The 124,178-nt window shown below is 49.9% G+C and overlaps 4 protein-coding genes across 9 annotated transcripts; 2 read left to right on the top strand and 2 right to left on the bottom strand.

Annotated features, from left to right (window-relative positions):
• Nucleotides 1-4,211: 4,211 nt before the first annotated feature.
• Nucleotides 4,212-6,757, bottom strand: MRPL46 (mitochondrial ribosomal protein L46). The gene is made up of 4 exons (XM_050978559.1): nt 6,563-6,757; nt 6,033-6,225; nt 5,274-5,447; nt 4,212-4,653 (listed from the first exon to the last, which is right to left on the bottom strand). The coding sequence occupies exons 1-4, from the start codon at nt 6,755-6,757 to the stop codon at nt 4,403-4,405; spliced, it is 813 nt and encodes a 270-aa protein (XP_050834516.1). The 3' UTR covers nt 4,212-4,402.
• A 31-nt stretch (nt 6,758-6,788) lies between these two features.
• On the top strand, nt 6,789-10,432 carry MRPS11 (mitochondrial ribosomal protein S11). The gene is made up of 6 exons (XM_050978560.1): nt 6,789-6,869; nt 7,022-7,132; nt 7,369-7,458; nt 8,143-8,272; nt 9,577-9,642; nt 10,071-10,432. Exons 1-6 carry the CDS (start codon nt 6,823-6,825, stop codon nt 10,176-10,178), a joined length of 552 nt encoding a protein of 183 aa, XP_050834517.1. The 5' UTR covers nt 6,789-6,822; the 3' UTR covers nt 10,179-10,432.
• Nucleotides 10,433-18,837: 8,405 nt separating this feature from the next.
• Nucleotides 18,838-32,293, bottom strand: DET1 (DET1 partner of COP1 E3 ubiquitin ligase). Of its 4 annotated transcripts, none has more exons than XM_018913923.3 (5): nt 32,204-32,293; nt 30,446-31,582; nt 27,197-27,387; nt 25,419-25,610; nt 18,838-21,684 (listed from the first exon to the last, which is right to left on the bottom strand). In XM_018913923.3, the coding sequence occupies exons 2-5, from the start codon at nt 31,526-31,528 to the stop codon at nt 21,495-21,497; spliced, it is 1,656 nt and encodes a 551-aa protein (XP_018769468.1). In that variant the 5' UTR covers nt 31,529-31,582; nt 32,204-32,293; the 3' UTR covers nt 18,838-21,494. The 4 variants fall into 4 exon arrangements, with proteins under 4 accessions (XP_018769468.1, XP_009088261.1, XP_018769467.1 ...); XM_009090013.4 differs by having other exon boundaries at nt 30,446-31,554; nt 32,007-32,272; XM_018913922.3 differs by having other exon boundaries at nt 32,007-32,272.
• Nucleotides 32,294-51,604: 19,311 nt separating this feature from the next.
• On the top strand, nt 51,605-54,273 carry LOC103816077 (apoptosis-enhancing nuclease). Of its 3 annotated transcripts, none has more exons than XM_009090011.4 (4): nt 51,605-51,698; nt 52,181-52,839; nt 53,122-53,322; nt 53,699-54,273. In XM_009090011.4, exons 1-4 carry the CDS (start codon nt 51,647-51,649, stop codon nt 53,900-53,902), a joined length of 1,116 nt encoding a protein of 371 aa, XP_009088259.1. In that variant the 5' UTR covers nt 51,605-51,646; the 3' UTR covers nt 53,903-54,273. The 3 variants fall into 3 exon arrangements, with proteins under 3 accessions (XP_009088259.1, XP_018769465.1, XP_030084519.1); XM_018913920.3 differs by having other exon boundaries at nt 51,626-51,698; nt 52,184-52,839; XM_030228659.2 differs by lacking the exon at nt 51,605-51,698 and adding an exon at nt 51,708-51,800.
• Nucleotides 54,274-124,178: the final 69,905 nt, after the last annotated feature.

A 124,178-nucleotide genomic window follows, 5' to 3' on the forward strand; every position in this document is an offset into this window, starting at 1 on the left:
ATCAACTCTCTCCTTAAGCTCCAACAGAGTTCAGCTTAAAATTCAAACTGTTAGCTGAAAAATCTTTTCCTCAACTTTTGCATTGGTTAATTATGAAATTGATGCTCAGCAGCCAGGTAAAGAGCCAGCTGCTGGCAGTGCACTGTCCTGCTCCTGGTGTAGACTGTGATTGTGAGTCCTAAAGCCCTGCATTCTCTCCATAGAGGCTTCGTTGCTTTGTCTTGGTTTTGAAGCTTCATTTTAATATTGCTGAAAGACCCTTCATAACTCAATTGAGAAATTCCCCTGGGTCTTCAAGCATTGCTTATAAAGTCCTGACAAAGGATTTTATACCCCACAAGATCTGTTAGGGAAAAGTAGTCTTGACAGCAAAGCTGTAGCTGGAACTACCTGAAGGGGGTTCCTGCAGTCAGCATTTCACACTCACCTCAAAAATTCATGGCTTTCCTTTTAGAGGGATGGATGTCAAAAATTGGGTAGTGTCAACAAAGCTTCTGCGGAAATTTGACCCTGAGTACAAGTTTCTCAGCAGAATCCTTATTTTACATCCATTCTTACTTTTGCAGAGATTCACTCAAGCCTTGCCTCCTGACTGCCCCACTCTGTGTCTTTCCAACATTCTGGTTATACCAACCCATGGGGGTTTCACAAGAAAAGGGAGGAAAAAGGTGTCCTCAAAAACAAAAGGATGGGATCTAGTCCACTTGTGTCACTAGTGACCACAAGCAGATTTCCACCAACTTTCTGCTGGGTCTCTGGGCTGCCATGAGCACAGCAGCCCATGCTGCATCCCCTGCAGGCAGCAGAGCACAGCAGGAAAGGGTAGCACCTGCACAAAACTCCTTCCAAAGAGAGAAATCCCTTCCAACAAAAGAATGGGAGTTTGAACATAAAGGCAAAGGGACAGATGCTGCTAGAGATGATTCATCCTCCAGGACAGAGAGTGAGCCCAAAGGCTGCACCAGCTGGGACAGCACAATTCCCATCGTCCCTGAGCCAGCTCACCCCTGGCCTGGCAGTCAGGGATGCCTCAGGATGCTACCTGCACCCCCAGCATGCATCCCTGCTCATGGCTGTATTTGGGAAAATAGCATCTCTCCTCCTACAGGTTTTCAGAGAGCAGGAAGAGGTGTAGCCTGTGGCTCCAAAGACCTCTCCTGGCTCCACATGTATCTATCTTCCCAGTTTTTAAGCCTTTCATTGCTTGGGCCAGTCAGAAGGAGCTCCTACTATGTGAGAAAGTGTGAGGTTCTGAACAGTTCAAACTATCACAAAATATATGAGCAGGGCTCTGCTTAGAGAGCACCAACTCCCAAAACTTACAGAGACAAGGAGGGATATCAGCTAGCAAACAGTTTTGTAAAAGTAAAGGAAAACTGTATCTGTGAAGCTGAGAAGTGTTTTTTTAGGATTTGTTATTCCTTCACCACTGGAGGGGAGGGCTAGGGTCAACTTGCCACAAAGAAAACTCTCAGCTCTCTCTTCTAACATGGTGGGTTAAGCAATGGCCTGGATGCCAGTGCTTTAGAGTGCAACTGCTCCTTCCGTTTGTGTCTGCTACTGGAGACTTTCAGCAACAGATGCTGGACTATATTACACCAGGGTCAGGACATCTTCAGATGCTTCCTTCCCCCTTGGGGACAGAAAGGATGAGGCTTTTTGTGTATGACCCTCAAAAACGGAAGCATCCTATGCCAAAAATGGCTTTGAGTTTCTTTCCTAGGCCCTTGGTGCAGCCTCAGGTTCTGGCAGAGATCACACGTAAAGGGGACTTTGTCAAGGTGAGAAAAACCCTCCAGGGTTTGAGTGCAAACAAGCTCCAGCCTCCCTCAACACCCAGACAAATGCTCTGGTGGTTCTCCATCACATTTGCAAGGGGAGTTTTGTGTTTCATGTTCAACAAGAGTAAAATGCTCCCCCTGCTCTTTGTGCAGGACTGCAGCAGCTCTCACACAGTCACAACTCCACAGGTTCCTTCTGCTCTCTCAGGCATTGTGTTGCCCTTTCAGCAGTTACCAGCAAAATATATCCCACCAGCCTGCTCAGACTTCTGCAGCTCCGAGTCTGGGAATAGGTTCATGCTGAGTGGAAAGACAGCCTGCAGCCACCAAGTTCCCAAAAGAAAAGAACTGCCTCAATGATCCAAACAGCAGGAGTTTGGGAGTAGAGGAAATGAGAAGATGCAAACCATCCTCTAGGATCCTCCAGCTTCCCTATCCCCAAGGCAGGGGAATAAAAGAGACCACACAGGAGAGCTGAGCAAAAGCCTCCAAGCTGCAGGATCTGTGATTGTTTGCAGCAACTGGCTGAGTGGCTTTAAATAAAATCAACTACAGGAAAAATAAAAATAATTTAAATAAATAAATAGATGGTGCTGTTCCTACACAGGTTGCAAGCAGGAATTTTTATTTCAGGTGATGAAAAAACACTATCAGCTTTCAAAAAAGACCAAGCTTCTCACACACATGCTACCTGTAAGAAGGTCTGAGGACAAGGAAAAAACATTAAAAAATGAAGGATGCTGTTGATTCTGACCTTTCCACTGCTGAAGGAGCTAGACATCTCTCAGCACAGACAATGCCCAAAGACTTGCAGCTTGAGTAATCCAGAAATAGGAACTGCCTGAGTCTGAAGATCAGCAAGGTTTCAGTACAGCCTTTTCTTTCATTTGTGCTCTGTCTTTTGGGAGCAAGCACAGATTAAACAGCATTTTCTATGCTTTGAAAGTTTTGTCACAGCAATAAAAAACCTGCCTCGGTGTGGGAAACAGGGCAGACTCTTTAGCTAAGGGCATGTCTTAAACCTGTGGCCACAAGGTCTTAGCTGCATCTTCTGGAGCCTGTGACAGCCTGAAACAAGAGTGGCAGAGAAAACCTGTACTGACTGCACCCATGTACCCCCCCAGGAGGGCCACAGCCTGAAGGGAAGGACTAATCCCCCCTACTTCAAGCTTCCAGTCTTGGAGAAGGCAATAGGGCTCCCTTCAGCAATGCTGACCTCAGAGAGCAGCCAAAAATCTGCAGCCTTTCAGGCATATGTTTTGCTCCACATTTATTTCCTCTTTGCCACTGCTCTCTGCTGCAGACTCAGCCTCCTTGCCAGGCCTGTGAGGATGCTTCCAGGAGCCAAGTTTTGTTGGTAATTTATTGCAAACCTGCAGATCCCAAACTGTCCAGCATTGGAAAATAGAAGGCTGCTGTGCTACCCTCCACCCCAGTGTCTTGCAGAGTGATTAAGGATAACTTTAATTCGAAGCCTGGAGCTCAACAGTTCCCAAAGGATTGATAAAGTACATACAGCAATCTCCAGTTCCACCTCTGGAGTCCAAACTCTCTCTGGATGATTTATGACAGTTATTTCCTTCCTCTCTCCCTGCTGCTGGAGGAACCTCAATCCCTGTGAGGTCCAGCAGCACTCTTGACTACTGAACAGCCACACTTACAACCAGAAAAAAACTCCAACAACAGAACCAGCCCCAGAGGGCCAAGACAGCACCACGTAAGCCCAGGACAGATCTTCTAACAAAGTAACTGGGGCAATAGGGTCAGGCTACCTGAGGCAGACCCAGCTGTGCTGATTAGCAGTGCTGGCCTGATGCAGGGAGAATGGGAGCCAAGAACTCCCTAGAGACACCTTTGAGGCTGCTCCCATGAGACAGCAATGCTAAATCACCTTCCCCTCCCAGGAAAAATGAGCCTCAAGCCCAGAGAGGGAGCAGCTGCTGTTGCTGTTATCCTCCCTCAGTGTCTGTGACCTGAGGCTCAAAGGGAGGCAGTGTGAGTGGGAAGGCAGCTGCCCATTCCTCATGGATCCGTGTCCTCCACGGCCACTGTGCATCACAGACTCCAGGCCAGAGGCAGCTAACACTAGAAGTTAATAAGCTGTGAATATCCCTGCTTACATCTCCCCAGAAACCCATCTTGTCCTGGCTGGTGTTCAGGAGAGTCTGTTCCCACCTGGACACACAGATAACCCTCCAGTGCTGCTCTTATCAGAGAGCAGGTACCAGTGATAAGCATTAGCTACAGCAAGGAGAAACCCTTTGAGGTTGAGCCTGTGGCAGGAGTCTGGAGAGGAAAGCAAACCTTCTGGGTACCACAGCCCCAGGGAACCACACTCTTGGGAGAGGAAAGGATCACAACATGCATTTCCAGAAGAGGTGGAGGATGAGAATTCAACAAGAGCAAAGAACTCCCTCAGGAAAGCTTCACTTCCGAGTATAGATTTTAATATTTATTCAGTACAGGGCCAGTGAAGAAAACTGGGAAATAAGGCAAAGGCAAATTATCCTCCAGAGCCCAAGAGAACATCTCATACAACCAGACCATGCAAAGCAGCAGCCGTGCTCCTCCCTGGAGCCACGTCCCACACCTTTCCCATTTGCTGGAGCACAGGCCATTGCTCACAAGTCCAGGACGAATCTATTGACTTTTTTCAGGTATTCGGACTGCAGGTAATCTCCCAGCTCCTTCTTTGTGACCCACAGGTAATCTGCCTTCAGCTCTGCCTGGGACAAATCACTGCTTTGGAGGAAGGCTTTGAAGAAGAAGACTTTGGCTCCCACGTTATTCTCAGTTCTGATGGCCCTGGGGAATTTATACTTGTAAATCCCATATGGTGCATTCCCCAGGACTTTGGCTTGAATGCGATCTCCTGCAAGAAGCCAGCAATGCAAGAGAACATAAGAACACAGAACAACAATAACTGCTCCCCTGTATAACAACAACACTGCATAAGCAACTCCTTGTATGTGGTTTAGACTGACTGTTCCATCTTTGGCAGAAAACTGACAACTGTGAAAAAACTGTGGTTTTTTTCTCATGAAAAAACAGCTCATTGGGAGATCAGAGAGTCCTCTCAGAGTGCGAGAGGGAGTAAGGGAAGGAGAAGGTATCCAACTTTGCCAGTCTTGAGTGAAAAGCAAGGACACATGTTTGACTTCATCACCCATCTGCCACAAAAGCTACTACAGGGCAACAAGAGGGAAAGAGAAGCCCAAAGCAATCCCAGACATTCAGAGGTGTCTGGTGATACCCCAAAATGGCCCATAATGGCCAGACATGGCGCTGCTGCTGCTGGCAGCCAGAGATCCCAACTCCCAGTATGCCAGCCCTCTGCCACTACACACCTTTTCCCAGCAGATGGGAGAAGATTTCACTACAGCAGACGGCAAATATCCCTCAGTTTGTCCCAGTGGTTTTCTTCCTATGCCTCAGACAGGGCACTGGAAGAAAACCACTGGGACAAACACGAGGGAGGGTCAAGCTACACACCCAAAAACGTAGCCATGGCTCGCTCAGCCGTGCTCCGTAGCGTCTCTCCAGGCTGCCACTCCACTTGAGGCAGGAGCCACAGCTCCTGGTTACCAATTTTCTGTTTCACCAGAAGCATCAGGTTGCTGTCCAGCTTCCTGTTCAATGACGTTCGATCGTTGCTTTTGTCAGCATCTGCCAAACACCAACACATGCTGGAAACAAAGGCTCCAGGCAGCATGCTCTGACCCCCTTGGTTATCAGCCCTCTGTGCCTCACACCCAAAACAATACACAAATGTGGATACAAGGAATATGGCAGAAATCTACACAGGAATGCTCCCAGTCATTCTAGAAGGCATTGCAGGATTCAGCTGCTGGATTTTTATCCAGAAGGACTCTATAATAAGCAGCCTGGATCTCCACCTTCACAAAAATCAACAAAAGCACTAAGCAGAGCTTGGGAACCAAATGATCAAACCTTTCTCTTGTCTGGAAACTACCATTTTGCCCTGGTGAAAACACACTTTTTTTGCAGCATGGGAACACTGATTTCCCTGTCAGACTGTTAATTGCACATATGCTGCCACCAGAGAGTCAAGACTCTCTTTAAAACAATACAAAACAAAAAAAACCCAAAAACAACAACAACAACAAAACAAAACAAAACAAAAAAAAAAAAAAAAAGAAAAGAGAGACCCAAAAATGCCTTCCTTCTACTGAATTGTATTCTGGGGCAAACAATCTGGGTGTTCTCACCACCATGAACTCCAAGATGTACCTGTTATCCGTGGGGCAGCTTTGAACTGCAGAAACTTCTGTTCCCACTTCTCCTCGAGGTCCTGAGCCATGATGACTGTCTTGCCACGGGCTTCATCCTCATCATACAAGCTTTCCATCTTCCTCTTGAGCTGCTCCTCCTCCTCCAGCTTACGCATTTCATGATCTGAATAGAGGCTCTTCTCCAGCTCTATCTAGAAAAGCAACAAAAAGAATTCTTAAGTCACAAGCACTATAGGTATTAACAAGCAGAATTAAATTATTTCCAACTCAGCAAAAGCAAGGTAATAGGAATTTCCTGAGGTTGAGCAGGGCTTCCCTGCTTGCAGCAGGAGCGTGTGACAGGGACACCAACACCTTGGAGGTGACCATGGGGACACCACCAACACCCACGAGATGTGGTGCAAATCGCACGCAGGGCACTGGGGGAGCAACATGACAGTGTGTGCGAGGCCACCAGCCCCTGATGTTCCTCTCCCCTCATGCCTGAGGGCGCCACTTCCCCATCCACACCCCCACATCCCCCTCTACCTGCTCCATGAGCGCCGCCACTTCTTCCTCCTCCTTTTCCAGAGGCTGCGTGATTCGGGGAAGCCTCAACAAGCACATCGCCCCAAAAAGCCTCCACGGGCGCCGCGCGGCAGCGGTACAAACCCACCGAGCGCCGCCCGTCGCCCGCGGCCGCAGGGGCGCCGCCATGGCCCGCGCCCCACAATGCCCCGCCATGTCCCCTCCTCGATCCCGGCGTGCTCCGCGGCAGCCGCTCCCCGGCGCGGGTCGGAGCCGCAGTCATGAGCGCGGCCATGGCGCTCGCCGGGCAACGCGTGCTGGGCTGGGGGTGAGCGGAGAGGACGGGACGGGCTGCGGGGAGCGGGGAGACAGCGAGGGGACAGCGGGGAAGGCCCCCCTCTCTGCGGGGTGGCCGCTGGGGGCTGCCTGCTATCGCTGGAGCCTATCCGGCCCAGCGCTTAGCCGCGGTTGTCTCCTTAGGAGCCGCTCTGTCGCCCTGTGCCGCGGGCTCCGCACCGGCCCCCTGAGGCTGCAGGACGTGGCGGGGGCGGCTGCCAAGGAGACGGAGAAGCAGAGCGCGACCGAGCAGAGGTGAGAGCCGAGGCCAGGCCGCGCCGGGAGGGCGCTGCCATCTGCCTCTTGCTGCGAGGTTTTATCGCCTTCGGTGGGTTTTCAGCCGAGGAAGGGGAGGGAGCCGCTTGACTCAATCAGAAACGCAGCTTGTGTTTTTCGGAGGTTTGCTCCCTTCTTTCTTTATTTCCCGATATGAAATGAAACTTTGTAATATTAAAAGAGCGAGGCCTGATAACTCTCTCTTTGCTCCTCAGCTCTTCAATCCTGCAGAGGAACTCCATGAGATGGGATGGCAAGGTTTATGAAGAAGTCCCGATAGCTCATATCAAAGCAACATACAACAAGTAAGCAAATAAGTTGCTCCATTCCTGCTCTCATGTGAAATCAAAGCTTAGAACCCGGGGTTTGGCCTGTCATCATTTTGATCTGAAGGCTCAGAGGAAAACAGCCAAGGGAGTGGTGTTCATGGCTAGGAAGATGATACTGATTTAAACCTCAGTGGTGTTCAGGGAGCATACCTGTTTTCTTGGAGTGTCTTAAAAGCAGTGGGGTTGTTTTTATATATTTTGATTACATTCTGATATGAATAATCAGATGCTGATAGTTTTAACAGCAGGTTACTTCCAGCCCACTGCTCTAGCACTATTTCTGTGCAGGTGTTGAAAAAATTACCATATTCTCCATGAGACAGTTGTGTTTCATCAGTGATTGCTCCTATGATATGTTATTGCTTAAGGCTCTTTCAAGTTCTAAAAGTGTTTTGTGCATTTTTTTCATAGATAAAATGCAGTGAGAGGTAGATCTGAAAGGGCTGAGTGAGATAAAGTACACCTTCTCCAGAAAGGTTCTGCCAGGGTCTGTAGGATGACCAGGTCACTGCTGGGTGTTCTCTGCAGTGCGTTTGAGTGGGATACTTTGAGAGAGAGACAGAAGTCCTGCAGTCAGCTCTGCCAGTAAGGTGAGCGAGAAACTGGAGAATAAAGCTTTCTTCCAGCTTGCTTCTTCCATCTGCCCCTGTCCCTCCGCAGCACACACATCCAGGTGGTGAGCTTTGACAACCAGCCGTTCTCCCGCACGTCCTGCGGCACAGAGGGCTTCCAGAACGCCAAGAAGGGCACGGCCATCGCAGCACAGACCGCGGCCGTGGCAGCGGCGGTGGTGAGTGCCCACCGTGATCCCCAGAGGGGAGCTCTGGCTGCCTGCCCCTGCACCTGAGCACGCAGGCAGCACTGTGGTGCTGGAGCAGTGTCCCAGGTTTCATTTGCACACAAAGTATGTTTGAAAGAGCTGTCAGAAATGCCCCAAGTGGGAGCTGAGCTGTTCAAGGTGTGATTGTAACTTGGAGCCTGTCCTTTGCTAGCCCCGGTCTGCACAGCCTTCTGTTTTCCTAAGTGAACATTTCTCAGTCATTTGAGGACTGTAGACTCTGAATCAGCAGTAGTTCAAGTTTTGCCCCTAGGGGACTGAGAAGTAGCTGTAGTTACTGTCTGGATATTTTATATCTACTCTTTGCCACAGAACTGAGCTCCAGCCAGAAGTTCCAGTCAGAGAAAGTGATGTTCTTGCACCTGTTCATTCCGGCTGCATGTCGTTTATTGTAACTCTTTCTGAAAAAAACCATGTGGGTGTCCAGGTGGAGGAGATGAGGCTGGCTGTGCCACAGTCCTCATTACAGCAGAATGAGGCAAGGTTAAACTGAAAATCTTTACCCTAAATTAGGTGGAACTCACTTCAGCCTTTCATGCCGGAGGAGTTTGGTGCCACTGCTGGCCAACAGCTTATTGTGGTTGACTCAGAGGGATATAAGAACATCTTCACTATTAATCTGTGCTCATTGGAGCCTCATAATAGCTGCGTAGCTGTGCTTGGATTGATTCTGTCACTGTTGAAGTAGTTAGTACATTAATTGTACCAGAGCACAATGAGAAAGAGAGCCAGAGGTGGCTCCCTCCACGTGGTGGCAGCAGGGCTGTGCTGTACAGCAGTTCTTCATTTCCAATATGAAAGCCCCTAGAATTTTTGCCCTGGAGGTGTGGACTCCTGCACAGCAAATCTAAAGCTTGCCTGCTCTTCTCATTTGCCCTCCAGAAAGAATCCACTGCTCACAGGGGAGAAGTCGCCACATTAGAGAAGGGAAAACAACTTAAAATTAGTCATTGTTAGTCTCTTGCCACTTCAGTCACCTATCCATGGATATGTCCTTTTTTGCTCTGGCTTTAGGTCACAGATAGTTTGATTTGAGAGCTTTCTCTCTGTGCTGAGCTCACAGTCTAGCAGAGAAGTTTTCTGAACTGCCATGGCCATACCCCAGCCTCGTTTTCTCTTTGTGTCTCTACAGTAATCCCCATATATGTCTTTTCTATCCATTACTACGTAATCTTCATTTTTACTTAAATACTACTATGAAAACAAAAGACACCAGGGGAGCCAGAGAGAACACTAACCAGTTGTTCTTTTCACAGAAAGCACGTGGGAAGGGTGTATTGCACGTGCGAGTCATGGTGAAGGGACTGGGACCAGGACGCAAAGTAGGTGTTGGAGTTTCTTTTCCATACTTTATTTTCTCAGCTATCATGGGTGTTTTCTAAACTCAGGCTGGTTTTAATTGACTTGGTTTTTCTGAAGCTGAAATAAAGGATTCCTCACCCAAGTGCCCAGAAATTATTTAAGAGTCATTATAATTTTAGAGTAATACCATGTTGGAGGTAGAATAAAAGCTGTATTTGGGACTTCTTATGGCTAAAGTAGGAAAATCGGTCGGAATGCTCAAGAAAGGACTAGAGCAGATAAGTTTAAACTGGGTTTTCTGAATGAGTACTTATTTTTAAGAATTAAGAAGTGGCAAGCATTGGAACAAGTTGATTTTCAAATGGGGGACAAAACTGTTTTGCCCTGAGCTTTTTCCCTTCTCTGCTGTTCTGTGTGTTGATAGCTGTCTTCTGCTGTCTCATTGCAGGCTGCCATCAAGGGGCTGACAATGGGAGGTTTGGAGATCATCTCCATCACTGACAACAGCCCGGTCCCCCACAACGGCTGCCGCCCACGGAAAGCCAGGAGAGTGTGAGGGGCAGTGCAAGGGACACACAGCTTTCATTGTCAGTTCACCAGGGACTGAGTTGAATGTTGCTTCTGTGACTGATTCTGGAAGGCCACCCTCCCTGGAAATACTTGTTGAGGGAAGTTTGGAAAGACCATGCTGAGACTTGAAAATGCAGGAGGTAGAAGCTGCTGGTGAAAGCAGGAATCCGTGTATTCCCTTAGTGGGAAGCCTCTTGTCTACAAAGTTTCTTGATTAAAATGTTGGTCTTTTGACAGCCATTCCTGCTGTGTTCTAGAAGTATTTTGGCTTATTACTTCCTTTCAACTGCTGTCTTCCTCTTACCACCATGTGTGGCTCTTGTCTAGCCCTTCATGCCATTAGTGCCCTTGTCAAGCAGAAGGAGAGCCTGAGATCTCAATCTCCTTGTAGTCATTTGTAGTAAACAACTGCACAGGTTCAGGTCATCTTCCTTCCCTCTTTGTCTCACTGCTCACATTGGGAAACAAGGCATGGGGTAACTCTTGCCTTCCCCCTGTCTCAGAGAGCTGCATGTGCCCTATGAGAGGCAGCTCTCTCTGTTCAGAGAGCACCAGCCTGGATCCATTCCTGGCACAGATCTGTTGCAGTGCTTTGTTTCACCCAAGCTGTACTGACCTGCCACTGCTCTTGGCAAAGGAAAGTACCTCACTTTCTAAAGGGGCTGCTGGGATCTTGCCAGGTTTGATGCTTGCAGTGTCTTTGGCCCTGCCTTGTGCACCACAAACTGGATTTTCTGGGGTCCTGGGGAAAGCAAGCGGGGGTTAGTAGGCCCAAGGAATAATGAAATGCTGCCAAGGAGATACAAAGCACTTAAGTCTTGAACTATACCTCTGTGCATCCACAAGCAGCAGGAGCTTGTTGCAGGTCTGTGATGTATTATCGCTGTCCCAGCTCTGTCCAGAATTTCTGCCAAGGAAATATGTCAGGAGCAATAAGCAGGGAAGGAAAAGCAGTAACTGACTACAGGATGGATTTGCTGGATGGCAGAGGCACAGTGCCTAGCAAAGGGCATCTCTGAAATCCCTGCTGCCAGAGAAGCCCTGGCACTATACAATGTGCTCTGGGCAAGAATTTCACCTGTAAACATGGTGTATTTCAGAGCAACCAGCACTTCTATTGCAAATGCAGAATCTTCCTTTCTATTATTTCTCATTCTGTCATTCCTCTGTAGTTTCTTAAATTGCATAGTTAACTATTTTCTTCCTCTTTAGAGAAAGGGTACCATAGCAACAAGGCAGTGAACCTCCTTCATGGGGCTGAATGGCATACGGCAGGTTTTGAAAGAAATCACTCTGCTTAGAAAAGCCTGTTGAGTTGCATTTGACAGGAGAAAACAAGATTCAGACTAATCTCCTACTTTAGTCCAACTCTCTGAATTTGAAGGGAGGGTAGGTGATCTTAAAGGGAAGTTCCTTGAGCTGTCACAGATTTGACAGTGAGGAAGAGAGGCTCTTCCATAGATGTTTGCCACACTAGTAGAGTTTCTCCCCCACTCCAGATACACAGCTGCACTAAGCACTTAATATTCTGCTTTTTAAGAAGATAGCAGGTCAACCATAAACTGCCAAGATGAACTCTGAGTGTACAGTCAGCTGGCTGGGGAAGGGTTGTGTGATGTGCTTACAGCAAGGCTGGGCTGTTGTCTGTGCCCAGCACAGCAACCAGCCTGACAAAGGAGGGGCACCAGGCTGTGCTAGCAGGTTTGTCTAACACACAGAAGACCAAACACTGCTGTTCTCTACTACAGCCTGTTCATTGCATCGATGCAGAGGTGCCCAAGTCACATGAAGATGGCAGAACAAATTGAAAAGTAAAATTGTGAAGATATCTGTGGTCCTCCTGGAATTCAGGAAAGAGTATGTGTAAAAAGTGAATCGAGAGTCAGAAAACAACAAGAATAAATCTTCATCTTACCCACACTTAAAATCAAGGCTGTGTCCTCGGTAGACACTCTTGGTTTCTGGGTGTTTGGGAAGGTTTTAGGAGGTCTGCCGGTGCATCACCACTGCTTATACAGTGGGAAGCTTTATCTCCCTCCCTACCCTGCCTATTTCTGGTAGCTACCCCAACTCCTTCCTCTGACTGAAAGTCCCATAGCACCCTCTGTGCTGGACAGAAGAGGCTGATACTGTTCTCTATGGCTCAGTGGCTGCCATCTGTACAGTACTTCAGTTTTTAGTAAAAAGCTGTACAACTTCCACCTTCTCTCCTGCCCTGATGGAGCACTCCCAAAACCATGTCCTAACTTAGTGCACAGTCTCAGCACTGTATCCTGCAACACATCCCAGGGCTCTGGGGCAATCAGTGAGGTGAGGGAGCACAGCTGCACAAAGCAAGGGCTGGTGTGCTCCTTCCTGCACACACTGTACAGTGGAAGAAGGCTTAAAACTCTATTGTGGTTTGTGTTGCAGGGAATTAATAGACACCAATAGTGCTTAACGATTTCCTTACCCTTCAAATGAAACTATTAATTAAGGGCCTGGTTTTAGTCAGCCACTGGTGTTTACGAGTTCTAATTGCTTTTCTTGGCATCTGGGTGGAAAGCTGTTTTCTACTGGCTCACATTCCTCCTGAGCTGCAATTACTTTATTTATCAGTAGCATGGTCACAGCATTAGCACTCTCATTAGGGTCATATCCTCTCCCTCTGGGCTTCCCTATTGCTTTTGGACATTTTGCTCTCCATTCCCTCCTAACTTTTGATTCCCTACATTCAAAGATTACTTTTTCTGAGAAACAATCTCAGAAATTGCTGCTGACTGCAAAGCTTCATCCCTGGTTCATCCCTGGCCTTTCCTGGGAATCTGCGTTCCGTTCGAAATAAACGGTCACATGGACCTCTCTCCATTGTATCCCTGTAAATCCATGTGTAAAACACAGAATGGTCTCCTGACTTAGAGATAAAATGCTGCCTCAGGTCTGTTTACCCCTTACTGAGTGCCACACCACCTTGGGGAGTTAGTCTAACTTAGTTACTCTTCCTTTGGACCTGGGATGGCACCTGGTGGCCCAGAAAAATAGCCCTCAGCCATCTTCCTAATAGTGTATTATTCTGCAAAGAGGAATTACTTCCCTATCCCCAGCAACAAGGACCTTCTGCCCAGAGCTGCAGCTTTATCTGCTGAATTGGTGATTTACTATTTCTTCCATGAGCATCTCAGTGACAAGAGTCAGGCAGCCAATTTGGATCCCTTTGTGAGATTCAATTAAACCATAAAGTGATGTCAGTGTCCTTTAACAGCTGACTGTACACACAGGCAGGCAAGGAGAAGGGAGAGAAGGGGACAGACCCTGCAGTGCTAATAAACTGTAGCAGCAGGAGTGTCTTACGGCAGCCCGGCTGCAGCTGCTGAAAACATCTGTCCAGGTTTTGCTGGCTTTCCCTCTGGTGTGGGAATACCTGGCTCGAGATGTGCACAGAGAAGGTCACTGAGTAGGTGTTTACAACCCTAAAGCACCCCCCAGGAGTTTTGAAGAAGTAACAGTTCAAATCAGGTTATGTTTTTGCACTCAGACTTCGGCAGATAATCACGGTGCTGCTTTCATGCCTAGCATCCCCACCTGGCCCCTCTTCCCCTCCAACCTCAGCCCATGACCTCTCAGACCAAAAAGAGATAAAGGGCCCTCGGATTGGTTTTCTGCTTTCCCAATGCTCTCCTCTCCCTGAAGAGGCATTAATGGGTACTCGATGGCAGTAGGAACTGCTCAGAGGTTTTAGTAACGAACAGCCTAAGAGCATCCAAGTCCCCACACTGAAGGTGAAGCGGAATGGCAGAGTCCTCTTGGGGAGATGTAGAGGGGAGCCAAGCCTCGATGTTATTTGTTTTTTTTGAAACCACTCACACCTCCTCTGCTGAGCTCTCCAAGCTTCCCCTGCACTAGTGCCACTTGGCAGGGTCCTTAATTAATCTCTCTCTCTCCAGGAGAGTCCATAACCCTCCTCCAGTGCCCACATCTACTGAGAGTGGAGGCTGTGCACCTGGACCCAAACATCTCAGCAGCTCTGGAGCCCCAACAGCCATGCTTTGGGAAAGCTGCTTCCAGCAGCAACCTCACCACTTGTTTTTCTAAAAAACAGTAAGCAGAAGGGAGAAAGGATTGGGCACAAGGGGCTCCTCGGCACAGCAGCAGGCCAGGCTTCCCACCCACACAGGGCTCCAGGTAACAAATAAAACTTGGGCCCCAGGCAGAATGAGATATTTCACCCACCAGTTTCCCATCCTCTGCCCCCGCTGCAGGTCCCAAGGTGAGGAGAAATAGGGAAAAAATGTGCCAGCCTGCAGGCACAGACCTTGCTCTCCTAATTTTCAGCCAGGCTCTCACACAGCCCCTTGGCAAAGATCTGGGAGCTGCCTTTCATTTTGCTCCTGCCAAATCCACAGAAATAGTAATTTCCTGACCTGCCAGGGTCAAACTGACCAAAAAATGCAAATTACTGTAGACTGGCCAGCCCTTTTGGACTTCTTAGTAAGGCTGATGGCTGGAAAGCAACTTTCTCCAGCACTGGGAGATGCTCTGGAACAATCTGTCCCTGGACATGGTTGTAAAACCAGCCCTGTTTACCAAAATCTGTCCAAAGAAGCGATGCTGCCTGAGGAGATCCCCTTCCAAGTGATCCTGCAGCCAAGAGACACAGTCACCAAACGGCCAGTGTAAAACTGGAACAAACCCTGCTTGGCCACAAGTAGCTGCACAGCAGAGCTGCTCTCCCCAACCCTTATCAGAGCCAGCAGATCAGCACCAACATCACCTTCAAACCTGAGCCCTCTCTGGGGAAGCAGCCAATGGGGGATTTAAGGGTAGGAGGCAGGATGAGGAGAGATTAACTCAGACTTTGCTGCCCAAAGCCAGACAGGCTGCACTGCTCAATCATGCTGTCAAGATGACATTTGTCTGTCCTATGTTACAGGAGACCCTGTTTAGCTGCCAGTTGCTCCTTTTTCCTTACAAAGAGGGATTTTAAAAGCATTAAGTACTAACCAGTCAGGGGTGAACCAGTGACCTACCTATGCTGCTGCAGGTATCAGCACAGATAATCTGGACCTTACCCTGACTTCAGGACCAGCCCCAAAAAAATAGGGCAGCAGCAATAAAATTATCCATCACGGTCAGAGCCAACAGAGCACGTGCTGGCTCTGCACTGGGGCAGTGCCAGCACTTTGGGATGGGAGTCCCACACTCAGGGACAGCGCCAGCACTGCAGTAACCCACAGGATGTGTGTGCAGCCCCGCAGCTCAGGCCAAGGCTGCCTGCTGGTCGCCACAGAGGTGCTGGTGCCCCTCACCTTCCCGAGCTGGCCATTTGAACCGCTCTCCCCAGGAGGCTGGCGGGCACAGCAAGGCCGTTTCCATGCGGATGGGCTGCTTCTCCCCGTTGCTGTGGCGACGGCACTGGGCGCCAGCAGGTCGGAGGCGGGAGGGCGAGGATCGTATCTCCGCGGAGCTCACCAAGGGCACTGGGTACATCTAATCCGGCACTGCTCCATTTTAGGCCTCCGAGGAGCACCGAGGAGCTATCAAATGACCAGCTCAGCGGCAGCAAGCAGGCACTTACAGGGATGCAGGGCTTCACACCACGATTAAAAACACCCTAAAATCACATCCAACAGCAGACAGATGGCCCTGGCAGGGCTTCCCTGCCACCTGCCTGGTTCTCACCCCTCCAAGCCCCTTGAGCAACTGGTCCCACACATCCCAGCTCCAGCAGCCCCAGGGCTCCAGCCCAGGGGCGATGTCAGCACTGCCAGTGCACCCTCACCTGCCCCATACAAGGTGACCAGTCAGGCAGTGTGCTCAGCTACCCAACTCCCTCTACCCTTCTGCCTCCATACCTGATGCTGTTGGAACACACCAGAATAGAGGAAGGACACTGGCAGAAGGAAGGATGAACTTGTGCAGGAGCAGCTTTCAGAGGCACAAATCACTGCCAAAAACAGGGGCTTGGGGAGTCCTCTGGGCAAAGCCACGGCTGCTCTGGACTACATTTGGCATTTTGCAAAGCTGCTGGGTAGAAGGGAAAAAGACAGCCATGGAAACTAGAAATAATATGTTCTTGCCTTTAAAAAGATGGAACTCAAACTAGTTTTGACATCCGCAGAAAATAAACTCCTCCAAAGGAAGAGTTGTCCAATTCATACCTGGTCAAAGCAGAATGCAGCAAATGCTGGGGAATTCGTAGTGTTATCTAAGGGCCGTGGGCATCCATGAGCCATCACATTCCTCCATAACTGTCCTCAACTCATTAGTCAAGTGAGGACCCACATGTCACCCAGATGCTACAGCACAGCCCTGAGTAGCAGGAACCAAGGGCAATGTGTCACTTTACAGTTCTCCTCACATACAAGACCACAGCAGTTGGCCATGAATTACCAGTTTCCACATTGCTAGTTTAAAACTGTAGTATTTTTATGTCAAAACATCATTAAAATTGAAAAAAAAGGTTCCATTCAGTGTTTTTCCCACATCAGTATTTTTGTAGGAATTTATTTCCTTAAAGACTAAGTACAAACCTTCCACAAGAGAAAAAAAATCACATCAGACCATGGTCAGCAAAAAGCTCAAGCAGGGGCTGCCTGAGTCAGCACGTGACTGAACTACATTACATAGCTCAGCCCACAGCCTACGACCTTGGCACAAGACTCATTTCCCTGCACCTTTTACTCCCTCACCTAGGGTTAGGGTTCTGCCTAGGGTTAGGGCTCCAAAAACCACAAAGCCCAGAGCTCCAGGCACACTGCAGCTGTGAAAGGCATCCCAAGGGGAACACAGAACTGCCACAACACGCCTTCCTCCACAGCTTTTTCCTCTGAGCCAGCCTTAGCCCAAGGTGGCTTTTACTGCCTAGGTTTCACTGCCTTTCTGTTCCCCTTGGCACGCCTTTTGAAGTGCAGTGTGCTTGGAGCTCTGGGCTTTGTGGTTTTTGGAACCCTAACCCTAGGCAGAACCCTGACCCAGGGTGAGGCAGTAAAAGTTGCATGGGGGTGAGGCTGGTACCAAAGAGAAAGGTGGGGAGCAAGGAAAACAATTAAAAATAATAAGCCATTTCATCATTCCCTGCTCCGCAGGATTATTTTCCCAGAAAAGCTTCCATAACCTTGTAATAATTCAAGGAAGCACAAGATTCAGGCACATCAAGGACACAGACTCTGAAACTTGCATAGCAAGTTTGAAGTAAACCCCCAAAACCCTGTTCAATTGTCCATAGGACATCCATTTGCTCTGCAGCATGTACCTATCTGATAAAGGCTCCCAGAAGGACAACAGCTGTGAGAGGGCCACATATCTCATTGCTGTGCCTTCACCATCTCTCTGCCCACAGCCCTGGGAGATCCTTGCAGGAGCAGCTGGCAGAAAAGCAGCAAGACAGATCATAAAGAAGAAAAACAAAAGGATTTCTTAAAGCATCAGAAATCTGATTCTTCTAGCTGGGTCAAAATGACCAAGGGAAGAGCTTAATAGATGCAGCACCTAAGCAAAAGGAAGGTCCTTTCAGTACACACAGGTAGCTAAATCAGGGCCAGCCATGAGCACTGGAAGGTTATTGATAGGAGTCTTTAGTAGGGACACATCTTAAACCTATCCATACATTTGACTCTAATGGGATTTCTGTGCCTTGCTGTCTAATGCATTTTATACAAGAAATAATGCAGCTGTCCTGCTTTCACTACTTTTATTTTCTTAAAGCAAAGGCAGCAGAAGAAGTAACAAAAGATGGGATTTTGCTGCCAGTCAAACACAGTTTCCAGCTCAAGCATCTCCTCCTCACTTAGTGCCTATCTGAAAAGCCACGGGCTCAAGAGCTTTCTGGTGTGCTCAAGGTCTGCACAGGAAAGCATCAGAGAAATGGAGGAAAGGTTCAAAGGAAAATCACTTTCATGCTCAAGATGCAGATGGTTAGAGGAACTAACACAAACAGGGATGCTGTAGAGTTCTCAGCCAGACTGTTCTGCAAAGAGGCAGGGAGCAGCACATCAAAAATCTGAGTGCCTCAGCACAATCTAAAAGCAGTGGACAGGCTGTTCTGCCAAGCAAGGTGTGTTCAGCTTTGTGCTGGTTTTGGCTGGGGCAGCTACAGAGGATGGAGCCCTGCTTTCCTGGAGATGGCTAAACACCTGCCAGACCATGTGAAGTGGGAATTAATTCCATGTTTTGCTTTGCTTGCATGTGGCTTTTGCTTTACCCATTAATCAGTGTTTATCTCAACCCACCAGTCTTTTCACTTTTCTCACCAGTGAGGGAGTGAGCAAGTGGCTCTGTGGGGCTGAGCTGCCAGCTGGGGTTAAACCACAACATGCTTTCATCCCTTGATCATGCAGAAAATGACCAAAAGATTAGATAAATGCTGAAAATGGAACAAAGGAAGAGTTCCTGAGTACAAGCTGGGCTAGTAATAATATGCAAAGGGAAAAATGTAACCAAGAATTCCTCTCCCAGCATTAGTTAATGTAGACAAGAATTTGAGAAATCTGCAGGAACTACAGAAATGCCTCAGGTGGGAACATTCTTAAGGACACTTGTACTCCAAGTGCCAGGAAGAGGCAGCAAGCTCCCATGGGATCTGTCTACACAGTCCGAGGCTCTGCCATCTCCTCTTAGCAAAGGAATTCCCATCTATATCATTCAGATTTTTGGAAGACAAAGACAATAAATCAGACTTTTAAAGCAAATTCTGTTTATTCTCTTTTTGTCTCGTGTTGCTAACAAATCTTTGCCCTAACCTAGGAAAAATATCAGATAGAAAATATCTCCCCTTTTCTCCCACCCTCCCCACCACACACACTTTTTGTTTCTTAAATAAAAGCATCAAAATTTCAAGCATGAGAGACTTTTCTTTCCATACATTTCTGTAACAAAATTAATTCTGTCGTTGATATAAAATGCAGCAGCCAAGACCACAGGATCTGCTATGCTACTCCAAGGCAATTAGTACCCAGTATGATCAGTTTGTCTGCAAACATAATAAGAAAATACTTAGCACTTATCCAGCACTTTTTATCCATGAATCTCAAAGTGTTTTACAAAAGCTGAAAATATGGTTTTGGCCTCATTTACAGAGAAGAAAACACCAGCTGGAGAAGGAAGAGATTTGCCCCCAGCCTCAGAACTTAATAGCAGAGCTAAGAACAGATCTCTTTCTCAGCCCCAAGTCCAACAATCCATGCCACACTCTCTGCTTCACACAGGGAAGCCTGGATTTGGCAAAAGCCACTACTACAGAAATGCTGAAGTTTATATTTTGCCACTGAAAAAAGAGTCTCAATGGAGATCTGACAGCTAATTTAGAAAGCACTGACTTCCTGAGGCTGTGACACCAAGGAGTAAACAGAGTCTCAGATGGAGCAGCCGGAAGCTTGGGGGAGGAAAAAAAGTCTCATACTGAAGTGTGAACAGCTGTGAGAGTGGTGCAGAGGGAGGTAAATCCATGATCTACAGTGTGCAAACGATTCTCCACTTGGAGCTTTAATTGAATGTTTGAGGAACAGATCACAGGATAAAACCCTAAAACCTTGACAAATAGTGTTATTAGATGAGAGGAACCTGCAGCTAAAACACTGACACCTCCTCTGTTAGCATCTCCTGACCTGCCGGCACTCCTGACAGACCTGAAACACCAACAGTGCAAACACCAGGAAAAGAGCAGTGAAATGCAATGTCTTGCCTAGAAATAATGTTTAGCAAGGCCAGGAGAGAAATACAGTGAGGCAGAGAGCGAAGGCTGATTCAAGGACCTCAGGGCACCCTTAACTTTGAGGTCCACCACTCATACCATGAGCAGGCACCCCCACCCACACAGTTCTTCTCCAGTGCATCACCAGCAAAATGAATGCATGACTCCAACACTCCTCTTCACAGGCATGTGGCCACAACACATCACCCACAGCTCATTTTGGTCCAATTTAGACACCCACAGGGGCCTTTAACAGAGAGGGTCTCCTGTGTATTAGCACCAATTTTCTATTGCCCCCACTGTACCTCCTAAAGAAATGGGACAAGAACAGGCTCCAGCTTCTGATGGAGCACATTGTGATGCTGGGATGGTTGTGCTGCCTGGCAGCAGTCATAAACCAGCCCTCATGTAAAAACCCCCAAATGCTGGCCTACAACCCAAAACTCCGTTTTTAAGAGAGAAGGGTAGGCCAGCATCCTCACCAGCCCACAGTGGCAGGTAATTACACACAGGAGCTTAATTTATCAGCAGCATGGTCCAGCCAATACTGCCACACTGGCCAGCTGTGCTCTAAAGCCTGGAAAAAGCATCTGGGTTCTCACAGAGAACAGTGTATCAAACAGACAGAGGTAAGCAACCTAAGTCAACAAGTTCATCTCCAGACTGCCCACCCACAGCAGTGAACATGAATTCAGGTCTCCACCCTTCTTCCTGGGCAAATCCTACTCATTTTCTATGCTGGTACTCCAACACACAGGAGAGGGCCAGCAGCTGGGTATCCCTCTTCTCAGCAGCAGAACCTGCAGATGGCCATGAGGATTAAACCCCATGCTGCAGAAGAGTCCTTCTGACATGACCAAGGAGCTGCTGTTGCTCCCCACACTCTTCCCAGACAGCCATCTTCCTCCTGCACCCACCTCCTTGTGCATTACAGACACAACCAGCTGCCCTGGCCTGCTGGTGTAACACCACCTCTTACTTAGGAGTTTTTACTAAGGCACAAAGATTAAGTGACTTGCATAAGGGTCAGGAACACACCTCATGTCTCTCAACTGTAGCGATTTCTCACACCTTTTTTTTCCTGATCTCTTGCATATTAAAATGACATGAGTAGATTGTGTGGATGAGAGCAGGATCTCATTTCCCTAGCAATTCTGAAGATACAAACAGGGGTAGCTGGATCCAAGCCCTCCCCATGGCTCCCATCCCTTCCCTCTATGACAGGTCATTTGTCCAACACGGTAGGAGAGCACCAGTGCAGAAGGGAGTGCTCCACAAGTGTGATGCAAAGCTCCATCTCTGCCATCCTAAGACCCATAGCTGGATAGCAGCCATGCCTATGAGAAAACAGAAAATGAACCTCAGCTATGCTTTGTTCATCAACAGGAGCAGAGAAGGACAGCAGGGGGATATCCACAGTACAAACAGGGTCAGAAGAAGCCCCCAACCCCCAAAACTGGGGTGGATCAGCTTTCCACAGCTGAGGCCGAGGGCCCTGCGAGATGCCGCTGGCAGGAGCTCCAGGTGAGGCTTCTTTCCACAAGCGATGGTTTGGTTTCCCAGAAGGTGTGAGTGCCTTGCTTTGGTGCACCTGTGGCAGAGGCCCAGCACCAAGGAGAGCAGCCCCAAGTCCCTCTAGGTGCAGCTGTGCCTCATGTGGAAGTTCACCACGTACTCGGCGTTGGTGCGCTGCACCGAGATGGCGAAGGGCTCGAAGGGGTGGAAGGTGAAGGCCACCAGGCGCCGCACCGTGTGATTGATGGGGCGCCCCAGGAGGCCCGCCTGGATCTCAAACTTCAGCAGGCCAGAGTCACGAGCATAAAATCTGAAAGGAAGAGAAAGTCAATTATGGCTGTTCCCCGCTATTGACTTTGCCATCTGGGCTCTTTGCACGCAGAGACAAGTGCCTTGTTCGAGCGCTGGTGCTCCCTGAGGAGCAGAAGGTCCTCAGCTGGGTGCCTGGCTCTTGGCTTTGCAGGGAAGTCCCTCTCAGGGCAGTTGTTTTCCACTGCCTACAAAAACATCACTTTTATTTTATTATTAGGGATGAGAGAACTCTGCCTGTCACTTTGATGGACAAAGCCAACTTCACAAGAGGGAGTCAGTTTGGTTCAGGCCCCACCTGTGCTGGCTCTCTGTCCTCTATTAAAGCAAGCTGCTCCCTTGATCCCAAGGCAGATATACTGTACAGAACTGAGGTCCCTTCCCTTAGCAATGGCCTTCACTTAGAGTGTCAGGTCACCCTTTCCTCCTTGTGGTACTGCCAGTGAAGGCTTTACACTGCTGTCCTTGTGCCTGTTGAGTCAAGGAAGTCACTGAAATCCTGCTCAAGGGTGCCATGTTGTAGTGTACAGCTCAAGCAACGCTTTGCAATTCCTTTTAGATTGTCACCAATAAAGCATTAATGAGATAGGCTGTGCAGGAGGTACCTGATGAATTGGATTCAACAACCACAGCAAGGACAGAGGTCAAGGAAAACCTTATGACCTTCTGCTTGTGGGTCAAGCTCATATGCATCTCCAAACAGGTGAGCTCTGGTACACAGCTCCAGCACAGAGGGAACATTTTCTGTGGGATGAGACAAACAGCGCTGAAGATACAAATGAGACAAACAGCGCTGAAGGTGAGTCCAGGGAAGCTCTTTGTTTCTTGAACCTCCCTTGCACACTCCGTGTAACTGACATAAGCCCAAGTAACACCACTGTCCTCTGCTGCTGTCAGAACACAGAACTCTCTGTGAGGATCCCACCCTCCCCAAGACTTTGGAGAAGGCTTCTGGTACGTAGTGGTGGAGGTTTTTGGAGGGGATACCTTCACCAAGTAGCTGGGCTCTAACTCAAGTCCTCCCCCTGAAGCTGTCTCTGTTTGTTAGACCATTTTCATTAGACCTCTTCCAACTTCAGGCACAGAATTGCCATTATGCCTCCCAGCTGTTTTCTTTCCCACCAACACTTAGTGCATGCGGGTATTTTGCATTTTCCTCCGATTTTAACTCCAAGAATGCTTTTAATGTCTGAGCACATCTCCCCCCCGCCAGCAATACGATGCACTCAGCTCTCAGCCTGGAAGAACAGATGATGACAGATACCAGCGATGCTGTTTCAGGAGCAGACATACTCCACATTTTAACAACACAGCCTATTGAGAACCTCATGTTCTTCCTGGAGGGCCACTCTCCTCTCCCTTCCTCTGAATCAAAGTGCCAGCCAGCCCTGCCTGAAAATTGCACACAAGAACCCAGCAAGAGAGTCACAATCTTGGTATTTGGCTTTTCAAAAAGCCCTTTCCCTCCTACACAAGGCTGGGTATGCAGAGGGTCATTCTTTAAATAAAGCACAGTCCCCCATCTGTTCCTCTCTCCCCCAGTTCACAACAATTTACTACTCAAGATGAAGCTCCCTGTAATCTTAAAAGATGTGCTCAGTTTGGTATTTTTAAATGTATTTTTAAAAGTGCTCTGCAATCAGAGGCCATTTCCATGGGCTCTCATTCTGGGGATAAATTAGGCACTGCAATATAAAATTGTATGTCAACAGAAACAGCAAGACCAGCCTTTTCAAACCATACGAAAATGGAAGATTTATCTGCAGACCAATTCTTTGGTTAAATGGCTCCTTATTAGCCATCTAGATGGATTTTAGAGACCCCCTGCTATAGGTAGAGCTGTGTTAGAGCCTCTTCCTTCAAGTGCCATCATTTCACCCATTGAATATCTCTTCAGGCCTCCTGAAAAGAGACTGGAAGGCGGTGGTGATGGGGAACCTAAAGTCCTTCCCACCTGAGAGCAAACAACCACTGGTCTCTTAAGTAGGCAGAATTGAACTTTCTGGGATGCAGAAAAGCACTAAGGGTTAAAAGAACGCAGTGCACAGAAATATTGAATTGATGTGGAAAAGGTCTGGAAGCCTTCCTAGCTCACACATCATGCCAGGAAACTGCACACAGATTATAACAACCTTACTACTGAAGGGTTTTCCATTCCAGACAATTACAGGACTTACATTACAAATCCTGTGGTCCCTCATTTCCAAGCCCTCTAACCCCAACAGGCAGCTGGCATTATTTTATTAATCCCTTTGTTTTGCATGTGAGAACCACAGCAGCACTATTTCAGCTACTGAATGGTTAAGGTTAGCGCCTCATCTTCTGCTTACTTTCCAAAAACCAGGAGCCCCACTGCTCCGAAGCTCTATTCAAGTCCTAATTGACTCTGCACAGCTTTGAGCTTTAAAAGCTCTGGCTCTGAAACGCTGGTTTGCTCAGGGGAGGGAGGGAAGGTGGCACTTGGCTTTGTTTACTACAAAGACTCCACCGCAGCACATGACTGCGGTTCTGCTGCCTTTTGTCCGCGGGAGCCCTGCGCAGGTTGGCGCTGGCAGACAACTGCCACCCTGCAAGTTTTCCCAACATCAAGCATGACAAGGGGGAAAAGGGCAGGCTTTATTTGCAGATAACATGGAAGCTGGAGATCAAACCAAATCATACAGGCAGAAGAATCAATTAAATATACATAATTTGGGAATTGAGAGCGCAGGAATAATCAGAAGTTCCCTGCCACCTGAGTCAGGGCCAGGGGAGATATGAAACCACTTTTTGAGAATGCATTGATGAAAATAAAGTTGGGAAGCGGTCCAGAATGATCTCCCTAGGCTGCCTGAGCCCCCAACATGTGTGCAGTCACTAAACAAAGCACTCAGGCACTGAAGGCTCTCTTTGTTTTCAGAGCATAGGTTTGCTTCTGCAGTACCAGGAGCAGAAAGACTATTCTGCCTGGGTAACTCAGGCTCTTTGAGCCTGTCAAACTGGAGACGTTGGATTTTTAACCACTACCTCTTGCAGCCATGGCTGCAGCCAACAAAAAGAAATACATAGTCCTGATATTTCTTTAAGAAGCATTGCAAACCTCCTTATTCTCAAGCTCAGACTTAGCCCCTCTGCCAGCATTGGAGACTCAGACAGAAGAGGCACAGAACGACCCTGGCACCTGGCTAAGATTCCTACTACAGACAGAAATTTCCTACAGATCACAGAGAGAAGGGAGTATGACAAGGAGTACAGCTCCCATGGTGAGAACAGTAAACAAGGGAAGTCTGAAAACAGCTCAATCAATACCACAAGCTTTCTGAGTAACACCTAGCCCAGATACTATTTTATTCACAGGACAAACCAGACAATCCTTGCCAACTAAACCCACATGCTCAGAGAGGATCCTTCCAGCATAGGAAAGCAGACATCAGAGCACTCTGTAACCCAAACACAGCGGCAGCACTGCAAGAAGAGGAGGAGGAACAAGACCATTCATATGGAAAAGGCTGAGACTTCACCACCCAAACCTTCCCCAGAGCAGAGCAGATCAGCGAGGAAACATGAAGAGCCCTCCCACACATCCACATTACTGTAAAGGAGAGAGGCCAAGTTTTGTGAGATAAATCCCCTGGTGAAAGGATTCCCGAAGAGAAAGGCTTCCATCTACTCCCTATTCTGCACACTTGATGCCCCATGGCAGAGGTGATTTACAGTGACTCCTTGCACTCTCTCCTCACATACAGCTCCCCATACCTTATGGGGTGATCACCACAGGTCTTGGGCCGCTCCATGACTGACACCCACTTGTCATCGTAGCTGAAGAGGGACAGGTCGAGGTAGGGGCTGCCGCTGTAGGACTGGGCGCTGATGGGGAGCTGCCCCAGCAGCCGCCGCACGGCCTCCGTGTGCCCTCCGTACTTGGCGTTCACAATCGTGTCTTTGAACCTGCAGCAAAGCAAGAGACACCTTCTGTTCACAAAGGCCACAGCTGAACAGCACATCTTAAATAAACTAAGCAGGAAAACTGACAGGGAGAGAAAACAGCTGCAGTGTAAGAAGCATCAACCAGTTCTGCTAACCTTTTCATCCTCCTTTATCATCACTGTCTCACTCAGAATGTCCAGTGACAGAAGGAGAAGAATGTGCCTACCCACAATGTCTGAACCCAGCTGCTCTGCAGTACAGGAAATGAACAGGATCAGAAACAGGGAGAGATGGATTAGCAGCTTATCAGTCAATCCAAGTTTTACCAAAAAACCTAGAAACAGCATGAGCAAAAGTCGGGGGACTTTCAAAGTAACAGTTGAGCCCTTAACATTGACTTGACAATCCTCCTCTCTCCACCCATTGTTTTAAATGCATAAAGGGAGAAACCTTAGATGAAGAAGAACCTTGATGAGGAGCATAAAGCTCTCCAGAAACTACAGTAAGCTGAAAGTTCCTCCTGGTGGAGAGATTACCACGGGCTGGATTTCTCTTTCCAAGAAAAATTTGAAACTTTACATGTGCAAGAACAGTCAGATCAGCTGCAAGGACAATAAGGAGGGTAAACACTCAGCCAGAAGCCAGCTCACTGTGAACTACACTCTATGGTACTTTGCTGCAGAAGTTACAACACTCCTGTTACAGGCCCTTGTAGCAAGGGAAGGAAAAGACTCTCCCATCTACTCTAACAAAAGGCAGAAGTTGTTCTTCGTGAGTCTTCAGTGAGTCCTCTCATTCTCTCTCCCATTAAGCATTATGGATTTCCTGACAGGTTGCTCTAGAAAGTTACAGACATAGTCAATTTCGTCAGACTTATGTGACATCAGTCTAAAGTCAACAGTAGCTTGATGCCCATAAGTGGATGGCAAGTACTTTGGATGATGAGAAACAAGTCACTGGAAGAACAAAACATCCTGAGTCACAACAAAATTTTCCTAGAGAAATAACACACTCTGCCTCATTAAAACCACATCTGACTGTTAAAGCATATTCTAGAAACCCAAGTTATTCTGGTATTTTGTTCAGCTTTCACAACAGATCTAAGCAGATGAGTTTCTCTTCTCCTAGTACAGTGATGATAACCACAAGCTGGTGACTGATGTTGAGAAAATGCTACAGAACACAGTTTGGTACATGCTAAATTCAGAGAATGTCACTTGGCAAAATACACACAACTGGATCATGCCAGCATCTTAACAAATCCTATCTTCAGGGACCAAAGTTACTGGGCAGTAACATTTTAATAACCTCCAAAAGAGTTCTGCTCAAGGAGAGACAGAAACATCTTTCTTGCAAAATTCCTTTCCTTTCTTCTAAGCAGCAGTCTGCAACTTGTTTGTTCCTTCCTCTAACAAGGTAAATGCTGTGGAATATAAAATCAGATGCATCAGGCTGCAAGATGAACCATGTATAGTCCTGACCCTTGCACCACCTGGCAAAGGGGGCCAAAGGAACTGGTTTTCTCAGGTTGGTATTTGATACTGGCCTTCAGCGGATGGGGCTGGGCGTGTGTCTATACGGAATAAAGCATGCTCCGAATGGCTCACCGGCGCTGGATCTGCCTCGCAAAGTTGTTGCTGGAAGCTGAGCAGGGGAACTGGACAGCCTCACTGTGCAGGGTGGCATTCCTGAAGAGATCACAGAAGTTCTCAAACAGCTCCAGCAGCTCATCAGACGTGTTCTCAAACACAGCAATGACCTCCGTGGTCACCATGTTGTACACGACGAAGAACGAGGGCTGGGGAGAGAGGCAGAGGTTACCCTGAAGAGCAGAGGTGTCCCTTCCTTCTCCCTACATCACACCACAGACCCTATCCAAATTTCTCCACAGCACAGGAGAATCCTACATCCTCACACTAATCCGTTCTCCTATTGGAATGCTTCAACATGTACCCAATTACCCACCTCTGAGCTGTGATTATTTAAGAAACCTTAACGGGCTTCCAATTTTTCAGCTCAAGCTAGATGCAACCGTACTGTGTTCTCTTCTTCTCTGTCCTCCACCAAACCCAAAACACTTACCCAAGTGCCAAACTTAATTTTCATTCCTGCTGAAAAAATTACTTCAGATCCAATGCTAGCTGACCTTAAATTATTTTTACTTCTGCATAGATATATTATTTTCTTCCCCTTCTTAATATCTGCATCACACAGAGATGAGCCTTTTTATTTCCTGTGCACTACATCACTGCCCACAAAAAGCTGTGCCCTCCAGGTATCCTGCCAACACAGAAATGAAAATCTGAAAGACATTGATGACTTCTTAATGCTGACCTTCTTGCGCAAGATGGCCCTTGTACTATGCTGTGGACTGGCAATGGCAATGAATCCTGGCATGAACGAGCAAGAAATTGGGGAAAAAAGGTGACATTGTGTCAGTACAGCTACATCAAAGGGAGATGACATTTCCATCCCATTGGGAAAGAGCATATTTAATTCTTGGTCATTAAAAGTAGTTTTCATTAGAGACAGGAGTGCTGGCACCCCAAAGTAAGAGCCTGTCCCCTTCTTCAAAGGGAACTAATTCCTGTGGCATCTGATTGAATCTTCTGTCAATAGAGGCAATTCCTAAATGCTTCACCTCCTGCTCCCAAACAATGCTCAGGAATGATGGCAGGAACTCTGCCCACCCTACCCACCTGCAAATATCACAAGGTTTGTTTGTTTTACAGCCCCAAAATAAACTATGATAATACAATCCAGCCCCCAACATGTCCAAACGAAACACACAAGATGAGGTTACTCACTAGAATACTGCCTGAGGAAAGGGAAGCCCTTCTGAAATAAAGGGTTGAAACAGAGAGAAAATAACAGAAGACAGCAGAAGGAAAAACTGTTTAAATCACTGAAGACTGCAGGAAGTATCCTCCAACTTTAAATGTAAAAAAATTTCTTTGCCAGGTTAACATAGAGACACATCTACAGGATGTCCCTGAGCAGGAAAACTCTCACTGCCTTTGCAGCACCTGTAACACCACCAAAACATCATCACAGCATGGGAGGCAGCAGCTGAGTGCCACAAAAACCACACAGCATTGCTGTCAAGCCTATCAACACAAGCCTACAATAGCAACAAACCCCCAAGCTACCTATGCAGAGGACACTCTTAAAGATCTCAAAGGATACAGTGCAGACACAGACAAAAACCACATAACCCACAACCATGAACAGCAACTCCTCAACCTTCTTGGTAAAGAAGCCAGAGGGGAGAAAGGATCCTGAAATTGGATGAAACCTCACGTTCTTTGTCTGACAGACTGAAGAAAAATGGGAGCTGTAGTTATTTTGTGAGCCAAGTTTTATTCAGGAAGCCCTAACACAACGCCTACCTTCAGACAGGTCTGTGGAGACTGCTCCATATCTGGAATTATCTCTGGAAGAACTGAGAAATGAGGCACTTTTCTTCCCCCAGCACAAAACCCAGCACCTGAGGAACACTGCAAACAAACTACAAACTACGTCTTAAAGTAACCCTGGGGTGAAAAGAGTGGAGAGCTCCCTGCAGCAAACCTGGCACTAAACCCTACTAACCACAGCAGAGTGCAGAGCTGAGCCAGCCACAAACATTTGCATCAGGGTCAGGAGCTCATTCCAGACACCAGCAACGAGCAGAACCCTGCAGGCCACCTCCACAGAGCCTTCATACTTCTGAGACAGACATTCAGCTTTACACCAATGGGCAACATGGATTAGATAAAGCCTTACCTATTTCTTCCCAAAGTAACTTCCCCAAACAAAACACCACAGAAGAGGAAAATAAAACAAAACAAAACAGAGACATCTCCCAGGAAGAACTTGACAAAATCAACACAGTAAGAGCTACTGTTTATTTCTTCTAGGACCTAAGTCCTGGCAAAGATATGGGGAGGAGAAGTGCATGAGAGAAAATAAACCTCTGGGGAACAATCAGACCTACATGCTGCATTGGAGATTTATCACAAATTCTTGCTAAATACTTTCGAAAGAATAAAACCAAGCTCATTAAGGGAATAAAAATTAGCGGAAAAAAAAATCTTAGTTTCACAGGGCTCAAAACGTGACCAAGCAGTCTAAAAGCAGTAAAAAGAGATGATCAACATGCAGGGTTGTGAAACATCTGGAGGGACCCAGCACTGACTGAGCTACATTTGCTCTAATTCCATTTCTTTAGTAATAAATTGAAAAGAGAAGCAATTGGCCCATTAGCCTGATCTAAAAGCTGTACTCCAATTTGGAGAGATCATAAATACTACCTCTTACTGGAGCTTGAAAGACTAAGTACGTAGGCAGAACAGAAATGGTAATTGTACCAGGGAAAATGAAGACTATTATATTTGAAAAACATGCTTGAAGATACATGAGAAAAGGGAGAGACTACCTCTACAATTTAAATGGACTATATAAAATATCAGCTAAAATTAAATTCATTTGGGAATTTGGGGAGGGAAAGAGGATTGAACAGCATCTGTGAGCATGGGAACAATCCTTGGAGAAAGGAACTTGCTAACACATCAGATCTTTCTCATTTAGCAGGTGAGAAGGAAGGAAGCAGTGAAATTAAGAAAACAGAAGATACAGAAGTTATTCAATATTGGAGGCACCAAAACAGACTCAGGTACTAGGGCTCCTAAATAACCTTTACAGGTTCATTAAGGAACAGCTCACAGCATTGTAATGCTTGAGCACTTGTCCCAAAACAATGAGCAGCCTGAAGAGGAAGGCAGTATCTGAGCCACCCGGTCTAGCGGACCCCTAGCAGGGCACTTGGAATTAGATGATGTTTGAGGCCCCTTCCAAACCATTGTGTGATTCTGTACCTGGGAAGGATCTGTCACCCGCAGCGTGACCACATCCTCACTCGTGTATTTGATAAACAGATGGTTCTCATCCAAGAGCTGCATCTTCCACATGCGGAGCTGCCTCAGCTGGTCAAAGTACTGGAAGAACCTTCTCTTTGCTATAGCACTTCCATCCTGCTCGGCCCTTCTCCACAGGTACACCAGCAGCCTGTGCTTCAGGGAGTTTATGAAGGGCTCCTTGTAAGGGTTGGCCATTCCCGTCTGCGTGTCCCGCTGCACCTCGGGGTACACGGCAGACAGGGTCAGCAGATCATCCTCGTAGCAGAAGCGGCCGATGGTCCTCACGTCGATGAACGTCCCCTCGGGCGTCACCTGGAAGACGTGAATGGTCTGCTGCTGTACGGAGAGGATGGCCAGGATGTTCTTGTACAGGTACAGCCCCTGGTTGTGAGACAGGATGACTTTGTCACACTTGAAGGCGCGCGTGTCGCACAGCCTGCCCGTGTGCAGGTCTATGATGTGCAGGGAGTAGTCCTCCAGCGGGGAGCGCGGGTTGGGGGTCACGGACTCGCTGTTGCGGTACACCTCGAAGAAGGGCGGGTGCGGCTCCTCGGGCAGGTAGGCGGCCGAGCCCACGATCACGTAGCGGCAGTCGTCCGTGAACAGGCTGCACTCCCGGTTCAGGTGCTCCCCGTTGGAGGCCACATTAGTGATGTGCAGCAGCACGAAGAAGCGCTCAAAGAGCCGCCCCCGGATGTTGACAGACCTCTGGTCGTTGCCGTTGGCCAGGATCTCCCCCTCGTAGCCCTGCAGGAGGTCCTCGGCCGCCTGGCAGCCCTGGTACTCGTAGATCTCCAGCGAGGTCTGGTCCGAGGAGAAGGCGATGAAGTAGCGGCCATCGGGGGAGAACTTGCGCAGGAAGCAGGGCGGCTTCTCCACGTTGACCACGGTGAAGTTGGGGAAGACGTTCTGGTGGAAGACACGCACTTGGTGCCAGTGGGTGCCCGCCTTGCCCGAGCTGATCCGGCGGTGCTCCAGGCGGTGGATGACGTTCTGGTTTTGGATGCGCCGGGGCCTGATGGTGGGGGCCTCATGGTCCATGGTCAGAGCTCTACTTCATCTTCATCCTGTGGGGATAGCACATGTGCCCTGGGACTGGGGTGGAATTCAGGGTATGAGAATCTGCTCACATGGACCCACAGCACCCAACAGAGGGGCTTGGCTAAAAGGGATAGAGGGAGGGGGGGAATAGCACGGGAGGACACGGGAGCAGAGAGAGGGACTGGGAGAAGGATCTCAGTGCCAGGACAGTCCAGAGATACCTCCAGAGCAGTCCTGCCTGCTTAACAGAGACACAGCGGGGAACAAGGAGGGGAAGAAGGGAGCCAGGAAAGGGCACATGCACAGCTGGACACCAAGGGAATAAAGGGAGCCTCCATACACCGGGAAGGGAGCCCAGGGAGCCAGGGATAAATGCAAACATGACAAGCAGCAGGCACAGGGTACAGCTTGGAAAGAACGGAGGGAGCTGGGGGCGAGGGGGCACAGGAGGGATCACCCGTGATGTAACCGGGCCCACCTGCCGAGAGGGAAGCTCCGGTCCCCCGGGCTAAGGAGAGACTGAGCTCCAGGGAAGCCCGGGGGCAGCCGAGGGCCCGCCCGCCAAAAGTATAGGGAATCTCCCGCAGGCCCGAGGGGTAAAAGGACACAGAGGACCGGGGGCCGCAGTGGTCTCCGTGCCGGTGTAAGACCGGGAGAGGTCTCGGCCGCTCTCACCGCTGGGGCCGCGCCGGGTCCCGTTCATGCCATGGCCGCCGCCATCTTTCCGCCACGGCACAGCGGAGGGAGGGCGTCACCGCACTTCCGCTTCTGGCCTCCGCACCAGCGAGATGGGGCCGGCCAGGCCAGAGTGCCGCGAACGGCCTGGCGCGCCCCCTGGCGGAGGGGAGGACCCTTGCACCGGGCATCCCCCGCGCCCATCCTGAACCGCAGCACCCCAAAATCCATCCTGCATCCATCCTGAGCCCCAGCACCCCAAAACCCATCCTGCATCCCTCCTGCACCCCAGCACCCACCGTTCCCCCCCTGCACCCCAATGCCCATCCCACATCCACACTGCACCCATCCTGCACCCCAGCACCCCTCCTGGATCCTCAGCATCTATCTTGTATCCCAGAATCCATCCTGCATCCTTTCTGAACCTCAGCACACACTCTGCACCCATCCTGCATCCTGGAACCCATCCTGAACCCCGGCACCCATCATGCAGCCCCTGCCCTTCCAGCACTGCCTTCACCCACCCTGCACCCTCTGCTGCCCTCCTGTACTCTCCTAGACCCATCCTGCACCCTGCTCCACCCCGGCCACCCCATCCCAGCACACTCTGCAAATGCCATCCACCATCCCCAAGTCCCCTACGTTACCCTTCACCCTCTCCCTGCCCCTGAACTCCCCAAACCCCTCCATGCCTGGAGCATCCCGGGCTCCTCCATCCCCGGGAAGGGTCTGGCCCGTCCCCACCACTCCCTGCACCTCCTGTACCCCGAGTCTCAGCAGGGGGACACCGTAGGGGACACCACCACACCTCCCTGCAGCAGTTTGGGGTACACCCCAACACCGACAGCAGAGACTGGGGTCACCCCCGGGCACCTCTCGGGCCTTCCCAAGGGTTTGAAAGCCTTTTGCCAGCCTTGGCTTTTAGCAGCGCCCTTCCGCCCCGTGCATTAGCGCCGAGGGCAGCTCTGAGGGGCTCTTCTCCTTCAAAGGCAGGGAAGCAGGAATGTCAGGCGGCCCTTGAGATCCATTTGCCGGCCTCTCGCCGGGGCTGAGCCCACGCAGGGCTCTCGGAGCCACTCCAGCGGCAGGCGTGGGAGCGGGAACGGGGAGCGGGGCAGGGCGCTCGGAGCGGGGCGCTGGGGAGCCGGGGGATCCCATCCCTGCATCCCGGGGCTGTGCTCCCTCTGCTGTGGGACAGCTGGACCCAGGGGCGCTGGGGAGCCGGGGGATCCCATCCCTGCATCCCGGGGCTGTGCTCCCTCTGCTGTGGGACAGCTGGACCCAGGGGCGCTGGGGAGCCGGGGGATCCCATCCCTGCATCCCGGGGCTGTGCTCCCTCGCAGGGCTGTGACAGCAGCACCCAGCCGGTGTCACCTGCATGGAGAGGGGATGCCCGTGCTGCGGCAAAGCTCACACCGCTGGATCCCCGTGTGTTTATAGGATGCTTTAGGGTCTCAGCAGCGCTGGGACAGAGCCGGACCCCACTGCCCCAAGGGATAAGAGCTGAGTGGCTCCAGCTGCCTTCCTGTGGGGTGTCAGCCTGCCTGGCATCCCTGAGCAGCGGGGACCTTGGGGGTGACCCCAGTGCCACCCCAGCTGCCTGCCCCGTTCCCACCTCCCAGTGGTTTGGTGCCCAGCAGCCTCAGCCCGACCCTGCCCGCTGTCCCCCTGCCTGCCGGTGCCACAGGGCGCGATGACAAGGCTAAAACGAATGGCCCCGGTGTCCCTCTTTGTCTCTCTGCCTCCTGCCTAATTAATTGAGATCCACCTTAATAGGATCAAGCTAAACACCGGAGAACATCCAAGCACACAGCAGCTGGCAGGAAAACGAGCGGCCCCACGGAAAGGCAGCTCCTCGCCGGACAAAAGAGCCGCTAATGCAGCAGCAATTGGTGCTCCCAGAGCTGAGAACTTCATCCCACAGCCTGCTCACAGCTCAGCCCCCTCCCGCTGCTGGGGAGGGGTCGGAAGACCCTCGCTGGGGCGGTTCCAGCCAGTGGCAGGGATTGGAATCCCGTGCAATAAATCTCAGTGCAGGCACAAGGCTGGGGACGAAGTTAGTCCTGGTTTATCTCGGCCTGGGGCTAGGCAGATGTGGAGTCACAGTGCCAGACCCCCAGCCAGGGGGTTGTTGGGGGCTCAGGACTCCTGGGGCATTTCCCACCTCCCACAGCGTTTTGTGGGACCCTTTGGGGTCCAGCAATGGAGGTCACAAGGCTGTCCCCATCCTCCTGTGCTGGCACACAGGTGGGGTGTCCCTCTACATGTCCCCAGCCAGAGGAACGGGGCAAGCCCCAGCCTAACACCCAGGGCTCTGATCCTGGGGCTGGTGTGGATACTGCTGGGGCATTGAGGGTCCCTGGCTACTGGGGGCTGGCCCAGGGGGCTGCAGGGCTCCTCCAGCCTTGCAGGGCCACTCTGGGTCCTTGGCTCTGGATGTCACTAAGCTGCTTTGGTGGAAGTCCCTTCAGCAGTGTGCCAAGGAAAGAGATGCTCCATGCCTTTGGCATCGCCAGCCCCACCAGCGCCCTGCCAGTGCCACATCCACCTCCAGCTGATTTCTCCAGAGCCAGCAGATGGTTAAACATTAAAAAAAAAAAAAAAAAAAAAAAAGAAAGAAAGAAAACAATATAATGCAGCTCATTTGGGCTGCTTTGGATGTTTTTTTCCTGTTCCTGAAGCAAGGACCCTTCTGCTGTTGTTGCTTTGGCTGTTTCTCAAGAGCTTCCCATCCCTGGATCCCGTGGCTGCTTTCCCAGGACTGGAGAGGGCGTGTGAGGAGAACAGTGCTGGGGAGGCCACAGGGGTGGGCTGCTCCCTTCCTGGCTGCTCCCAGCCAGACACAAAATGCCTGGGGGAAAACTTGGACCATCTCCTCACAGGGATGCTTGTGGAGGAAGAAAACCCTCCACCTCCTGAGCCAAGCCCCTCTCATGGCCACTGCTCTTGGTGGCTGTCAACTTCTTAATCGAGCTGAGGGTAAGGGAAAAGAAAATTATCCCTATTTTTAAAATTTTTCTTAATATGTAAAATAAGAGGGTGAAGTTTGCACAGGATCCTGGTGTGGGGAAGGAATGCTGCAGCCCTGAGATGCTCCCTGTAGCCCAGGGTCTGCAGGGATAAGTCAGGCTGTTCTGTGGGAACTGGCTCCTCCATGGGGTCCTTTTTAGGGTGAAGGATCCTAAGGATCATTACATAAACGAGCTGGGGGAAATCTCTTGTTGGTGTGAGAAAAGACCAAAGGAAACAGAGAAATTCCTTGGGTGTATCTCATCTCTCCAATAAAACAAGGGTGTAATTAAACATTTGATTCTTCCCCACACCTGAGGAGTGACTTTATTTACATTTGCAGAGTTTGGGGCCCCATTGCAGGGAGATTCATGTCCACATTCACACATTTCCATAGAGGGATGAACAGGTCCTATCCTACACAGCCAGGACTTGGGCCCCCCTCTCCCCACACTGGGCAGGTCTCACTGAGATCAGGCTCCATCAAAGCCAAGTTTGCAGGATGCAGCACTGGTGGACCTTCACAGCTCTAAGGAAATCTTTCTTTGTCACCAAAACATCCCTTGCTCTGGTTTTAACTGGTGTCAGAGGCTCATTTTGGAGTGGAACTGGACAAACTGTAGAGGCTGTTCATGGAATCACCATCACTGGGATGTGGTCGACAGTCTGGTACCTGTGGGTTCAGGGCTGGGCCCCCTTTTCTTGCTCCACAACACCAGTTGCCTCTGCTTGGAGGCAAAATCTGCTTTAAACACCCTCCAAAATTTCCCTGGTTTATGCAAAACAGCCCCTTGTAGGGGCAGAGCTCAGGCAGGACCAGAGGGGCAGGAGATGGGGGTGGCTGTCACTGCTGGGCATCGGGGATCTCAGGGGACACGGGGACAAGCCGTGACAGCACCTCCTGGGCAGGGGCACACAGCACTACCCCTGCTGCAGTGTCCGGGCTGGGGGGACCCCCAAGGGCTGCACACCCCGTGGTGAGAGCTGGAGCTGCCCCCCTGCTTCACCCACAGCCAGGTCCCTGCGCGAGTGACAGCGCTGTCCCCACCCATACACCAGCCACGGGAGAACCATCCTGTCCCCGCCGTGCCACCGTGGGGTAACAACCCTGTCCCCTACAACACACCCGTCACAGGGTGACTGCTCTGCCCACCCCCGTGCCATCCTTGGGGGTGACAGCCCCGTGTCCCCCGTGCCACCCGTGGCGTGACAGCCCCGTCCCCCCGCCGTGCCGCCCGTGGGGGGCAGCCCGGCAGCCTCCTCCCGGCTGATGCGCAGTGACATTTGCAATCTGTTGCCATGGGCGCTCGGGGACTTTTGCTGTGGAGGGGGATCGCGTTTCTCCCCCCTCCTCCTCCTCCTCCCCTTCCCTCCCTCCCGATGACGTCATGGATGACCACGGTGGTGACAGGGCCACCTGTGGGCTGATGAGGGGTTTAAAGAGACAGTCTGCAGCTGCAACAGGAGCCCTGGCTATTGTCTCCGCACCTGAGAGCGGGGAAACCTGCAGCCTCCAAACCATCCATCCATCTATCCATCCACCCACGCACCCGCCCGCCGCATCCCATCCCATCCCATCCCATCCCATCCCATCCCATCCCATCCCATCCCGTCTGTGTCACCTCATCCCTGCATCCCCTGCCTCCACCACTGCAGCTCTCCCGGGACCGGGGCGTCCCGAGCTGGGTCCCGTGTCCCTTCCCTGTCGCGGCTCCTCCAAGGTAAGGCTGCGCTCCGTGCCCCCCCGTCCCGCTGGGGACCCCGGTGCGCTGCAACCCAAATGCCGCTGGCAGTGTTTAGGGCTGCAGCCTCAAGGGACCCCTGGGAATCCAAAGCCTGGATGGGTGCCCCCAGCTTGGACAGAACGACAGAATCGCCCCTGGGACAACAAACCCCCGGAGGTGGCATGTCCCTCCCTGCGTGAAGGGGCAGGGATGCTCCTGCCTGGGAGGTGTGGGGGTCAGCAGTGTCTTCATCCCTTGCCAGCCAGCATTCCCAGACCGCCTCAGAAGATGCCCACCACTGGGTATCTGCCTGCTTCTATGCCAGCTCCCTGGAATAAAGCTTGTCCCTGCTGTGGTCCTCATCAAGGGGACCCTGAGAGCTGGTGCCATGCCGTGCACCTGAAACCACCATGGCCAAGCCCTGAGGGGCCCTGGTGATACCAGGAGCCATGGTGCATGCTGAGGGAGCATGCAAGAGAAGGAGAGGAGCTGCCCTCCTCATCTGGTGGGGGAAGAAGGACCAACTCTGCCCTGTCCTAAGGGCTTTGTCCCACTGTCCTTCCAGTTCCAATGAGGCAAGCAGCAGGTAAGTGCCTCTGTTTGGTGTCACTTGGATGTGCAGGCAGTGAACAAGGCAAAAAAAGGGTCTGGGACGTATGAGAGGCTTGGAGAAGAGCAGGGTGGAGATGTGCATGCAGGGATTGGTGTGTGTATTCCCAGTGAGAGGAAGGCTGTGTCCCTTCCCACCGGACATACTCCACTGGTGACCCTGCAAGTCACCAAACTCCTCAGTAGCTCCCACCAAGCAGCCCTGGAAGGTCTTTCTGAGCCCACAGCTGCCTGCAGATCCAGATCCACTGGAGCCTGCATGGACCCCCAGCAGCCACAGAGCCCCTGGTCCCTCAGGGGTGGCTGTCATGGGAGCAAAACAACCGGGACAAAGCCCACAGCACGCTGCCTCTGCAGCTTTCCTGGGCATATGGGGCAGGTGGGGAAGTGCTCCAGTGACTCTGTGGTCCATCCTTGAGGACCTGAGCAAAGCCAGTGATGCAGCTGCCCCTGGGATCCTGCTGGAGCCAGGCTGTCCACATCCTGCTCCTGCTGGGAGATGAAGGAATAAGCAGCAGCATGTTTCTGCCATCCATCCCTCAAAAGATGCAGAGGGCTCGGGCTGGGCCTGATTTTTGGGTGGAAGAAACAAAATATGAATTGTCTGACAGGTGGAAATTTCTGCCTGGAAGGTCTTGGCGTTTGCCCACCTGGCAGCAGCAGAAGTGCAGGGACACAGCCTGGACCTCTTGGCACATGGCCTGGGAGATCTGGGGGGAACACCCACAGCCCCCTGTGATGCTCTGTCACTTCTGCCCCCCCTGCTGCTATGGGTGCAGCCAGAGAACTGGGGAGCTGTGGCTGTGCTCAGCACCCCAGCGTGGCACAGGGCAGCCCTGGGTGCACCCGCCTGCCTTTGGAGAGCTTTGGGGAAGCTGAGGCTGCTGCTCTCTGGGCAGCTCCCTGGAAGATGCTCAGAGCAGGGTCTGTAGCCAAGAGCTGTTGGGGGGCTGGCTGCCAAGGTCAGGCTCACCCCCTTGCTGCAGGTTGTGTGGGCAGGGGCTGCTGGAGCAGCAGCCACGGAAAGCAGGAGCTAATTTAATATTAGATGGGCACGATGAGGTCTGCCTGTTGTTCCAGTGTATCTAAAAGGTGCAAGCAGAACTAAACAGGCGCGGGGTGGGGGGTCTGGTTCGTGCAGATAACACACGGAGCAGGCGGGGGCTGTACGGCGCACGGGAGGAGTTGTGGAGTAGCTGCCGGCTGTGCCCGATGATCCAGGGATGTGCCATGCAGCCAACGTTCTTTTACTGCCTCGAAATCCTGCGAGAGCAGCATGTAACCAGGAGGGAACTCTCGCCTGTGTGCGAGGGCACCCAAATATACACATACACACACGTGTCCTACCCCAATACGTCGCGGAACCGGGGAATGCCAGCACATGAGCTGGTTACGCTCCCAGCTCCCCCCCGGCAGCGCTTCCACCTCCCCCATTCCCTCAGGGAAAACTCTTCCGACGCTGCTGCTGATGGATATCGCTGCCGGAGCTCGGGCTTCTTTCTTGACCCTCCTTCTGGCATCACCCAAATTCCCTCTGCCAGCTTTGTAAGCTTCAGTTGGAGATGGTGCAGGAGCTTGAAGCTAAATGTCTGTTTGCCAGGGTCTTAAAGAAGGATGGGATCTCCAACACGGATTTCTCTGGGTGGGGAATGAAGCTGGGACCTTGCTCAGCCCAACCCTTTGGGCATGGGAGAGAGAGTTAGGATGAAGTGACCAATTCCACCATCGAGGTTTCTCACTGGTCTGTGTTTCCCTGTCGTGTCTGAGCTCACCCAAGGCTCAGGATGTTGCTGTGTGCCAGAGTGACAAACACAGCCTGTGTCAAACACAGAGAGGGGATGAAGGTGCCAGCTTTGATCAAATCCTTGGCACGCTTTACGCTGAACTCTGCCCAAGCCACAGGGAGGAAAGGTGAGGGACTGTTGCCACCAGGCAGTCACCAACATCCCTCACCTCCCAACCTGGCTCAGCTTGTGCAAGCAGCAGACACTGGTTCCTTGGCACCGAGGCTTTTCCAACACAGCCTCTTAACCCTGCTAATTCCCTTGTGTTCTCCTGCCAGGCCTGCTGTCCCTCTGCCAGGGGATGGCCCGGAGCCTGCTAATTGCACCAGCAAGCAGCCACGTGTCTCCATCACTGGGGTTGTTATTTATTCTCTGGTGTTATTTTGGGGACTGCTGGCCCTTGTCTGGCAGTGTGGGACAGGATGGTGACTGGCAGCATCCCTTGCCCTTCACCACTGCCTGATAAATGAGCTCAGTCATGGGTTGATGCCCCTGTTCCCAGTCTCACCAGGGATCAGGGCAATCCTCAGCACAGCACAGCGCTGCTTCTTCCCTGTTGGAAATGCAACAAAGGCACAGTGAGAGGAAGGTCTGCCTGAGCTTGCCTAACCCACTCTCAGCCCAAAAGTCCACAACTCCAAAGCTGGTTTGGAGGTCCCAGAGTTGATTTTGAGGTGCCACAGCTTGTCCCCACAACAGTCCCCTGCTCTCCTCCCCTTCTCATCCAGGGGAGGCTCAGGGTGCCAGCAGCACCTCCCACCTCCCCATCCCCTCCTCCTGTCCCCAGGCCATCTGGCCACACTCATCCATGTTAAACAAATGCTGGAGTCTATTATCAGGCCTTGCCTCCCCCTTCCCCCCCAGACAGATGGAGGCTGAGCGCACCCGGAGTCCCGGCCCGCAGCATTCATGTGTGTGAATGAGAAAATTGAATTATTTATGGCCATGTGAATAAGGCTGGCGGCTGCAGAGGCCGAGCGGAAAGGACTCCATTACGTGGAGAGTACCTGTTGCTATGGAGCTGGGCCTTCTTCCCCATGGTCCCCCGTGCACAGCTGGATCCCTGCCTGCCCCCCATCCCACCCTGATCCTCATGGAGCTGGATGGAGAGCAGAGCTGAGTGCTGCACTGGCCACAGTGTGACCAGTATGGAGGCTTTTCTCCCTGCACTGTGCCTGCTGCTCCTGCAGGCTGATTTGGAGGTCACCACAAATCCCCCCACAATTTGAAGCAGGACCTGCACTGCCATGTGGGGATGGTGTGGTGCTGGTGGCCAGTGGCTCCCTGACCCCCTAGCCACCATGATCTGCAGCCAGAAAACAGTGGGAAATATTGGGGTGGGAAGTGTTGGAGTGGGCAGTGCCAGCATCTCATGGCTAAGGCTGGGCAAAGCAAGGCTGACCCTGGCACAGCACAGGCCAATGGGTGACTCTCAGCTCAGACTCCTCAACTCCCCTCAAAACTCCCATCCCTGGATGCATCAGGAGCTGAGACTTGAGGTCCCCCACTCTCCCCATGCCCAGGCAGAAGAGCAGCTTTGCAAGAGCAGGGACTCCTTCCAGAGCCACCTGCATTGCAGCCTTTCCTTCAGGGATGCCAAATCCTGCAGTAATGCTGAGGGAGGTGCTGGGGCTTTCCTCCCTCCCACTGTCTCCCCTACTCCTCTTTGGCTAAAAAGTAGGACTTTGTCCCTGTTGGGGTGCAGTCCTTCCTGCCTCGATGCCACACTGGGGTCAGGCCAGGCACCTGGGGACCCTGAGGGGATGGGACGTGGCAGCCCCCAGCCCTGCACGACAGCAGTGCAGGGACTCCTGCTCCCTTCCCTGCAGAGCTAAGAATAGACTCCAGCTCCTCTCCTGGTGCTGAGTGGGCTCTGCTGGGCTCAGAGGAATAAAAAGCAGGAAAATGCTTATTTTAGTTGCTGCAGTCGACAGCTGTGACTCGTATGTACCTAAGGAGCGGCTTTGCACCGTGTTTACCCTCCCGCTGCCAGGAGCAGGGGCACCATTGCAGACCTCCCCTTCAGGCTGTGGATGCCCCTGCCATGCTCCCAGCCCCAAAATCCCAGCTGGCTCCCAATCCTTCTCCAGCACAACCGGAGCTGCCTCCCACTCTTGTTTTCCCCACGCTTTTAGAGTGAGCCCAGGCGATGCAGATGCTCCCACCATTCCCATGCCTTGGGAGATGCTCCCCACCATCTCCCTGCACCAGCCACTGCTGGAGGCCAGCACAGCCTTCCTGAGATTTTTAGGGCTCCTGTAGGGTCCCAGGGTGCATCCAGCTACACAGGGGGGATGTCCCCAGCACCTGAGATAAAGGCAGGCTGCAGACACCCCTTTGTCCGAGTGACACACCTGCCTGGGATGCTGCAGCAGTGAGCAGGCACTTACCAGCCCTGGCTCTGGGAGCAAGGCCAGGGGAAGCACCTGCTCCAGGAGAGCAGCTCTGGGCCCTTCTCCCCAGCGTCACCCCCGAGGTAAAACCAAGAGAAAGCTAATTGTTACCATAGTTACGTGAAGTGGCCTTTCTTAGGGAGCCGCGTCATCACTGCTGTCACAAGGTTAAGGCGGTGGGGAGTGGTGGTGGGGAAGGGGGGAGAGATGTGTTTTCTTTGGGAAAACCATGGCAACAGCTATTTCTAAGGGAACAGCTGTGCACAGCGAGGCCATGGGGAAGGGGAAGGGGCTGGGGCATCTCAATGCCAGCCGTGCTCCGAAGGCAGCAGTGCCAGGTCCAGCAGCTCTCCATTGCAGACTGCATCTCCAGAGTCCCTTTCCCACGTGTGCCAGAGCTTGCTGGGTGTCTCCCGTGGTGCTGGCACATTGCCATGGGCTCCAGCATGCCCAGCAAAGCAATATGAGGCCACTTCAGTTTGCTTGGCATGTGCAACCCTTCCTGATGTGTTCCCATTGGCAGGGCTTGAAGGGCTGCCAGATGTGTGGGATGGTTGGGACCACCCACCATGGGGAGTGGGGATGGAATTGCCTTTTCAGAGTAAATTCACACAGAAGGAGCCCCAGTGGAAAGCTCAAGGTCGATTAATGAGTGACATGAAGTTTGAACAATCATAACATAAATACTGGTGGAAATCATAGGGATGGTGTCAACTCCCCTGGAGTCAGTACAAGATGGGCTGGTAAAATGGGAAGGTGCTCTTGGGACTAAGGAACACTAGTGGAGGTGAAAAAGCCATGGGAATGTCCTGCAGGTCCAGGCAGGGCTGGCTGGGTCCTGGAGACACAGAGGTCTGAGGAATCCACAGCTTTGCAATGGCCAAGCAGACCCAGCAAGGAGAAGATGCCAGTCTCATCTGCACCCTCCACCCTGGCTCCTGTTTCAACACATAGCTGGGCATTATCTCTGTTTGCAAAACACTTAATTAAGACCATTTCCCTGAAGGAAACCAAGATGGAGAGCTTCATTTCTCGGTATTCCAGCGCTTTCTGGCATTCATTTCCACACCAATTAGGGTGTAAATCAGTCACCTGGAGAGCAATCCAGTGGCTGTGCTCAAGGGAAGCTCTTCAGCACATGTGCCATCTTCTTCCAGGAAGGCAGGCGGCAGGCACAGGTGGGGTGGCCACTGCAGGGACAGGGAAGGGGTCCTTGGGGTGCTGGGGCCTGCAATTTGGGTAACAGCTTGGGACTGGGCTGAGACTCTGGGACTGGGCATGGAGCAGTCAGCAAGAGGGTTAAGGGTGTCTCCATGAGCTCTGTGTGCTTCTCCTAAGCCCCTGGAGTTCAGGGTGGCTTGGTGGACCACAGGGCTCTGAGATTAAGCTCCCTGTTGGCTCTGACAAGAGAGGGAGATGAATCTGGGCATGAGGTGCTCAGGTCTGTGCCTTGCTGTGATGGGATCCAGCAGAGGGTTGGCACAGAAATGTGGTCCTGAGGTTGTCAAGATGGACAGTCTCCCGCTCAGGTCTTCAGCTGGACACGTGGAGGCACCTCTGCCAATGTTGTGGCTGTGCATCCATCCCTCTGCAGGTGAACCTGTCCTTGTTCACTTCAGCTGAGACATTTTTGTAGAAGATGCAGCTGAAATGTGGGATGAGAGTTCAGGAGGAGGAGGGTCCCAAGAGGAATAAACAAAGCCCCTCTGGGCACCATTGGCTGCTCTCCCAGGGTGCTACAGTTGTAGGAATTCACTGCACATGACCAAGGGCACCTGCTGGGAGCAGTGGCACAGCCAGACAGCACTGAAGGGAAAATCTGGTTCATTGATGGGAGATTGTGGTGGCAGACAGGTAGAAGAGGAGCTGGCAGAGAGGTGGCTGGGAGGAGGCATCTAAAAGTCACAGCTGGCTGTGCACATGCCCCCATGTCACTTAGGGAGAGGGGTCTCACTGCAGAATCAGGCATCCTCCCTGCTTTCCTTCCTGACCTTCTTCAGGGGGGTGGAATACATCCACAGCCCTGCAGAAATACTGCACAGAGCCTGTACTGATTGCCAGCAAGTCAGGATGGGAAGGTTTCAGCTAAAACACCAATTTCTTGGTGATCTCAGTGGTGAGGTTCAGCTTCCCCATTGCTTTTGATCCCCTTTTGCTGCACTTATGGGGTGGTCTTGGCTGGTGCCTCCTTCTCCATCAGAACACTCATGTCTGCCTCTGCCTTCTTGGGACAAACTGAGGGTCAGCTGAGTGAGGCTACTTCCCCTAAATATTCCAACCTTCTCATTTCCCGTGGGCACAGCCCCCATGCAGGGACCAGGCAGCTTCCTCACCTTCTGCACAGCCTGCCCACTGCCTGCTCCACCTCCTTCCAAACAGAACCAGAATTGCTGTGAGGAACCACCTGCCCACAGGACGTGCCCTCCAAGCCCCCATTAGTTAGCAGTTGTCTTAAGCGCTGCAACATTTGATGCCTTATTCCTCCTAATCCCGCCTGATGTAACCGTGCCTGTCCTCATTAGCCACATAATTGTCTGGCAAACACAAAACAGGCCCTGACACAGTCTAAGGAAATTGGCTTAAAAATATGGAGCCACGTTCTCAGATGTTGTTGAAGGGGTCTCATTTGTTTATTTGCATTCACAAGGCACCCAGTGGGTAATAAGAGACAGACTGCTGCAAAAACACCTATTTTTTTTAAAGGATCATCTGAGGTGGGAAATGCCAGCTGGGATATCCAGCCCAGTATCTGCTCTCCTGGGGGATAACTACCTCTCTACTTAGTCCAAACTGCTGCACCAAGGGGTTTCCAAGAAGAGAAGGTGGCATGTGCCATCCAGGGAGAGACTTAGCCATCCACATCTCCCAGTGATAATGCCTGGAATATGAATTTTGAAGGGGCTCTGACAGCAGATGACAGGGCTAGGTTAATGGAGGCAGCAGTAAGAAATCTAATTAACCCACAGTATGTTGTTTAATTTGTGCAAAGTTGTTGTGGTTACTCAACTATAAACTCCATCCCCAGCTCTAATGACAGTCACTTGCATGGCAGCACTGGAGAGCATCCTGGAGGTGGGCAGCCACCCTGTGCTCACCCTTGAAGGTGCCCTCAATTACGTGCAGAGTGTTCCAGTGGCTGCCTCCATCTGGTTCTTCCATGGCATTTGAGACCCTTTTCTAGCTCTGCTCTTTGGAACGGGCACCTGTGCTGCTTCGCTGCCTGCTCTGGCATTCAACCCTGGTGCATGCCTTCCAAAAACCAGCCTTCAGGACCCAGCAGTGTCAATCTGTTGATTGCACTCAAGTCCAGGAGATGGCTTCAGGTCATTGAGTTCCCATCACAGCTCTTAGGCTGTAATTATGTTCAAGGCTCTTTGCCTCGGTTATGTCTTTTTACTAATGCTCAGAGCTGCTGTACTGATCTTTCCTTCAAGGCTGACCTCCATGCAGCTTCCCAGGAGAGAGCCAGGACTGTTATTCATGCCAATTCACAAACCAAAGGCCAGTTGTCCATTATACGATCTTTTGAACAGCAGGGAACATCAGCAGGGCTGATGGTGGCTGAGCTCTTTGTGTTGGTTCAGGGAGGAGCACAGGAAAAGGAGTGCATGTCACAGGTCAGGTTCTCTTCCCAGGTTAACCTCCCCCAAAGGTGTTTGACCAGACAGCAGCTCCTCTGAAGAGGTGCTCTGGAGCCTGTGGTGCCCACAGAAGGGTGATGCTGCACCTCAGCACCTCCATCTCTCACCAGAGCTCCATGGTCCCCCCATGACCGCCACAAGAGACACAGACACACAGGTACCCTGCAGGGACATCCTTCCTGTGGAACAAAAAGCTTTAACCAGGTCCCAGAAGACTCCCAGTTGCCCAGTGAGGTGAAATTTGACGAGAAAGGAACCAAGAAGGGAGATTATTCACCTCTATTAAAGGGGGGTCTATTAAAGCCAAGCAGGCTGATCCCACACTGCTGCAGGGAGAGACTTTGTAGGAGGAGAGACTTCCAGCACTGAGCACACTGAGGTCCTGCTGTTACCCTGAGAGTGTTGGGGGTGTGGAATACAAGCACACTCTTGGCAGCAACATACAGTTGTTACACTGAGCCCTGCAAGGTCCACAGCCTCCCCTGCAGCAGCTCCCACTCCCATTCTGAGGGGAATCCAGCCCTTTCTGTCTGATGGGAGTTTAGGAGGGAGACCTTGGCTCACTTGTGATCCTCCAAGCCAGTGGAGGTGCCTGGTGGTGATGCCAGGGCATTGCTCACTGTCCTGGATGGGATTCCCATCAAACAGTACGCCCAGCAAGCCAGCCTGCATCCACAAAAGGGGTTCTCAGTGGAGTCCCATGTGCAGGGACACAGAAACACCCTCGGAGCAGCTCAGCCACCACCAGTTTGAGTGTGTCCCTGATCAAATCTCTTGGCATCCTGTTCCCACACTGCTGAGCTCCACAGCCCTTCCCCTTCAGCCTGGGGATGAAACCAGGTCCCTGGACAGCCAAGGGGGGAAGCAGCAGAGGAGCTCGATTTGGGTTTTCCTTTCTTTTCTTTTTTTTTTTTTCTTTTTTTTTTTAAGAATTTAAAAGTGGCAGTGCTAGCAAAGGGTAATTATCCCTCTGTTCCAGCTGAAATACAATTAAGGCGGCTCTCAACGAGCCCCCGGGATATTGTGGTTTACTAATTAACAAGCGGATATGCTGTGGCCCCTGTCATGGCAATTACAGCATGAGACAGGCTTCAGGAGCTCTAATTACACGTCAGCCCGCAACACACGCTGCAATACAAATTAATGAGGGTCTGAGCTGGCAGTGGAGGGAGTTTGCCCAGCAAGAGGCTGAGATGGGCAGCAGGGATGGGGATGGATGTGGGAGATAGGGATGTGAGTCCAAGCCTGGGGATACCATTGCACACTGCAGGATCAGGAGGATGAAGGGAGGAAATTTGGGATGAAAAGCCCCATGGTTACCCAAAAATAGTGCACTGAAAAAAAGGACAGGGGCTTTTGCTTTGTGGAGCCATGGCCTGATGAGATGAGTGGCATTTGGGATGACTGCAATGAATAGCAAGTATCACATCTTCAGCTGTTAATTCCCAGACCAATAAAGATGCTGTTAAGAAAAGGAGTCAGATGGGAAATACCCAACAGGGTTTTGACTGCTGACAAATAACAAACAGATCTCCCAGAGCCAGGAGGAATTTTTCTGACAAATTGTTTATTGGGGAAAGTTATGCACTTTCAGCTTGAGTTGAACTAATAGGTTTGGCCAGGTCTGGAAAATAAAAAATAGGCAATCAGGATTTTTGTAAATGCAGTTCTGACACCTTGCATTTTAAAAAGCTGCTTCCTTTCAAAATGTATTTAAAAGATGTAATTAAACCAAAAAACAGACCGCACACCTAATGAGGACACTTTGTTTCTGACAAAATGAAACGATATTTATCAGCTTTGCTGATATTTATCAGAGTTTTGCTGCTCCAAGCTCAGCAGTGACACATGCTTTCTGTGGCATTAGTGTGCCTGCTGAATTTACTGTCTCCTCTCCAGCACCTGCCTGCTGCCAAGGAGGGACAGTGGGAGGTGACATGGTAGATGCTCCATGGTGACGCTTTGGCCACCAGCATCACCTGCAAATGCTGCAGACAGGGAGGGTCTTGGGCAGGATCTGAGGAAGATGAAGTGAAGCTCCCAGGTTTTGGAGCTCCCTCCAGCCTCCTGCAGGGGTGCAATCAATGTAGCTGAGGGGCAGCCCTTGCAGGGGATGGAGTCTCACACCAGGGGCATGCACAGCAGGTCCCTCATTTGCTCAGGCTGTGACCGAGGACTGAGAGGAGGCAGGTGAGGAGATTTCAGACTAATCCTTCTTGTTCCCATGCACAGTGGGGAGGAGACCCTGCACACTCCCCACTGCCAACACCCCGAGCACCTCTGTCACAGAAGGTGGCAGGGGAAGGGCACTCAACTCCTCACACGCAGCTCCCAGTATAGATCCCATTAACCATCGCAATTAACACGAGCCAGGCCCTCTCCCTTCCTTGTCACCCCAGCCAGAGCTGTACATAAAAATAACTGTTTATTACACAGCGGGCAGAGCCCAGCTTATCGCTGCAGCCAGGAAATTGCTGCGCAGAAACCGCACATTTCACTTTTAATAAGTTTGGCAATAAAACATCTCATCAAACGAGGCCACGACAGGGCAATAATGAAGCTTCCGCGTGGACCATAATTGCTCACTGCTCTCCTGGGGGCCAGCCAGAAAATGGGGAGCGAGGGGGGAGATGGATGGCAGCATCATCCTCCCTCACCTCCTGCTCTGGGAGCATCCATCCCTCCTTATCCCCCACAGCATCCCTGGAGCACTGACACCCCCTGGACATGACTGAAGAGGAGATCTGTCCATGCTGGAGGGATACAGGCAATTCCCATGGAGTGTTGGAGGAGTGTCAGAGGGATAGGGAGGCTCTTGGTACTCTGAGGGAAAGGAAAATGTTTTCTGCCTTCCAAGCACAGTTTTACAGCACTGAATCGTTTTCATGGCTGAGCAGCTGCTCTCACACACAGTCCATCCCCATCCTTAGCCAGGAGGGAGTCTCCTGGATAAGTTCCTGGTGGTTTTGCACAGGTGGGCTCAGGATGGGGATCTCAGCATGGCAATGGAGGGGTCCTGCAGGAATCCCTGTGCTGGGCCTCTGCTATAGACCAAGAGGGCTGCAGTGCTCCAAGTCCCATCACAGCAAAGGCCAGGGAGTGACCTGGTGCCTGTCTGTTCTGACATCCTCGTGCTGGTGGCCTCAGACTGCTGGCTGGTGACACCTCAGCCACATGGCACTGGCTGTCCCAGCTGGTCCCTTGCACCAAAGGATGGTGCTGGTATTTCCAGGTGCTCCGTCATGATGAGACTTTCTTCCTCTAAAGGAAATCAGGTCCAGCAATTGGTCACTACCCCATCCTATTTCTGAGCTTCCCAGCTTCTGTTTGATCTTCTGGATGCTGCTGGGCACAAACCAGCCTACTCAGGGTGATGGAAGCAGCTCAGGGAGCCCTGGTGAGGTTCCCTAAGCACAGGGGGGTGACAGGGAGGCACCAGGCAGCCTGCAGAGCCCAGAATGATGAAGTGATCCCTCATCACCCCTGGAGGCAAAGCTGGGTCCTTGCTGCCTTCTCTGAGTTAACCTATCCCATTCCCACCAATCATCCCCCTCGGCACGGAGGGAACAAAGAGGTCCAGAAGGACATGGTGCAACCAACACTGCAAAGAGGAGCTCTGGCATCAAGGTAATAGGAGACAAAACAATGCATGTTGAGGCTGGCACAAGGAAATGAAGCAGTTTAGAGTCACAGCAGGAATGTGCTGGCACTGGCAGGGCCTGCTGGCAGGCTCCTGGGTGGGCAGGAGGCTTTGTTCGCCTGCAGCACTGCTCTTGGGGAGTTTACCTGGAATTACTGATCTGCATTCATAAACATGATCACGTTAATTGCTTGCTGAGGCTGCAGTCACCATCTCCTCTCAGCACTGGGATTTCATCTCCCTCCCCACCCCAAATGTCAAGATGTGTCTGTTCTTCCATCCGCTCTGCACCTTGGCTGAGGACAGAGAAGTGGCTGGAGGAGGGAGAGAGGCAGAGGATGGGTGAGTCCACGAGCCTGGAGCCAGAGACAGACACCCACTTCCACCGTCTCCTCTCTGCAAAGAAGCACGTTGAAAATAAAGAGCAGAGAGCTTCTGGAAGGCACCAGGAGCTCTGCAGGAATCCCTGCAGCCTTGGGCAGTGATGACCTGGTGAAAGGCATCCTGTCTAGAGACCAGCTTTGATGGCAGAGCAATGACCAGGCAGCAGGAGAGGGACCAGCTCCCAGCTCAGGACCGAGACACCCAGGCTGCTCAGCCTGGAACCAGCCTGGTGCTCATCTCACTTGGAGCACGGCCAATCACTTCTAGTAAATTATTCATCTGACAAATTTAGCCTGTTATTCTAGTCGTGCTCTACCCAGAGTTTTACAGATTTCGTTATTATTTCAAATTGTGCAAACACCGCAGAAACCTCTCCCGGGCTCTGGCGCGTTCTGCCTTCATCTCAGCTCATCTGGCACATCTGAAATGTGATTTCTACCATCTGGTGCCCAACCCTCCACCCCAGCATGGCCCCAGGACCTTGGGGAGGTGAGTAGCATCCCTGTTCAATGCAAGGCTTTTACCAAAAGGAGAAATACTTACTGTGGGAGAACGGTCTGCTGAGGATCCAGGGGTCAGTGGGACACTTTCAAAGTTTTTTTGACTCAGCTTTCAAAGATATTTTGACTTTTTTTCACTTCCATCTTTGTATATGGGGTAGGGAGAAAAAATTATAGCATTGTTTCCTTGCATCCTGGACTATTTGGTTTCCCAAGCCTGGTCACTCTGGAAAACAGGGAAAAGCTCTTCCCTTCCTCCCCACATGCCATAATTTCTTCTGTTGAGGTTTCTTTGTAGCCATGAGGATACAGCTAAAACTTTGCACTCTCAAACTATACATCCTGGGAAGAACAGAAGGAACATGGATGGGTTTGTTGTGGACAAGACAAGGTGATCAGACCCACGAGTGGAACACCAATGTGTCCAAGGAGAAGCTCTCAGCCAGGCACTTGACTCTTTCATCATACAATGCAGGGTGTGAAGGAGAAGAGCAGGCAGTCACACCACCTTATCCACCCAGAGCTAGGGAAGAAATGCAAGCCCCTGTCCCTCACAGCAAGGCTTGAGTTTGCTCTCACTTGTGTGGTGATAGTGAGCTCACACCTCATTTATAGGGAGAAAAACACAGTGGAGAGGCCCAGGAATATGAAATTAACCATCTCCAAGAGCTGTAATACACAGTTTCACCAAAACCACCAGAAATGAGTATAAATTTCTACAGAGATCTGACAGGACTCCCTAGCAAGATATTGTGAGACATTTGAATGACTCTCGTTAAAAGGAGATTAATTAGCTGAACAGCAGGGATGGAAGCAAGAAATGGAAAACATGGAGAAACTGATTTAAGGAAGAGGTTTACTGACCAAAAGAAAAACAGAAAATAAATATGAAAAAATAAGCCACGGGGCAATCTAAATCTTTCCTTTCTTACCAGGCTAGAGAAGCGAATGGGTGGTGGAAAGGGAGAACGGTGGAGTGTGAAAACACTTGTCCTGCATCCCTGTGAGCCCCATCAGTATCAGAGAGAGGGCACACTCCCGGCAAGGCCCAGAGGGATGAGGATGGACACGGTGCCTTGTTCCCTGTGGAAGACTAGTGATTTTGTTGTTGTATGGCTCATCCCACCACAACAAGTCACAGTCTGCCCTAGGGCACACGGCCTCTGCAGCGATGCTGAATGCACGGGGACAAGCCGCTGGCTGGGGCTGCCTGCGGCCCTTCTCCTCTTCTGACCACCTCGGACATTGCTTTTGTGAGCTTTCAGAGTGAAGCAACGAGAGGCCGGTCTGAAACCCCCCCTTCAACCATGCCCCAGCTGGAGCTGCCCCCCACCACTCCGGGGAGCATCCTGGGAGAGCCTGGAGGATGCACACCCCAGGATGCCGTGCTCCAGCCCAGCCCAGCCCAGCTGCAGCACGACGGGACACAGGGAACACCGGGAAAAGCGCAGCCGTGCGTCCGTGCCGGGCTGCGCTCCAGGGCGTGCAGCCGGGCACCGCAGCGTGCGTGCCAACCCAAACCCAGCCCCACGGCGAGGCCCTTCTGCCAAGAGCAGAGGGGGACACGCTTGAAACTCTGCGCATCCCCCAGTCCGGGCTGGGAGCTCCGGGACTCCCCAAAAAACCCCAAAAAAACCCCAAAACTGCGACAGCCCCGCCCTCGGGGGCGGTAGAAGCCCCACCCCTGTATGCAGATTAGCAACTCCGCGCAGCCAATAGGAAAGCAGGGGGGCGTGGTCACGGCGGGACTTGCCCGGGCATGTGCGCGCGGCGGCTTCCGGGCCGGACACGTGTGAGCGGCGCCGGGAGCGGTCAGCACCGGGGACACCGGGGGGCACAGGGGACACCGGGAGGGTACAAGGGACACCGGGTGGACACAGGGGCCGGGACGGCCGGCAGCGGTCTGCGGATGGGTAACGGGGCGGGCAGGGAGCTGGGGCCTGGAGCGAGGTGGAGAGGGCCCGGGTAATGGGCAGACAGGGCCTTAGGGAGTACGGAACGGGCTGACGGGGGGGTAGTGGGGTGGGCAGGGGGCTGTGGATCGGCGAGGGGGTGGGCAGGGCCCTGTGGCCGGGAATGGGGCGGTGTGGGACCTGGCAATGAGGGGGCAAAGGCGTGGTGTGTCGGAGGGTGCGACAGTACATCCGTGTCCCCTCCCCCCCGGCCTTGCCCCGTTTCTCCTGCCTGTGCCATCCCCGCAGGGGGGTGGGTTTGCCGTGGGGTCTGTGCGTCCTTTTCTGACAGGGGTGTATGGGGTCCGCATGGCACTCACGGCCCCCTGTGCACCCTCCAGCAGGAATGCCACCGGGCAAAGGACAGATGACCGCACTGCTGCCCGCCCCGAAGGTCTCCGTGCCCACGCTGCAGGGCGCCCATGGGGGCTGCGCTCAGGCCCCGAAGGGTCCCGGCTCGCCGCAGGCTCGCAACAAGAAGAAGAGCCGTAAGCACCAGCGATTCATGGCGCGCCGGGCTGTGCTGGAGCAGAAGGGGCTGCTGAGCCCCCATAGGCACCCGGGCAATCAGACCCCCGAGGTGGGGCTGGAGGCACGCACTGAACTCACCGAGACCACGGCACCGCGCTGTGACAAGGTCCCCAAGCCCAAGCAGACCGTGTCCTCATCCCTGTCTCCATCTGCCTCTCCAGACAGTATAGCCAGGCACCACTCCGTGCTGCTGTCCCAGGGGAACGGCAGCTCCGGGAGGGTGCGGACGTCCTCCCTGGTGCTGCGCCCGGGCAAGTACGTGGCCATCGACTGTGAGATGGTGGGCACGGGCCCTCAGGGTAAGCTGAGCGAGCTGGCACGCTGCTCCGTGGTGAACTACGAGGGGGATGTCATCTATGACAAGTACGTCCGGCCCGAGCTCCCCATCATGGACTACCGGACGCGCTGGAGCGGCATCACCAAGCAGCACATGAAGAATGCAATTCCCTTCAAGGCTGCCCAGGCTGAGGTCAGAGGAAAAGAAATTTAAAAAAAAGTCAAAAAGCCTCTGTGTTATCTGTCAGGCACATATTGGGATTCTTGGTGGCCTGTGCTAGGCTACTCTGAGGCAGAGGCACAACACAGGAGTGGGAGCCTGAAGCTGTGCAGTGGGTTGGTTTGCTTGCTTGTTATTCCTTCTGGGAACCTAAAAGCTAGAAGCCAAGGAGCTGAATTTAATACAAAACGGCTTATTTTTTGCGTGGTATTTCTTTTGCTGCAGTGTCAGTCTAACCCTCTGTGACTCTTCCAGATCCTGAAGATCTTGAAAGACAAGATTGTGGTAGGACACGCCATCCACAATGACTTCCAAGCCCTGAAGTACTTCCACCCGAAAGACAGGACTCGAGACACCAGCCAGAGCCCTGCACTGAAGAAAAGAGCAGGGCTGCCCGTCAGAGCCAATGTCTCCCTCAAGAACTTGGCCAGGCACCTGCTCCATAAAAAGATCCAGGTAAGCACCAGGAGCCCTCAGATGGGAAACAGCCTTGGGTTAGCTGTGGACCTCTGTGGTCAGCTTGGTCGTCCCACCTTCGTGTATGTTCTCTGTGAGGTCGAGATGAGCCTTGTTCACCCCATGCTCCTGGCTATAAATAAGCTGGGAGAGCCAAGGACCTCCCAGTCTGACCATTAAATATCTCAGTAAAATGGGGACAGGATCTGTGCCTTCCAGAAAGGGTGGAAGAGATACCTGTATGGCCTTGGCTACATCAAACCTTTGCTGTCTCCAAAACCCACAGCACTTGGGTCCTTCCAAGCAAGCAGACAATGTGACCTGTGAGATTTTTGCTGCCCCTTTTATCTAACGAGGCTTTTTCCCCTTTTTTCAGGTGGGCTGCAAAGGACACTCGTCGGTGGAGGACGCCCAGACAGCCATGGAGCTGTACAGACTGGTGGAGGTGCAGTGGGAGAAGGAGCTGGCCCACAGCCTGCCCCCCCGGCCCCCCAGCCCCATCACAGACCCTGCTGCAGACAGCAGCCAGTACCTGGATGACCAGTACTGGCCCACAGAGCTGATGGCAAGCAGCCTGTGATGGGGAACAGTGTTTCCTCTGTGTGTTTTGGGCCATCCTGGTGCCTGTTAAAGGTGGAGGTGACTGCTAGCCTCCTCCCCTGGGGCTCGTGCCCAGCACTGCTCTGCTCAGGGATGGAGACATGGTGACACCTGGACACAAGCAATCTCCCAAAAATGCTGTCTGCAGCCTAGAGCTGTCACACAGAAATCAGGGCTGTGACTGCACCGTGTTCATTTGTCACTTGGGGATGAGCAGGTCCTGTGTCAGCCTGGAGGAGCTTTTGTGGGCCTGTAATGGGGGCTTCCAGCACCCTCCATGCCTTCTGTGGGGTTGTCCTCCTCCCAGACAGCAAGGGGCAAGTTTTCCTGTGCAGGGACCGAGGTGTTTTGCTGATGTCCAAAGGGTGAGAACCATCTGGGCCATTAAACAACCAGTTTGCTCCTTACTTTCTTTCACAGAATCATAGAATATGCTGAGTTGGAAGGGATCCATCAGGATCATTGAGTCCAACACCTGGCCTTGCACAGTACACCCAAAGAATCCCATCATGTGCCTCAGAGCTTTATCCAAACACTCCTTGAACTCAGACGTGCTTAGTGCTGTGATCACTTCCTTGGGGAGCCTGTTCCAGTGCTCAGCTGCAGCTGTGTGAATATTTTCTCCAGAAGGATACTGGGATATGGTATCAAAAGCTTTGCTGAAGTCCAAGAAGATTTCATCACCTGGTGTCCCTTGATCAGCTAGGTGGGCACCCTGCTGTAGAAGGAAATCCAGTTCATCCAGCAGGACTTTGCCCTGATAAAGCCATGCTGGCTGGGACTATTGTGTTCCAGGTGGTTTTCAATATCTCCCAGAAAAATACTTCCCATCATTTTACCTGTCAGTGAAGTGAGACTGACAGGCTGTATTTTCCAGTGTCCTTCTTGCCCTTCAAAACTGGGGCAGCATTTGCCACCTTTCAGTCAGTTGGGACCTCTTTGGATTCCCAAGACTGCTCAAAAAATGTTGAGCAGCTCTGTAATGACATCAGCAGTTCTTTGAGGATTCTTAGATGAATCCCATCAGGCCCATAGATTTACAGGGATCCAACTGCACAGTGAAGTTCAGGAGGAAAGTCTGGGTCTAATCAATGTCCAGCCTGGACAAGAGCATAGAATGCACTTCATTTTAAATAAATTATTCACATGATTGTCCAATTCTAAATTAAAAACTGCTCTGGCTAAACCCCTTGTGTATATTCTGCATGATTTGATCTGGCAGTTCTCCAGGAGGGAGAGGGCAAGGTTGAGGTTGGCAAACAGGTGCCCAAGTACCATGCCATGTTCTGGGGCTTCAAACCCACCTGCAACTGGAAAAGGTGCTTTGAGAAGCTGGAGTAGGTAGTTCCTTGTTAGTAGTTCCTTGGGGTACAGGTAGTCCTTGGGGTACAGGCTTGTCCCCTCTGCTCTGGGGACACCCCTGTGAAGGCAGGAGGAGCAGGGGATGGGCTCAGTCAGAGCCCAGGGTCTGGGAGCAAGATCACTGTGGGAATGTTGTGAGCTGTGACATGGGCTGCTGTCACAGTGTGGGGACAGGGTACTGCTCATCTGCAGTGACTCTGCCTGTAGGTGACATGTAGATGATCTGTGGCTGCAGAAGTGTGCCCCAGCCAGGTGTGTGAGCACCAGAGAGGGGTTTGGGGCTGGACACAGGGAACTATCTGGTTCACCAGGGAACTGAGCAGCCGTGGTTATAGAAAATTGATTTTTTTTTTCACAATGTGCCTTAACAGCAGCCCTTGGGGGCATCCCCTGAGCCCAGTCCCACTGCCTGGGCTGTGAGAGGGAGGTGGCAGAGCAGGCTGGAGGGCTGCCAGCACCCTGGGGACTTTGGGGAGCCTGGTACAGCACAGGGGCTACAACAGCCAGCACTGGCATGGAGTCCATGACCCCCTCAGCCAGGCTAGACCACCCCAGGCTTTTCCCAGCAGCCAGGGGAAGGTAAGGAGAGCTCAGCCCCAGCCTTGGGAAGCGGCCAAGGCAGCCGGGTGACGCAGGCACACCTGACGCACACATCAGTGCCATTACCAGACACATCTTGCACTTCCCATCTTAACTCCTCCCTGCCTGGCAGAGGAAGCCAGGAACAGCTCAGAAATGCTTTGAAACGTGTCAGACAGTTCTAAGAATCTTTGTCCTCATGGTGGCCCAAGCACAGCCATCCTTCAACAGAGATCATAACCTGGGCTCTGCCATGAGCTCGTGGTCTGGAGAGCAAAGGAAATGTGGCCCTGTGGTTGGCCTTTAAATCCTGCTTGTTCCAGTTTGTCCCAGGTGTGTTCCTGATGCAGCAGGGTGTAAAACAGGGCCAGCAGCACCCTCTGAGCCAGCTCAGGGTGCAGCAATATCAGCAGGGCCTGCACCCCACAGGGCACACAGAGGGGTGCAGGAGGAGCACAGCTGGTGCAGGTCTGTTTCCTCTCTGCCATCTCCACCTCCCCTGGCACAGCAGGAGGGAGGCGAAGCTGTAGGAAAGGTGGAAGCTCTGCATCCCACTGTCAGTAGATGGTGGCATTCCAAAAGTGATGCAGCAGTGCTGTCTTTGCTCCTGGGAAAGCAGACCTGGAGGAAGGACAGAGCAGAGCTTTGCTCATGGCCATGTAACCTGGCCCGTGTAACCACATCCCTCTGGGGTGTACATGAGTTTCTGGAGAGCTTATATGGGGCACTCCATGGCTCCCAAATAATTTCTCCACCTGAGCCCCAGCCTGTTGCCCCTCCAGCCCCCCTGTCTCACTGCCTTGCAGCCCTGTGATGGCCAATGTGAGACAGGTGTGTTGGGATGAACCTGGAGAAGGCTTTACCAGCCAGTGGCTCAGTCTGCCTTGCCATCAGCCTAAGGCATAATTAAGGGGAAAAAAGCATTTCTAAAATCTTGACCGTCCACAGATTTAATCCTCCTGCTGAAATATCCTCCTGCTTTGGAGGCAAATTTGGAGGCATCCAGGCAGCCAAAGGCCAGCTGCCCTTTGGTGCTGTCATGCCCTGCAAGCTTTGCTTCTATGCCACAATCTCCTCCTCTTGGGGAAGGTGAGAAACAAATTTGAGGGTTAATCCCTATTTCCATCAGATTTTAAGGGCATGGAAAACCCCAACACTTTGTACTGCATCCCCCCAAAATAGGGCTGCTGCTGAGCAGACCTCACATGGATGATTAGAGGTGGTGGCAATCTGCTCCCTGCCAACAGTGTTTGCTCTGAATAATCTAAGTGGCGACAGTGGCCCCATTTCCAGCCTCTCAGAGCTAATGGGGATTTTCACAGGTGTTTGTGAATATTCACCTCTGTGCCAGCTCGGAGTTGCCATGGCTGAGCAAACTCCAGCTCATCACACGCTCAGGCTCATCTCACGGGCAGCCTGCTGGAGCTGGTGTTGGGAGGCTGAGCATCTTTAGGTGGGAGAAGGATAGCTGGGCTGGCTCACCATTTACGCTAAAATTTGTGATAATTGAAGAATCTGCAGAAAACTCAGCTGTTATCTCAACAACCCCTGAACAATGATTAACCCAAACCCATGAATCCAGCACTGGGCTTTTTTATCAGAGGGAAAACATTGTCAAATGAGTTTTTTCCAGCCAGCTGTGAGTGCAGGTAACCGATAAGGCCGTCATTGGAGTGGGGCTGAGCCAATGGGAGCCGATGGCGACAGCTTTTACTTCTGTCTAGCAACAGCTTCTCCTTGAGCAGCAGGCACAATTCAATGCTTTCTCTTGCTTTTATTGAGCTTTCCTCCTCCTACATGGGGGTTTTCATGGGGGGCACTCAAAAACTGAGGCTTGAGTGGATTGTCCACCTTTTCCTGCATGTTTTGGTGTCCGTTCCTTTCCTGCCACGGTGAGAGATTTGCAGCTGTGAAAGGCTCCACCCTGCTCACATCCTGGGCTCAGCTCACTCCCTCCCTTGTCCATGCACCAGGGATTCTGTTGGGAGGGTGCTGGACACCCATGGGATGCTTGGAACTGCACCATGGCAGAGCAGCAGCTGTGCCAGGAGCCCTGTGCATGGATGTGTCTGACCGTCCTGCCCTGCATCCCCAGTGCCTGACCACGGTCCAGCTCCTCTCCAACCTGCCAGGGACTGTGCATGGAGACCACAGCAGCTGGGAGCAGCATCCCCTGACCGATCAATCACCTGGCTTGCTTTGCTGCTGGCCCTGCTCATCACAGGACACACGGCTGAAATGCCACGTAAAGCCCAAATCACAGAATCGCAGAGTTAGGAGGAGCTCACCAACACCTGGTGTTGGACAGGACTTCCTTAAAAATCACAGCAGGAACGTCTTGGGGTGGAGCAAGGCTGGTACCTAAGAACAGCCCGGAGCCAGCCCCTAAGCTGAGGCAGTCTGTCCCCTCGCTGTGGGGACACGGAGGGAGGATTCACCCTGTTTGCAGCCAGAGAGCAGAGGCTTCACTCGGGCATTGCACCAGAGACCAAAGCACAGGGAGAACCCATGCTCCCTGCACCCCGCCCCATCAGCACCCCCACCCCGCCTCTCCTCCACTCCCCGAGGGTAAATTAGAAGGCAGAAAACTCGCGGCCAACTCTAAATTAAAATCTCAGGAGCCTTAATAAGCGGCTTGGCCGGAAGGAGCGGATAGGTGTGATGTGGAAATGAGCAGGCACATCTGGCAGCCGCTTAGCACCTGGGCTGCAGCAGGGGTGTGCGTGATGTGTGCGTGTGCAAACCCCAGCACAGCCTCCCGGATTGGCTGCAAAACCCCTTCCCGACCGACGCCGGGGAGCAGGGTGGCCTAGCAACAGTCTTTTCCTAATGAAAAACAAGCCACTTAACTAACCATCGTGACTGTGTGCATACGAGAGGGAAAGGCACAATTCCCAGCAGCTCCGTGCTCCCCAGGGAGGTGGCCCCAGAGGGGGCTGCTAAGGGTGAGCTGGACCGGGGGGTGGCCTGACCTGAGTGCCCCTGTACCCCTCAGTGCCTGCTGCACAAATCCTTTGGGTGCTTGGCAAGGATTGCTGCAGAAAAACACAAAGAAGCCCCCAAGGATAACCCCCCTCCATTCTCTGTGCAGGCAGGCCCCCCAGAATGGCTCAGCCCACCACAGGCACCCCACAGCACTCACGGGGTCACCTGGGGCTGGATGCCAACAGCTTGTGGGGGCCATGAGCTGCTGAAGGTGCCACCTTTAGATCAGGAGGGATTGGTGGGGTGAAGCACTAGAGGAATGGGGGGTGTTCCCCAACACTGCCAGGAAAAGGAGGAGCTGAGAGGTTGGTCACTGCTGTGGTCTTGCTTGGAGACATCACCTTTTCTTGTTCCTGTCCTGGGATTCTCTCCTCCAGCATCTCTAAGGACAGTGAGGTTGAATACATGAGCATAAGCCCATGCCTTAAGCACAGCCTCTCTGAAAGCCAGATCACAAAAAACCCCACTGATTTTATGGGTGGGGGGACTGGGGTTGGCCTGGAATCAGTGGGAGCAGGGACATGCTGCAGGAGTCAGGCTGGCAACAGTGGCAATAGATATCAAAGAGAATTGCTCTTGGGCTGCAGTAACCCATCTTCCTTGGGGAACAGCAGGTTCTAGGACAGCCTTCTCCTGGCAAGGTGTGCAATTCCCAGTAAGGAATTGCAATTCCCAGTAAGGCAGTGTGGGGAGAGGACCAGCTCAGCCTCCTGGTGCTGGGAACAGCAGGGGAGTGGTGTGGCGTCACCTTCATCCCCACTTCCTTCATCATTTCAGGGACCTTGAAGCTGTGCACCAAATCTGTGGTCTTTCAGCCTCTCCTTTTGCCCTCTCAGCTCACCCTGGGGATGTTGGAGCTCTTTTAAATTTTCCTCTTAAAGGGTGGTTTTACATCAGCTGAAAGGATGTAAATGCCTTCAGCTCAGACCTGCCCCACAACAGAGCTGCCTCCCCCACTCCACTCCTGCACACCTGCATCCCCTCACAAACCATTAGAAATAACTCTTTGTTTTCCCCCCACCTAACAAGAAAACATAATGCCATCATCTTTCCAGCACCACTGGCCAGGGCAGAGCAGCAAGTGTGGCGTGCTCCAGGCCAATATCCCTGCCACAAAGGGTGCAGCGTGGTGAACGCTCTTCTCTGGGGGAACCTGATGGAAAAAAAATTAAAAATAACAGGAGTAGAGGGAAAGCACAAAGCGTGACTCCCCAGCCCCCTGAACTGACCCCCGGGGAGCTCCCAGTTCCAATTTTCATTCCATTTCTGCCCATTTCAGGTTCTTGCAGTCCCGGCTGTTCACTAGATGGTGCCCTCGGGCTGCTGGTTCCTGAATTATCCCCTCAGAGGCTGGGATGGGATGGGAGGGGAGGGGGCCCGGCTCTGCCCCGGATTCCCAAGATGAATTTAGGAAGCTCACAAGCACAAAAGCAGCTTGAAGGGCACTTACATCACTCAGTTAAATCCCTGTGTGCTTTGGGGTCTTTGAGGTCTGATAACATTCTGCAAGCACTGGCCTCTCTCCCATACCCCAGGTCTTCCTCAATCCATTAGTATTTTAAAATTCTGCTGCTGTTATGGTGACAGCCCCAAAACAGGAGGAGAAAATGGACAAAGAGGCAATTCCATCGTGAATGCATTTGAGTAAAACAGCGACTAACCATCCATTAACTGTCACCAAAAAACATGTACAGCTGTAGTTCCTGAGCACCAGACAGGAGGAAGACAAGCTATCACCCATTAGTGTTACTCAGAGGGTAGGAATTCATTTAGGAAGGTAAAAGCAGGGGCATAAAGTACCATTAGCTGTGTCTGTCAGGGAAGTGCCTGCCATGGGCAGGAGGACGTGGTGGGACAGGGATGCAGAACCACCCATGGACCCGGGGCAGGGACAGGCAGAGGTGCTCCAGGGCAGCATTGGGGTCTGGGTGCATTTGGCCTTCACCTGGCCAGGGTGGAGACCCCTTTTTTTCCCTTTTATTGGAAACCACCCCTGCCTTTATAAGATGGGCATCTCAGCTGTGAGTAGCAACTTCCAGGGGCCAAGTGACACAGGGCCCCACTCAATGGTGGGTGGAAGTGATGGAAACCCTCAAAGCCAGGGCTACACAGAGCAGCAGCTGTCATTTGAAGATGGCATTAACCTGCAGCTTAGGGTGAAAAATTTTCTCCAAAAATGGTTTCTCATCTCTGCTGATCTCTGCCCATCTCCGCCCTGCCCCAGGCAACCCCTGAGTGCTGTCCATTCATGGGGACTCGAACTGCTTCACGTCCTGCAGAGCCACCCAGACATCAGGACTGGAGCAGCAAAGGCCAGGAGCTGTGCCAAGATTTTATCGTTATTCTATACTGCTGGTCTTTAGGGGTCTTTTGATAGATCAAGCTGGAAGTAATGGAGAAGAAATTATGTTTGCCTTCAGCATCAGCAGCCTAAGTGTCCTGGAGGGAGCCCCAAAAGCAGGAGAACAGCACTGCCCAGGCCAAGGCCCTGTGTGCCTTGGGCTGTGCCCGTGTCCCCAGAGCAGGTCCCAATAAGGGGACGTTTAGAGAAGAGCCTTATGAAGCTGCCTTTCACGGGCAGCACAGAGCACAGTTGTTCCCAGGGCCAAACCTCCTTCTCCCCTGCCCCTGCTGCGGGATGCTGGGCTGCCCAGAGCCCGCAGAGCCCGTGGCGGAGGGGCAGAGGTGGGACAGGGGATTTACGGCTGGCTGCGAGGCAGGAGGGGCAGCGGGAGGAGCCGGGCGAGGCTCTGGGGAGGGCAGGCATCGAGGCAGGGCTGAGCCGGCTGACGCCAGCCCCGCTCTGCGGGCTGAGACCCTTCCAAGGCGCCAGCCCAGGCACAGATGTTCCCATTGTGCATCTTGGGAGCCTTCTCGGAAAACTCCAGCAGCTCCGTTCCTCAAGCTGCCTTTTTAGCTCCAGCTTTTGGGGTTTTTTCCTCTTTTTTTTTTTTTTATTTTTTTTTTATTTTTTAATAACATATATAAGTTTGGAAGAGAGCCTTCTCCCTGCTGTACTCCTTTGCCTCATGCCAAGCCCTGCAGCGTTTTAAAAGCTCCCTCTCCACTTCATGGCCCCCCCACCTGAACCATCATCACCATCCCAGGGCTGGCACTGTCCAGCACCAAGCAACCTCTGCCAGCCACAGCCTGTTTTATTCTGCAGGGGCTGAGCAGAGCAGTGGCTGTGCACTGGGGATCCTACAAACTGCTTCTGCTCTCCCATGCCTGAAATACACATGACCCCATCCCTGGCCCAGTTTTCCCTCCACCAGAACAAGCAGAATCACAGTAGGGACAGAAGAGCTTTGCAAACCATATTGAGGGTCTCAATTACAGGGTTTTTCCCCCTACCCCTGCCTCCTACAGGCAGAAGCAGCTAGGCTGGGACAAGGAGTGAGAGGTGCAAGGAAGATGTTGGATGAGCCCTCACGTGCAGTGGGAGAGGCAGTTTTGAAAACTCAAGCTGGGAATGGGGCTGGAAGTTTGTGGAAGCATTTGGAGAAGAATCAGCCTTTTAGGGCAGGATGAGGGTGAGGAATCAGAGCTGCAAGGTGCCTGCCCCTACCTCAGGCTCCATCTTTATGGCATGCTTGGCTCTTGCAGGGAGAGGGACTGACCAGTTCCTCGGATTCAGTCTAGATGTGAGGAGGGAGTTATAAAACCCTGCTTTGGGACCTGCTTTGCTCCTCCCTCTCACCCTGCCCTTGCTTAGAAATCATTTGGTCCAAGCCACAGACCACTGTGGATTCCCCACAGCTGAAGTTCCCAATAGCCTCCAGGTACAAACACAACAAGAGGACAAGGAGAAAGCCCTGCAGTGCTCTCAAACCCTCATGCTGGCCTGAATCCTCTCTCAAGTACAGCATCCTTAATGTCAGTGGTGAGTCCAGGTGTAATTTAGTTAGGAAGTGGAGCTTAGAAGAGGGGAAATTACCCAATTTCTGCTTGCCCACCCTAGCAGCGTATGGATAAGAGGGTAATAAATGAGAATCATCTTACAAAGGGAAAAACAGCACAGCTTAGAGCCAGAGAGCAACTGAAAGGGCAGGTTTGTAACAGGAAAGATGTTTACAGCCCACTAGGAGCAAGAAAAGCCATGGCTTTTAACGGGAGCGGGAGCAGAGGGCATCTGTCTTTCAAAACAATCAGGAAAGGGAATCTGAAAAGCAAACACAGTTCCCTGAGACATTAAAGGAAAGGGCAGCAGCTGGTGGAAGTCACCCTCAGATCAGAAGGGCACTCAGAGCAGAGATCACGTCAGAGGCACAGCAGTGGCAGGGTGACAGGCAGGGCTGGCGACAGGAGGGGAGGCAGGGCTCCCTGGAGCCCCTTGCTGGAGTCAGTCTGCCTTGGGAAACTCCATGCTGGGGGTTTAACATCCTGCTCCTGCAGATAGGCTCTCCCATATCAGCTTCCTTCTCCAGGCCCCTGGGGCTTGTGAGCCAGCAGGGCCCCCCACTCTGTTGGTGGCAGGAGGCAGGGGGCAGCTGGGGGGTGGCACCAGCTGATCTCACACGGATTTGTCTCCTTAAACAGAGCAAAACTGTGGGTAACTCCCAGCCAGCCCCTGCAGCCAAGCCTGACCAAAAGCCACGAGCACAACCCAGAGCAGTGTCTGCTATCCCCCAACACACAAACTTGGGTCTCACAGAGACTCTTCCATGGCCTCTGAGTGGGATTTAAATCACCCCAAGTGTAACCTCCACCTTCCACTTCCATCCTCGAGGTCCCTGTGCCTGCCAGGAGCCCTGGCCCATCCACACTGTCTGTGCACCCCAGACAGAGCACAGGCACCAGGAGGTGCCAGCAGCTTCAAAGGCTGCCTTGCCAAACAGGGACTCACTTAAGCAAGGCAGGGAGAGCCCCACACCTTTGAGTTTTCAGATCTGAGAAACTGAGAAGCACCTGTAGGATTAAGGAGCAGAGCAGAAGCTTTGAGAACACCTTCAGCCCCGAAAAGATGAATAGGAGCCCTCTCCCTTCCTCTGACACCCACATCCCTTTTGAAGTCCGGGCTCATATGCTAAAAAGGTAATAGTTATAAAGAAAAACAGAGAGAGAGAGGAAAGGATCTTCCAGCACAGAGAGTGCACACGCACATCCTACTGCTGTTCATTAAAAGGAGCTAATAATCTCATTTTTTCCCCACCCAGATAAAGCACTGTGTGTAAGTAGATAAGAGGCTTACATACCCAGGAGGCTCAATTAATGTTCTTAGTTCACACGGCCTCAGGTAGGCAGCATTGCTGACCCTCAGCTGCAGCTAGTAAGTGTTTAAAAACTATCTTTCTTTTAAGTTCTTAGAATCCAAAAGGTTTTTATTTTTAGTTATTCCTATTACCCTCCTCATCTCCTTCAGGACAATGTTCCCTGGCTCTACAGGTACTGCTGTACACCAGCAGTTTGACAAAAATTCTCTTCCCTCCCTGTCACCTAAATCCTCACACAGAAGGAAGGGGCACTGATGAGCCTGTTCCTGCAGAGCCCTGGTGCTGGGGTGGGCAGGCTCAGGTGAGGGCTCAGGTGAGGGATGCTCTGCCCAGCTGTGTCCTCTGTCCTGTAGGAAGCTAGAGCTGCCTCGAGTGCTGTTTTAAGTGAACATGGAACAGAACATCTCCTTGTTTTTCCCAGTTGTACCCTGCCCCACCTTCCAGACGTTGGTTCCCTTCAGCATCATTGGTGAGCACATGTGAGGGTGACTTTCAGATGATTTCAATTCACAGCTTCATGCTCTCCCCAGCACCCCACCTTGTAGCTAATGTCTCTCACCTGCCAGGTGTGGGTGTCTGAGTTTAGCTGGCAGGAGACTGCATCCCCACTGGGGCAGAGAGCTGCAAAATGTGCTGGCTCTTAGGTGCTTAATGCTGGCCTCTCTGGACCCACCTCACTGAAACAAACTGGGAATCCAAAGATTTCTCTTAGGAGATACATGAGCAGGGAAAGGCACATCTGCCCATCCCAGAGTGGCTTCTCTCTCTCTCCACTGCCCTTTACCAGGAGGGGTTTTGGATTAATCCTGCATACCATGCCTGCCTTAAAGGCCATACCCCTCCAGCCCTCTCTTGACAGATGCCAATGCCTGGTGTGAGTGTGACAGTGACTCTGCACTGCTCTAATCACAGCTGCTGCAGTGCAGGAGAGCACCTGCAGGGAGAGATGCTGCTGCCTTCAGCCTTGTTCTCAGTCCTTGAGTTAGACCAGGATTGAGTAGAAGACTGTGGCAAAACTCCAGCTGAGCTTGAAGGTCTCCAGTTTCTTAGGAAAACTTGCTGAAAGAATAGCGATAAAAACAGTATTTCTGAAGGAAAATCAAATGCCAAGCAAGAACAGCATTTTCTCCTAAAGATGAGCCAATAATGAGAAAATTCTGAATCAATAAACTGCAAGAGAAATGCTAAGCTGCAAGAATTCAGGTGGGGCTGCCTCCTAACTAGCCTGTTACCATGCAAATGCAGCACATCTGGATTTTCTTTTGTTGCTTTGACATTTCTTTTCCAAAAGCCATAAATGCCCAACATGGCTTTTATACTTTTTTTCCCTCCAAGACAGTCCAGCCTTTCCCAGTGCTCAGTCCTCTGGCAGTTGTGCTTTCCTACTGTAAGCAGGTGTGGTGCCAGCTTGAACCACTGCTGGGCTCTGGAGAGATTGTCCCAGGGAAGGTGTGGGAGGTGAATCTGAGCTGTATAAGAAAATCTGAACCTGGCACAGCAATGCCAACATGCCCTAGAACAAATCTTGCAGCTCTGGTGGGGAGGGGGGTCAGTATGGCACATCTGACCTCCACGGTGTGAGAAAGGCAAAGGTGGAGTAAGGCAGGGTGGAATGAGGCTTTCTGTCTGGAACTGCAGGCTGTGAAGGTCAGGGATTCTTCCATGGAGTCCCTGCCAGGCCTTACCCAAAGGCTCCTGACACTCAGCTCTGCCATGGAGGTTGCAGACAGGGCACTTTCCACCCAAAAGGCTCCTGCAGGATGAGTCAGGCTGTGAATGTGGGCAGAACCTGAGAACATCCTGGCACACCCACAGTTTGGAGAGTGTTGGCCAAGATCTTCCCTTCACTCCATTGAAATGAGAAGAAACCTGTCAGCCTGTGGGCTGCTGAAGTATTTTGCCCTTTTGCTTGCCCACTGCTGGAGAAGAAAGCCCAGATTTCTGCACAGTTTGTGTTTATTCAAAATGAGTTCTTGAACTCCTTCCCTCCCCTGGCTGGGGTCTGCAGGACCTCTGTGGTGACAAAGCTGCATTGCTTGCTCTGATGGGACACAGGTCAAATTTCTTTCTCAATCCCTCACTCCAAACACCCTCTCCAATATCTGCTTTAGAAAAATCACCCTTTCCACGTCCATTCTGCCAGTAATTGCTCTTACTGGAATCTCTCATAGTTCAAGAGCTGTCAAAAGAAGAAAAATTGCCCAAATAATCTTATTCCCTTAGTGTTACCACATTCTGACTGCTCCATCCAGAATGTGTCTGCAGTAGGGTAGAGATGCAGTCACCATAATAATTTCTATAATGGCACAGCTGAAGGTCTTTGAGGGCACAGTGGTTATGGGCAGGAAAACCTGCAGCTAGCAACTAGGTCCAGTTTATGCAAACACAACCTGACTCACAAAAGCCATAGTCAGAGGGAGAGTTGAGAACTCCTTCTGTCAACCCAGGGCTCTTTCCAGCTTTCACTTTGGGATGAGCCATAGCCTGGGCTGTAGTCTGTCCCAGCAATGCAAGGCCCTCTGTCCCTTCCCCAGGCCAGCCTGAGCTTGTCTGCACAGCACAGACTCCTCTCACCCAACAACAACCTGCAGGGCAGCGCACAGGGCTGAAACCTGTGCACTGAAACCTGTCACTGCTGCTGGGAGAGCAGCAACAGAGCCCTGAAGGGTTGCTCTTCAAGTAGCATAAGCATTTCCAAGCCTCAGTACCAATGGAGAGGATGTTTCTGTTTCCAGACCGGTCCCACCATGTCAGGCTGGGGAAATCTGGGCTATTCTTGATAGTCCCTCAAGCCCACACCTCACCTGTTCACACTGTCTGTGGCAACAATTATCTCAGTGCCCTGGCCATTCAGAAACAGCTGTCTACAGCACGTGCTGATGTTCTCTGAGCAGCATCCCTGCCTGCAGACACTGGACACCACAACCAGCACTGGTTAGGAGATGGTGATTAGTGCAGGATATGTGCTTGTCTCCTGGCCAGCCTATTCTTCTTGCCCAAGATAAAGTACAATCTCTTCCTGGTCCTCTCTTTTGTTAGGTTCTTTGGGTTGTTTTGTTGGTTTGGGTTTTTTTTTTTTTTTTTTGTTTTTTTGTTTTTTTGGGTTTTCTTGGGGCGGGGCAGGGGGAGGTGTTAGGTTTTTTGGTTTGTTTTGTTGGTTTGTTGTTTTTTGGGGTGGGGTTTTTGGGGGGGTGGTGGTCCCAGGGGGAAGCAGAGGAAAAGCCAGATGAGCTTGTTCAGTTCTCACAGAGATGTGACTACTGGGTGCCTGCAGCCTGTGTGTGCAGAAGGGATGATCCTGCTGGGCTCCCTCCCTGCAGAGATCCCTGTTGCTTTGATTATCATCCTTGCAGCCAGGCACACTGACCTGACAGGACCTTGTCCCTGGCTCTTGTGCACATCTCTCTGTCTTCCCTTCCTCTGGGGACAGAGCTCTTGGCTGGAGGGTCAGGGTAGGTTCTGCCCCATGGAAGTCTGGGGCTGGGATATTTAGATGAGTATTTAATGTACACGAGTTCCAGAGCCATGATCTAAGCAAGGGTTTGATATCAAAATCACCCACCTCTGCTTTTGTCCTGCTGCTTCAGTGCCCAGGCCAGGCAGCCAGGAGAGGCATGAAGTGCTGCCCTCTGTGTGTGTGCAGCTGTCAGAAGCTGCTGGCTGCTCACAGAGGTGTTTCTGCTGGTGAACTCTGTGAGCAGGGGTAAAAGGTGATGCTGAAGGCAGCATTGCACCCAGGGCTGAACCACCCATGACTCGGGGGCAGACAGTCTTGGCAGGGTCTCTGGTGTTTCCCTGTGGGCTGCATCATTGCAGAGATTCCCTGTTCACAAGTGAGGGGACAGCTACCAGGATTCTAAAACCCACCACTGCCATCTTCCTCCCCAGACATCCTGGCTCCAGCCTCCTCAGGTTACCACAGAACCACAAAGCACTGCCAAAATTCACACCTTATAAGAACATCAGAGTGGAAACTCCAAATCTGTGCAATTTCCACACTTCCAGTGGCAACCTCTCCATCCTTCCCCACATCCCCATCCTCCCTCCCAGTACTTTCTTATCCTGCAGTCCACAGGCTGGGCAGGCCCCCTCATTTCAGCATCCATGCCCTGCAGCTGTGTGCTCTGCCTGCCCCAGCCCTCAATGGAGTCATTGATAGCAAACCCTGGTTTGCTTTGGCCTCTGGTTCAGCTCCTCAGGAACCCTGAAAAAGAGACACCAGCATTTTCCCGAGGAATATCTAGGAATTAAGTATTTCAGGAGGACACACAGCCCCAGGCCTAGAAGTGCAGCAGGACCCAGAGGATTTGACTTCATCTCCCCCCTGTTCCTGCTCAGAACTCCTCAGGGATGAAGAACCATTGCTTTCCCAAAGCAGGCATCACTTTCTCAACACTGTGGGTACAGAGACCTCACAGCTACTGGTCTGCAGACCCGGCTCTCCCCCATTTGTTGGCCAGCTCAGGAGCTGGTCTAATTCAGGGACTACCTGCAAGTGTAGTGGGACACCCCCCAGTCCCCTCCTTGCTGCCCCTGAAGTGCCCTGGTCTACAGGCACGTCCAGCTGGTGCTTTTGGCTTTATGCTAATGGAAAGTTTTCCTTCACAAGGCTTTTTTTTTTTCCCTCCAAGTCACAACTGAAGTCCAGTCCTCAACTTAGCCAGGACAGAGCAAAGGTCTCTGTATATGAGTTGTGGGTTCTGGCTGGCAAATATTAACATCATATATGGTTGTTGACTTTCCAGGTTTACAGATGTACAAGTCACACACTTTGTAGACCAGCTGGTGGGAGATATTTTCTTTAAGCTCTTTGAGAGCACCAGTGAAGAACAGTGAACATTTCTTATCCCCAGGCTACATACTTCTTTTATCCTTAAATGTTCTTAGTAACTATTCACAAATTAACTCTTTAATTTTCTTGAGGAGAAAAGGCCAATAGATTATAGATAGCAGGGGCTACCAGCAGAGATAGGGCAGCACAGGTGAAAGCCTTTTTATTGCTACAGGGTGATGCAGAGAATTTAACAAGCTGCATGTTGCAAGGTGAAAATTACACAGACCAACATTTTGATGAGTTAGATAAAGATTTATAAATCCATATTATATATGTATAAAAGCACGCACACATGGAGAAAATTAGTTTAGCTAATGGCTGAGCCTGGCATTTATATTGCCTTTGTCATATAAAGAGCCAAGTGGGTTTTATCATGCTACATGAGAGCAGTTTTCCCTCATCACTGAAAAATGGGGGGAGTCATTTCAGATTTTCATGGCAACAACTTGAAAGGGAAAGCACAGTGTCCAAGCAGAGCTGCTGGCTGGGTTGGTGAGGCAGCTTCATTGGAGGCTGCTAGTGCAGAGTTAGTGCCCTTCTTCCATCAGGTACCAGGGGAAACTGGAAAGGAATTTATCCCATGTATCTACAGTGTGCTGGAGTCCAGCCATCCCAATCCTGGCAATGCCCCACTGTGCTTTGTTCTTACACAGTCAGCAAAACCCCCTGGATTTTACTCCTCATCGTGCCATTCCTGATGAAGGATGCTGATTGATGGAGTTTTGGTGCTGGATGCTCAGCCTAAGCTGTTGTTACCTTGGCACACCATTGTGCACCACCACCACACATGGACCAGGGTTCTCCTAACCCTGGGGGTTACTGCTCCATCCCAGGGAGCAGCTTACCATCAGCTGGGGAACCGTGTGGTGCCCACAGAATGAGAACACATCATTGCTTCTGCCTTCATCCTTACTGTTGCCCTCTTCTCAATTCTAACAGTTGCTCTTTTTCCCCCCCCCTTGGTTCCCCTTCCCTCCCTGTCTCTTCTCCCCATGCCTGCTCCAATCCATCTCTTCTTACTTGCCTGCCTGTATTTTTTAAAATGAAAGGGCTACACAAACAGAGCCCCATGAGTGCCAGGCTAAATTCCTAAAACAAGCTTTCTCTTCCGGGAGGAGACCCAAACACATTCCCTCATTGATTGGGCCGCTAGCTGATACTCAGCCTACCCCCCTCCTCCTGTAGCTTAGATAGGTTTTCTTTTTTTACTAAATGTCTCCAAAAAGACCAACAGATTGCCCGTGAATGACCACACAGTAGAATCCTACAAAGCTCCCATTCATGGCCAAGAAACTTGTACAATCCCAGTGGTGCAACAGAAAGACAGCTCTTTATAAACCTACCTGAGTGAAAAGGTCAATGGCCATAAACTCCCCCTCCCTGCTTTCCTGCAGGGTTTGGGTTTTTAATAGTAATCAGTGCTTTTTTTACTATCACGAGGTCTTTTGAAGGGTGGGGGAAGGGTTAGGGCTGTATCATGCTGAGAGATGTGCCCCAGGACCCCTCTACTGCTGTCCCCTTTATCCAGGAAGGGATGGATGGATTAAACCTGGTTTGATTTCATTTTTGCTGCTGGGTTTGGAAAGCAGGAGAGTGCTTTAGCTTGAACATGATCTGAAGCTGAAAGAGCCTCCTGTAGATGATGACCATGGACGTGGTCTCTGAGAGAAGACAGGAAATGGCGTTATGTGATCAGGAGTCCTAAAATCAGGCCAAATGTTTTGACCAAGAACAGGCAACTTTTGACAGTGTGAAAAGTACTTCCAGCAGCATCCTTTCCTCTCAATCATCTGACCATGGAAAAGCTGTTCTGGGTGTCTGAGACCCCTTTTAGCTTCTGTTGCTTTTTTGTAATGTACAGACAGCGAATAGGTCTCTGCACTTTCACGTGCACTAACAAGAGGCCATAAAAGAATGTCTGCAAAACAAAAACAACAGAAAGAAAACAAGCCATCATGGACACAACATCCAGGTGTGTGGCCAGCTAACACTGATATGTCTCTCCACAATGGCAAAGCTATGATAATTAGTGCTTCTGAGAGATAGATATTCATGGAGAGGCAGGTACAGCAGGTTAGCTTTGCTACATCTCTGTGAAGGCAAACTCTGCCTTCTCTGAGCAGATTCCTCAGTCAGCAGGTTAAGAAGAGCCTGTGAACATTGCTCATTAAAACCTGGGGTGCTTTGCCAAGGAAGAAAGCCTGTGAGTACTCCCTGCTCTGCTAAGTCAGAACCGGTGAGACCCATTAGCAGACAACACGCAAAGGTTTGTCCAAGAAGGAAACATTTGCCACTCTCTTGGACTTATAGGAATTGATCTGGTTACTCCTATGTCTCTGATAGCTGTAAAAAATGTTGGTGATTCTGAAAATGTTAAGTAATTTTAATAGAAATTATAAATCTCTCTCCTAAACAGCGCTGAGGAGAGAGGGTCCTCCCCTGCAATAAACAACTCACGGGACCATAAATAAGAGGACTTGCAGGTGAAGTGTTTATGATTGTAGCATGTATTTCCTGTCTGAGAAAAACACTTTTTTTCAGGAATTATTGGGAAAGGACTACAGTTCCCTGTGGCAGCAGGGATAAAAGAATGGGTGGGTCTGGATGAAGGCAGGTGCATGTTTGTTTGAGGAAACTTCAAAGGCATCAGCACACAAACATACACACTTGTTGGGGTGGGAATAAAAGGTTATTTAAGTTCTTCCATTAAAAAATATCATTCTTCAATTGTTTTTGCCTGTTTAAGATGTTTAAGCACTTATTAATATCCTTTAAATCTCCCTTTCACACACACTGTAAAGCCTTTCAATGAAGGACTCATTTTAATGGGCTTAAATGTAATCTTGTTGTTTAGCAAATAAAATAAAGGTTTCACTAATTAAAAATACTACAACATTTAGACTGGTCTTTTCTTTCCACTGCTTTAATTAAAAGGCATCTTGGGGGAAGGTTTCAAGAGCTGTATCCAAGTTTGATTTATTAATTCTAATACCAAGGCCAAAAAGGAACCAGCTGTTCTTAAAGAATTTCATCCAGGAGATGTAGAGGGTGGAAAATAGGAAATGTAGAGGGTGGGAAAGGCTTGGCTCAGCTATGAGCCATTGGTTCAGGTGGTCAGCTCTGAGCAAACCCTTCACCAGAACAACAAGGGCGTACGTGAGGCAGAGATGGCATTGCTTAGTCTGTGTTGCCATGGAGAGCAGGGTTAAAATAGACACACTTTGGAGTTCAAGGATGAGGAATGTGCTCTTTGGGTCTCTGAAGAGCAGCCATAGTGATGGCAGCTCTGGCCCAGTGTTGCTGGCTCCTCATCCCAGCAGCTCTCCATGGGCTCTGCAGGGCATCATCAGGCACAAGAGCCCCATCCCTCCAGCTGGCAGTGAAGGACACCAGCACTTGCTTTGCAGGCTCCTTTGGCCACCCACACCACCCTGGCAGGTGGCTCAGGAGCAGGGCTGAGATTTGGTGATCCCTGTGTTTGCTGAGAAAAGGTGGGTTAGCTTTTAGTGAGATTGGCTTCCTGCTTCTTCTAGGCAGCATGAGTGCTCCCTCCAGAGCCCCAGCTACCTGGGTTTGAATCCATATTTCAGTGGAAAACCAGCCAAGGGAGGTTCTACTCCCTCTGCTTTCTCCTTCCCTCACTCAAACTTCTGTTGATGAGCACCTGCTCTGTGCTCAAGAGCAATGAAATTTCCAAGGTTCATAAGATAGCTTGTGTTTGTTCTCAAAGGCTATTTTTAAACACAGATCCCTGTCCCAATTAGACACAAGCTGGCACAATGGAACAGGGTGGCCAGCTGCCTCACTTCAGAGAGGAAGGAGGAGCTGGAGGATGTGAACTTCAACTGGCTTTGCCTCTAAGAAAAATCACAGTGGTACCACACCCTGCACCTCCTCTCCCTTCCCCTCTTCATAGCAGTGCTTGAACAAAGACCAAATTCCAGCCTGGTTTGCCATTTCACAGTGCCACTCTGTGCTTGGCTCCAAATCCCACTACCTTGGCTTTGAGGTGATGTGAGGTGTTGGGTCAGTGTTAAATGGCAGGGAGGCAGAGAGGTCCTGGAGTCCCTGTAGTGCACAAGCTTATGAGGAATGATATCCTAAGGGCTGCAGCTGTTGTCCCTTTCAGAGAATGGCAAAGAGATAGGGGCTTGCTTTTCCCTGTGGAAGGAATTTGGGCTAGATGATCATTTTAGGTCCCTTTCAACTGAAATATTCTATTCTATTCTATTCTATTCTATTCTATTCTATTCTATTCTATTCTATTCTATTCTATTCTATTCTATTCTATTCCATTCCATTCCATTCCATTCCATTCCATTCCAATCATCTAAGCCTGTTTCCTTTGATAAGTGCAGAGATAGTTGCACTCATGGCTCCTGCCTTATTCTGAGGAGCAGGAATGGGTGAAGCCAGGTGATGAAGGTGAAGCTTCTCTAGCACTGACCTAAGGTGACACCCACAGCTCTGCCCATGGCAGAGGGATGGCTCTTCCACCTCTCAGCACTGAATGTCTCTTCCATCCCTGGGTGGGGGAGCCCTGAAGAACTCTTTCAATCTTCTGCTTGTTTTACAGCCTTCACCTCACTCAGCACCTGAGCTGTGAAAACAGAAAGGATGAGATGGTGGGAGTCTGAGCCTCAGATTCAGCATGGCACCTTGCCACTAACTAACACAGAACATCTCTAGGTTCACTCCCTCATCCTGCCTAGACTATAAAAGCTATTTTCAAAGCTTGGCCTTGTGTCTTTACTGCTGTTGAGCAATGTCGCCGCTTTCCAGCTCAGTCACTTGCATCTCTCCCACACATCTGTTAAAGGACCAGCAACAACTGTTAAAGGGAGCATGAGGCATCATCCACTTCTGGAAAATGTTAATGTTTTCCTGCCTGATATGCTCAGCTAGGCTGGAATTATAAAAAAAAAAGGACTTTTCCACAAGATTTCTGGGAGGGGTCTGCAAAGAGGAATTTGTTGTCAGCCACTGTTCATGACTAATGTAATATAAAAAGCAACTGTTTGGCAGGACTTTTGGCAAGGGACTGGTTCAGAAATGAGGGTATTATTTTATGTGCAAGGTTATATTTAGAATTTGTAGACTGCAGAGTCGCAAGAAAATAATTGCATCAAGGAAATCTGGTGGAGTCACAAACCATGAGAATGCAAAGCCTGAATCACCCTAGCCCTCAGGAACCTGGGATTCATTCCACCAGTGCTCACAGCAGCTCATCCAGTTGTTGGAATTTCCTTGACTTTAAAGCAGTTTATGCTTCCCCATTGATATATTTACTAAGGCAATAACTGCAGCATGTGAGAATGACGGAAGCTGTAAAATGGTTTCTGGACCTTTAAAGAACAGACTTCAAACTGTCTCGTTTTGAATTATACTCCCTCCTCCTGGAATGGGTGCATCTGAGAGGGCTGAAGATAGGAATCCTCAGGAATTTGATTATTGCTCAGATGTGGCTTTCCACACGATGATTCACACGCTCCTCATTTGGGCATCTTGGTGTCACTTCTTCCTAAGAATGTGTCTAGAATACAAAATGCCCCAAGATGAGAATGCAAAGCATTGGGCTGTGACACCCTCACCCTCTGCAGCCCACAAGATCCTCTCATGGCAGCTAAAACTCCCCCAGGCAGCTGTGGGCAGTGTTGATAGTAGAGGCCCCAAGGAAAGCTGAGAGATATTTCCTTCCAAGTTCTTATGCTGGATGACAAAAGTGATCTGATATGATGGTTTCATGTGTAGTCTTTAAGACACCTCAACAGTTTGCAGTTGGCTAAACAGATGCCTGATTTTGTTTTTAAATTAAATAGGTTTTTTGTTGAGGTTTAGTTCTGGTTGTACCCCTGTGATGGGTCAGGTATGATCCTGACAGTCACTGATCTCACCTTTTCTAACTAAAAGTATGTGTTTATCTCAGGGAAGGGACACATGAATAGTGCCAAGGGTTGGCTCAGGTTAACTGGCCTTGCCAAAAATCCATAATGCCTTCTCTTCACTCCTGAATCTGAGCTGAAGAGCATAATGGCTTTCAGTTATTTTTATTTGGTCAGGGAAGACAAGACCCTTGTCACAGCCTCCCAAGGGGCAGATGAATACAAACTGTCCATGGCTCCCCACCTCCCTCCTGCTGAAGGGCACGTATGGGACCTAAAGAAGAGTCTCTTTCTTCACAAGCCAATACACAGCCATAGTGTCCTCAGTGAGCAGGAAGGAGGGATGGGGCAAAAGAGCCCTTCAGAGAAAGAGATGAGAGTGGTGGTGACATTTATTTCAAGACCTTCATGATGAAAGTTTCCCCATGCTGTGAGGACTCATTCATGCCATTTCAGAGCTGGCATTCAACCAGGGCTTAATCTGGTGCAGAATGAAATCAGGCATTATGAAGAGATGGATGGTTCTAATTGAAATAATAACATAAATATAATTGAAATATAAATATATATGTATATATGGATGGACACATGCACACTGTGTGAAACCCCTGTGGAAGCAACAATAACCTTTCAGCTCTGCGAGCCAACCAGCCTATTCCTGTAACCACCTCTAATCTGTGTGTTTGCACCTGGGGTTCTTTAAGGAAATGCAGAGTTGTAATTAGCTGGGGGTGTGGAGAAGTCAGATGAGTGGGATATTCACACTCTGAGACCAGAGCTTGAATGTGCACTAGGTCACAGGCAGAAGGAGCCAGCGTGCCAGCCTCATCCCAAGAGGACGTTTTACATGCTCTCCATCATCAAACAGCCACACACTGCAACTCACAGATTTCCTCCAGTGACCATAAAGCTTTTCAAAAAACTTTCCTTCTGAGCTAGTCATTCAAAAAAGTTGCTCTGTGACATTAAAAAAAGACCCTTGGATTTTGCTGGGCTGCTGCACACTTTAGCAGCCGTGGAGCTGGTACCAAGCTGCCATGAGGCCTTACAGTGCCTGCATTGTTGGGGGCAACCTTAGGGAAAGAGGTTTCTGGACATGCCCTAGCGTCCACTTTCAGGTGATAACTTCTTGGCTAATAAACACATTTAAAACACAAAATATGAATTTCCCTTATTGCTCATGATGGAGTGGCTGCCAAGCATTGGCAATTAGGATTATGTCTGCAGAGGGAAGGGGCTTAGCCAGCACCTTTGGATGTTCAGCACAGGAGACTTGGCTCACAGCTGAGGCTGCTCCCACATCTGGCTGAAAGGGCTGGCTGGCTGTGACACTTAGGTGAAGCTTTAAACTGGGCCTAGGTCTGGCAAGGTAAGGCCCAGCTTGCCCCAGGTTCCTACAGGCCAATTCCTGGGCAAGCAGTTCCTTCTTTTCCCTGTTGGCTGTTTCTTTGCTGGTTTTATCCTGGGGATTAAAGTTGTCTGCAGAGTCTCCAGATCCACTCCAGCAGTGTCAAAAGGGGTCAGGCGGTTCCATGAACAAAACTGAGGAGTTTAGAAATCCAAATCTCCAATCAGTATAGCACAGCCCACAAATGGGCTCTTGTCTGCTCCTCTCCTGGACACTGCAGGGCACAAAGAGACTTCTGGAAGGAGAAAATGTTTGTATTGTTTGTGAGAAGGATGCTCTGTAAACAACTGAGACCTGAGCTACCCCAAGGTAACACTGTGGTGTGACTAGTGGGGCAAACAGAGAATTTGACAGAGTGAATGGTGGAGCTGAGAGTAATGTGGAGACTTCATTTTGTCGAGGCAGATGTTGCCATTGGGTGGAGTGCCTGGTGTTTGTTCTTGTCAGTGACAAGTCTGAAAAATGCCAAAAAATTGTCATCAGTGATTAAGCTCCTTCACGCAGGGTGGCTTTGGGAATAGCAGTCAATGGCTTTATAATTAGCAAAAATTACTGAGAAAAGTGTCATTTGGATGCTTCTTTTCTCTCATCAAAGACTTTCTGTCTCTAAGTCCCCTTCTGAGCTGGTCTGTCTCCCAGCCCATCTTTCCTGTGATGACAGGGGACAGCAGACTGCCTCAGATCACACAAGGCAGGACGGATTCACAGTTGCCAGTGTGTGAATCATACAATGACTAAAAAACCTCTGCAGGAGCCTGCTCCTCTGAATGCCAGTCAGCATTTGCATTGCACCTGATCCTGGCTGGGTGGTCAGTCCCAGGCACGGTGCTCCCTGTGGGGCTCACGCCTGCCAGCTAAAGCATGGGTTGCTCAGTAGACTTGGAGCTGACTAACACAGCCAGAAGCCTGTGCTCTTGAAACTCTTTGATCCTCCCTGCCTGCAGCCCAAAGAACCAAACTGGAACTAGGACCACATCAGGGCCTTCATCTCTGAGCTGGTCCAGCTGGATGGATCACTGCTTCTGCTCTCAGTACCATTAAAACCTCTTCCCTAGCTGGATCACATATGTGTGGCTGGAGGAACAGGAGTCTGGCAATGCTGAGAAGCAAGGTTGCTGACTTTTTAGGCACTAATTACACTCAGGAAATATATCTGGTGTGGTTTGCATGCCTAGCTCCCCACCATACATGTGTGAAGCTTGGCCAGCACAGCCCAGCTGATGCACAGAGCATGCAGAAGGCTGAACTTTTCCTTCTGGAGTTGATGAGCTCAGATGAGCCCCAGGGAACTGTGGCAGATTTACACCCATGCTGGATGAGGCCCCAGGAGGATGCACAACACCCCTTCCACAGGCAGATTGCATATATTAGTGTAGGAATTTCTCAGGAAAACCCATTCTTAGAGAGAGCTGGCTTCTATTTAGCAAATGCCACATGAAACGAGCTGTCATGAGACTGCTGTCTTTTATAGTATCATGAAGCCCTTTATTTCTTGACCTCTTTTTTTCTTGAAGGAGTCCTCTTGAATACATAGATTTTATCTCCTCCTCAGAAAGAAATTCACCATCTTTGTATCTGCGGCTGTATTCTCCTTCCCAGGGAGATGGACAAGCCTGCCTGTGAACCTGCTCCTACTCATATGAACCCAGGGAGTGTCACCAAAAAAATGTGCTTGGGGTTCAATGGAGCTGGTGGCACTGAGGTTGTGTGCTGGCCCTAGGTGATACAGTGACAGGCAGAAGTGACATGCTGAAGTTACATGTCAGTGTGTAAAGCATGTGTCCAAACACCCACAGGTGTGTTGGCTCCTCAGATGTGACTCCACTGATTTCAGGGGAACAGCAATGGATGAGGGACACAACACCATGTAGAAGTGGCAGATACTGCTTCTGCTGCACTCAACAGCTGATCCTGCAAACACGCCACTGCAAATATCTGGACAACAAAAATCCCTGCTCACTGCTTCAGAGAGACAATTGGGAGGGGTCTCCAGAGGCATCAGTGGAGTCTGGGGCTCCCACTGGAGGCAGCGCTCAGCCTCCCCGAGTCCCACGGCCTCCGGCGAGCCCTGAGCAGCATCCTGCCAACAGACTGGAGCTTCTTGTGGCTGGAAGACTGGAAGTGTTGTTCCAGGCACAAGGCAGCAGTGTTTAAGCTGCCAGCCCCCAGGGCTTTCTCTCTGGAGCTCTGTGATTGCGTCATGTCTCCAGTGAGGTCAGCGCTCAGGTATCACATGGAGTTTCTGCCACTCCTGGCTCACAGGAACGCTCTCCCCGAGCAGGATGTGGCCAAGCCATCACCAGGAGGGTGCAATGGGATTGTCCCTCCTCAGTAGTCCTTTCTTCAGGAGCTGGTTTCCCCCTGCACACCCGTGCGAGTCCTGTGGTGGGAAGAATGGGGCACTTGTTTCTTGCCTACCGTTAATAGAAAGGGCTGGAGGTGTAACCAGAAATGACAACCTGAGTGAAATGTGATGCCTCTGGAGGGGCCCAGAAGGCAGCAAAGTGGTGCCTTCCAGCCACACCAGAGACCCTTTTCTCCCGCTCTCCAGAGAAGCAGTCAGCTTGGGAAATCTTGTGCTCACAAACGTGTATTTTTCCCTCTAAAAACAATAAATGGTGTTATGAATGGGCAAAGCTGAGGTCCAATGTGGCCACACACTGTGAGGCTTGGCAGGCTTCCTGTGCTGTCGGTAGGCTCTTCATTTCCCAAGGAGACTTTAGATACTTCCTTCTGCTGCAAGGGCCACACATAGAGATGGAACAATCTCTTGGAGGATGCTCTATACCCCATCCCATCCAGGGTCTGGGCAGAGGATGAGACACCAGCTCCTGACTGGAATTTGTGCCTCCAACTCCGTCTGCCACTGCTGACCTGCAAAAGCAGAGTTTGCCTGATGTGTAAAGGTCCAGTCCAAGCTGCCCAACCCATTTCTCGATGCTAAATTTCAGTTCACAAGGCTGAAAATTCATGCATACACAGAAATGGCCATCATGTGGAGAAACAGCTCTGAGCATCAGCTGCTCTTTCAGAGTCACAGACTGCATGGGCTGGGCTGCCTTAGAGTCATCCTTATCTCTTAGGTACAAGTGTTTTGGGAGCTTTTTTAGGTACAGATGTTCAGGCCAAGGTCCAATTTCATCTGAGTAAGGTGTAAGCAAGAAGGAAACATTGTTTAGCATCTGTCTTGGACAATGTGTAATTCTCAAGAGCTGTCTTCACAATTTTCCCCCAACACTGTCTTTGACCTGTAGTTGCCAAAATTTAAAAAAAAAAAAAAAAAAAAGGTCAGACCTTAGACAGATGTTAGAAAAGTTAAAGCAAATAAATGGTACCTGGCTCCATATCAGGAATCCAAACTATGAACAAAACTCAACGTCCGGTTGCCATTCAAGCAAACATAGGACAAGAAAGCACAAACTGACCAAGGCCTTGATCTCTTCCACATGTCTGCAACACCAATCTGCTTCCCTGAGTCACATCCCCTGCTGGCCCTCCCAGCTCCAGGCACCACATCCCCAGGTTAATGCAAAAGAAAGCAATCACAGATATTACTGAGAAAAACAATTTACTCTGCAGATCAACGCAGGCTGACCTCAGTACAACAAGCATAGGCACACCCAGACACACCCAGACATGCCCAGACAGACCCAGACACAGCCAGGCAAACTCAGACATGCCCAGACACACCCAGGCACGCCCAGACACGCGCACACTTGTGCACACTTGCGCACACTAACACACAATCGTGCACACTCATGCACGCTCATGCACACTACTCACACTCTCGCACACCCTTGCATGTGATAAATGCAGTATCTATAGCGCCCCCATGTGATTAATGTAGTACATAGCACCCCATGTGATAATGCAGTATCTATAGCACCCCATGTGATAAAAGCATAATACAGCACCCCCAGGTGATAAATCCAGTATCTATAGCGCCCCCATGTAATAAGTGCAGTATAGAGTGCCCCATGTAATAAATCGATTACAGAACCCATGTAAGAAATTGATTACATCGCGCCATGTAATAAATGCGATATATCGCCCCATGTAATAAATTGATTATATCGCCCCATGGAATAAATGCGATATATCACCCCATGGAATAAATTCATTATGTATATGCCCATCTGATAAGTGCAGTATACAGCGCCCCCATGTGATGAATGCAGTACATAGCACCCTTTGTGATAAATGCAGTATCTATAGCGCCCCCTATGATAAATGCAATATCTACAGCGCCCCATGTGATAAGTGCAGTTTATAGCTCCCCAAGTAATAAATTGAATATATCATGCTCATGTAATAAATGCACTATATCGCCCCATGTAATAAATGCCATATATCACCCTATTTAATAAATGCTATATATATCGCCCCATGTAATAAGTGCAATGTATCACACCGGTGTAATAATTGCAATATGTCGTCCCATGTAATAATTGCAATATATCACGCCATGTAATAAGTGTGATATATCGCCCTATGTAATAAGTGCAGTATAGCGCCCCATATAGCGCTACTCACACTTGTGCACACTCTCACACCCTCACGCACTCTTGCACACTCTCACACACTCCTCACACTCGCGCACACTTGTGCACACTCACTCACACTCTCCCACACTTGCGCACACTCTTGCACCCTACTCACACTCGTGCACACTCTCGCACACCCGCGCACACTCACGCACAGTCACGCACACCCAGGCACACTCTCACACACTCGTGCTCCCTTTCCTCCTTGCCCCCAGCCCGCAGCGCCGTTCCCGGCCGTGCCCTGCCTGCCGTGGCAGGGATGCTGCTGATTCACACCTCGTCACCGGGCTCCCTCCCGCATCCTTTGGCTCCGCTGCGCTGCACGTCGCCGGCCCTACGGCGGGGCCAGGAGCCTGTTCTGGTGTGAAGTAGGGTACTGGGGCAAATGCCCGCTGCATGGCAATGAGGAGAGAGCCGCCCGTGAGCAGACACGGAGCAAAGGTTCCCCATTCTCTTTTCTTGGCTGGCAGCACATGTGGGGCAGCGGGGATGTGGGAGAGCAAGGAAGGAGCGGCGTGAGCCAGAGACAGCAGTGGGAGCTCTGTCGCACTTTGGGATGAATGCTAAGCAGACCCCACTGGGCGGGAGTGCCCAGATGAATGGGATCCTTTCACATCAGCCTGACAGAGAAGGGATTTCATAGTTCTCCGAGCAGCACAGAGCTGCCTTAATCCAGCAGATACAATGCCCTGCTCATACGGCTCAGGAAACAAAATAAATATGTTCTTGCAAAGGCATCACAATGAAGCTTTTAAGGACTCAGAGCAAGAAGGCTCTACCTGGTTCTCGGGTCTCCTCGCATGTGTGGGAGCTAAGAGCTAGGTTTTTTATTTTTTCCCTCTCTCTCCCTTTCTCAATATTTTTCCCCCTCACTGAACCTGGCCCTGGGGTGGAGGAGGAAAAGAACATTTCCATATAGGCTGCCCTCTAAAAACAAACAGAAGCAGTCACCCCCAGGTTAATTCAAAATAAAGCAATCACAGATACCACTGAGAAAAGAATTTACTCTGCAGATCAAGTGAAAATAAGCAAAAAAGACAGGAGCTGAAGGGAGTACAAAGAAGGTGTTTGCTCCCCATGTCTACCATCTTTGCCATCCCTGACAAACAGCCATCACTGCACCAGCAGGATGAGTAGTTGTGACTACAGGTTAACCATGGAGTGAAGCTCACTGTGGCTGTTCCTTCCACTTTCCCATTAATTCCACACGCAGGGATTCAGCCAAACAGTCCAACAGGGCACAGTGTAGCAATACTGGAGCCAGGTTATTTCAAAAGCAACTGTGGAGCTGGAGATGAGTCCTTTGCACCATGGCTCAGTCTTTTAGCATGCACTCTGGCCTGCCAGACTGCAGGCTGCTGCTGCTCAGCGGAGTTTGGTACCCAGCAAGCTCCAAATGGCTTTGAGACTTTCTGCACTTGCATCCAGGCATGGGTGGAGAGAAGTCTTTAGCACTGGTGGCCAGCCCAGCTGTCCTACTTTGGCCACACACTTGTCTTTTGATATTCTGGCTTTTTTGTTGTGTGATGCTGCTGCAGCAAAGAACATTTACTCCACTGTATAAGGGTGATACTGTGTGGGGAAGCTGTAGCACCCTCGCTGTGCTCATGGGGTTGTTTATGGTGCTGCCATCAATTATGCTTGGGTCCATCCTTTTCCTCTAAGACTTTTCTTCTCCAGGTGGCACACAGCTTTGAGAAGGGGCTGGGTGACTCCAGCACACTTCAGGTATATGTGGTTAATTTCTTATTTCTGTTCTCGTTGGAGTTCCCAGTTCAAGGCGACCCTTGTGCTGGGAGAGGATATGTTAATATCTCTACTAAGAGGTCATGAAGGCTCTTTGAAACACCACAGCTGAAACCTCTCTGAGGAGATGGGCTTGTAATACCCAGAGGTTGCAACAGAATTATACCACATATTTGAACACCTGATCGCCTTCTGTGGCCATCTGTGCTGCTCCTGGTGTGGAGGACCAGGTAGGTCGGGTTATTGGAGCACCTTTGGCACCTATCCTGAACAGATTTCAGCCTGCAGGACTCTGCTGTCACACATCAGCTCTGTGCTCAGAAGCTTTCTGCTTTTCTGCACATGGCAGGTACCACACAGCAGCATAAAACTGCCAAATCTACCCCGACATAAAGAGCTTATGTCAAACTAATCAAAGCATAAAGACATTAAAAAGCAAAGAGGCAAAGGTTTTATGACCAGAACTGGTGGTTTCCCCACCAGACCTCCCTGAATAGACCAAGCCCATAAAATGTCAAGTGACAAGGGCAGAAATTGTTCTTTCTATCAATGAGCAGAGACGTACTTTTTGGAGACAAAGCTCTGCTTCCCACAGCCCTAGCAGCCTGTTAGCCCACTGCAAGGCTTCTGGCCACATTTTGCTTTCCCAAAGTGTTAAGCCCTGTTGAGAACCATTGCTGATGCCCATTGCTGATGCCCATGTCTGAAAGGGAAACACGCTCTTCCCAAAATTAGCCTAACCGTGGCTCTTGCTGTTGGATGTGAGTTCTCTCCCATGCTCTGCAGCCTGTCTGGATGCAGAGTAAAATGCCCATTTTCCTGCCAGCTTCCCGTGCCCCTCGGTGTGCGAGCGCTGCCGTTGCCATGCCAGAGCTGCCGAGATGAGGTGGTGGGCTTGGCTGGGAGAGCAGCAGCTCCACAATTCCCCAGGCCCACGAGGTACCAGCAGTGCCAGACTCTGTCAAGAGACGTGTGAGTCACCAATCAGCTTCTGCTCAGCGGCAGGGCAGAAATCCACAATTCTGGCAAAATTTAGGCCCTTTTATTATTCTCTCTAGCAGCCTTACCGAGCTGGCTTTTTTAGCGTCCCAAACCAGAGTTGAATAGAGCTGCCAAGAGCTGTCATCCCAAGTTTCTGTTTCTAATTTCCTTGCAGTGGAGATGCTGAGATGGCTGAGAATATTTCATTTTACCACCTGGCCGCCAAAAGGCTGGGTCTGCATTTTGGGTGATGTCACATTTCCTGAGCTTTGGAGAATGGTTGTCTCTCCTTTCTCTTTTGGCGCAATATGAGCTCAATCATTCAAAAAAAGAAATCCCTCATGAGCTGCCAAGGAAATACCAATGAGAGAGACAGGAACAAAAGCACAACTGTAAAATCAGAGGAGACAAAAGGATTCAATAAATCTGATTTTTTTTTTCCCACACAGACTGTAGCATCCATGTCAACTAATGACAAGAATTATTTGGTGACATCGAAAGGAGCTGGAACAAATCTGTTCTTCCTTAAGAGCCTTGTGTCTAAATCACCCATCCCAGTGGGTTTGTGGTTAATCTGGCTAAAGTCTATGCCCTCTTGGACACAAGCTGTAGCTCCCATACAGCCCTTCCTAGCAGGATTCATCTTGGAGATGTCAGGGAGATGACTAATAACCAAATGTGCTCTCAAGCCCGGGGACTGAATTCATTTGTGTGGCCAAAAGCCCCGTTAATAGTCTGTACACACAATATATATAGTTACCTTTTAAATATAGAGGCTTTGTCCAGAGGTATTTCCATTAGCCCTGCTTACTCCCAAACCACTTGGGCTCAGACATCTTGACGTCCTGAACCTAAATGTGGATAAAGTGTGAGGCAGCTGTCCAAAGGGTGAGACAGAAGGGAAATCACTGTGCCAAGCAGCTTAATGGAAAAAAACATTTGGAGTTGCCACAGTTCAGTTTTGTTTTTGTTTTTTTTTAAACCTTGGTAGCCCGAAAAGTGCAATGACTGGGTTACATCAGAGGTAGGGATTACCACCACATCAGGTGCTCATGGAAAAAGAAGATACATCAGTCAGAAAAGGAAAGCTATATTTTGCTATTTGAATATTGCACTACTGGAAAAGCTTGGAGTCTGATTTGCTGGGAATTCCCACAGCAGCAACAATCTCCTCTTTATGTCATCATTTGCCAGAGCATGGCATTTTTATCAATTTTCTAGTAAAGTGATCCCAACTTCTTTAAGAACACTTGCAACTCCAAATCATCCATAATAGAAAGTCTCTTCAGTGATTTTGGGTTAAGAAGTATCCAATGGCTCCTTCCTGTTTGCTCCTTATGCTGTGCCACTCCAGAGCTGAATAGCAGCACCAAGTTTTGATTTTGGTTTGGGTTTGGTTTTGTTCTTGAGGGTGTGTTGACTTTGGTTTTTTCCCCTTTCTGAATTAAGAACAGGAAATCAGTTTAAAAGAGCAACGGGAAAAAATAGCACCTCTATGGTGAGGACATGTGATCAGAGGACGGGTAGTGCTTAATGAATACAGGGGTTTGCAAATATTTTCACCCAGAAACAACGTTCCACCACCTGTAAATAGCAGCAATTCAAACAGAGAGCTCAAGCTCAGAAATAAATACATGAATCACTGTTTTTATTCCTTAGTCACATTAGTTACTAAATCCTGAGGAACTCCAGTTCTTCCACTCTTGTTTGGGCTGGGAAAAGCAGAGGTGTAAGGCCAAATGCTGACTCAGAGAGGCAAAGTAAAGCATGTATGTGACAGAAGGGCTTTCAAGAGCCATTCTCCATGCAGTCTGCTTTATTCCTGCTAGAGTTCTTCTGAGGCTCTTGTTGAGGACTTACAGCTTTAGAAATGAGGTTTGGTTTGATGAAAATAAAAATGAAGCTTTCCAGCTAAAGGAAAGCCTGAGAGTCAATGGCTCAGGGGTGGTTCTGCTGGCTGGTGTGGGAAAGGATGCAGTAGGGGTCTGATCCCAGCCGTGGATGGCTGTGGGACTGCACTCTTCTGTGTTGCCATCACTGCCTTGAACAGTCCTTTTGGCTGGCTGCAGGAGATCAGTGCAGGTCCCAGCTCACCAGGGAGGCTTCTGGAGCATCTCCCAACATGCCAGGAATGGCAACCACAGCACAAGCTTTTATTCCCACATTTAGAGAAGCACTGTTGGTGTTTTTGGCAACAATGAAAACACATGAAAGAAAAAAGGGATCTTGGGAAAGGAAATGGGAGAAATGAAAAGGAAGATCCCGAGACTGCATCTCTGTCACCTAAGGGACAAAGAGAAATAGGAGTTGCTAATTAATGGGTGTTTTTCAACATTGTTCAACAAATGTTCCAAAAAGTCTCCTTTGAGCAGAAGCTGCCCCGATGTGCTAGGGGATGTTTGAGCCTTTTCAGGTCTCAGCTGGCTCGCTAGCACCTCGGCCCTGCAGAAGTGGGGCATTCATTCGTGCTGATGGAGTGTTAATGATTTCACCCGCTGTAAACCCGGCCACTCAGTGGACACACACCGAGATGAAATGCTCCCTTTGAAGGCCACCAGGACAGGACTGAAGTTTCTTCCTGGGAGAGTTTCATCTCCATCCCCAGGGAAGTGCCCATGGGAAGCATTGTTTCGTTCCTACCAGCCACGGAAAAATCTATCCCTCTTAGCCTCACTGGTATTGATATATTTTAACATACTTAGACAGCCCTGGGCTCAGGAGGCTCTTAATGCCTGACCTAGAGCATTTTCTTGGCTCCTGCCTTGAGAAAGGGGTATGGGGACTCTGTACAGCAGCAATGCCAACACTGAGGGACAGAAGACTTCGTTGCTGAGCTCTCCACCCCAGACACACACAGTTAATTTCTTCCTCAAGCACTCTGTTAACAAATTTTACAGGAGGCTGGGAAAGTAATGAAAATAGTCTGCACTGCATGTTTATTTGAAAAATGCTATAAAACCCCCTGAATAATTTTTACACTGAGGTGCTCTGACCAGCCTGACATGGAATTCTTAAGTGGGTAACAGCCCCAGGCCTGCCTGCATCACCCATCTGGGCACAATGCTCTGTGCTGCTGGTGCTGCTCCAGCCATGCCTGGGGGTGAGACAGAGAAATGACACCTCTCTGCTGCTGGCTCTGGGCTGCTCCCATTTGCATCCAGCTCTGGGATTTACCATGTCACTGTCAGGATGATTGCTGCACTGCTGTGCTCCATGATCCACCCCCCTCCCCCAGAGCATGGGATACAGGGAATGAACCTGAACCAGGAATGCTCCTGCACTGGGAGATTCTCCTGTGGTGACTGAGGGTAGCAAAGCATCATCCCAAGGTGAGGGGAGTCAAGGGGAAAGAAGGCAGGATTTTCTTTCTGTTTTCAAGGAAAGAAAATGATGCAAGCATTCAGATGTGGTGAATTAAATGTGATCCTATCTCAGGAGCCATCCCTTCAGATGAAACTTCACATATTCCTCTCCCTGAAGACTGGACATTTGCAGCTCAAAGGAACTACAGATCCCAGTGTGCAATGGTCCCTGTCCTTCTGGAAGGTCTGAAGGAATTGTGGATGCTGCAGGATTGAAATGTTTTCACCAGTAAGGCTCCATGCCAATACAGATGTTTCTGTAGCTTTTATCCTCACTCCATCCACTGACCTCAGAAGTATTTCCCTCTGTGATACACTAACGTTTTTCCCACAGGTGTTAATGGCAGGCAGATCCAAACCCACCATATCCTTTGCGTGAAGCAACTTTACAGGATGGTTCCCTTCCAGCAGATCCTTCATGGATATGCTGGGGCAGTGGGAGGGGGGACTGAGAGCTGGTGAAGAGCAAGGGTCTTCTCAAAGAAGGGGATGGGCCCCAGCAAGGCTTCTTCTGGAAGACTCATGAGCAGCACCTCCATGAAGCTGCATGGTTCTTCTGGAGGGAGAGATTTCTTTCATGGGGTAGCTGAGGTCAGAGTTGGACCAGTGTGTAAGGCAACTCAGGTTGTTCTGGGCTTCAAGAGGATCCAGCAATGCTTCTTCCAGTGACCAAAGCTTTTTCTATCTCTTCTACAGCAAGAAATGCCAGTGCTCTGCCCTCCCACATCAGCACCTCTGTGCCCAGCGAGGCACGGAGCAGCCTCAGGAGGATGGGTGAAATCCCTCAGCTGCTGGCATTGTGAACAGGACATGTCACTTCAGTGCAGGAAGGGGACACACACTGCACACTTCCTGAGCAAGCAGGGAACTCCATCCTGTGCCTGACACAGCCTCTCCAGCCTCCTTTGCCTGAGCCACCCGTGCCCCTCTGCAGACTGACCATCTGCCAGCCCTCATGCCTCTCCTGCCCCCTCCTTCCTCCTGCCCAGATAGGCTCTCCCACTGAGGGGAAGCAGACAGCTTCTGTCTATTCCCTTTCCTCCATCTGCTAGTGCATAATATGAGCCCACCCCACCATTTTCCCCCTTTTGCTTTGCTGAAGGAGCCATTCTCCACTGAGCCAAGGGACAGCCACCTGCACTGCTCCACTGTCCATGTCCACACTGAGAAAAAGAAGGTTGTTCTTGGTCCAAAGAAGAAGATTTAAAAGCAAACAAAATCTTTATTTGGCTTCAGGACTTTCAGATATTTGTCACAGAGCATAGACCCAAAATACTGACATGACATGAAAAATATCTCTTCTATTATTAACCTACCAATGTTGTTTTTTTTAAATTATACCTGCCACCTAAATGAATTAAGAATGGACCTTTCAACATGAGGAAAATTTTTTAAAACTCTAATATTAATACCACTCTCTACTGAGCTGGACAGCCTCACACTGGACACTGCAAAGCTCTGTGGGATCTTGGATCTGGGAAAACATCATAACTCCCTTGCACAGCTCCTCCAGCACACAACACCACTCTTATGGACTCATACCATGACACTCGTGGTGTTTGCTCTGTTCCTGCACAATTCCCTGAGACTTTCTGTGGAGCTTAAGCATGTAAATCCTGCATAAATACATAAATTGGTTATTTCATAACAAAGCACTCTGCTTTGTAATTTTTCTAGGAAGAAATGGCTCAAGAACAGCTGAGGGTGGGGAGGGTTGAAGGTTGATTCTTTTTTCTTTCTATTTACCCAAGTCATCATCTCTGTATGCAACATCAGATGAAGGTGTCCCTTGCAAGACAATATTTCTGTGACAGTGTGACAGATCCCCAGCTGGATGTTCTTGCTACGCTGTACATGAGTCCCACCTCCCATAATTCATTAATACTCCCTGCAAGCCTCACCCATGGGAATGTGGGAGTGTGTTCATCACCTCTAGAGGTGGCAAAACCCACCCCAGTGTCTGGGAGCAAAAGGAGCTGCTGGAAGCATGTCTGCACTGCACAGGCAGTTCCCAAAAGCCTCCTAAAACCAATTTTTTTTTTGGTAGTGGGTGGAGGTGGGAGGAGTTCTCCAACCCCCACTGTGAGTTATCCAAGGTGAGTCTCAACTATATTGCTCTGCTTCCAAATAAAAAATATCATTGCTTACACATAGTATTTATATGTTCCTCCACCCTGGTTTTGGCTCCTTCCCCCTTTTCTTCAGAAACTGCAGGCTGAAAAGGGCCATTCAGGGAGGCTCAGCAACACGAACACGGCTCCAGCCCCTGTGCCAGCTCCCTGCTCCAGAGTGAGCACAACAGATTTTCAGCAGGAGAGAAAGCTTTCTTGGCCTGTGTTAACATTTTCACTTCTCACACTCGGACTATGTTCCCTTGGGCTTTTTTTTTTCCTCTCCTCTCCTCTTTTGATACTGACCATTGTAGTAGAGACCATAGCAGCAAGCAGGCAGCAGAGCTGCAGCCCATGTAAACTCTGGCTGAATTCTGTATGTCTGCATAAGCCTGAGGAAGCAGCACCTTCTTCCCACGACCCCTCTTCTGAGATTACACTAAACTGATGTAGGTGACCCTTGGTTTCTGCTCCTGAAACATATTTGTAGCTGGTTCCCTACCAATAAGTGCAAAATGGAAAATAAACACGAATATGTATTTCCCTGCTGTGGATTTGGGCATATGATTCCATTGTGGGGGTTTTTTTCCTTGCTGGAATCTGAATTTCTTGCTCTCTACAGTATATTAGCTGTGTCCTAGTGATCAGATCTTCAGCCAGGACAAAACAGTGTGGCTCCATTTGCTCACTGGAGCATGGCTGATTGCATTTCACAGCCAATTCACCTCTCAATTCCAGTGCCCTACAGGCTTGCATGAACACACTTCCAGTGTCTCCATAATTGCTATGAAGCTGATTTTCAGGAGAAATTTGAAATCTCTTCACCATATGTCAACTCTCTGAAGACATTTTTAGACTCTTGGATTGATACCTCTAATTATCAGAGCAGGTAGTCTGGGCAGAACTGGGACAGAACATTTTCATTGGTCAGTATGTTCAAGGATAAGCTCAACCTGGTGAGAGAAGCACATGGAGAACTCTGGAGCACAGGGAGTGACCTTGATCCTTTTGCCAAATCACCAAGCCAGGCAACACCAAACTCCACAGCTGCTGGGTTTTAAGCACGTTGTCACTGGGATTTCTCAACTCCTGCAGCCAAAAATACTACCAAATTGTAATGGCTTTTGGACATAGCCTGTGTCAAAGCCGAGGATGCTGCTCTAGAGAAAAGCTGTGTTCCTCTCCCAGAACTTCTGCTGGCTGTGCAGGAGACAACTCTTCCCCCCCTGAAGGCACCAGGGTCCATTTGCTGTGATTCAGGGTCATGCTTGCTGTACACAAACACTCCTCCAGCCTTTGGGAACCTGCAAAAATATTTGTGAGTGCAGTGCACACAGCATCACAAAGATCTACCTGTGCAGGAAATGTTTATTGAGGAGCACATCATTATTGTCTTGGTTTTGAAAATATGCATTATACAACCAGGGTGCTGGACTCTGGTGGCCAATTGCCAAATGTGGATGCCAGGTGAGTGAAGGATGCATCAGACAGATTGCCCATGGGCTGGCTGGGGTGATTCAATTCAACTCCTTAAAAACATGAAGGAGAACATGCTGAGGGCCTGGTCCCATGCCAGGGTTTGTGGTGAGGATGCCAGGATGCTGAACAGCCCTTCCCATCAATTCAATCCCAAGCTGCATCTCCTCTCCAGGTGAACTGAGGCAGAAAGAGAAGCTGTGTTTGTGCAAGATTTTGCACAGAAAACAGGGAGTAATGGCAAGTGGGGGGAAGCTCTGCGATGAACCTAACTATGGGAAAGACACAATGCTCTCTGCTCCCACAACACCACCCAGAGGTACACCATCCCCTGAGGACTGCTCATAAATCCCAGCCCATCTTCACTCTCCAAAACATCCCTGGAGCAAAGAGTGCTGCTACCTGCCCTGATGTAGCCAGACCTTGTCCTGTGAGCTTGGCAGAACAGCCCCCAGGAGCAAAACCAGGCCACAGTGTCTCCCTGGCATCCACCAGAGCACTCCAAGTGCTGCCCAGTTCCAGGGATCTCACAAGTTTTGCTTCTCCCCATGTGCTTGCCATGTGTGTTTTCTTTGGCCACCTCGCCCCAATCTCCTTTTCATTTCTAATTTTTGTATTCAATCCCTTCACACACAGCAGTTGGCTCCGTTGGAGCAGACACAGGTCCTCACTTGTTCCAGCCATAGACCATGGAGTGCTCTGAGTCCTGAAGAGGAGGAGAATGGTGACAGAGCAGAAGTGACTGACAGACCCAGGTGGATAAAGGATAAGGTGAGTGGAAGGGACTGGGTCATGGGGTGCTGGCCCCAGGGGTTTGTGGAGCTGGGTGAACTCCACTTTCCCCAAACAGCTTTCTGTTGTCCACCCAAAGGAACATCATGTTTTTTAAAAACCCCAGCAAATCACAAGCGCAAACAGAATACAAAACACAGTGTTGTTCATGGTTGGGTTTTCCATCCAGGACTGGTTTTGACTGTATTTTTCCTGTTGTTTATTGTCACTTGTGGTGTGTGTGTAAGCTGGTGTCAGCATGCTCTGGTGAAATGAGACACTGGTGGTTTGGTTTGCTTGCTCTTCTCCAGGAAATGTGGCTCCCTTGTGGCAGCCTGGTCCTGTCATTCTCTCCTGCTTCATCATGTAAATGCAGAGGTTGGGATGGTGTCTGTGCTAAAAGCCATTACAGAGCTGCATGGAAGGGATGGACCAAGACCTTACAGAGGACTGCAGTGGAGGTGGGCACAGGATCCAGCCCTGTGCCTCAAGCACAGCTTTTGTCCTCACACAGGGACAAGAAACTGCCATGCAAGCCACTGAGGGAACTGTGAAGGGGTAAAGCCCTGAAGTGGTGGCCATCCATGCACCACAGCCTGCACCTGCACTGGGACAAACCTCGTAAGCCAGTGGCAATTAGCAGGTGCACTGAAGTTGGCTGAAGAATTAGATGACATCCTCTCTCCTCCTTGAGGTGCTTAGTGCCTGTGAAATGTCTACCATGGGACACTGCCAGCTTGGTCAAGCAGGGTTCTACAAGGGTCTTCACAAACACCAGTGCTCCCATCTAGAATGTCACCATTGTCCTTAGGACTAGGTTAAAAATCTCCAGGTCTTGAGGCTAACATGGTTTCTGAAGACCTCTTTTCAATTTTGCTTTGACAGGTGACTTTTTACTTCTATTGATTTTACAGCATGGGAGGGTGCCATTATGAAATAAAACACCTTTGACCAAAGACACATATTGCTTCTGAAATGCTGCCCAAACACAGGCCAAAAACTGTCTCAACCACTCAGAAAGGCTCAGAAATGAGCCACAGAGCTTGCCCCTGCCCTCAGGGAGCTTCCCTACCTCCTACTTTATCACCATCTTTGTAAACCTTGTGTCACAAGCAGATGAAAGGTGATGCCCTTTGAGATTGAAAAGGCCATAGCCACTCTTGTGACTGTGGTAGCCTGGCACTGGAGGAGTTAAACCAGCAGCACCTCTGAGGGGCTGGAATCCACAAAGGTGTGCAAATGGCAGCCAGCCTGTCAGAAGTGCTGAGTTTGCCCAGGGACTGCTAAATTCCTGCCTCTCCCCATGCAGTTGACATCTCCATCCCCACCAGCTTGCTGGCTGCCTTCCCTTCCCTGCAGAGCTGGGAGAGAGAAATGAAAACACAGATGACTGCGAGGGAGAAAAGGCTCCCAAAAGGTGGTTCCTGGCACAGGAGGGTTTGCCACGTCACGGGCACTTCTTGGTTTCAGCCCTACAAGCAGCTCCCACCGAGGCAGCCAGCAGCCTGTGAGGAGGAGGATGGAAAAGTACCAGGGAGTGCTCGCTCCCAGCCCTCCTCCTCCTCCTCCTCCTCCTGTGGGGGCTCTGCAGACACCCTGCACACCCACAGCCCTGCTGTGGTATTTAACACGGGGCTGTGGTGGTGCTCTCAGAGGGCACAAACCTCGAGGGGTCACTGACCCCTGCAGTGGGAGCAGGGAGAGAGCAGGGAATGCACGACCTGGTCCTTGCAGAGCTGCACTGGGAAAAGGTCTCCAGCTGGCCCTATTCCCACAGCTGATCCAGTGCCTTACAAGGACAGTGGAGGGGTCACTTGGGCAGCCTCAGGATTTCCAAGCCTGTCTGCAGGCAAAGGTGTTAAATCTTCAGCCAACTCTTACCAAACTCCAGGCCCAAGAAGGAGTAGATGCCCCAGAGAGGACAGACAGCCTGATTTGAGAGCTGATGAATATTTTGCAGTCACTATTTAAAAACGGGACATGAGCAATTTATAATGAAGCAGTGTCACCAGCTGGCATCTGAAAAGCATTTCCTCTCCTCCAGTAAGCAGGAGAGAAACTGGAGGGAATTGTGTGAAACCAAATTTCATTTGCCTTTATTTATGAAATTATTCCCCAGCTCAGCAGCTGAGCGGCCTCAGAATCAGTTTTGGGATCAGGGTTCAGTTCAGGGTGTCCCCTGATCCCCCCCCACCAGCAGCAAGTGCCTTCAGCCCTGTTTGTGGTGTGACACTGCCAAGACAGCTCCTGTGTTTGAATATTGGCAGTGGAGTCACGCCCATATTTTCTTAAGCTGATGCTATGTAGGAGATAAGAAAATTCAAATCTCATGTTTGTGGGCTTCGTGCAGCCATGCAGAGAAAGAGAAACAGCTTTTCTCTACCTCTGAATCTGATTTGCCCATTATCTCCCAGTTCCTGTCCTCCAGCCTGGGGAATAATTGGGAATACAGATCTCTTTATAATTCTTCTCCATAAGCACATGAGTCAGAGCTGCTGCCTTCATTTGCAGGTAATCACACTAGTGAATGCAGCCACACTAGTTCCTTGCTTTTTAGCATCCTTAGAGGGGGTCTTTGAAGTTTTAATGCTTTGGATCTGAATTAGCTCTTTCAGCTCATTATTTATGGCCCTTTCTCCTGACCTGAAAAGGGTCCCACAAACTCTCTGGTAAACTGGATGAGCGATCATCTAACTCCAAGGGGGTCTCTGGAAGTGTCACTGCCTTCTACTCAAAACAGCATCATCAAGAATTTAGCTTCATGATTTTTCTGCCATTTAATGTCACAACTACCCCTTCCATGCCACTGCAGTTATCAAGGAGTCCAGGGGCCTGTGCAAGTCACCCTTCTCTGTCACAGAAACACACTGTGAAAAGCTTGTCCCCTCTGTCTGAGCAAGGGAAGGGGAAAGGTAAGGTGCTGCATTGCTGCAAGGGTGATAAATCTTTGACCTGGTTCCCTCTTCAGCCTCACTGGGCAGTAGGTAGTCAGTTCTGAATTCATTCCTCAGTTTTCCTTACTCCCTTGGCTCTGCTCTTCCAAGGCATTGCCATCACATACCTGTGCTAGGGCAGTGCTGCCACTCCTCTTCTGTAACAGGAAATCCAGTTCCTGAGAGGACAAAGGCCACAATGTCCATTCAGAGGCAATGCAGGGAGCTGAACAGGTCAACACTGCATGACACAGACATCCTTCCTCCTACCAGGGTGGAGGTGACCCATGGAGGGAGCAGCACTGCAATTTACAACTGCCCCTAAGTACAAAGCACTTAATGCAACTTGCAGTCTGACTCATGCCCCTCCTTGGAGTCATTTATTGTTGCATGATGTCATTTATTGACAGTGATTTGCTGTCAGTCAGGTTCCTGGTGTTGGATAGCAGGAAGAATTTCTTCACCAAAAGGACTATCAAGTGTTGGAACAGGCTGCCCAGGGAAGGGGTTAAGTCTCCATCCCTGGGGGTATTTAAACGTTCTGTAGATGGGGCACTAAGGGACATGGCTTAGTGGTGGACTTGGCATTGCTGGGTTAAGGGTTGGATTTGATCATCTTGGAGATCTTTCCAGCCTTAGTGGCTCTGTGATTCTCTGTGATCTCCCAATGCCATCAGTGACCCTGCTCTGAAGATCCCAGTGTGGTAGCACAGGAGGGGAGGGAACTGGAGAGCAGCACCCCTCACACCTCCAACCACCTCACCAAGCTTTCAGCTGTGCTAAAGCAGGAGAAGCAGTGTGTGTCCATTAGATGGCATGGGTGGCTGTAGCCTGACTTCTGCACTGCCCAAGCTCAAGGCTGCTCTCAGAATTCACAAATAACCATTTAACCCCAGATAACAGTTTAACTCCCACTGAATTCCATTAAAGGATTGAACATCATGTGTCTGTTGAGTTCTATGGGGAAAAATACAAAAGCAGCAAGCAAAGGAGCCTGTTGATTTAGGAAGGGTGACAGGTAGAAAACAGCTGTCCAACTAAGCTGAGGAGCATGCAGCAAAGTGCAGGGCCCACTCTGAGCCTTGCTAGACAAGAGTGCTCTGTGCACAGAGAGCTGCAGGACTTCCAGTTCTTGCCCAAGTCCAGGTCTTCAGTCGCTGTTCCCTGCCAGATGCCTGTGGTCACCAGCTCCAGGGCACTGGCAGCCAGGACAAGATGACCAGAGCTGCCTCTTCACTCCTCAAATCACAGAGTTATGCAAATTGCTCATTGGCTTAACAAACAGTTTTAAATCAAACATAGAAACATAGATGTCTTTTTTTTTTTTTTTCTGAAGGTTGCAGTTCTGTCTGTGCTACCCCTAAGACCAAGAGGGTATGTCAAATTCTTGCCCAGGGCCTGAAAGAAAATCATGGCCAACAGGCAGAGCAAATCCAGTTTGTACTCCAAGCCCACACAGTCCTCAGTGGTTTTGTTTTATCACCCAGAAACCCATCTCCATGCACTTCTGTGCTGTTTTTCTGATGAATCTTAACCTCCTCCCAAAGGACCTCATCCTGCCATCACTGGCAGGAGCCCTGGGTCTATGTCCTCACTGGTTCCTTCAAACCCTGAGTGCTGTGTTAGGGCCACTTCTTGCATTCCCATAACATTTCTGCTGCTTTCCCCACACAGGCACTATTTAAAGAGACTGCCCTAAAATCTCTGTAGATTTCTGGCTTAGAGCTTCAGAAACTTTGGCCATTTTCATGCCAGAGCACCCTACTGCTTTAAGTTCTGCTCCTGACTGTTCTGAAGTGGGGGACTTTACCTCCTCTCCAGCCAGGACACATCATGATACCTATTGTAACAGACTCAGTGATGTGTTTAGGAAGATTCACTGATGAGCTGCTGGAACAAATGCCTAGCAGCTGGAGCAGGGCCTGGAGAAAAAACATCCTCCCTAAAATCCTTCTCTACAGCTGATTAGAGCTCAGCAGGCTATTCTGCTGAGGCACTAATGCTATCCTTGGTCTCAAAGAAGGGCTTTTCAATAGTCTGAAGTGGATTGTTTAGTGAACTAAGCACTGGACTGGGAAGAAGACTCCCATTTTCAGCCCCCGGGCTATTTGCAGCTTTGGTCCCTTCCTTTACAGCCATTGAGTCAGTTTTTCATGAGTCTCTGTGAAGAGGCTGCTCTCAGGCCATGTGTGCACAGTTATCACAGGTAGCTTTAAATGAGTTACCACAATTGCTGGAAGGAGCCCAGCCCCAGGTGTCCAGCTTTCAGTGCTGTGGACCCAGCCCTGTCCCCCCAGTAAGGATGCAAGCTCACCCCAGGGAGCTGGGAGGTTCCCAGTGTCACCAGGAGAGTCATCCCAGCACACCACTGAGCCCACAGTCACATCACTGCACTCTGGGGCTTTGACAGTCAGGGCCACCTGAATTAAGGCAGGGCCACCTTAATTTAACGTGTGAGTGCAGTAATACAGACCTGCCCAAACTCTGCTGCCTGCTGCACCTCCAACTCTTCCTCCCAGACATACACCTGGCCAGGCAGGTGCTGCTCCAGTCAACCCAGGGAGGGGAAATGCAGCTCTGATCAAGCCTTAAAATCTCTTTTTCTCTTACTCTTGCTTTCTCTCTGCTGGTATTTTTTAGTCCCGTTGGGTGCTGGAGCTTGTGCAGAGGTGTCTGATGTGTGAAGTGAAATATGAAGGCAGCCACAGGCCCTGCAGTCAGAATCTCTGGGTCTACAACAGCAGCAGGTTAGCAACTTCTCAGAAGACAGCGCTAGCAACCACCCCAGGACAGAAGATTCTGTCTGAGTGTGTTTGAGGTCAGCCTGCTCTGAGCTCTGTCAAGCCTCTCATTGAGGATTCAGCTCTTATTGACCAGTTCCTTCAATCCCCTGCAGCTCATGCTCACACCTAGAAAGGAAACGTCTTTCTCCATCTTTACACCCTGAATTCCCTCAGCAGGAGCTCCCTGCAGTGCAGAAAGGTCCCATGGAGAGGTTGGACCCAGGGTAGGGGAGGCAAATATGTTGCTGTCCAGAAAGCCAGAAGCTGTTATACCAGACCAATCTCTTCTTCCTCCAGCCTCATAAATCTCATGCTATTTCTTTCGCTGTGCTGAGGGCAGGGATGATGCACCTGGCCCAGGTATTCATGGAGGCAGGGGATTCCTGTGGCTTGAGGGGTCTGTGGGAAGGACCCCTGGGCTGTGGAGCAGCAGTTCCCAGGCAGTGGGAAGGGAGGATGCTTTGGGGCACTCGGTTTCCAGCTCCCCCTTTCCCACCACTCGTGCTGCCCTGTTCTGCTCTGGTGCTTGCTCTCTTCTGCCTGTGCTGTGCCACACTCTGCATGGCTGTGGCAGAAGTGCTGGACCCCTGGCTTTCCTAAATCAGAGACACACCAGTAGCTTATTTGCCCACGTCAGCAGAGAAAGAATTAATGTCACAAACCAACCTCAGCACTAACGGACACGGAAAATTGGCAAGGAAGAGAGGGCCATAATTGCAGAGGCTGCAGCAGCGTGGAGCAGGGCTGCCAGACACTCATCAAAGGAAAATCCCTGCCGACCTGGCTGCCTCTGCCATCAGCCCTGCTTCCCTCCTCCATCTTTTGTCTCCTGCCCCGAGGCCACTGTGAGCCAACCCTTCACCTCTGCAGCCAGACTGGGGTGTAAACAGAGTGGCTTTAAATGAGGGAAGAGTGGCAGTGAAGAGACAGATGGAGCCTGAGTGTCTCTGGGGCTCCCAGAGGTGGGTGCTGTCCTTCCTCCCACCCCAACCACCTCCCCACAACCTGAGCAGTGTTAAATACAGAAGCCTCTCTGGGAACAACTGGAGCCGGGGCTTTTCCAGGGCTGGCATGAGTCAGGGGACAAAGATGAGAGCCACACACAGGGCAAATGGAAAAATCCAACCAGCACACCTTGCTGGTGGCTAACAGAGGGTTATTCTTGGCCACCTTCACCCTGTGCCAAGGAGGAGTGCTGTAAACACTGTCCCAGGGCCTGTCCTGACTCTTGGTATTGCTTCCCAATTAATCAGCAACCCTAGTTACAGTCAGCAGCTTAGTAATGGGAATAAACACTCATTTGCTTAATCATTTTCCCAGTGCCCAGCTCTCCTTGGCCAGCAGGGGTTTGATGCATGTCATGTTCCTCAGGTCCATTCTCAGCCCCAGCAGCACCAGTGCAGCACCTTCAGCTGTGACAGGAGGGTTCCCTGGGCAGATCCTCCTGCCTAAGCCCTTTTGGGTACCTTTCCAGTCCCTGCACTAACCACCAGGCACTGCTCCTCCCCAATGGCTAATAGCAGCCACCACAAACAGGCTTCACTCCTCTCCTAAGCAGAGCAGGAAATAAACAGCCTCAGTGTATTTTTGCCTTCTGCTGTAAAGCTGGCACGTGGAAAAGCAGAGGGAACATGAGCTGGGAGTCAGAGATGTACACAAAAAATGACCTTTCAGACTGGAGAGATGTCAGAATCTTCAGGAGAGCCTAAGAGATATTCCAGCAGGGAATATTGTACAGGGGAAGGTCTAAAATCTGAAAGGAGAAGAGTACAGATGAGCTCCCCAGCAAAAGGGATAGGCAGAACTTGAATGTGTTGTAGAGGGGCTTTTTGCACTGCTTCACTTCCACAGCCCTCCCTGCTCAGCACCCCTAGGTGTGTGTGCTATGCCAAGCACCACCATACAGCCAGAGAACACTCGGTGGCACCTGAGGTGACACCCAAACAACTGAGCTGCTGTTGAGTTACTGAATAATCCAGGTGCTGCCAGCTCACTTGTGGAACAGTTAAATACACTGATGTCCCTGTCGAGGATGGGGAGCCCAGGTCATGCCATTTTGCCCCTCAAAGTCAGTGGCATTGCTGTGAATATAACCCAGGAGCCCCTGCCCACCCCTCTGCCAACCACCAGGCACTGCTCCTCCCTGATGTCTAATAGCAGCCACCACAAATATGCCTCACTCCTCTCCTGAGCACAGCAGGAAATAAATGGCCACAGTATATTCCTGCCTTCTGTAGAGCTGCTGTTCAGTGCTGGCATTGCCCTCAGGTAACCTGGGAAAGAGTGGCTCTTGTATGACACCCAAGACATTGCTGGCCACAGAGTGATGTAAGCTTTAAAAACCAAACAAGCAGAAACAATAAGGAAGACAAACTAGCCAGCAGCAAGCACATTATTTTCATAGGAAACAGCAGGATTTGTGAGCAGGAGAGTCTAAATGCTGCTTCCCCTGCCTGGGAACAATTGTACCAGGGCACTGCAGGTTGATTTGTGGGCAGCTAAATACGTGTGGAGCAGAGATTTTTAACATGGCCTTGGGCAGGGCTGTGCACTTGACATCTCTGCTTTTAAATAATGGTTCTTCTGTGTGTCTGAATTTAAAGTGACATCTCAGTGTGGGTGGAGAGCTCAGACAGTTCAACAGAAGGTGCTGTGCAATAAGGTACCAGTGTGGGTCTCATGGACACATCAGTCCTCTTCTCCTGAATCAGCGGCCCTCAAAGTCGAGTAAAACAGAAACTTCATTTTCAGGCATCTCACTGAGCTCCAGGGATCAAAAAATACCGCCTGAGTAAGATCATACTTCACTCACATAACTCTCTTTTTGGACATAAGCAATGTCCACCAGGAAACTCCCAACCCCCGGGAATGCAGAGCCCCCAGGGATTGGTTTCATGGAAACACTCTGGGAAAGAGAGGCCTGTGGTGGGCTTTTCACCAGAGTATGGACAAGGCTGAGCAACTTGGGCTTGTCTTGGAAGTTTTTGCATTGAAAGAACTCCTGTTTTCTTTGGAGTGGGTTCAGCTGATGGTGGAAGCAGGCGAGAGCTCTTAGGTTGAAGAGGTCTTCAAGACAGAAGGACTGGCTGGTTTTTCACACTGGCACTGGGGTAAAACTGAAATTGGGTGGCTTTAGCTGAAGGAGACACCAAGGATTTTGATAAAGAGCAGTAAGTTGGGCTCTTGGCCCTTGCTCTCCTCCATCCATGGCAGTGGATCTCCCCCAGAGCTGACCACCCAGCCTGCAGCCCTGGAGGGGCTGGGGCAGGGCAGCAGGAGCATCGTGCCCTGCAGTAGCTCAGTTAAATCCCAGCCCCTGATGCACAGGCTGCCCTCCTGAACAGTTTCTTTCTTGCAGCTTGAACACTCCACATTGTCCTTCCCCACGGTTTTGCAGGCAAGGTCCTTCTCCTGGCTGCTAGTGTTAACACAGGTTTCCCTTGTTCTGTCCCTTGAAATTTCCAGTAAAGCGCCCTTAATACAATCTCTCTGTGGCTGTGCTAATTATGTGTGAAATATTTTTTTTCCCCCATAAACCAAAGAAAACAAATCAACACAGTAAGATCCTTTCTCTCAGGCTGTTTGGCAGGTCTCACAGTCGTCAAAAAAGTTACCAAAGGTCCACACAGCCTCTGCTGTCTTTTCAAAACAGCTACTTTTGGGTTCCTGTAAAAGGACCCAACAAAGGAAAGGGTAAAACAAATCAAAAGCCCTGAAAGACTATTTCCCACCTGAGTAGTCCCAAGCCAAAGGACAGGCTGTCTGCTGAATGTTTGTGCTTCGTGTGGGGGCTGAGGAAAGCAGAGGAAAGGGGTAGGGTAGCACATCCCCACAGCCCTCGCTCCCTGGTGTGGGGATTTCCTTGGTCTAACTCTGCTTCCACCTCTGCAGCCTCAGCTGCTGCTCAGTTCCACTTTCCCAAGCAATGGATCTGGCTTTTCCTTGCCCCCCAGGACATGTATCCAGCCTTTTCTAACAGTGCTTGGGAAAAGAGGAGACAGAGGGTGAAGCACAAGACAAAGCATGGATGCCACTCCTTCCATGCAAGAAAATATTCTTATATATATATATATTTTTTTTTCAACACCAACACCAAGCACTTACCATTTAAGGGAACATTACCCTCATATTTAGGGAGGGAGGGAATGGAGGGAGGACGGGAGTAAGAGAGGAAGGGAAGGAAGGGAGGAAGGGATTCCCGGGAGGGGATTAATGAGGGAGGGGAGTGAGTTAGGTAGGAAATGAAGGGCAGTGTCGGGCGGTGTTATTTATTGTCTGGTAGTGTCATGTCTGTTCTTTCTTTCTTATTCCTTCCTTACGTCGTCCCGTCCCGTCCTTCCTTCCTTCCTTCCTTCCTTCCTTTCCCAGTCCTGTCCGTCCCGTCCTCCTGTCTCCTCCTACCTTCCTTCCTTCCTCCTCCTTCCTTCCTTCCCTCCTTACCGTTCCTTCTTCCTTCCTTCCTTTCCTTTCCTTCCCTTCCTTCCTTCCTTCCTTTCCTCCTTCCTCTCCCGCACATTCCCTCTCCTTCCTTCCCGTCCCTTGTCCTTCCCCCGGCCTTCCAGTGATCCTTTACCTATGGTCCCTAAATGTAACTTCGCTGGCCTTCAATACCCCTGCCCGAGTGCCAACTTCCTCTACCTGCCTTCCTTTCCCCTTCTTCTCCTTTGCTCTTCTTCCCCTTCCTTCGCTCGTCCCCCCCCCCCCCCAACCTTTCCCTTCCGGCCGTCCGTCCCGGCCGGCCGTCCGGCCTTTCCGTCCGGCCGTTTGCTGATTCCTCCGGCCGGCCTTTCCGGCCGTCCTGCCGGCCTGCCATTCCTGCCGGCCCTGCCCTGCCTTCCATTCCTTCCCCTTTCCGTCATCCTTCCTTCCATCCTACCATTCCCTTCCCTTCCTTCCCTTCCTCCTTTCCTTCCCTTCCTTCTTCACTTCTTCCTTCCCTTCCCTTCCTTTCCTTCCTTCCTTCCTTGTCCTGCCTTCTTCCGGCCTGTCCGTTCCTCCCTTTCCTGCCCGCTCCGGCACGTCCCTTCCGGCCGTCCCCGTCTCTTCCTTCCTCATCCTTCCGTCGTCCTCCTCTCCTTGCCTGCCCTTCCTTCCGCCATTCTTGCACTTGTCCTTTCCTTCACTTCCACGTACCGTCCACTCTCCTCTTTTCCCTCGATTGCCGTCCATGCCGTCTTTACAGCTCTCCCCTTTCCGTCCACCTTTACCCTAATCCCTTTACCTGCCATGCTTTTGCAGCTCTGGGAGCAGCTGGTCTTGGTGCTGTTACTGCCCCAGGTCTGAAGGCTCACCAGAAGAGTCCTGGCATTCCATCATGTTTGGGCTCCCAGCCCATCCTCTCTGAGGTGGCAGGTCCCCTCCTGGGGACAGTGACGTTACCCTTGCAGCCTGACATCAGCATCATTACATCAAGTCTCACCTTCTTGCCCACTCCCAGCTGTCCCAGGGCTGTGAGAGTCAATCACCATTAACTTGTCCCTCAGAGGGAGCAGGTTTGACACGGTTTTGGCACAGGATCTGTGCTGGAGCAGCATCATTCCTGAGCAGGTATCAAGGCTCTTGCCCCAGGCCCTCATACAGCTCTGTTGCAGCATCAAAGTCAACTGACTCGTGCTGAAACTCTTCAGCATCAGGGCAATGCTTGCTACCTGCCTCTCTGAAGAGCAGGCTAAACCTCACCAATCTCAAAGGGGCAGATTAGGGCTGTGAATAGAGCCACCCCTCTGCCTCCCCCAGCCCTCAAGGCAGGACTGGCCAGGGGCTTCTGCAGCAGTGTGGGGTGCCCCAGGCTGAGCCCCAGCAGCTGCCCCAGCCCTGTGCACAGATGCTTATTTCTGGGAATGCTGCATCTGGCAGGGCCCTTCCCACTTCACAAATATTGACTCTGGGATCTCAGCATCCCAGCTGAGGAATAACATTTCCAGAGAGCCCTTGATCTGCAGAGCTGCTCTGATAAAGATGGGGGAATTTGGATTTTTGTCCTTTGCTTTCCTCTCCACTGTAGCAACTCCTCAGGTGGATCTGCCCAACCCTGACCCAGATTCAGGCCCCAGGAACCTCTGGAGAGAGGCACAGAAATGCCTCCTTGGAGCTGCCGGCTAGTGGGGGATGTTTCCCAAAAATGTACAGATGCCAGGAGGCAGCAGTTGTCAAAGGGAGACCTGTTTAGAGCTCCAAGCACAGTCCCAGCAGGGTTTTTAAGAAAGCAGCAGCAGGCAGTGAAGTAGCAGTGTACAGATTTCTGGGAAGGTGTTCTGAGGACTTCTCCCCTTGCTGGGGCCAGCACTGGCAGGGAGCACAGATCTGATCCCAGCACGGACGCAAAAGCCTGGGGCAGTTCAAAATGTTCTCTCCTAAAACCAGCACAAGCCAAGGCAAGCTTTTCTTACCAGCCACACCACATGAGCCTCAACCCAGGCTCAAACCTCTGTTGTTCATCTTTTGCGCCTAGGAACTCAGCAGAGGGCAGAAAGAGACATCAGCCTGAGGGAAGAGCCCAGCAGCACGGAGCTAAGGAAAAGGAGGAGGCTGGCTGGAGCTGTGTTTAATAATGGAGACCCATAGGAGCAACTCCCTGGCTCTGGATGCTTCTCTGAGAACCCCAGTCCAGTGCTGGGGAAAGGGTGAGAGGGGTCACAACCTCCTCTCTAACCATGGTCTATTTAATGGAAGGTTTACCTGCCCCCCTGAATACTCAGAGCTAAAAGGTGAGGCAGGTTATGTATTCCACTGGCAGAAAAAGTAGAGGTGTGCTATTAGGAGTAACCCTGAGGATATTTCTGGGCCTTTTGACCTAAAACTCCAGCTCCACCTACCCAACCTACAATCCAAAAAGAGAAATGTCCTCTCTTCTGCCACAAACAAAAAGACACATTTGCTGAAGACTGGAAAACTAAGAGTGAGATGATGGAACCAGAGGATGAGATTTCATTGTTAAACTGAAAAAGAAAGAGAAAGACTAATAATAAATGCAAGAGAAGTGGAAGGAACAATCTTCCTACTCACTGCCAACCCTGAGGTTGGATAATTTATCGAGGTTTCCATGTGTCATGCCTCAAGAAGCCCCCCACACTCTTTTCCATTTGTACAGGTTTGCAGCTGAGTTCTGGCAGCTCCAGCAGCTGCAGATAGCAACATCCAGCACTGATCTTACATCCACATCTGTTATATGTGGGTCTGTGTAATTACTGCCCAGCTGAGTGAAGCTTTTACTGGGGTTTTGGTTTTGAGATTGACTTTTTAACAACATTTTCGTGTTTACCAGAACGAAACCTCTTTCACTTGCAAATTAAGAAGTGAGATATAAAGGGGAAAGGGAAAATGAACATTCTGGGCAGGACTGAGAGGGTTAAGAGGCTCGAGGGGATTCTTGTGTTAATGAGATGACAGAAGAGGCCAAGAGATGAGTATACACTTCTTGCTGAGGGCTGAAAACCAGTTTGTAAGAAAAGCCCACTGCCTGCTGAGAATGTTCTTGGACAGTCTGCTTAAAAAATGACCTCTGGGCTGTTGCATGCCGGCAGAGCCAAGTCTCCCTGCAATCCCTTTATTCCTAAGCTGAAGCTGCTCAGCCTGGAGCATTCCTGGAAAGCTTTTTGCCACCAAGTGCCTTGGCCTGGTCCTCTGCAGGGGCTTTAAATTACCAGCACAGTGGCCATGACCTTCAGGGTAGGAAATACAGAGGGTGTTTCTTCCAGCTTTCAGGAAAAGGCCTTTACCCCACCAGAAATAAGTGACTCTGGGTGGGAAGCACCTCAGCACTGAGAGGCACAGGTTCATCCCTTCTGTTTTTCAGCAAAGCCTGTCCATAGGACAAGCCATACCCAGAGCAGCCCTTCCCATGGGTTAGGTTCCTGCTGGTGTTTCTGTTGAGCTTTCTTTTCACCATCAACAAATCAGCTCAACATTTCCTTCTGAAGAGGCATTGGTGTGCTCAGGTCAAAAGCCTCTCCAGTGACCTCTCCCACCTCCAAAGCACCTGGCACATCCCACCAAGCCCAGAGAAGCTTTTTGAAGGGGGCAGATGAAGCTACACCTGCTACCAGAGCCTATTTGCTTCCTGCTCTTTGCACTCCCACATCCACTCCCTGCCTTTTCCTTGCTGACCTCAGACAAGCAAACACTTTCCACTGGAACAACACAAATGCCATGAAAAACCTTGTTCCACAAAAAGAGCAAACAAAAGCTACAGGAGAAACTCTCTGAAGAGCTTCCCCTGAACAGCAAATTTCTGAAGTTAAAGTGAAACTGAGGGCTCAGGGAGACCTCCAGACTTCCTTGCTGCCACAGGCAGAGGTGGGCAGCTCCCCTTGGGAGCCGGGCAGGGGGCTGGGAGTGCTCAGTGTATGTCAGCCCTGCCAGAGCAAGGGGTGCAAGACCGTAAATACCCAGCCCAGCAAACCTGCGGGGCTTGACGTAACCCCTCCCAGGCTTCCAAGGTCAACAGCGACCTGTTTGTACTGTGCAGGGTGAGGAGAGGCATTCTGGGAGAAAGGCAAACAGAGGAGATGTCCCATGCCCGTACAAAAGGGGCTGTATTCCCGTGTTGCTCCGTCCCAAGTTAGGAGGAACATAAAATTAGCGCTGTTTTCATTTATTCATTGTACAAACATTCCGCGTCGTGCCCACCCCCACGTTTCCTTGCTGAGCCTGCAAGTCTCCATCAGGGAGGCTGGGAGGGGGGCAAAGTTAGGCTCAGTCCAAGCAGCTGATTAACAAGGTGAGGTGAGGGCATGAATGTGGCAAGTGGGGAAAAAAGGAGAAAGGGACAGCCGTGAGTTGTGTGTGAGGGCAGGGAGCTGTGCACAGCCTCGCCCTGGCCAAGGGAGCAATCCACACTGTGCCTTCTGTACAAAAGCTGTTTCACTGTCACCCAGGGATGGCCAGGAAGGCTGGACATGTGTCACACACTGTGAGCATGGAGCTGGGCAGCGAGAGGGACAGCAAGTCTCTTGTGCACCGTGGACTGTGAGGCCGTGTCTCATCCCATTAACAGCCCTGTGCCACCCAGGCTGACACCTCGCCACTGCCCTCTGCCCTCACCTAGGAGATGTCAGCCCTTCCCTGCACCTCAAAACACAAGAGCAAGTATCTCTGGGGAGCTCTCCAGAAGAACAGAGGGATGAGCAGCTCCAGGACACCAGCCATGCCCCCTGTGTACCAAGCTCCAGCCCAAATGCCGGTGTGAGCCCTGACACCACATATTTTAAGCTGGTGGTGCCCATCACCTCCAGACCTTCCCTTTGGCCATCCAAGGGTGAAGATGAGATGCTGGGCAGCCAGGATAAGCATAAGAAGCCTCATCTTGGTGATCTGGTGTTGTCCAGATCTTTAACAAAACTAATCCATCCTCGCTCCCTTCCTACAGCCCCTTTGCGCAATCAGAAAGACACCAAGGGCACAAGAAGAGCAAAATGAAGAAAACAATTTTTAAAAAATCCACCACCAAACAAACCTGGGTCTGTGTGCACCATCCCACCCGCCAGCCCGGGATTCTATTTTAGTCAGGGGATGAAGAAGCCACAATGTTGGGGTGGGGGCGAGCCCCGCTGTTTACGTCTGCCCGCGCTGGCACGGGCTGGGAGCAGAAGGCAGCTCATTCAGCAGAGCTCCTGGCCACTGCAGCTTCAATAGGTGCTTTGTCCAGCACAGGAGGTTCAGGAAGGGCATCGTTTCCAATCCAGGATGCAAACAGGCCTGAGAGATGTGTGTGTGTGTGTATGGGGTTGGCTCTTTAAATATGGGGTGAGTTTTCCAACTGCACCCACAAGGCTGATATTCACTCTGGAATAAAGGGGCACAGGTGCTGTGTTTAGTGGGGAGGTTCCTCTGTGTCCTTTTTACCCCCAGATGTTGACTCATTTCTTTTCAGTCCATTTCCATGCTTTCAGGATAAAATTTAAGTAGACAAACCTCTCTTGGGAGGTTTTAGGCCCCTCCTAATGTTTAGCTTGAGGTGTATCAGCCTTGTCCCTTTTCATCCCTCCATTGGGACTCCAAAGTAAAGCTATACAATGACCCTCCTCATTGTGACTAAAGCAATGACATGAACAATTCTATATTACACCATGCTTTCCCCATCATGGGATTTTGGCTTGGAGAAATGCAGAACCCAAATTTGAGGTGGTAGCTTCAGCTCTACAGAGCATCACTTCCCATAAAAACAGCTTAGCAGGGCAGCAAACACACTCTTGAGCTGCTGCAGCAGATAAGGGCTTTGCTGGCTTTGAAAGAGGGAAGAGGGCTGGGAATGGAGATGTTCTGGCCCTAAGATTGCCTTCACCCATAGCCTTGAGCAAGGCACTTTGGTTCTGTGTGCCTTCAGCGTGGTGTCAGAGCTTCAGCAGCACCGCGGGGCAGGGAGAGCTCAAATATCGATTGCTGAAGGAAATTGTGGCAGCTGATCAAGAAGTGTCTGTTGCAATGTCAGACAGCTGACTGCAAAAGCATGAACAATACTTTTTGGACATGAGTCCAATCTAAATCTTCAGAACCTGAAGCGTGTTCATAGACTGAAATTGTGCCCAGACTGAAATTGTGCACCCCACTCTACCTGCGCCCAGAGCAGCTGGGATCCTACAGCCCATTCTTGTGTCCCCAGTGGTTTTTTAAAAATGCCAAATTATCTTTTAATAGAACATTATAATTCCAAAAATTGTAAGCATTTTTGGGACGCAATACCTTCTTTTTCATTCTGAGAGTAAGACAAGCTGAGAGCTGTGAGACGACTGCTCTGGTAGTTGAAGGAAAGGAGCAGCAGTTCACAAGCATGAGTGGTTTGATTAGAACAATTTTTAAAAGCAGTTTGAAAGGTTTATTCCTTATTCTACTATTATTCTATTTATTTTTTTCTTTCCCTCTCCCTCTTGGCTGAAAACCTACCCTAGCTCACTTTTGATTGGTTTTGAAAAACTGCGACTATCACCTTAATTGACACAACCTTTTTCTGTCAGGTGTTTTTCCCTTTTCTGGCCATTTTCATTCAGTGGCTGCTTCAACTATATAAATTCTGGATATTCAATAGTTTTCACAGAAAAGCTATTATCTACTTTTACTTGGCCACAGGGTTCGTTCTCTGTTCAAATATTCATGCTCCCTGAAGGCTGAACTTGACTGGGAATAGACATAAGCCTCCTTTTAACTTTATAATGACATGTAAAAATCTTACCTAACTGCAAGCACTTTTGCAATGTGTTACCTGTATTTCAAAAAGCCATGAACTGTTGCTTTCCCTCTTTAAACAAAAAACAAAAGTCATCTATGTGACTTTTTTTTGACCTGGCCTCTCCTCAGCTTAAAGAACAAACAAACACAAGAGCAGTTTATGAATCACAATTTCTCTGAACACATTTAGCTGTTTTTCCAATCCTTCCTGATGCAGACAAAAAACTGGGACAGCCAGCAGGTACTGAGCAGTTTCTATTCCTTTCCTGAAGCTGCTAAGAAACCACTATGTGTGGAGCATCACATTTTCCTAACTGGTCAGCTCTGAAGTGGAATTTTCTCTGTTCCCTGGCTTAAGCTCACCAAAGGTTCAAATGAGGTTTTCTTTGCCAAACCACGGCAGCAGCAGAGGAAACAGAGGGCTCAGTTATTCCACAGCAAAACAACTAAACATGTACATTTCCAAAAGATCTTTATGTTAAGGGGAGAAAGGGCTGTGGTCAGGCATGAGATGTTTCGGAGTGTCTCACGTACGTGAGTCTGAGCAAAATCAGCCAGGTCACATTTTATAGATCCTGTCTATGTGTCTTTTATACCCAGCTGGAAATACCGAGTCCTGCCTGGAGCATGAGCTGTCATGCCCCATCTGCAGTGTGTTTTGCCTGTCTCCCTTCATTGCTATGGCTACACCGTGCTGTCCCTGAGGAAACACCCCAGCTAGTGCAGGGGGGAGGCAGGTGATGATCCAGCACAGCCCTGGCTGTCCCAGCCCACCCAGCACCTGCAGGTGATGGCAGCCCTTGGATGGATCCAATGCCCTTTGAGTAGGGCCCTGGTTTATCTCAGCAGATGAAGAATTAAATTTGATATGAGCTGACAGCATTTGTATAGACTGACAGGCTTGTGAGGTGAGGGAAGCAAGCACAAATACAGGCTGGGCAGAGAACAGATTGAGAGTTCACTCTCACTGAGGAGCAGGACTTGGTGTTGGGGGATAAGGAGCTCAGAATGACCCAACAATGTGCACTTGCAGCCCAGAAAGCCAAACATGACCTGGGCTGCACCAAAAGCAGTGTTTCAGGTGGCAATGACACTGTCCTTTCCAGTGTCCTCTCCAAAGCCTTCCCTCACTGCCCTTTGCACTTTTAACACATGGGCACCTGGAAAGTTCTGAAATTGGTATCTAGTGCTGCACTACTGGGGGAAAAAAAGGTGTGTGGGGATGATCCAAATGGAAATTCACAACCAAAATTTGGTATTGAATCTCTGAGATGGAATAAGGTACTTGCAGGAAGAAGTGAGGCTCCATGCTCTGTAGTCTGGGAGCATTACCTGTCAGGATGATGGATGCAGGGCTGGTGGTTATGAGCCTCAGGTTAAAAAGTGAGGCAGACAAGGAAGCAAGTTTTGAAGGGAGGCATGGGACCAAAATAATTTATGGAGAGAGGAGAAACTATTATATCACAAATCAGACAGAAAAGCAGGATCTTGGGAAAAGAGCGGAAAGTACAGATATTAAAGATCATATTAAAAGAGAAATGGAAGGAGAGATACCGAGGGCAGCCATGTGGTTTTGGTGCACAGGGGGACCTGCCAGTGCTCAGTTTCAGACTTTACCTTTACTTTAGGCTGGTGGTGCTCTCTTCCATGTTAGAAACAACACATTTTTCAAACAAAAGTGCTTTTCTCAACTGGGAACACCTCAGCAGTTTCCCACCTGCTCCCAGCTGTCATCTGGCCCCTGCACAAGCCAAGGGGTAGGTCTGCAGTCACAGACCCATTTCCTCCTCCCCAGTCACAGCTTTTTATCAGTCTCAAAGGTACCAGCAGCCCCACAGAATAAAAAAAAGAAAAAGAAAACAGAAAACACATTACAGTTCTCAGCGCTTTCTCACAACTTCACTGCTGCCAAGGATTCAGTTATGAAATCCTCCTCAGTTTTGGGGTAGTCACTTCAGGCTCCACCATTACTGGGTTGTGAACAGGCTCTCCATTTCTCTCCAGTTCACCCCAAATAACCTTTAAGCAAACATATTCCCAAATGCCTCCTTTCTCTGCCTTTGTATCACTTATCAGTTGCTGATGCTCCAGGTGCTTCCCTTTTCCAGGAGCATGCCTTCCCTCCCTCCATCACCTGCCTCCCTACCTCAGCAGCAATTGGGGCCATGCAGAAGTTCCCTGAACTGTCCTGTTTGGTGCTGGTTTTGGGCTTCCCAGTGGACCAGCTCCTTTCTGCTCAGACTGCAGTGATATTGACTGCTCTGCAGACACACATCCTTTGCTCAGGTTCCTTAATTAGCTTCATCTTATTTTAGTTTGCATAAACCACGTTCTCTTTTTATTACACAAACTATTTCTTCTCTCTCAACCACTTGTGGTGCCCCAGCCAGTTTGCTTCCAAACCAGAGGGCTAAATTTAATCCCCCACTCCCCATTTGGCTTTCTCCATTTACAGTATTTTTTTCAGTAATGCTTTTTTTCCCCTTTCTTTTCTTTTCTGGGTTGGGTGTTTGGTTTGGGCTTTTTTTTTTTTTTTTCCCTCCTTCTTTCAAGAGGCTGGGCTTCCTTTTTGGTCCATAAGCCCTCCTATTTCCCCCTGCCCCCTGGATGCCTGCCTACCTTTACTCTAAAATCCAGAGGAGGATCCAATACACTTAGAGTGCCAGCTCTTCAAGAGGTATCTAAGGAGGCTGACAGGAGTTTGATGGTCTCTTTTGCAGCCAGTGGCAGCTAATGTGGTCTGAAACCCTCTCTCTCTTTTTTGCCATTCACACACAGTACTTACTCTTCAAGCTTGCTGCTGCTGCCACTGCCTGAAAGGACCTGAAATACCACATAGGGAATTTTGATTTCTTCTGGGGAGCCGGAGAAGGAAAAAAAAAAACCAAAAAACCAAAAACGCAGGAAAACTCATCTGGAGATTGTGAAGAAGACATACAGTAACAGCAAGAAGTGGCAAGCTCTTTACTTCTTGAACACCGACAAAGACCTCATTTCTCTGCCAGGTGTATGGGACTTAGATTCTGGAAGCACTGCACTGAACTGTTAAAGGTAACGTATCGCACTTTCCTCCCTCCTCTCTCCTTGGTGTCTTTTCCTTAACTTTCCTAAGCGCTCTACAGAAGCAGGCTCTCAGTGGATTGGTTGTTTCCCTGCTGAGCAACCAGCAGAGAAATGTGAGATAAGTTGTAAAATTGATTGAGCCGGAGCTTCTCCCTCCTGCAAGCTGCAAAGGGGAGTCCGTGCTGGGCTTCAGCAGCACCCCTCACCTTATGGGGAGCAGACCCCCAGCCAGGGGAAACAGCTCTGTGCCAAGCTTGTTGGTTGGCTCGGGGAAGGGAGGGGAAGCAAGGATGGATTCAGAGATGCTACACTCAGAACCATGATGTGGGAGAGCAGAGACAGGGTTATCCCCGTCCTCCCTCCGAGCCATCAGTGTTTGTGGTGGATTTCAGCTGCAGCTGGAGCTCGGGTGATGTATCTGCTCCTGTCCCCAAGCTCTGGGGACAGAGGCTGCTGTCCTGCTGAATTGTGGAGAGTGTCCCAACCAGCACTGGGGTTTCCTGTGGTCATGGCTTTGCTCGGTGTCATTGCTCTGCCACAGGGCAGGCAAAGGGTGAGCCCTGAGCTGGAGGGGTGCTGGTGGGGCTGACAAATTCAGAAAGAAAATGAAAAGAAGCAGGGTGCCCGAGGGTTTGACAGCACTCCCGTTACGTGAGGATGTCAGGGCTGGCGGCTGGCAGAGCCCCCTGGGCTGTTTCCAGTGAGCTGCTCCGGGTGTTCCTCAGTACCTGCCCGTTTTCCAAAGCCATTCACACATGAAGTATATTTTTAGCCATGATTTTCAGGGAACTGAGCTCTTCTCCAGAAGAAGAGCGAGCAAATAAAAAAAGGTTTTATTTGTCAGAATCTCAATCAGAAATTAGTTCTTTCCATTCATTTGTTACTCTTTAAGACTTCTCATTTACATCTTGTGCTCAGTAGAGCTCTGCACACAGAATAAAAAGTGCATTTTAACCTTTCCCTTTTGAGTTGTTCAGCTAAAAAGACGTCAGTTTGTTAAGCTTTCCTTGGTTTCTAAAATAGCTTTGCCAGATGTGGAAAGCGGGAAATATCCCACAATGAAATAGTTGGGAGAGAGGAATTTCTTAGCATTCCTCACGACTTTGGTTTCCATCTGTAAGCTCCCGGTAAAGGATGTTGCCTGGGCAGAGGGGCCAGTGGTTTGGGGACTGAAATTTGTGGGGTTTCAAATCCTGCAAAGGCACTATTGGAAGCTGAACTATTCCTTTCTTTGCTTTGGTTGTTTGACGTTATATTTTCCTGATGGCTTGAAGAGAATGTATCTATCCTAACAGGTCAAAGGGGACATTGCCCCTTTCTGAGATGTTTCAAGTTGTTGTCAGAATGGAGAAGGGGAGGCATCACCTCCCACCATCACTGGCTGGGACAGAGGCTGAGCTCTCTCTGCAGCCTGGGCAGTCTTTGGAGGGGCGCTCCATCTGTTCCACTTGAGCTGCTGTTTAATGTTTCATATAATCACCTCCGTGTACAGTAGCCAGGTTTGACAGCAGCACAAGGCCTGGAGGATGGATGGGCAAAGAGAGCAGACAGGATAGGAAATTGAAGGTGTGAAAGAGGTGGAGGGGAAAACTTACTAAGGAAAAGAGGACACCAAACAAAATTCAGCAGACTTAGATTCCATCAGAGCAAACTGCAGCTCATCACTGTAAAACACTCCCAAAAAGTGAGGAACATTAGGGGATTTAAAGGAAAAGAGAATGGATGGTATCACTTTAAAGACAGAAATAAATGAATGTACATGGAAAGAAAGGTTAGATCATTCTTAAGTGCTCTGGTCTCACCCAGGAATGCACATAATGATTAGGAGCTCCAGAACTCCAAAATCCACTCTGTTTCTAGTCTTTACTTTCCTCTTCCCTCTCCGGGGCAGATCCTCTGCAAGTTGCATGGACTTGGTGACTTCACTGCCTTCCCATGCTGACTGACACCCGGCAGCAACGTGGGCTGGTGGCGGGCCAGCTGGTCCCATTTTAAAAATCAACGGGACCTTTCTTAGCTGCCTGAGGCATCTTTTCCACCACCACCCTCCTCCATCTCCTCGCTTCCCCCTTTCTCTTGCCAGTGGTGGCTCGGCAGCTCTACCACAAGACAACCTAACCCAAGTTGCTCTCCTCCACCTCCTCCTCCTCCTTTCCCCCCCTTCCCGAGCCCTCTGCAGCCTCCACGTGTGGAACAAGCCGGGCTGTGTGTGCCGCTCTCAGGCAGCTTCCCAGCATCCCTAACAAAAGCCGTGTTCATAGCAGCTCTGGACCACATAGGGAGCCAGCGCACGACGGCTGCCGAGCAGCCCAGAGCAGCCGGGGCTGTTTAAAGAGTGGAGGAGAGAGAGGGACGGTAAAGAGAGGGAGCTGTTATATATTAAAAAAAAAAAAAAAAAATTTCTTGAGCCCAGTGCAACAACGGAAACCTTACAGTTTACTTTTAAGAACTCAGAGCTTCCTTGTGAGCGGGCAGAACAGCCCAGCCTGTGTGTGCGGGGCAGGTCTGCGGGCTCTGCTGTGTGCACAAGGGCGGTGTGTGAGCTGCCTCCCTCCCCTCCCTCTCAATGGGCTCACAGTATAAATCTAAAGAAGCTTTTTGTTGGCCTGATGAATAGGCAGGGGGTTTTGTCGCGCTACCCGCGCAGTCTTTTTTGAGACGCTTCACACCGAGATTTTTTTTTCCCCTCCGAGTGCTTTTCACTGGACTTTCCTTTTTTAAGAAAAATTTCCACGTCTCCCTTGCATAGCATCCCCCCTCGCCGATGATTGATCAGTACAGAGCGGAGAGCAGAGGGGTGGGGGAAGGATGAGAAACACCAGAACCACTCTGCTGGGGCACCCCAAGCCCTCCGTGTGCTTTAGCTGTTGAAATGCCCTGAGGTGTTCAGTAGCAGCCCCATGCAGCACCCTGCTCCCACTTCCTTCCCCTGCTTTACAAACCCCACTGCTGTGCCATCAGCTGTAGTGATCCAATGCTCCCAAAGGCTCCAGCACATGGATGGAGGCAGCTGGAGCTGTGTCATTGCTGCTGTGACCAAGCAAGGATAAGGGAGATGGAGCGTGTTGGTCACACAGCAATGTCCAGAGACCACCAGGACCCCATTCCTGCTGTACATGCTGCATGGAAGTGGCCTGGAAGCTGGCTTTGCCTATGGGTTTCCTTAGTTCTGGAAAGGGAAGAGGAAGGTTCTGGAAGCTGGCTGAGGGGGAAACTTGCTGCACTAGGGAGCTGGGCAGGAGGAGAGCCACAGAAAGAGTTCTGCTGAGAGAAGGGAGCAAGAGATGAAAGCATTGTAATTAAAGACCTTTGACAAGCATAATCCTCTGGGTTTTCACCTTTGTAGTTGCTCTTTATGTTAACAAGGCTTTATGCAACTAATGGCTTTTCCATAGAATAGACTTTATGGATCAAGCCAGAGGATATCTGGGGCAGTTAAGCAGAGAAAATTTTGGACAAGATCCAAAATTAACTCAGGTGAATGAACAGTCCTACCTCACTGCTCAGTTCCTGTGTCCTGATTGCATGGGGGCTTCTGATGGAAAGGAGCAGTGATAACTGTGAAGAACTTGGGTATGGGGATTTCCCATGAGAGGCAGGTCTGGCAGCTTGATCCCAGTGCTTGCTCTGATATCAGTGAGGCACCACATGACCCTTGAACACCTGGATAGTCCTGGTTGCCACCAGGTTACCAGGGAGCCACCTGGGAGCCAGGGATCTCCTGAGACACCTTGATGTGGGGGAGATGAACCCAGCCTGCCTCTGTGCCCAGTACTGGGCAGGGCAGGGCCTGGAGGAAAGGGACTCGCTTCAACAGAGCCCACATCCAGTGGCAAGAGACAAAAAGGCAAGAGCAGCCACCTCATGACATGGGGATGAAGTGATCAGGACAGGAAATCTCTTCTGGCAGGGTAGTGCTCACGGGCTAGGCCTGAGAGGAGTAAAATTGTCTATTAAGCCATGCCAAATAAACCTAGTGTACATTAGTGGGAGAATATGGAATGTAAATACTCATGCTTCAAGGCAGAAGGGAACCACTAAGTGCCTCGTGTTCTAAGAAACTTCCTCCTCAGCAATTTACTCTCTATTTTTCGATGATGAGAACTTTGCTCTGAAGTTGGTAATATAGGTCTTGTCTAAGCCAGGATGCTGATCTGAGCACACACCATTGGTTTCATCTGGTCTGGCGATTTCCATGTGCCTTTGGATTCTCCAGTACCCTTGGTTAGCAGTGGGCAGGAGACTTGGACACTCTATTGTTTGTTTATTTATTAGTGTAGACAACCACTGAAAGACAAGAGGAATAATTTCTCATGTCTGTGGGACATACAGATTTGACTTAATAGGAATAATTTGACAGGACACAAAAATCTGCAGGGGAAACGAAAAGAAAATAACCAAGGAACATGTCCTGCCTGAGGTTAGATCACAGACTGGAGAAAGGTGTGTGGAAAAAAATGCAAAGGCCAGCAGCTGATAAACAGATGAAAATGTTGCTGATCCCTTCCAGCTGGAGCTCCCATCCATCATTTGCACCTCTGCTGAGAGAGGTGTGCTGGTGATTAAATAACCTGTAATCCACAGCAAAACCTGCAGCTCCTGCTGGGACCCTGCACAGGGTCAGGGATAAACACCCCTGGAAATCCCCAGGCACCACAGGCTTTGCACAGGACAGGGCAGATTCAGTAGTTTTGCTGGCCTAAATCCACTGACTGCAGAAGATTATTCCAGCTTAGCAGTCCTGTGGTAGAGCAGCTGTAGATCTCAGTATAATTAACATTACATCATCTACACCACAGTTTCAAGGTTGAAATAGTCATGTAGGTTACATATTGGAAATTACAGAATGGCTTTCATATAAATGATTAACTGTCGCTGTTACTTACCCCAAAAAAATAGTTTCTCTGGTGTTTGGTGTATAAATAATACCCTGTACCTCTGTAGTGCTCAGCTTCAAAGTAATACTTCAGTGCTCTACCACAACAACCCTCCCAATCTGTAATAACTGGTCTGCAAATTATGTCTTTTCCTCTGTTGTAAATTATACCATGCAGTTACTGCCACTACTGCTATTGCATTTGGTCTGGTTAGTAAATAATACTCTTTCCCTACCATTGTATCCTGGGTTTAAATAATAACCTGTCCTCATACAGTAGTTGGCATGTAAGCATCACCCTCATCCTGCCTGGCACTTTGGAGTGCCCAGAACATCCTGCTGGTGCAGAACAAATTGTAGCTTTCCTGTCCATAGTATTTGCCCTCTAAATATTGCTCTGCTGTTTTGTATAGCACTTATTGTATAAATAATACCCTGCTGCCTCCTAGTAATTGATATGTAAGTGATCCCATCAGGCTGCAGGGTTCTTACTCTGCTAATGCTGCCTACTACACCAGTCCTGTGCAGAGAGGGGCACTGGGCTCCCAACTTAGCCCTTCACCACTGATTCTTGGGCCTTCTCTCAAGAAGCAGGGTGGTCAGTGGCCACGGAGCTAAGGCTACCCTGCAACCATCACTGTGTGTCAGCAGGAAAAGGGATCACCCCTTTGCTGAGCCAGCCAGCCTGTGGGAATGTGACCCTTCCTTGTGTCTTTCACAACCAGGAGCCACTTTTCCAGAGTCAGGACAAAATCCTCATGCCTTCATAATTCCCAGATTCCCTGCAGTTTGTCTCCCTTGATGCTGCTTACAGCAGAGGTCACCTGCTAGTCCTGTTGTGTGGCTTCCTGCCTGTCCCAGGAGAAATGAAAGAATTCTGCATCACCAATAATGCTGAGTATCCAGAAGGGTCTTCATTGCTCAGCTCAGAAACTGTCTAGCATTTTGAAATGCTCCAGACCAACCCCAGCATGCCCTTGATCCCCTCTGCAGTGCTGTACCCATTTCATCTGAAAAATCATTCCCATATTTGTGCAGAGATATGGGAATGATATGGGACTATGATATGGGAATGCACCTTCCTTTGTACCCATCAGCACATGAATGTGTTTTGGACCATTCTTTTGCTGTATCCAGGCAGGAATGTGGGTTACATGAAGAACTCAGAGACAACGAAGGTCTTCATTTCAGCTCACCTTCAATGCTGGCACATAAAATATACCTGAATTATCTTGCCCAGGCACGGTCACCCCTCTGAGAAATATGGCTTCAAGTTCAGTGTGGTCTCTGAAGCCTTCCTGAGAAATAAGTCCTCAAGTGAGCTGGCCTCTGCTGAATATCACACTGTCCTTTTTCAGCTTTTAAATCCACACAGGATACCTCACTTCTGCTCTTGTTTTGGTTATTTGCCTACAATGGCTATTGGCTTCCTACTTGGAAAAGCAGATTGAAAGGACATAAACACATGTACTTTGTGAATGTTATGCTCATTCTTTCCAAGATGCTAAGGTTCTCCACTCCTCCTATGGCATTTTCCATGACATCTCATCTGTCCAGGTGTTCCTGGAGAAAGGGTGTTTTAGCAACTTCAGAATCACAGTCTAGCAGAAAAGACAAGGTTGGGGTTTTTTATGCTTGGAATGGAAATTTTCTCACACGGCAGTCTCAGTTTAACACTCAAGATTTACTCCATTGTGTGTATTGGCAAAAGTGAAGATAAATACATTGGCTGGCACCTTCTCTTCAACCCTGGCACAGCTCATTTCCAGTTTCTTCTATTCTCCAACCGGATTGCTTTCTGTTCTCTACCTTCAAGTGCAACTGACTGTTTTTCTGTAAATCTGCATGCAGTACCTCACCCACTAGAGATGCCTCTCTCTTCTGTGCTGTTGGGTATAATTAAACAATAATATTACTAAACTGGTTGGGCACAAGGGTCATTAGATGCTCTGATAGCTGATTGGATTTATGTCCCTTATAAAATCAGTCCTTTCCCAGAAGTTGCTTTAGGGATTCAAAGCCAGTTTTACAGCAGAGTACCCAAAGACAGAGAGAAGCAATTCTGCAAATTCCATTATGTGCCTTGCTCATCCATTTGCATCTCTAAATTCGGAAATACCGTGCACAATTGGGCAGACCATCAGAGTTTTACTACACAGTTTTGACATCCCCAGAAATCTCACAGCATCTCATAGAGCACCATACCCTTTGCTAACGTGTCAACACTTGTACTCAAGATCTTTGAAAGCACCATATAGAAGCAATCTGTTAAATCATGGATTTTTTACATTCCCAATGCCCACAGGAGGTTCAAGGGACTCCAGATATTGGCTGGACAAGGCTGGAGTCTGTATGGACCAAACTTAAGGGGCCAAAATGAATCTCACTGTAGGCCCTCACCTTCCCATTATGCTTTCATTAAAAATCATTAACTGAAAGCATGACTCATTCAATCATTTTTGCAGGAATGCTCATCCTAAATGCTAGAGAGGATATTTTTGGTTTGAACATTTAGCTGTCAGCTATTTTCCTGAGCATCTCTCCTATTGTGTGGTTTATTTCAGTGGTGCATCAATGTCCACTAATGCTGTGAATGCTCTTCAGCAGCAGCTGTGGAATTTCCATGCTCTGCAGGCTCCTGTGTGACAGTGCCCAAACGTTATGTATGATTTCATCCAATTCTCACACTGTGTGTAAAAGCCATAGAGCATTTTCCTTGCTATATTGTCTTAAGGAATCAATTCTTCTTCTTCTGAAAGCAGTGTTCTCTGTGCCAACTTGTGGGGATTTAGACATCCTTTTGAGGGCTCTGCCTGCTGTCTTTTCAGGACTTGCAAGCAGTTACCTGTCTAGACTAGGTTTTAATAGAAGAATTTGGGATTGATGTTCCCAGCCTCAGAGGTAAATGGCACCTTTTACTACTGATTCCATTGGTAACTGGATCTAGCCACAAGAAAATTTACCTGCCTGTCTTATTGGAAGAATGACAAGACAGGTTAAAATAAATCATAATTATTACCTGCCTTTGAATTGGTCTTTTACACCAATAGTACAAAACAAATTTCCTTTCACACAGTTTCCCTTAATATTGTTGCATATTTGGGTTTAAATACCAGTATAATGTGCTCCAGGGTCCATTTTAAAGCCTACATCTCCTCCATCAATGCTGGAGCACATGTGCATATTTCAAACACTTTTCTAGGCAGTTATTCTACCTACAAGGGGATCTGTGTTGGTGTCTTTCTGTGCCTCAAAATGTGGCACTGTTGGTTTTAAGGTGTCCCACAAATCTCTGGAAAAACATTTTCTGTTGCCCTTACAGAACACTTCAGCAAACACTGGACAACATTTTGGAGCTCTTCCTCAGCCACATCTCATACATAGGAATTTATTTATTTACCTCTCAGAAAACTTGTTTTTCCCATCTAATGGCTGTTTGGGTTTTCTCCATACCTCACTTTCTCTTTTTGAAGGTATGACATACAGACTTTGCTTAGCAAACTGCAAATTTGGGCTTAGCAGAAGCTCTCCAAATGTCTGTGGCTTGTGTTAAGGTTACATTTCTTTCCCTTCCCAGTCTACACCTTACAGAATAATTTTATATTTCATGTTAGAGGCTTGCTTTTATTCAGGATTCCCGTGGTCTCCCCAAATTCACATTTGGGCTGTCTATGCTTGGCCAGCAGCACCCTTCTAGGTTCCAAGATCTCTAAGGCAGAGCCTGTCATCTGTCTGTGCTGGGGTTATTCAGGGGAGCCCAGAGATGTGAGCTGAAATGAAAAGATTATTGATATTCATTCACTGACCCTAGACTGAAACCCATTTTTGGAGAGGGTAATTGTCTTCCTCATGCTCTCTCTTTCAATCTCACATCCACAGAGTTTTCTCCCAAGTTATACCATACCTAAACCCATTTATAAGATTTATTAGATTAAAGGATGTCTATATACAAAATGTACATTCAGGTCACAGAGTTTGGCTGCATTTCCAGTGCAGTGTGTCTGTTCTTTAGGGTAGTTTCACCATGTGTTTGAAGGGAACAGACCTTTTAGTATGGGCAGAGTTTCAAGAAGACACTAAGACCTCCTTTGAAAAAAAAAAAAGAAAAGACTGTGGTTGAGTTTTGGACTTAAAATCTTATCCTTTTTATTTTTGTTGCTTTTTTCAGAAAGTATTTGTTTGAAGGGTTTTCTTGGTGAAGTTTTGGCCTGAGCCAAGATGAGAATCTCAAGGCAAGGGACTGAAACTCTTCTGCCATTTATTCTCTCTCTCGTGATGCAGAGTTCCATTACCTTTCCTCCTGGGTGGGTGAATACATCACCCAGAGAACAACATCCACTGCAGGGAGCACAATTTCTTTAGCATCTTTTCCATCACATCACTCCTTTCTTTCTAGCTCCCTTGCCAGTCTCATAAAATAGGACTTAAAGCTTTTTGAGGTCTCTGATGGATGGTCCCTCTCTGTGGCAGCCCCAAAACAAGCTAGTTTGGCTGTGAACCATTCTGTCCTTATCTTCTTTCTTGACATGGTTTCTTCTCCTCTGTACAATTTGGCTTTGCTCTAAAGCATCACCACAGTAGAAAAACACAAGGGAGAGATTTATTTTCTGCTTGGAGTCCCTGCTGGTTTCTTCCCAAGAAGAAAAGGACAGTCTGAACCAAAGGCAGGAATTACTGTTTGGACAAAGTGACCTGACAAGTGAATAGGAGCAGTGGGTGAGTGTCCGTGCTCAATGGAAGCGCCCCTAGCACGGAGAGCTGAGCATCCCTCGGTGCTCCCTGTGCTCTGAAATCCCCTTGGAATGACTGGTGCAGCACAGGACAGCTGGCTGCTCTCTGTTCCCCAAAAGGAACAGAGCAGCACTAAATTAAACACAGAACTTATTGACTGAGCCAGTTAAATTAAACACACACTGTGTGTCTTAGCTTAGAGTGAAGAGAGCACTGCACACCAGAACGGTCTCCTGGTACAGGAACAGTATGAGCACACAAAAAAAGTAAGGAACTGTGCAGGGATGCAATGCTATGAAGATGCTCAGAGGTCTGGAGCTGTTCTTCTTTAGAGACAGGCTGGGAGAGCTGGGAGTGTTCAGCCTGGAGAAGGGAAGGCTCCAGGGAGACCTTAGAGCACCTCCCAGTGCCTAAAGGGGCTACAAGAGAGCTGGAGAGGGACTTAGGACAGGAACATGTAGTGACAGGACAACAAGGAATGTACTCAAACTGACAGAAGGGAGTTTACTTTAGATATTAAGAAGAAATTCTTTCCTGTGAGGGTGGTGAGACACCAGTAGAGGTTGCCCAGAGAAGCTGTGGATGCCCCACGGCTGGAAGTGTTCAAGGCCACGTTGGACAGGACCTTGAGCAAAGTGGTCTAGTGAAAGGTGTCCCTGTCCACAGCAGAGAGGTTGGCACTGGAAGATCTTTAACATCAAACCCAAACCATTCCATCATTCTGTGACTGTCAGGTGCCATGAGATGGCAATGGCTGGGAGAGTGACTGGGGATGAATATAAAGGGAAAACGTGAAAGAAGAGATTATCTGGTGAGGTTTCAGTAGGGCCTTAAGCCACCCACACTTCCAGGAAAGCCCCTGGTTTGCAGAGCCAGGCAGCAGCCTCGGGCACTGCCCCTGCTCAGCGCCCGCCGGCTGCTTGGCTCCATCCCTGGACAGGACCAAGAGGCAGCGCTTTGTCCATGGCCCACAAAAGCTTTCACCACTGCTGAAGCTGTCAAGAGGGGGACAAAGTGGTCTGGGAGAGCTGGTTGAGGAGGAAATGAGAGGAGACAGCGAACCATTCTCCTGCTGTCATGCATGAGGCAGTTTCAGGGGGTGCAATGCCCAGCCATTGATTAAGTTTTCCTAGAACCAGAGATGGGAGTGAAAAGCTGCTTCTCTTCCTTAATCCTTCCTGTACCATTCAACCTCCTGGAGAAATACAAGCTGGCATGGATGTTTTGTGCTCAATTTAGTTGTCAGAGGTTTGCTGGCAGAGGAAATGGAGAAGTAGGAGAGTCTTGTTCAACACAGCCAAGGCAGCAAAACCCTCATTTACAGTCTGAATGTGGAGCTTGTGGTCTCTTTGTGCTGTGTGCCCTCTCCATAAGCTGGAAGGCAGAGTGAGCCCAGTACCTTCAGAACTGACAGTGATCATATAATTCCCAGACAACAGACCACTTTGGTGAAAACCCAGCCCAATGCTCTGGCAAAGACCCTTCTTTTGAAACCAGAGGGTGTGAGATCCTTCAGCAGCACTAGCAAAACTCACAGTTTCATTGTGGTTGGGGGTTCACGTTGCTGCCAGAGAAATTACCTGAAGTCCCAGTGTGTAGAGGCTGGGAGGAAAAGCTCTTTTACTCCTAGGACTTCCTCTGCTTGCCTTGCACAAAGAGTGTGTGGGAACATTTCATGTGCATGTGCCTTTCTAATGAGTCACAAATACTTTGAGGATCTGGGTACAGAAGAAAATTGTAATCCCTTGCTTCTCCAATGAAAATGCCAGTGATCTGCTCAGTAAAAAAAGACTGTTCTCCATCTTTTGGAGTTATGAAGGAAAAAAAAATATGCCAATAAATTGGTAGATTTCAAAAGGTGCAGATTATTTACTGCAAACAGTAACAGTCTCTTGGAGCACTGGCACTGCATCCTGAACAGCACATGGCAGGATGGCTCCCCTCTTTCAGCCAGTAACCAGAAAACCCCAGGCCCTCTCCCATGCCATTTGCCCTTTTGTCTTCCAGGTCATCCCAAAGGGAGGATCAGTTTGAGATTCCACCTTCCCAGCAAAGCTAAACTGTTCATGTCTTGAATTTATGAGACAGGAAATCCACTTGGGAGGAAAACTGGGGCTGAAACAGCCTCATTTAAGTAAATCTAAGCACAGTGTTTACACAATGTCTGGAATTAATGCAGAGAAAACTTTCAGGTGCCAACTTTGGAAAGAGAAAATGGGGAGCAAAAAGAGGCAGATACTAAGACTGTGATGAAGCTGGAAGCTCTTCCTCCAAGCTGGATGAAAGGTTGCTTTTACTGCTGTGAAGCACCAGCAGCAAGCTGTTCTCTCTAAGCCAAGGCACAGATAGGATGTGATTGCTCTTTTTGTGATCTCTTTTGGGTCCAAGGTGTGACTCCATGAGGAGGTTTAATATCACTAGCTGTGTGCATTCCCAGCAGGGACAGCCTCACCCAAGATCATGGTGGAGTCTGATGTGTGAAGCACATCAGTAGAAAGTGTCCTTGGCCAGAGGTTGCTGCAGTTTTGTATCATGTGAGAGGTGTCCATTCCCATTAATTAATTAATAACATTAATGCAATGGGGCCATGGGGTCACAACATGTCACCAGTGTGACACAGTGTGTAGAGAGACCCTACAGCCACACACAGGGTCCTGTGGCTCTCACCTTCAGCCTCCTGAGGTTGTTGTTATTCCAAGCTGGGATGATGTTTTCTGTCCGCCTGGAAAAATCATTGTGAAGTTGGCAGGAACCAGCTTTGCAGTGTCTCTTCCAGTGCCACCCAGTGCCCTGTTAGGTGAGCTTCCACATGGTATTTCTTTGGAGCATCCAAGGTGATTTTGGGTAGCAGAGTATTAACAGTTACCAGATCTGGGCAGTAACAAGCAGAGCCTGTGAAGATTTAGGTCTCCATGCCCACAGATTCCCTAATAAAACATGGTTTCAAACTTCAGTACTTTCTGGAAAGCCAACCTTCTAGAGGGCTGAGCTGGGTCAGAGCAGAAGGGCTGTCCATGAACCCTTTAAGGTTCTGTTCCATCCCAAACCATTCCATGGTTCTTTGGAATCTTCTGCCAGCACAGAAGTGCTGCAGAGATTTGCTGTTCTGTAGTCACATTCACATCTTGTTCTGCAGCCAGAGAGGGATGATTTCTCATTGTTAAGGCTACATCTTTGTACAAATGTGGTTTTAGCCTTCTCCTGAAACAAGTGAGAAGTCAAATTGTGCACTAGGGAAAATCTCCAGAGCAGCCTGTGCATCATCCACACGCTCCAGCAGAGAAATAGGACAATCCTGTGGTGGGACCAAGTGGATGCTGCCCCTCAGATGAGCTTTACCTGTCCTACACAAGCTCCCTCTGAGGATTTTCCAGGTCCCTCAATCTTTTCTTCCACCTCCTCTATACTGGGCTTTGTCAGCTCGGATCCCTGGTGCACAGAAACAAAAGCTTT

Source organism: Serinus canaria, chromosome 10 (assembly GCF_022539315.1).
Source record: "Serinus canaria isolate serCan28SL12 chromosome 10, serCan2020, whole genome shotgun sequence".
NCBI classification, from domain to species: Eukaryota; Metazoa; Chordata; class Aves; order Passeriformes; family Fringillidae; genus Serinus; species Serinus canaria.

Excerpts from the sequence above, each read along its gene's own strand:
- MRPL46 (XM_050978559.1), bottom strand. The coding sequence starts at position 6,757 with ATGGCGGGGCATTGTGGGGCGCGGGCCATGGCGGCGCCCCTGCGGCCG. Across the intron at positions 6,226-6,562 it reads TGGCGGCGCTCATGGAGCAG|ATAGAGCTGGAGAAGAGCCT; the intron begins GTAGAGGGGGAT and ends TTGCTTTTCTAG. Across the intron at positions 5,448-6,032 it reads AGCTGCCCCACGGATAACAG|ATGCTGACAAAAGCAACGAT; the intron begins GTACATCTTGGA and ends GGTGTTTGGCAG.
- MRPS11 (XM_050978560.1), top strand. The coding sequence starts at position 6,823 with ATGAGCGCGGCCATGGCGCTCGCCGGGCAACGCGTGCTGGGCTGGGG. Across the intron at positions 6,870-7,021 it reads CAACGCGTGCTGGGCTGGGG|GAGCCGCTCTGTCGCCCTGT; the intron begins GTGAGCGGAGAG and ends TTGTCTCCTTAG. Across the intron at positions 9,643-10,070 it reads GACTGGGACCAGGACGCAAA|GCTGCCATCAAGGGGCTGAC; the intron begins GTAGGTGTTGGA and ends GTCTCATTGCAG.
- LOC103816077 (XM_009090011.4), top strand. The coding sequence starts at position 51,647 with ATGTGCGCGCGGCGGCTTCCGGGCCGGACACGTGTGAGCGGCGCCGGG. Across the intron at positions 52,840-53,121 it reads TCAAGGCTGCCCAGGCTGAG|ATCCTGAAGATCTTGAAAGA; the intron begins GTCAGAGGAAAA and ends TGACTCTTCCAG. Across the intron at positions 53,323-53,698 it reads TGCTCCATAAAAAGATCCAG|GTGGGCTGCAAAGGACACTC; the intron begins GTAAGCACCAGG and ends CCCTTTTTTCAG.
- DET1 (XM_018913923.3), bottom strand. The coding sequence starts at position 31,528 with ATGGACCATGAGGCCCCCACCATCAGGCCCCGGCGCATCCAAAACCAG. Across the intron at positions 25,611-27,196 it reads GCGAGGCAGATCCAGCGCCG|GTTCAAAGACACGATTGTGA; the intron begins GTGAGCCATTCG and ends GCTTTGCTGCAG. Across the intron at positions 21,685-25,418 it reads TGTGGTGATCACCCCATAAG|ATTTTATGCTCGTGACTCTG; the intron begins GTATGGGGAGCT and ends TCTTCCTTTCAG.